Raw genomic sequence first — 144,179 nt, 5'->3', positions numbered from 1 at the left:
TGGCGCTTCAGAATGGCGTTAGCCGGCGCTAATCTTTTTGGCGCAAAACTGCGATAGCGCAGTTTTGCGTCAAAAAGTATAAATATGGCCCTTGGTATTGTGGCTCACAAAAATTAGCAAATTGCGTGTTGCATTACCAATTCTTCGTATATCTGGACGTAAGTGCCTAAGGGTGGTAGTGGCAGTATCAGATCGTGTCCTGGAAGAAGGAGGAGGAGGCAAGTCCTTGCCCTTCTTTTTTGTAAGGGTATGATATAAATGAGGAGCCAAGTGGACACTGCTCAAGTTCAAATCATCCAACACCCCAGCCACTGGACGATGGTTCTATTAGCCTTCCTCCCTCAACATTTACTCCAGTTATGTCCTTGGCAGCATCTATAAAGGACTTTGTGGAGAAACAATTTGGGAACGCAAGGCTAGATGTATCTGCTGAGTCAGCATTGGAGTCTGCACCCCTTTCAACAAACCGCTTTCAAAGCCACGCCTTTCATTTTAACCATACTTCTCACAAATGTACTTTTCAAGTATAAATCATATTGATGTAGGGACTGGCCCAGGTAGAGGGAGGTATTCAGGATGAGGGTAGTCAAGATTCCTTCCTGTCTCCCAACCTTTCAGATGCTGCTACCAGAGGGTTAGCAAAGGATATTCCATTGATAAAAGAAAATCTCCCAAAAAAAACAACCATCAAGAAAAAAATGTCACCCTCCAATTCAGTATTTTTTGTTAAGGGGCCTTCTCCAATGTTAGATGTTCTCCACCCAATTCAAAAAACATTATATGGCATCCTGGAATCCACAATAGTGACAAATGATCATATGAAATTCTAACAAAATGTACTAAAGGAGATTGTCTATGAACTAAAATCAATTAACTCTTGCATGTCATATTTAGTAAGTGTTAGACTTTTTATCCTTGGCGTGGTCTCCCTTAACTTTTTGCCTCTGTTTCCCAGGTTGATGATGTGTGCTGACTCTGTTTTTGCTGTTTTTGTTAATCTGCCCACTTCACCACTGCTAACAAGTACTAAGTGCAAGTGCTCCTATAAAAAATGTGCATGTAATTGGTTCATCCATGATTGGCATATTTGATTTACTAGTAAGTCCCTAGTACAGTGCGCTAGAGGTGCCCAGGGCCTGTAAACCAAATGCTATTAGTGGGCCTGCAGCACTGGTTGTGCCACCCACCTAAGTAGCTATGTAATCATGTCTAAGACCTGCCACTGCAGTGTCTGTGTGTGCAGTTTTAAATTGTAAATTCGACTTGGCAAGTGCACCCACATGCCAGGCCTAAACCTTACCTTTTCTTGCATGTAAGATACCCCTAAGGTAGGCCATAGGTAGCCCGAAGGGCAGGGTGCAGTGTATGGTTAAGGTAGGACATATAGGCGGTCATTCTGACCCTGGCGGTCAAAGACCGCCAGGGCGGAGGACCGCGGGAGCACCGCCGACAGGCCGGCGGTGCTCCAATGGGGATTCCGACCGCGGCGGTAAAGCCGCGGTCGGACCGGCAACACTGGCGGTCTCCCGCCAGTGTACCGCCGCCCCATTGAATCCTCCAAGGCGGCGCAGCTTGCTGCGCCGCCGAGGGGATTCCGACCCCCCCTACCGCCATCCAGATCCCGGCGGTCCGACCGCCGGGAACCGGATGGCGGTAGGGGGGGTCGTGGGGCCCCTGGGGGCCCCTGCAGTGCCCATGCCACTGGCATGGGCATTGCAGGGGCCCCCGTAAGAGGGCCCCTACAAGTATTTCACTGTCTGCTTGGCAGACAGTGAAATACGCGATGGGTGCCACTGCACCCGTCGCACAGCTTCCACTCCGCCGGCTCGATTCCGAGCCGGCTTCATCGTGGAAGCATCTTTCCCACTGGGCTGGCGGGCGGCCTGAAGGCGGCCGCCCGCCAGCCCAGCGGGAAAGTCAGAATTACCGCGGCGGTCTTTTGACCGCGCAGCGGTATTCTGGCGGCCCCCGACAGGCCGGCGTCGACCGCCGCCGGTCAAAGTCGGAATGAGGGCCATAGTAATGTGTTTTATATGTCCTGACAGTGAAATACCGCTAAATCCGTTTTTCACTGTTGCAAGGCCTGTCCCTCTCATGGATTAACATGGGGGCTACCCTTAAGTATGATTAAAGTGTAGATTCCCTTTCGGAGTGGATAGACACTTGGAGTTTGGGGTCTCTGAGCTCACAATTTAAAAATACATCTTTTAGTAAAGTTGATTTTAAGATTGTGTGTTTGGAAATGCCACTTTTAGAAAGTGAGCATTCTCTTCCTTAAACCATTTCTGTGACTCTGCCTGTTTGTGGATTCTCTGTCTGGGTCAGTTTGACAGTTGGGCCTGGTCACACCTCTCCTCTAGACAGTGACACAAAGGGGGCTGGGGTGTAGTCTGCATTTCCTGATGAGCCATTGGTGCTAGGAGGGCGGGAAGGAGTGGTCACTCACACCTGAAAAGGCTGTGCCTGCTCTCACACAATGCAGTCTCCAACCTCCTGGTGTGTGTCTGGTGCCTGGCCTGGGCAAGGCAGGATTTCACAAGCAAGAGAGACATTTCTTTGAAGTAGGCCTACTTCAAAGGACAAAATGGGTATAAGAAGGGCACGCAAAACCACAGACTTTAGAACACTTCTGGAAACCAAGAGGAACCTCTGCCTGGAAAAGAGCTGAAGAGCTGAGGAAGAAGAGCTGCCCTGACTGTGCTTTGTGTAGCTATCCTGCAGTTGCTGCTTCTGCCTGTGCTAGAGGACAAAGACTCAACTTTGTGTGCTTTCCTTCTTGTGAAGAACTCTCCTCGGGCTTGATTTAGAGCTTGCCTCCTGTAGTTTGAAGTCTCAGGGACAGCACAGACTTCTCTCTGCCTGCACCTGGAGCCTCTGCTGAGACTCCTACTCTGCCAACTGGTGCCCCTCCATTTCCTGGGACCCTGAAAGGAGAAGCTGGCAGCCCAAGAGTGAGAAATTCACACACCGACTGCTGTGCGGGGAAAAGATCGATGCGACTCCGATCTCCGGCTGAAAAATCAACGGGCTGCCGGCTTCGCGGCTGGAAATCGACGCTCGCCTACAAGCGACCAGAAGATCGGCGCCTGCGACTGGAGAAATGACGCGCAGCATCACTAACGGAGGCTGGTGAAATCGCAACTGGCACTGCGTGGTTTTCGGATCATTGTGCGGCTGGATTTCTGATGCAAAAACCCGATGGGCATGTAAAAACGACACACGACCTGCCCAGACCCGAGAGTGCTGACCGGATTGACACATCACACTCCTACGGAGAGAAGAAACGATGCACGCCTACCCGACTGAGGGAGAAACGACGCAAGGACTCGTTCGTGAGTGATATCGATGCATTGCAAGCCCTTTTTGACGCACAGTCGCCCATGCAGGGTTATTTTTGATGCGCCCAAGATACATTTTCACGCTAACAGCGTTAGCGTTGTGTTTAAAATTACATGAAGACTCTTTTTGCATTTTTATTGATAACTTGACTTATGTATTGTGGATTTTCGTCGTTTTGGTCTTGTTTTGTACAGATAAATATTTTATATTTTTCTAAATCTGTGTTGTGTCATTTTGTAGTGTTTTCATTAAGTTAATGTGTGTGCTGGTACAAATACTTTACACCTAGCACTCTGATGTTAAGCCTGCTGCTCATGGCAAGCTACCAAAGAGGTGAGCGGGGGTCAGCTGAGGGTGATTCTCTTTTACCCTGACTAGAGTGAGGGTCCTTGCTTAGACAGGGGGTAACCTGACTGCCAACCAAAGACCCCATTTCTAACATTGGTGATCAGCGGTTGGGATTGGACTGGTATTTGTACGTGACATACAGTAATTAAGTGTACACTACTGTTTTGAGTTCATGCCACTACATGACCACATATTACTTGTCTTATGATTTTTGCTTTTCTCTTTGGGAGTTCTTTTTGTTCTACTTCTTGATGATCCCTTGAGTGACTTTTTTTTAAACTTCATTTGGGAACATGTTTTTCTGCCTTTGGAACTTTGCACTTTTTAAAAAATCTTCATCATGTCTCAATCTGGAGATGCATCATCTGGAGTTGCTTTTGACATAGAGAAAGTGGAGAGCTACACAGTGGCTCAGTTGAAGCAATTCGGCAAGGATTTTGCCTGTCCCATTAAGAGCTCATCCAAGAAGGAAGAGCTGCAAAAGGAGCTGAGGGCCTGGGTGACAGTCAAAGAAGCTGGAGGGCACACAGATGTTAAGCAGCAAGGGGAGGAAGAGGTGCACGTCACTCACAATGATGTAGTGGGTGGGCCAGTTATGTCTAGGGAGAGAGTCTCAAAGGCAGGTAGCAGTGTGTCCTCCAAGGGGTTGACACCTGAAGAGTTACATGTAAGACAGGCAGAGAGAGAATACCAATTGGAGCTGAAGAAGCTTAGACTAGAGATGGAAGAGAGAAGGATGGCGATTGAGGAAAGGAAGATACTGCTGGCTCATGAGCTTAGCTTAGCTTAAAGGATTTAGATCATAGGAGCCATTCCAGTAGAGATGGTGGCAGCAACAGCACAGTGCAGCCTGAAAGAAGGGTACACATCCCAAAAGACCTAGTGAGGGATTACAAAAGGGAGGATGACATATACTTGTGGTTCAAGGGGTATGAGTCTGCTCTCCACATGAATCTGGTCCCTGAAGCTCATTGGGGGGTGGGTCTGTGGAAGCACTTTGAGGTATAGGGGAGAGATACACTGACAGCCTTAGGGGATGCTCAGAATCTCACCTACACTATCATGAAGGATGCCCTGCTCACAAGATATGGTCTCACCCCTGAGCAGTAGAAGGATAAGTTTCGGTCCTATAAGAAGAAGGAATCCCAAACTTGGTTGGAATGTGATGATTCTTATTGCAGGTCACTGGATGATTGGGTGAAGGGCAGTAAGGTAACTACATATTAGGGGCTTTACAATCTGATTGCTTGGGAGCACTTGTACAGTTGATGTTTGCCAGAGCTGCACCAGCACCTGATTGACAGCAAGCTGACTGATCCCAGAAAGCTTGCACAGGAAGCGGACTGCTGGGAGAGCACCAGGGTCCAAAAGAGGTATGGGGGAGACCACGCCAAGGGTGGGCAGGGTCCCTCTCAGAAGAAAGGCGGGGTAAGGGTAAACAGAGAGAGTTTTCTAAAGGGCCACAAACTGATCCCCAGGGTGAAGATTCCCAACCCCCCAGTGAGAAGAAGCCACGGTTCTCCAAAGCCAGTAGCAGGGGGACCCCCACGTAAGTGTTATGCATGTGACCAGGTGGGTCATCTGAGGGGGACCCCAAATGCGCCAAGAGTACACCGGCACCCACTGGTGCACCGTCCCAGGGTTTGGCTAGTGTAGTGCTTGGGGAGGAGTTAGTTCCAGGTGGGTGGGAGCCAGCTGAGATGACCCTGTCTCACTAGGAGACAGTGAGATGGTCCAGAGAACCCTCGTGCCTGAGAACACTAAAAAGTACAGGCAGTGGGTGACCATCAATGAACAGAGGGTGGAGGCTCTGAGAGACACAGGAGCCAGTGTGACTACAGTGAGGAGTCAGCTGGTATCTGAAGAGCAGATTGATCCCCAGGTACTTCACCAAGTAGTTGTAGTGGACACCTCAGAGCACCTGTGCAGAGTGGCGCAGGTTTCCTTTGAATAGGGGCATGGGGTCTCAGGTTCCTTGAAGGTAGCTGTGAGTCCCACCATGCCTGTAGATTGTTTGCTAGGCAATTGCCTGGAGTATTCCCTTTGGAAGGAGGTGGAACACAGGTCTCACTTGGAGATGTTGTGTCTGCCTGGGTGGGTATGCGTATCCACCCGGTCAATGGCAGCCCGTCACGGTGGTCAAGAGCCCCTGGAGCCTGAAACAGTGGCCTAGGGGACTGCCAAAAAGAGGAAGGGCAGGGTGCGTGGGAAACCGGCCCCAGAAGTTCCCACGGTGTGGGAGGAGGCAGAGCCTAAGGGTGACGCCCTGGAGCCTACAGGAGAACAGGTGGCTGAACTGGGTGAGGTCCCTGAGCTACTGCAGTGGCAGCAGGAAGGGGGGCCCACCAGGGAAGCATTCTGTGCAGCACAGAGGACATGCCCTACTCTGGAGGGTTTGAGGCAGCAGGCTGCAGACCAGGCGGCTGGCAGGGAGCCAGGATCGCACCTGATCTATTTTTTAGGTTGACCTCCCGTATAGTGAGCCTAAGCCTGTGTGCTGGTGGTACCCCAGTGCTTCAGGGCCTTCCTACTGGGGTTGGCTCATGATGTGCCTTTAGCTGGACATTTAGGGCAGGACAAGACCTTTGAGAGGCTTGTCACCCACTTTGACTGGCCCCTAACGCGCAGGCACTCTGATGCACATTGCAGGTCTTGCTAAACTTGTCAGGCAAGTGGCAAGAGTGGGGGGAAATTAAAGGCTACCCCCCACCTTTACCTGTTTTCAGTAGTCCCTTTGAGAGGGTGGGGATTGACATTGTGGGGCCTCTGGATCCCAAGACAGCCATGGGCAACAGGTTCATCATGGTCTTGGTGGACCATGCCACCCGGTACCCAGACGCCATTCCTCTGAGGTCAATCACTTCCCCTGGGTGGGTCGTGCTTTGATGGGGGTTTTTACCTGCACGGGGTTCCCCAAGAAAGTGGTATCTGACAGGGATACCAACTTCATATCGATGTATATGAAGACTCTGTGGAAGGAGTGTAGGGTAGCCTACAAGTTCACCTCCCCTTACCACCCCCAAAGTAATGGTCTGGTTGAGAGAGTCAACTGCACCTTGAAAGGCATGATTATGGGCCTGTCAGAGCCATTGAGGCAGAAGTGGGACGTCCTCTTGCCATGCATTCTGTTCACTTACAGGGAGATGCCTCAAAATGGACTTGGGTTTAGTCCCTTTGAGCTCATCTATGGCCACCCTGTGAGGGGACCTTTAAGTTTGGTCAAGGAGGCTTTGGAAAAAGCTCCTAGAACCCCCCCCCCAGGATGTATTTAGGTACATGCTGGCTTTGAGAAACCAGACTGCCCTCTTCAGGAGTCTCGCACAGGAGAACCTGGAAACAAGCCAGGAGGACATGAAACGCTGGTATGACCAGAATGCCACTCTGGTTGAGTTTCAACCTGTACAAAAACTGTGGGTGATAGCACCAGTGGAACCTAGGGCACTCCAGGACAAGTGGACTGGGCCATTTGAGGTGGTGGGCGCTAAAGTGAAGTCACCTACCTGGCGGACTTGCAGTCTCCAAGGAACCCTTTAAGGGTCCTGCATGTCAACCGCCTCAAGCCACACTTTGAGCGGACTGAACTGTCCATGCTCCTTGCAACAGATGATGGAGTGGAGGAGGAGAGTGAGCCTCTTCCTGACCTCCTGTCTGCAGGAGAGAAAGATTGGTCTGTGGAGGGAGTGATCATCTCCCCCTCCCTGACTGAATGGCAGCAGAGGGACTGTCGCCAGGTGTTAGGACAGTTCGCCTCACTGTTTTCCCTGATCCCAGGTGTCATACACTTGTACACACATGATGTGGACAGTGGGGACAGTCCATCCATTAAACAGAAAGTTTACAGGGTGACTGACAGGGTCAGGGCTTGCATTAAGGATGAAGTATCCAAAATGGTAACCCAGGGGTTATTGAGCATTCCAGCAGTCCTTGGGCCAGCCCATTGGTATTGGTCCCAAAGGCTGCTGTACCTGGTGCCACTCAGGTTCTGTGTGGACTACCGGGGACTCAATGCAGTCAGCAAGACTGATGCACACCCCATCCCCAAGCTGATGAGCTCATTGACCGGTTGGGAGCTGCCACCTACCTCAGTACGTTTGACATAACGTCTGGGTACTGGCAGATTGCCTTAACTGAGGGGACCAAGGAGAGATCAGCATTTTCTACCCGAGATGGACACTTTCAATTTAAAGTGATGCCATTTGGGATGAAGAATGACCCTGCCACCTTTCAGAGGTTGGTCAACCAGGTGTTGGCTGGGCTGGATGGGTTCAGTGCTGCCTACCTAGATGACATTGCTGGTTTAGTTCCACATGGGAGGAACATCTGCAACAGCTCTGGAGAGTGTTAGAGGCCCTGCAGAAGGCAGGCCTCACTATTAAGGCAAGCAAGTGCCAAATAGGGCAGGGTTCTGTGGTGAAATTGGGACACCAGTTGGGGAGTGGCCAGGTGGCACTCCTACAGCCAAAGATTGATACCATTCTGGCTTGGGAGCGTCCCAAGACCCAGACTGAAGTGAGAACCTTCTTAGGTCTCACAGGATACTACAGGAGGTTTGTCAAGGGATATGGTACCATTGTTACCCCCTTGAGTGAGTGGACTTCTAAGAAGCAACCCAGGAAGGTGATCTGGACAGAGGCTTGCCAGACTGCTTTTGATGCCCTGAAGGCTGCCATGTGCACAACACCTGTGCTGAAGGCACCTGACTACTCGAAGGAGTTAGTTGGGCAAACAGATGCCTCAGAGCATGGTATTGGAGCAGAACTCTCACAGCTTAATGAAGAGGACCTAGATCAACCCGTAGCCTTCATTAGCAGGAGGTTACTTTGAAGGGAATGTAGGTGTAGTGCCAGAGAACATGAAGCGTTTGCTGTGGTCTGGGCACTAAAGGAGCTAAGACCCTACTTGTTTGGGACTCACTTCCGGGTGCAGACCGACCACATGCCCCTCAGATGGTTAATGCAGATGAGGTATGAGAATCCAAAACTGTTGAGGTGTTCCATTTCCCTTGAGGGGATGGACTTTACAGTGGAACACCGTCCTGGTATAGAACTCGCCAATGCTGATGGTCTGCCCAGGATCTTCCGCCTTAGTGATGAGAACTCCCATGAGGTTTCTCCCCACGTTCAGCTGGGGGGGACACGTGTTAGACGCTTCATCCTTGGCGTGGTCTCCCTTAACTTTTTGCCTCTTTTTCCCAGGTTGTTGATGTGTGCTGGACTCTGTTTTTGCTGTTTTTGTTACTCTGGGCATTTTACCACTGCTAATCAGTCCTAAAGTACAAGTGCTCCTATACAAAAAATGTATATGTAATTGGTTCATCCATGATTGGCATATTTAATTCACTAGTATGGCCCTAGTATAGTGCACTAGAGGTGCCCAGGGCCTGTAAACCAAATGCTACTAGTGGGCCTGCAGCTCTGGTTGTGCCACCCACCCACCTAAGTAGCTCTGTAATCATGTCTTGGACCTGCCACTGCAGTGTCTGTATGTGAAGTGTTAAACTGTAAATTTGACTTGGCAAATGCACCCACTTGCCAGGCCTAAACCTTCCCTTTTCTTACATGTACGACACACCTAAGATAGGCCCTAGGTAGCCCGAAGGGCAGGGTGCAGTGTATGGTTAAGGCAGGACATATAGTAATGTGTTTTATATGTCCTGACAGTGAAATACTGCTAAATTCAGTTTTCACTGTTGCAAGGCCTGTCCCTCTCATAGGTTAACATGGGGCTACCCTTTAAATGTGATTAAACTGTAGATTCCCTTTGGGAGCAGATAGACATTTGGAGTTTGGGGTCTCCGAGCTCACAATTTTAAAGTACATCTTTTAGTTAAGTTGATTTTAAGATTGTGTGTTTGAAAATGCCACTTTTAGAAAGTGAGCATTCTCTTGCTTAAACCATTTCTGTGACTTTGCCTGTTTGTGGATTCCCTGTCTGGGTCAGTTTGACAGTTGGGCTGGTTGCACCTCTCATTAGACAGTGACATAAAGGGAGCTGAGTTGTAGTCTGATTTACTAGTAAGTCCCTAGTACAGTGTACTAGAGGTGCCCAGGGCCTGTAAACCAAATGCTATTAGTGGGCCTGCAGCACTGGTTGTGCCACCCACCTAAGTAGCTATGTAATCATGTCTCAGACCTGCAACTGCAGTGTCTGTGTGTGCAGTTTTAAATTGTAAATTCGACTTGGCAAGTGCACCCACATGCCAGGCCTAAACCTTCCCTTTTCTTGCATGTAAGATACCCCTAAGGTAGGCCCTAGGTAGCCCCAAGGGCAGGGTGCAGTGTATGGTTAAGGTAGGACATATAGTAATGTGTTTTATATGTCCTGACAGTGAAATACCGCTAAATCCGTTTTTCACTGTTGCAAGGCCTGTCCCTCTCATAGATTAACATGGGGGCTACCCTTAAGTATGATTAAAGTGTAGATTCCCTTTGGGAGTGGATAGACACATGGAGTTTGAGGTCTCTGAGCTCACAATTTAAAAATACATCTTTTAGTAAAGTTGATTTTAAGATTGTGTGTTTGGAAATGCCACTTTTAGAAAGTTAGCATTCTCTTCCTTAAACCATTTCTGTGACTCTGCCTGTTTGTGGATTCCCTGTCTGGGTCAGTTTCACAGTTGGGCTGGTTACACCTCTCATTAGACAGTGACACAAAGGGAGCTGAGGTGTAGTCTGCATTTCCTGATGAGCCATCGGTGCTAGGAGGGCGGGAAGGAGTGGTCACTCACACCTGAAAAGGCTGTGCCTGCTCTCACACAATGCAGTCTCCAACCTCCTGGTGTGTGTCTGTGGCCTGGCCTGGGCAAGGCAGGATTTCACAAACAAGAGTGACATTTCTTTGAAGTAGGCCTACTTCAAAGGACAAAATGGGTATAAGAAGGGCACCCAAAACCACAGACTTTAGAACACTTCTGGAAACCAAGAGGAACCTCTGCCTGTAGAAGAGCTGAGGAAGAAGAGCTGCCCTGACTGTGACTGTGCTTTATGGAGCTATCCTGCAGTTGCTGCTTCTGCCTGTGCTAGAGGACAAAGACTCAACTTTGTGCACCTTCCTTCTTGTGAAGAACTCTCAAGGGCTTGATTTAGAGCTTGCCTCCTGTAGTTTGAAGTCTCAGGGACAGCACAGACTTCTCTCTGCCTGCACCTGGAGCCTCTGCTGAGACTCCTACTCTGCCAACTGGTGCCCATCCAGTTCCTGGGACCCTGAAAGGAGAAGCTGGCAGCCCAAGAGTGAGAAATTCACACACCGACTGCTGTGCGGGGAAAAGATCAATGCGACTCCGATCTCCGGCTGAAGAATCGACGCGCCGCCGGCTTTGTGGCTGAAAATCGCCTCACCTACAACACGACCGGAAGATCGATGCCCGGGGTGAGAGAAACTACGTGCAGAATCGCTGATGGAGGCTGGTGAGATTGCAATCCGCAATGCGTGGTTTTTGGATCGTGCGGCTGGATTTCTGACACAAACACTGCTAGGCATGTGAAAATGACACACGGCCTGCCCGGCCCGAAAGTGCTGACCGGATTGATGCATTGCTCTCCTGCGGAGAGACGAAACGACGCATGCTGACCCGACTGAAGGAGAAGCAACACAAGTTCTCGCTCGTGAGTGATATCAACGCATCGCAAGCCCTTTTTTACACACACTCGCCAGTGCATGGTTAATTTTGTGGCGCCCTAGGTACATTGTCACACTAACAGCGTAGGCATTGTGTTTAAAATTACACGAAGACTCTTTTTGCATTTTTATTGATAACTTGACTCATGTATTGTGGATTTTTGTTGTTTTGGTCTTCTTTTGCTTAGATAAATATTTTATATTTTTTCTAAACCTGTGTTGTGTCATTTTGTAGACCTTTCTTAAAGTTACTGTGTGTGTTGGTACAAATACTTTACACCTAGCACTCTGAAGTTAAGCCTGCTACTCGTGCCAAGCTACCAAGGGGGTGAGCGGGGGTTAGCTGAGGGCGATTCTCTTTTACCCTGACTAGAGTGAGGGTCCTTGCTTGGACAGGGGGTAACCTGACTGCCAACCAAAGACCCCATTTCTAACAGTAAGACTGGTATCTGTACCAGAGGGTAGGGCTACTAGGAGTGAATTTGTTAAAAAAAAATACAAATGTATGTGTCTAGAAGGCCTATGGTAGTAGCAAAGGAAATAATGCCTATGTGAGAAAATGGCAGTTCACTCACTCTAGGGGGGAGGAGGCATGCTGGGTTGAAGAAACAGCCATGAAATGTAATAAATGTTGAAAGGAACGTATAAAAATATCAATGTGAAGGTTTTTAGGAGTATCTAACAAAATAGGGGGAGGGCGTGGCTGGACGTCACGCAAGATGGCCGATGCCCTTTAGAGCTTTTTGCGGCTTCGGCACTTTGTGGAAGGAACAAGATTATCAAAATGATAAATTTCTCCTGCATTTTTGAGCACTGGAACTTTGCTTCTGCATTAATATGCCTATATCTTACAGACGCAAGGAGTTTAGAAGTCATTTCAGAGACTGCAATGTGACACACACTCCTGTCACCGTGAGGGCCTGAGGTAATTATTTATCAGCGTCATTTGCACTCCACTTCATAAGCCTCTGCACAAACATAAACTTTCACTGAGATGTTTCTACTTGACTTTTAACTGTTTGCCTGGATGTCATTCTACAAATCTAATCTCCTCTGCAAAGAAAATATTTATTACCTTCAGACAGCCAGCTTCACTTTTGACCTCTCTCTTCAAACACATTTAGCTAAGGTCTTCCACTTTCAGTGTTCACTGGCAGCTCTTGTTATCAAGGAGCTCTTTTGAATTGCTCTTCATAACATGGTAAATGCTTTCCTTCGACTGAGGGGATTTTTTCTCTTCAGAACATTCCCTTGAAACTAGTCACTAATTGTTTGACTATGTGTAGTAAAGTGCTTTGCTCCTGTGGTATTCTGCAGTGCATGTTCTAAGAGAATAATTTATTTTTATTTTATTTGTTATTATTATTTTTGATCAGTTGTTGGATACTTCTCACAGCAGCGTCTCATCATAATATCATTTCATCATGCCTCATGTTGCTGGCTTTCTATTATCAAATTGCTGCTGGCTTTTATGGGAGAACGCACAAACTTCAGAACGGCAGCCAGTCATCCTCTTCCTCCAAGTCTAATAATCGTCTTCAAGTGATGGCCACACATATAATTAACTCTTCTCTAACATCAGCTTTAACAATGGATAGTGGTACAGACTTTCTAAAAGATAGCTCCTCTTCCTCTAATGCTGCTGGCGCAATTGCGAAAAAAATCATTTAACACCTCCTCGGTCAAGTGCTCAAAAAAAGACCTTGATTCTCCCTCAAAATCACCTACACATCTTACTCTAGATGATGTCATGGAAGAATTACATACATTAAAACCCTTTATAATGGACACTAAGGCCTCTTTGGAACATATTGAGGAGCAACGGTCCCAACACAAACAACAAATTTGTACTCTGGAACATAGCGTCAGTAACCTTGAAGATTGTAACACTGTCAATCCTAAAATCTCCAAGGACATAGCTCAACTTAAAAGGCTTATCGAAAACTTAGAAAGTAGAAATAGGAGAAATAATCTTCTCCTTTTTGGGATTTCAGAGGGTTCAGAAGGCTCTAACATGATTACATTCCTTAAACAGGAATATCTTCAATTCTTCGCTTGTCTTCTACTGCTCCCCTCTCTATCCAAAGGGCACATTGTTTAGGTCCACAGACTTCAATTAGCCCTCGTGTGCATCCTAGAGGCATTATTATTCTCTTTCTCCAACTTACTGACTTAATGCAAATACTCTTGGAGTCTTAAGGTGTTCTTCACATAAGACTTCCCACCTGCTAAAGCTGCACATCATAAACAGTTTCTGGATTTACGTCCACAACTCAAATCCTTGAATATTTGATACAGACGTCTTCACCCATGCCTTTTCAAAATGATACTCAAGGACAAATCTTACTCGTTTGAGGAACCTTCGGCACTACAAACTTTTATTAACCGACACAAAACAGAAGCAATGGAACTAGGGGCTGCTGCAATTACTTGAAGATATAATTTAATTTGTCCTTAATGTCCTTTCTTTTTTTCTCAACAGTTTAATAGTAATGGTTATGTTTAGTATTTATATCCATGGTTTCCCTTCTCTGTGTCTTTTTATTCTTTTCTTTTGTAGATACAGTGTTCTTCGTGCAATCCTCATGTACCTTTCCCAACTGTATCCCTTTCTCACCATCCAATTTTTTCCCCTACACGTTCCACTGGTAATTTTTGATTTGTATTGTTCTTCATATCACACCCCTGTTTTCTGTAGTTATTATGTTATTTGGTCTCCTAAATGGTACTTTTTTGTTTATATATTGTGTTTGCCTTCATATGTTTTAATACCTAATATAACTTTTCTTGTGCTGAAGTCACTCTTGCCTGTCTTTTCAGGTGCTCCGCTGTCCCTTTACCTTTCGCAGTAGTCACTTACTATCTTGTGTTCTTTAGCTTTCGTGGACTTTGTATATACATGGATGTGGCAATACAGGGACCAGCTTCTGGAGGTCATCTTCCTCCGTCTCTTTTTCTTCACTATCCTGTTTCTTCTCCATTTCTTTGCTTTTGCAAAACTGATATGCCTAGTCTTTTCCGTGTTACAGCAGTGGTTTATTAATACTTCTTGTTATGCAACTTAGAACTGTTGCTTGGAATGTTAAGGGGCTTAAACACCCCATTAAACGTCAGTGTTTCTTATCTCACTGATCTCGTTTGAAATGCCACATTGCCTTGTTCCAAGAGGCTCACCTTAATGACTATGAGGCAATTAAACTAAAAAAAACAATGGGTGGGTGACATTTTCTACTCCCCTTCCACCAGAAACAAAAACTGGGTAATTATACTCTCTCATAAATCTCTCAAACCTACCATAATTTCGCAACATAAAGATACAGAAGGCCTCTGGGTAATCGTTACACTTACAACTGACAAACGTTCTCTTACTATCCTTAACTTATATGGTTCCACACACCCAGATCTGATTTTTTTGGAAGAATCTTTCACATGTTGTCTCTGAACATTCCTCAAACAATTTACTTATAGGTGGTGATTGCAACCAAATTCTTGATCCATTTTTGGACAGATTCCACGTCAAGTTTCGTTCCACCTGCCTCCTACAAAGCTTTTAAAAACTTCATTTTACAGCATTCACTTTTAGATTCCTTGAGAATATACAATCCTGACCTCTTGGGATACTCTTTTTTAATCTTCTACCCACCATTCCCATTCTAGGCTTGATTATATCTTTCTGAGTAAAGGCTTATTGCAACATATGGGCAATTCTGAAATCGGTGTTATTCTGATTTCAGATCACGCACCTGTGATCACCGAACTTGATCTTTTTCTTAAAGATTCTAAAACATTGTCATGGAGGTTTAATAACTCCCTACTTTCAGATCCTACTTTTATTGCTTCCTACAATAAGTTCATAAAATAATACTTCCACATCAACTATAGTGATCAACTATCATTTCACTTTGTGTAGGATGCATTCAAAGCAGCCTCGAAGGGTTTCATCATAACATACACTCACTCAAAAAAGAGTCTGCTCAACAAAAATCTACTTTCATCCTTAAAAATATGAAGTCCATTGAACATGAATACTATACGCTCAAAACTAGTAAATCACATCTTGAGCACTAGTCTCAGCTAAATTGGAGTTTAACTATTATACCACTGAACAAGCATGTGGTACCCTCCTGAAAATAAATGCCAGGTATTATGGTGGTAATAATAAAGCTGGTTCTCTTCTAGCTTGATATCTGAAACAAAGAAAAGAAAAAACAACTATTAAATCTATCAAAGATAACAATGGTGTTAAACACTTTAGATATATAGGTATAGCATTTTGTTTCACTTCTTACTATAAGGACCAATACACTCCAGAACACACACCATCTGTTGAATCTATCATCCAGTATTTCACTAATCTCAAACCAAGAGGCCCTTTGCAGATTGACCTCTCGTCTTTAGACCAACTTCTTCAGTTTATAGAACTATAAACAGGTTTACAATCTCTCCCCAAGGGTAAGGCTCCAGGCCCAGATTGAGTCACAGTAGAATTCTTTATTCAGTTGCTAAGTCTCTCTTCTCCAAACTCTTTCAATTACTAAATCACTTTCCAAAATCAGGTTCTGCATCTGGCTGATTTACGGAGGCCATGATTTGTCTTATTCCAAAAAAAGATCGGGATTCGACTGAATGAAAATTATAGACCCATATCTTTAAATAATGCAGATTGTAAATTCAATGGCAAAGTTTTAGCCCTCTGTTTACTCCCATACATGCCTGATCGTATTGATTCTCATCAGTCTGGATTTATCCCTAATGGAAATGTAGCAGATAATTCTTATACTTTTTTAAACATTATTAACAAGGCTTCTGAACTTATGATACCTCTGCAACTTTATCATTGGATGCGGAAAAGGCCTCCGATATGGTCTACTGACGTTTGTTGTCAAAGGCATTGGAATGGCATGGATTAGGTTCTAAATTTCTGACATTTTATTTCCATTCTTTATTCCTCACCATGTTCTTCGGTTATAACAAATGTTATCCAATCTCTTTTTTTCCCCTCTTAAAAGGGGTACTTGTCAGGGATGCCCACTATCTCCTTTACTATTAATTTTGTCTCTCAAACCTTTTCTATACCAATTAAAAACTTCTGAAAAATTTACGGGTTATAAAATGAATAATACACACAACAAAGTTAATAATACTCAGTTAACAATAATCAGTTATGCTGATTATATTCTTTTGTATTACCTGACACTTCTCTTGCTGCATTCCTGCATGAGCTCAATTTATATTCTGCTGTATCTGGCTATAAACTTAATGTAGACAAAACAGTTGTCTTACCACTTAATACTCATTGCACTGGCTTTGTATTCCTTTATGCAGGTTTATCTTGGAATTCTTCCAAGATTAAATGCCTGGGGGTATGTAATACCCCCAGGATACACTAAAGACTAATTCAGAAATCTTATCTGCAAAACCTGTAGACCTCACACAGAAATGGTGTAAGGAAATGCCTTCCTTGGCATGGTTACCCCCTGACTTTTTGCCTTTTGTTGATGACAGTTATGATTGAAAGTGTGCTGGGACCCTGCTAACCAGGCCCCAGCACCAGTGTTCTTTCCGTAACTGTACCTTTGTTCCCACAGTTGGCACAGCCCTGGCACACAGATAAGTCCCTTGTAAATGGTACCCCCGGTACCAAGGGCCCTGTGGCCAGGGAAGATCTCTAAGGGCTGCATCATGTATTATGCCACCCTGGGGACCCCCTCACTCAGCATATGCACACTGCCTCACAGCTTGTGTGTGTGCTGGTGGGGAGAAAATAACTAAGTCGACATGGCACTCCTCTCAGAGTGCCATGCCCACCTCTCACTGCCTGTGGCATAGGTAAGTCGCCCCTCTAGCAGGCCTTACAGCCCTAAAGCAGGGTGCACTATACCACAGGCGAGGGCATAGTTGCATGAGCACTATGCCCCTACAGTGTCTAACCAAAACCTTAGACATTATAAGTGCAGGGTAGCCATAAAGAGTATATGGTCTGGGAGTCTGTCAATTACGAACTCCACAGTTCTATAATGGCTACACTGAAATCTGGGAAGTTTGGTATCAAACTTCTCAGCACAATAAATGCACGCTGATGCCAGTGTGGGATTTATTTCTGCCAGCCTGCCACAACCAGACGAGTTGCTGGCCACATGGGGTGAGTGCCTTTGTCCCTCTGTGGCCAGGAACGAACCCTGTGGTGGGTGGAGGTGCTTCTCACCTCCTCCTGCAGGAACTGTAACACCTAGCGGTGAGCCTCAAAGGCGCATGCTTTTTGTTACAGCACCCCAGGGCATCCCCGCTAGTGGAGATGCCCACCCCTCTGGCCACTGCCCCCACTTTTGGCAGCAAGGCTGGAGAAGATAATGAGAAAAACAGGAAGGAGTCACCTACCAGTCAGGACAGCTCCTAAGGTGCCCTGAGATGAGGTGACTCCTGCCTTTAGAATTCCTCCATCTTGAGCTTGGAGGATTCCCCCAATAGAAATAGGGATGTGCCCCCCTCCCCTCAGAGAGGAGGCACAAAGAGGGTGTAGCCACCCTCAAGGACTGTAGCCATTGGCTACTGCCCCCAGACCTAAACACACCCCTAAATTTAGTATTTAAGGGCAACCCTGAACCCAGGAAAATTAGATTCCTGCAACCTGAAGAAAGAAGGACTGCTGACCTGAAAGCCCTGCAGAGACGACGGAGACACCAACTGACTTGACCCCAGCCCTTCCGGCCTGTCTCCGGACTCAAAGAACCCGCACAGCAACGCATCCGAAAGGGACCAGCGACCTCTGAGGAGTCAGATGACTGCCCTGAACCCAAAGGACCAAGAAATTCCAGAGAACAGCGGCACTGTTCAAAAACTGCAACAACTTTGCAACTTTAAAGCAACTTTCAAAGAACTCTTTCTTCCCTCCGGAAGCGTGAGACTTCACACTCTGCACCCGACGCCCCCGACTCGAGTTCAGGAGAACCAACACCGCTGAGAGGACTCCCAGGTGACTACGACGATGTGGGCACCCTGGGTCGACCCCCCTGCACCCACAGTGACGCCTGCAGAGAGGATCCAGAGGCTCCCCCTGACCACGACTGCCTGATAGCAAGGAACCCGATGCCTGGACCAAGCACTGCACCCGCAGACCTCATGACTGAGAGGAACCACTCACCAGTGCAGGCCCGAGAAGCCCCCCTGTGCCCTGCCTGCATCGCCTAAGTGACCCCTGGGTCTCTCCATTGCTTTCAGTAGCAAACTCAACACCTACTTTGCCTACTGCACTCAGCTGCCCCTGTGCCGCTGACGGTGTGTTTTGTGGGCTTGTGTGTCCCCCCCCAGTGCTCTACAAAACCCCCTTGGTCTGCTCCCCGAGGACGCAGGTACTTACCTGTAAGCAGACTAGGAGCAGAGCACTCCTGTTCTTCATAGGTGCCTATGTGTTTTGGCCCTCCTTTGACCTCTGCACCTGACCGGCCCTGTGTTGCTGGTGCGGTGGCTTTGGGGTTGCCTTGAACCCTCAACGGTGGGTTGTGTATGCCCAGGAGACTGACTGTGTAAGTGCTTTACTTACTTGAGAAACGTAACCAAACTTACCTCCCCCCGGAACTGTTGATTTTTGCACGGTGCCCACTTTTAAAATAGCTTATTGTCATTTTAACCTAAACTGTGTGTACTACTGTTTTAAATCAAAGTTCTATACTTACCTGTGTGAAGTACCTTGCATTTTATGTACTTACCTCAAATCTTGAGTCTTGTGGTTCTAAAATAAATTAAGAAAAGATAGTTTCTATATAAAAACTATTGGCTGGGAGTTAAGTCTTTGAGTGCGTTTCCTCATTTATTGCCTGAGTGTGTACAACAAATGCTTAACACTGCCCTCTGATAAGCCTACTGCTCGACCACACTGCCACAAAATAGAGCATTAGTATTATCTAATTTTGCCACTATCAACCTCTAAGGGGAACCCTTGGACTCTGTGCACACTATCTCTCACTTTGAGATAGTATATACAGTGCCAACTTCCTACAAATGGTCTCTGTTATATCTCTTGTGGTGGGGCCGATTGGACACCATTAAGATGACACTTCTCCCTATCATCAACTTCTTCCTTATGATCCTTCTGATTAAGATACCAAAAAGTTTTTTAGTTTAATCAATAAAATTCTATCCAAGTTCCTGTGGCATGGTAAACCACTCCGAATCTCTCTCTCGAAATTAAAATGTCTTAAAGTACTAGGTGGAGTTAATATTTCTGACTTTTTAACTTATCACAAAGCTTTTGGCATAAAGCAAATACAACCCTATTTATCTACAATCAATGATGCACCTCAAAAGCTAAGGTTCTCTTTGGAAGAAACATGTATTTCTCCCTTTTCCCATAAACACATTATATTTATGTCTAACCCCCCAAGATTCTGGTTGCCTAGCACCATCTCCCATTCAATCAACTTCCTTAAACCCTTTTTCATTTCGCATATTACCCCCATTAATTAATTCTTTAACAGTCCTATTTGGTACAGTAGTTCTCTTAGGAAACATGGTAAAACCTTGTGTTGGAAGGCTTGGATGACTAAAGGTATTCTTCTAATTTCCCAAATTTTATTATAAAGACTCTGTCATCCCTTTTACTACTCTCTCTCTGCAATTTATAATGTCTTTATTTGCATGAAATCCCAATATTTCATTCTCTCTACTCTGGTCCAAGAGGCCCTCACTAAACGTATATCTCACAATCATTCTTCTCTTCCATCATCTCCACACCCGATTGTAACTTGCAATTATCCTAAGGCAGTTGGTAATAATAAACATTTAAGAACGACTGTTCCACCTAGACTCAAAACACCTATTAAGACATTGTGGGAATCAGGTCCTGGTGATGTTTGGCCATCCTTTTTATGGGATAGACTATGGTATAAGATACATTCCACTGCACGCACAGCAAGCCTCATTCAGACCCTATATATTTTTTTTATAACAGACTTTTCTACACTCCTTTACGCCTTTACAAACTCAAACTTACACAAAATGACAGTTGTTGGTGCTGCCACACTCAGCAGGGTACTGACTTTCACATTTCTTTTTCTTGTCCATCCCTATCTTTTGGTCCTCAATATGGTCTTGCATTTCAGCAATAGCTCAGATCTCCTTAGCAATGTCACATTTTGGGTAGCATACACAAAATTTGGAATTCATTCAAGCCTCTTGGAAAACAAGTTGACCTCTTGCTTTCTATTATTACTTCTAACTGGGAAACTTCAGAGAACATTACTCTCACACAGTGATGGAATTCTGTATGTTATTGTCATAGACTTGACAGCTACAAGCTTGATTCAACAGGAACTTTCTTCAAACATCATCAGCTATGGTTGCCAATAAGTAACCATCTTTTACACACTGCAAAGGAAATCGATCTTTGTCCTCCTTTTTAAAATATCAAATATATTTCCTGTTTTTATTCTTATATATATTTATTTCATTTTATATTTTCTGAAACTATTGTCATACTTTTTTCTCTACATCGCTATCACTTGATTTCCTTTTCTATCCCTATAGCTCTTCTCGCTCTCCCTTTCTTCTTACTTTATTCAAACTGGGAGTCTTTTTTTTTTAAACAGATTTTATTGGTTTCTCATTACGATCATATGGATATATTGAATAGAGACATGTCCATATTTGTACATTACATGTTGAAATTCTTAAACTTGCCGGTGATTGTACATCATTGATTGTCGTCAAACTTTATACATTAATAGGAAGCAACCCGGTATTGTCAAATACTGTGTCCCTATCCTGTTCTCTGATTGGGTCTAAGTTCTTATGCCTAAGGAAGGTAAGTGTATTAATGTGGTATCTCATTCAACAATATGCTTTGAGTCTAGGCGGAACAGTCGTTCAACAATAGTAAGATAACGCGTAAACTTCTTTAACTCTTAACTCCCCCCCATATCCCCGCCATCCGCCCACCTACAACACTGTGTTGAAATTTCTTATTGTTCTTCCTCCCGTGCTGCCCCCGGTCACCTCCCGGAGTACTCAAATTGAGTGTATCCGGTATCTGCTCTATTCCTTGCATTAGTTGTCTGGTGAGCGTATGGGAGAAGTGCCTCGTTGTTTGTTGGGTGTAGTACCTGGCTCTACTCCTTCAGTGCATGGGTGCAATGTCTCATCCTGTAACATAATAATAATCTGTTACCAGGCCTCCTTTAACTCAGGAGTACCTCTTCCCTTCCCGAGCTCTGTGTGTAGAACCAATCTTTCACTCTCTGACCATTTCCTTAGCTCTCTCTTCCAACTTGGAGGACAAGGGTCAGTTGGGCTTTTCCAGTTCTTCGTCAACTCTCTTTCAGCTAGTATGAATGCGAGATCCTGAAACCTATTAGTTGCGCTATTCTTGGGGGTATGACGAAACCAGTGTAGTAAGCAATGGGCAGGCGTACATGCAACATCGTGCTCTATAATTTCCGCTACTTCCTTCACCACTGCGCTCCAGTATTCCCTCAGACAAGGGCAGGACCACATCATATGCACGAAGACTACTGCCTCTGCCCCACATCAGGGGCATTTCGCATCTAGTATCCGAAGATGGTCCCACAGTCTCTGCGGGGTAAGATACGCTCTATGTAAAACATAGAATTGTATGAGCTGAAATCTAGAATTTCTGGAAATCTTCGGCACCAATTCCAACATTTGGCCCCAGTCTCCTTCCGATATCTGGGTCCCCAAGTCTACCTCCCACTTACGTCGCAGCTCCTCAAGGGGCCTCTGCGTTCCTACACTTATTGCTCTGTATAAACCTGTGACGGCTTTCCTTACCCCGTCTGAAGTTAATAAATAGGTGCTTGGGTGATGAGGAATGGGTTCCTCATTTCCCGCCTTCCAATGCACTCGGATGGTACGCGTGATCGCACTGCACAGCAGAAAATGTCTCTACAGAAGATCATGTGCTTGTCGGAAATCCTTGAATGGCAGGAGGTTACCCTCACAGTATAGGTCCCCCATCTGTAGGGCCCCTTCATCCTCCCAAGATAACAGTCCTCTCCAATTCCCTGCTCAGGGCAACCACTGAAGCCAGGCCATTGGAATTTCAGGTGTATATGGCATAATTAAGCATGTTCGACGGAGGCAGCACCTCCAACACCGGCTAAGGACACCAATCTCAGGTGCAAGCTCGGGACCCAGGGCTGTGCGGCCAAAGAACACTCTTGCCAGTATCGATGCAGGGGGAACCGTTTTCCTCCCCGGCCCCTCGTTCTGCCACCCACCAGGTCAGCTATTGCAGCTGGGCTGCCAGATAATAAGCCTCAAAGTCTGGAACCGCAAGTCCTCCCTCTCCCCGAGGTCGCTTTAACTTGGTGAGTGCCACTCTACGTCTTCCTCTCCCCCAGATAAACGCTGTAAGTGTAGTGCCTAGTTCTCTGAACACCGCCAAAGGAATCCAGACTGGCAAAGCTGCAAAGTAGTACAATAGGCGTGGCAGTGCCACCATCTTAATGACCGATATCCGCCCAGCTACCGAGAGCCTAATGGCACTCCCTTTATTGCCCTCTAATATATCAGATTTAGAATGATATACTTTTACTCCCAAGTAGGGCATGCAACGTTCCCCAGTTCTGCGGGCAGATCGCAGTTTGCTGACAGTGGGAACAAGAATGACTTCTGCCAGCTGACGTTTAAGCCTGTCAATCAGCCAATAGTGCCAGCATAGCCTGAGCTCCCTCCAACTCCCAACCAGTGTTCTGTTAGAATAGTAGCAGGCCGTCTGCATATAGTGCTCTCGTATGACGTCTGGTGCCCTGCATCAACCCCTGATACCAGGCGGCAGTTCGAGTCTGGGCAGCTAAAGGCTCCATTGCCAGAGCAAATAATAACGGCGATAGAGGACAGCCCTGTCTAGTGCCTCTCTCCACTGAGTACTGCTCTGATATGATGGTACCAGTTCTAACCCTTGCCCTAGGGTTCGTATATAAGAGCTTTGTCCAATTGATAAAGCCCTTGCCTAAGCCCATGCGGGCTAGCACTGCGTATAAATAATCCCATTCTAGGCTATCAAACGCCTTTTCAATATCTACTGCTAATACTGCTGCTGCAGCTATAAGTGGGGCAATGGTATCCTTAATATGTATAACTCGCCGTATATTCTGGGCGGTATTCCTGGTGGGAATGAAACCCACCTGGTTAGGGTGTACCAATTGGGTCATGTGCGGGAGTAACCTTGTCGCCAGTATTCGGATTAGGATCTTGTAGTCTGAATTTAGCATGGAGAGGGGTCTATAAGCCCTACTATCGTCTGGCGGCTTACCTGGTTTAAGCAGAGGGATTATCAGAGCTTCTCCTGTGGAATATGGGAGGTGTTTCATTGTGCGTGCTGCATTGTATAAGTGCACCAATTTAGGGGTCAGTTCCTGCGCATATGTGGCATAAAACTCAATCGGCAGGCCATCTGTCCCTGGTGTTTTCCCCTGAACCAATCCTCTGATGGAGTCTCTAATTTCTGACGTCTCTATGTCACCCCCCAGGACATCCCTCTCTGCTTCACTAAGGTGTTGGTGTTGCAGTGCATTCAGGAATACCTGTATATCCACTCCCTCCCCATGTGGTGTGCTGGTATAGAGGGTGGTGTAGTATTCGAGGAAGTAATGATTGATTTCGATCTGTTGGTAGAGCCTGGTTCCTGACTGGGTGTTAATCTCTGTAATGGGGGAACCTCGCAGAGCGGGGTTGGCCAACCACGCTAATAACGCTCCCGCATTCTCTCTCTCCGCATGTACCCTTGCCATTTAGTTTTTGTAATCAAAGCAGCGGAGCTTCTCCGTATACTCAGCAACTTTCTCTCTGGCCTAACAAAGCTCTCCCTGCATGTCAGGGTGTTCTGGCGTTAGTTTCTCTAACGATCGTAGTTCTGTCTCAGCCAACTCAATATCTTGTAGTAAAGATTTCCTAAACCCCATTGATGCAGCAATACAGCATCCACGTATCACCACCTTGAATGCTTCCCATAATGTTTGGGGGGGAGGGGGCTATAGCCTCATTATTCTCAAAGTACTGTGTAATATGCCCCCTTATTTGGTTGCGATACGCTGGGTCTTCGAGGGAATTGGGTTGAAGGCGCCAGGTGGGTATACATGAGTTAGCCTGTATCCATGGTAAGTGCAATAGTATGGGATTGTGATCAGAGAGGGTTCTCCCCAAGTACACTATTTCCCGTATCTGAGGCCAGATATATGAAGAATCCACTTTGCGATTCTCTAATAGCAATTTTTAAGAAATCGCTATTTCGGATTTGCAAAATTGTATGTATCATATTTGCGATTTGGTAATAGTGATTTCTTAAAAATCGCAAATGCTATTACTGAATCGCAAATAGCGATTCTGAGCACATTCGCACCTATGGGCCTGTAGGCCCATATTTGCAATTTTTTTGCATTTCCCAAATTGCCAATTCCTAGCTGGCTGGACTTCGCAATTTAGGAAATGGAAAACCCCAGGGTGCTGGGGGCCTAAGGCCCCTTCTGCTGCACCTCAAAACATATTTTAGGACATGTAAGGCACACACATGCCAAAGGGGCATGTGTGCGTTACATGTCAATTTAAAAAATGCATTTTTAATGCATTTTTTATATTTGCACATGGTTACCACCAAGTTTTACGTATTGGTAATTGCAATTCCTTAATGCCCAATTCGCATTACGGAAAAGCTTGATATGTGTGCTTAAGAAATTGCAAATAAGGATTCCATATTTGCCATTTCTTATTTAGAGAATCGCAATTTGCGATTCTCTAAATGGGCTCGCAATTTTAAGGAGTCGCTATTTTAGCGATTCCTTAAAATTGCATAGCGAATGCCTTTCATACATACTGAAAGGCATTTTTGCATTTGCAAACGGCCATTCTCACCGTTTGCGAATGCAAAAACGCTTGATACATCTGGTCCCTGGTGTGCATAGGAAGGTGTCCAGTCGTACATGCAAATCGTGCTCTACAGAGTAGTAAGAATAATCCCTGGTTTGTGGATTTAGGGTCCTCCAGGAGTCTAACAACTGCCATCCAGATTGCCACTCTAGGATTTTTTTAGCTAGGGTGTTCACTGATGAGTCCCTCAGTGAAGGATGGGACCTATTGTGTCCCGGAATGGCCACACAGTTAAAATCTCCCCCAATCAGCGCTGCGTGTAGCAAGTGAGGAGCTAGGTGTATTCGATAGTTGGTCTAGAAATGTGCCCTGGTCCATATTAGGTGCATATACATTTATCAGTGTTATATCCCGTCCTCCCAATTGGCCAGTGACCACCACATATCGCCCATCTGGATCTATTAGTGTTTTGGTCATTTGAAACGGTATACCTGCCCTTATCCAGATAAGGGTGCCCCTTGCGTATGCTGAGTAGGTTGTGTAAAATACTTGGCCCCTTCATCTCCTCTGCAACGCCCTGCCCTCCGCCGCCGTCAGGTGAGTTTCCTGTAGCATTGCTATATGAGCGCCCCTTCTACGTATATAGGAGTATACTTTATAACGTTTAGCCATACTTTGCATGCCCCTTATGTTCCAAGAGATCACTTTGTGTTCTTGGAGATCACTCATGAGGAAAAAACAACACTGTTACGTCTCTGCTCATCATCCCTGCGTGTGGTATCTTCAGGGCAGCAACAGCTAGGACCATATCTCCCCCATGGGTGTGGCATTTGGCAGGTTTCCCAAAGTCTAACAAAAAAAATTCCCCAACTCCCCTTCCCCAGGACAGGCGTCGAAGCAGTCCCCCATCCAAACTGTTCAAAACCAAAGTAAATGCTTATGGGGTAGATAAAAACAATGCTCCAGCCAGGTGGAGCCACCGGCTCCAAGGTAGCCTCTGTCAATATCCTGTGAACCGTACTGCACAGTATTCTATCAGATCACGGAGGCATCGCTGCTCCAGGGCCGCATATATTATTCTCAGTACCTGAGTATCATGTCATATTATATTCTCAGAAATTCCCGGCGTCAATACCGGTAATTCCATGCTCAGAGCTGCTGAGCTCCCAGATTAAGTTTCGGAGTCCAATCCTTGCGCTCCTTTCTGTGTCTCCGTAGATCGTGGGCTAGTCTCCCCTCCGCTCAAAGGCACAACCACCACCATGGCTCGCTGTCGTTCCTCACGGATCTCCTCCGAGGTGGCATTGCTCCCCCCCATCTGGGTCCTCCAGTTTGGGGTCGTCTGCTTTTGGATCTGGGTCCTCTGGATGCTCCCACTCTTGTAGGACCATCTCGATCATCTAGCTAAGCTCTTTGGGTGTCTGAAAAATTCTGGCTCCTCTGCCGTCCACTACTCTCAGCGTAGAGGGGAAGAGCATAGCGTACTGAATGTTTAATGTTCGCAATTGTCTCTTGATCTCCAAATAAGTTGCTCTTTTTTTCTGTCACGGAAAATTCGGACCAGGTTGTTCTCCACTCTTAGTTCCCCCGCCTTCCTAGCTTGTCCTCGTATAGGATTGCAGTCTTTGTAATGCAGTAATCTGGCCACTACCGGTCTCGGCGGCACCCCCGGGAGAGGAACCCACGCCGGCACCCTCTCAAAGGCGAAGAAACTCAAGAGGTCCTCCGGTGCCACCTCCTCATCGACCCATCGCTCCAGATACTCAGTTAAGTCTTGTTGTTCAACTTTTTCGGGTAAACCAATTACCTGAATATTGTTCCTCCTAGGTCTATTCTCTGCGTCTTTGGCGCGGACCAGGAGTGTCCCAACTTGTTTCTAAAGAGCAGTTACCTGATACCCAGTCGCCACCAACTCAGGTTTGAGTTCCTCCACGGTTCTTTCGGTTGTCGCCACTCTTTCTGCTAGTCGTCGTTGGTCCTCTCTCAGCAGGCCCAGATCCAACACTAGCATATCTATTTTGAGCTCTAGGCTTTCCCTGGAAGATGTAATAGCCTGCATGATGTCCCCCAGCAAAGGGCCCCTGACCGGACACCCATTAGCTGCGGATTGCGCCGACCCGCAGAAGGGGAAACAGGGCAGTCTTGATGTTTGCCAGGATCACTGGCCATGTCTTTTTTCTTATTGGTTTTGCCCATCGTAGAGTGGTTCGCTGGAATTCCTCCCGCAACTTTTAAAAAATGTATTCCTACTCCGGAATACCTGGCTTGGATTGAACTTCGTCAAGGCCCAGGCTCCACCACCTCTCAGTCTGGGACACTCTCCTGCCTCAGCGCAGAATGCTCCCCTTCCTCCTGCAAACCTGGGGGGAAGCGACCCCCCGTAGCCCTGTTGTTCCAGAAGCGCCCTCAGTTGCACTGTATGGGCAAGGGGGTGGAGGAGTTCTCCTCCCTCTCTGCGGCCCTCTCTGGGCAAGTTACCGCAGCCAAGAGAAGATGGCGTCGCCGATATGCTGGGTAATGTCCGGCCTCAGAGCTGTCCCCCCGGCAGCGGGGCCCAGATGTTGCGGGTGGAGCCCGTTGCGTTGAACAGATTTCTTAGGCCGCGCTCGTCCCTTGCTCCGCAAACTCAGACGCGCCCGCCATTTTGAAATTAGGCGGCCCAGTAGCTTTTTCTTTTGCATGCCGGTTTCAGGGCCCCATACGACCCGTTCAGCCTCTTTCTTAATGCCCCCCTCCTCCTGACCTTTGGGGAGAGGGGGGTGAGCAATGTACCGGTCTATGCCTTCTGGATCAATGTATAACGGGGTCCTCTTCCCCAAGGCTGCTCACTCTATGGGCTCTAAGCCACGCTCCCCTTCTTCAAACTTGGAATCTTTGATACTATATTGCCATATATTCCTAATTCATTTGCATGTTTAATATGCATTTATAAGTACAATATTCTTTATTTATATATATATATATCCACAACTGCATATCTCTGGTTTGGAAATGTTAAGTTAATGTTCTTGTATATGACTCAATAAAAAACGTCTTTAAAAAAAAAATAAGTAGGGGGAAATACTAACAACGATATGAGGCAGAAGCCATTCGAGTTAAAAACTGGCTCTGTGTCAGCTTTGGAGAATAAAATGTCCCCTTCTCAAATTAAGGAAGTGGAGTTTGAGAGGCCCCAACCCAAAAAGGCTATAACTGTCAAGAGGAGTCAAAAACTACCTTCCAAGCCTGCATTAGAATAAAGGCGATAGTAATGTCAGAACTAGATAGAACTCCACATGTCCCACTTAATCAGGATTCACGTGTTAAAAACATTGATTACGATCAACATAAGAAGTTTTTTCATTCCTTGACTACTGAGAGAGGGGGTGAGAAGATTATTCAGCCTTTACAGGGTAGGAAAAAAGGTGAAAAAAAGGAAAACATTGAATAGATGTTACAAACTTTTGAGAATTGTACGGCCTTAGGTAACATATACTCAGAGAAATCAATTAAGTAGCATTTGTGAAAAGTAGGAATGTCAGGGAAGTTACTAAAGCTGGCTTCTATTTCTGTTTGATTGTAAACGTAATTAAAAATGCTTAACCAAATCTTAAGAGAATTGGCTGAAATCTATCCCCAGAAGACGAAACTGAGACACCATCAGTTCTAAACTCCTTTTTAAAAAAAACAACGATGAGCTGAATCCTCAACAAATAAGCTCAGTGTTTGGTGAAGAAGGCATAAGACCTCAAAGACTGTTAGTGGTGTTCAAGCAAGAAATTCAAGATTACTGTCCCCACTAGCTAAATGGGAAAGGCTGAGTTCTCACTAATTTTGCATAATCGCTATACATGCTTAAGAATATCCCGGGTAATGATACATCTTGTGGATTTGGATTAGGCAGTGTGGTCACCAGCTAACCTATGTGTTTTCTTCTGGAATGCTCATGGAATAGAATGCTTGCTAAGATCAGTAGATTTAAATAAGGTGTGGGAGGAGAATCTTATTTGTTTCCAGGAGACATGGTTAGCTGGTGGAGATGCGAATCAAAGTGAATTCATGAAATTCTCAAAAGATGAAATTAGAGTAGTAGAGGTGCCTCTCTTAGGGGACTCTTGATGATGGTTTCTACAAAATGTGTAAAAAAATAAACACACCAATTGCAATTGGTAACTGGCATGTTCCCTAAAATTGTACGAATACATCTGCCTACAAATGCCATATTTTTGGGGAATGTTTACATGAACATGGGGTTGCAGATATTTCCAAACAAGCAATAGGAACTGCTGCCAGATGGTTTGGTTACATTACGAGAGCTAGCAGGTATCTCTCCTGTATTAATTGTAGGATATTTTAAATAATGCGTTGTCCCTACATGCATGGATAACATACATTGTGATATGATGGAAACTTTTAAAATACCAGAGGCAATTTTTCCACCTTGTACCCAATAGAGATCAGTGGTTGAGTAAGCTTTTAGCTGAATAAGGATTTGTTTGTTTGAACAGCCATCTCAGGATTGACACCCCAGCAACTAAAACATACATGCATGGTCTCTGGAAGTGTCCAATAGATTAATTGTATTTACAAGGTTGGTCTTTTGACTTGTGCAATGCCTTTAGAGTCAGAGTGACCTCCTCGTTGCTGGGTATCCTGGTTCGTGCATTGGCGTCTGCAAAATATCCTGTGTTTCTGGGCAAATCACTTAATCACCCCCCCCCCCGAGCCCATGGACAGCACTTCGATACTCTCACGGGTGAAAAGGCACAATATATAAATCTACACGTTTCATTTAATTTCAAATTGGAGTATGAAACAATATTAAAGAGAAAGAAATTTGATTATCATAAAGCCAACTGGGAAGAAATGGTATCAGTTTTAACCACAAAAGATATTAAAACAATTTGGTAACTTGTACAATTGGGTTGTAAGGTGATACAAGATCCAATACTGTGCACAGTCCCAGACGATGTGTAGGTGATTCACTTACCCCACATCTGTAGGGCATCAGAGTATTCAAGCAGGAGCCCTTAGGTACACCCAGAGGAGATCCTGTTAAGGCTGTTAAGTGTTAGTTCATTGACTAAAAAATTAAGTTCCCTTAATCTGACAAGAGCAGCCAGCCCAGATAACTTGCCGGCAGTTGTCTTAAAATCAAATGTCAAAGGGTGGGCTCACTTTTTTTTCAAAAGTATTTATTTCTTTAGCTATCTGAGGACAGTTTCCAGATAACTGTAAGGAGACGGTAATTAAACCAATTCATAAGAAGAATGAGCCAGCTGATTAAGGAAAAATTCACTTGATAAGTCTCTTTGAAGTTGGAGCTAAATTATATTCCAATGCACTTTTGCTAGATTTGAAGGAGTGAATAAAGTGTAATGATTTGGCCCTGCTTGAGAAAGGAGGCTTCAGACCAGGGCCGTCCATGATAGATCACTGCTTCAGCCTGTGAGTAATGTGCCAGGAGATGGAAACTACATACACCCTGTTTTGTTGGGTTGTAGATTTACTTTCAGCTTTCAATTTAGTAAATCGTAGAATCCGGTTGTCTAAATCGAGAGATACGGGTATTCCTCAATGTCACTTGAAGAATATCCGAGAATTACATTGTGATAATTGGGCACACGAGGAATTGGATTTAAATGGTTCCTTATCAAGGAAAATAGTTTTAGAGGGCAGGTTGATGAGGGGGTATGTGCTGGCCCCAACATTATTTTCCTTCTATCTCACTGACCTGCTTAAAACCTTAAAGGAAGCCTTATCCTGCTCCTAAAAATGCCAGGGGGGAGGAAACATAACTTGCCTTTTGTATGCTGATGATTTGGCCGTTGTTGATCTGACGCAGGTGGGACTTCAAAGAAAGCGAGTTGTTTAAAAAGTATTGTGCAACAATGTCTTAATTAATAATTAATGGACCCTCTCTGCGGGAAGATTTGTCTCTGTGATCTCGTAACTCTTGCACTGTACTGTTTGTATTTTAATAATATGTACAATCAATAAATAAAGTTTAAAAAAAATATATATATACATATATGGACAAAACAAAAATTGACAAATTTGGTAAGAAATTCATACCCCTTCCTTACCTGGAGACTGGGGGATAAGCCGGTCGAGGTGGCCACTTCATATAAGTATTTTAGGGATGTTATGTAATGAGAAATTTAGTTGCTCGCTGCATTGGGAAATTGGGGATGCTATGCTCCCATCTACAAGTGTGGGGGTTAATAAAATGTATATGGGGTACTTTGCTTTCCTCAGTGCTCAGTGCATATAGGGCAATGATGTATTCACAATGTCTATATGAGACCGAGGTGTTAGTATTTCACTGTTAGGACCTGTAAAACACATCAGTACATGTCCCACCTTTAAGATACACTGCACCCTACCCACTGGGCTACCGAGGGCCTACCTTAGGGGGTGCCTTACATGTATAAAAAGGGAAGGGTTAGGCCTGGCAAGTGGGTACACTTGCCAAGTCGAATTGGCAGTTTAAACTTCACACAGACTCTGCAGTGGCAGGTCTGAGCCATGTTTACATGGCCACTAATTTGGATGGCTCAACCAGTGCTGCAGGCCCAAAAGTACCATTAGATTTAGTGGCCCTGGGCACCTCTGTTGCACTTTACTAGGGACTTACTAGTAAATCAAATATGCCAATCATGGAAAGTCAAACAACAATACAATTGACACAAAGAGCATATGCACTTCAGCACTGTTTAGCAGTGGTAATGTGCCTAGAGTCCTAAAGCCAACAAAAACAGGTCAGAAAACGTAGGAGGAAGGAGGCAAAAAGATTTGGGGTGACCCTGCATAAAGGGCCAAGTCCAACAACCTGGGAAAAGATTGAAGGCAAATTACCTAATGGTGCAGTGACCCCTGCCATAAGAGTAGAATCTGATTTGCAGCCCTGGAATCACCTGGCTTGGAAAGCCAGGGGTAATCTTCGCAATGCAAATGGCCTACGAATCTCAACCCTTTGTGCGATGGAAAACTCCAATAGTTAATTTATCAAAAATAGACTGGTGAAAATAGCGACCAACTTAAATATCAGGTCTATAATGTGGTTGAGCCCTGGCTCTGACTGAAAAAAGACTTAAAAGAAATCTGTGACAGGAAATAAAGCCTCAATGATCTACGCTACTTGGCAAGGAAGAGATCGGCAAGTTATATGTTGGAACCGTGGCAGTCCAACTAAGCTTATTCTTGCCTGTTCTCTGTACCCAGTTCCTTTATTTGTATGCTTTTATTGAAATTTATTTATGGTTTAAATCTCTTTTATTGGTTTTGTAATGCAAAAGAAATACAACATACCCACCTACAACCACAGGCCGGTGGGATAACAGATAACATGAGGAAGTGGGGGTAAGAGAGGAGGGGGAAGAAGCATGCTGAGCCTATGTCATAGGAGGCACCCTGTTCAGTATACTAATTCTAATCATGCACGATGTAGGAGAAGGACCCAGGCCTCGACCATCAGTCTGGTTTGCGGGAGGTCTGTAATGGGTTCATCAGGCGTAAGATGCACAAGTAGGAAGGGCAGGTTAGTTCCCGAAATTCATCCAACAGGTATTGTATACATGGTCCCCATGTTTTATCAAAGAGAGGCAGCGAGCCAGTCACTGTGGCTGTCAGCCTTTCCATGCCCAAGAGTGCCCATAGTCTGTGTAGCCAGTCATTGTGTGTGGGGATGATCGTTGTACCACATTGTGAAAGCAGTAACAGATTAGCAGCCCCTAGTGCCAGGGTAATTGCTTTCCCCTTAGGTGTACGGAGTGGAAATGTTTGAGGATTGGGACGGTCCAGCAGCACGTAACTTGGAAAGCGCGGTATAGCGGTAGTGTACATGTCGTTGATTATGGTGAGGACGGCTTGCAAGAAGGGGGCTATCTCTGGGCAATGCCATAATATGTGAGTAAGTGAGCCTTTCTGACCACATCGGCGCTAACACTCGCCATCCCCGTGTGCCCTCCATTGGGCTACCCGTACGGGTGTGTAGTACATGTAGTGTTCTATTTTCAGAAACATTTCTTTGGTGTTCGTCGCTTGTGTTGTGACTCGTGCTCGGTGAAGAACATCCCGTCACTCCCCATCTGTGAAAAGGCGCTCGCATTCCCTCTCCCATCTACATCTTGCTGGTGTCATGGAGAGTGTAGGTGTTGTGGTCAGGAAGGTGTAAATGTCGGACAATGGCCGTTTGTCCGTATCGTTGGTCAGTATCCATTGCTCAAATTTCGTGAGGGGGAGGCCGGCATGTGGGAGTAACGCGGGTGAAGTCACCTAGTGATGGATGTCCACGAATTGTCAGTAGGCTGAGGAAGGGAGACCATACTCTTTTTGGAGGGTGTTGAAGTCCATGACGCCATTTTTCTCAAAAAGGTCGCCTATCCGTTTTCAGTTCGCTACCTGCCATGACGAGAAGGCGGGTTCGTCAAGTGCGGGGGGAAGTCCGGGTTACCAATGATCAGTGTTTGTGGTGACACCATTGTGGAAAGTTCTTTTGCGATCTGTACCCTGTCCCAGGCATGTAGTGTGACCCTCAAGATCAGTGAGACATATACCCCAGGTGGTCTGTGTCTCTTCGGCAGCCATGGTACCCTCCAAATATGGACTCCCACCACTGCCATCCAGTGGTCTAAGTGGCTTACCAACTCTTTACTTTCTGATTTCTGTCTCAGCGTGCCGCCATCTGGACCAGAGGCAGCCAGCAGACTTCCGTGATCCCTGAAAATGATCAGTACTGGTGAATACCAGACGTTATGCATGCTAAGTCTGACTGCCTCCAACACCACAGTAGCGATCAGCAATTGAGAACCACCAGGTCCAGCCAACACCATATGCCATGCCAAGGCATGCATCTAAGCTACATACATTCTGAGTTATTGCAGGCCAAACCATGCGAATCCTGCTTCCTAAATCCCTCTCCTGCTCCTACACACTCCACATCGAACCCACCACTGCAAAATCTCGCATGCTGAGAGATTGCCACCACTAAAGTCTCTATATTCTGCACTCCTGAAGCCTAGCTTTCTGTGTGTTTCTTTGTTTTTGAGTGCTTCCACTACCAATGCCGATTTCCCTTCTCTGCGGGTAAGAGAAGCTTGTTGTGTTGAAAAGGTATATAGATTTTTTCAATCTATCAAATCCTTGCAGCTGGACAAATAAACAAGACAAGCTGAAAGAGTCAAAAATGACTTAAGCAAATCACATCACGCTCCCTTAAAGCACACGTCCATGCCACTCCTTACAGAGGTTTTTCTCCTGACGAGCCATGTGGAAATGTTTCATTATGTGTGCACTATGAAAGTTTGACAACTACCTGCTGGGCATCATATTACTGATTTGTGTCAGGTTGGTCTACAGTCTACGTTTTATGCAATAGTCTATTTTTATATAACCTGTTGTGGAGTTTTTTGTGTGGTGTATTTATTGTGTTAATGAGTTGTGTGTGTTGTGCAAACGCATTACACATTGCCCCTGGGATAAGCCCGCCTGCTCGTGCCAAGCTACCAAGGGGGTGAGCAAGGGTTATCTTAGGTGTGTAACTTACCCTGATGAGAGTGGAAGGTTCTTCCTGGCTGAGGTGCATACCCTAGCCAACCAGAAAACCCATTTTTAATGAAGCTTTGTACTCTCTAATACTCTAGTTCTGACAAAGCCCCAACAACGCCTACTAACCTTGTAGGTCGAGCCAAAAAAAAAAAAAAATAAACAGAACGTGCTCTGGGGTTTTTTCAGTAACACCACAGGCCGGGCACTGCCGATCTGCTTCTTGCTGGTTTTTGGCCCATTTTGCGATGAATGAACGGAGAGGAAGAGTCCCATAACGAAATTGCAAAAATAATTCAAGGCGAGAGGGGTATTGTAAGGAAATGCCTTCCTTGGCATGGTTACCCCCTAACGTTTTGTTGATGCCAGTAATGATTGAAAGTGTGCTGGAACCCTGCTAACCAGGCCCCAGCACCAGAGTTCTTTCCCTAAACTGTACCAATTGGCACAGCCCTGGCACACAGATAAGTCCCTTGTAAATGGTACCCCTGGTACCAAGGGCCGCGTGACCAGTGAAGATCTCCAAGGGCAGCAGCATGTACTATGCCACCCTGGGGACCCCTTGGTCAGCACATGCACACTGCCTCACAGCTTGTGTGTGCTGGTGGGGAGAAAATGACTACGTCGACATGGTACTCCCCTCAGGGCGCCATGTCCACATCTCACTGCCTGTGGCATAGGTAATTCACCCCTCTAGCAGGCCTTACAGCCCTAAGGCAGGGTGCACTATACCATAGGTGAGGGCATAGTTGCATGAGCACTATGCCCCTACAGTGTCTAAGCAAAACCTTGGACATTGCAAGTGCAGGGTAGCCATAAAGAGTATATGATCTGGGAGTCTGTCAATCACGAACTCCACAGTTTCAAATGGCTACACTGAAATCTGGGACGTTTGGTATCAAACTTCTCAGCACAATAAATGCACGCTGATGCCAGTGTGGAATTTATTGTAAAACACACCCAGAATGCATCTTAGAGATGCCCCCTGAATGCCAGTCCAGCTCCTAGTGCTAGGCTGGCCAGTTTCTGCCAGCCTGCCACAACCAGATGAGTTTCTGCCCACATGGGGTGAGTGCCTTTGTCACTCTGTGGCCAGGAACAAAGCCTGTACTGGGTGGAGGTGCTTCTCACCTCCTCCTGCAGGAACTGCAACCCCTGGCGGTAAGCCTCAAAGGCTCATGCCTTTTGTTACAGCACCCCAGGGCTTCCCAAGCTAGTGGAGATGCCCGCCCCTCCGGCCACTTCCCCCTCTTTTGGCAGCAAGGCTGTAGGAGATAATGAGAAAAACAAGGAGGAGTCACCTACCAGTCAGGACAGACCCTAAGGTGCCGTGAGCTGAGGTGACCCCTGCCTTTAGAATTCCTCCATCTTGAGTTTGGAGGATTCCCCCAATAGGAATAGGGATGTGCCCTCCTCCCCTCAGGGAGGAGGCACAAAGAGGGTGTAGCCACCCTCAAGGACTGTAGCCATTGGCTACTGCCCCCAGACCTAAACACACCCCTAAATTTAGTATTTAGGAGTGACCCTGAACTCAGGAAATCTGATTCCTGCAACCTACAACAAGAAGGAGGACTGCTGACCTGAAAGCCCTGCAGAAACGATGGAGACGACAACTGACTTGGCCCCAGCCCTACCGGCCTGTCTCCAGACTCAAGGAACCTGCACAGCGACGCATCCAACAGGAACCAGCGACCTCTGAGGACTGCCCTGAAACCAAAGGACGAAGAAACTCCTGAGAACAGCAGCACTGTTCAAAAACTGCAACAACTTTGCAAATTTAAAAGAACTTTCAGAGAACTCTCTCTTCCCGCCGGAAGCGTGAGACTTCACACTCTGCACCCGAAGCCCCCGCCTCGAGTTCAGAAGAACCAACACCGCAGAGAGGACTCCCAGGTGACTAAAACGACGTGGGTACACTAAGTCGACCCCCCTGCACTCCGACAGCGACGCCTGCAGAGAGGATCTAGAGGCTCCCCCTGACCATGACTGCCTGGTAACAAGGAACCGGAAGCCTGGACCAAGCACTGCACCGCAGCCCCCAGGACAGAGAGGAACCTCCTACCAGTGCAGGAGTGACCAGCAGGCGGCCCTCATCCTAGCCCAGTCAGTGGCTGTCCCGAGAAGCCCCCCTGTGCCCTGCCTGCATCGCCTAAGTGACCCCCGGGTCCCTCCATTGCTTTCAATAGCAAACCCGATGCCTACTATGCCTACTGCATCCGGCCGCCCCTGTGGTGCTGATGGTGTGTTTTGTGGGCTTGAGTGTCCCCCCCCCCCCCACAGTGCTCTACAAAAAAACCCTGGTCTGCTCCCAGAGGACGCAGGACTTACCTGTAAGCAGACAGGGGCCGGAGCACCCCTGTTCTTCATAGGCGCCTATGTGTTTTGGGACCCCCTTTGACCTCTGCACCTGACCAGCCCTGTGTTGCTGGTGCGGTGGCTTTGGGGTTGCCTTGAACTCCCAATGGTGGGCTGCCTATGCCCAGGAGACTGACTGTGTAAGTGCTTTACTTACCTGAGAAACTTAACCAAACTTACTTCCCCCAGGAACTGTTGATTTTTGTACTGTGTCCACTTTTAAAATAGCTTATTGCCATTTAACCTAAACTGTGTGTACTACTGTTTTAAATCAAAGTTCTATACTTACCTGTGTAAAGTACCTTGCATTTTATGTACTTACCTCAAATCTTGTGGTTCTAAAATAAATTAAGAAAATATATTTTTCTATAGAAAAACTATTGGCCTGGGGTTAGGTCTTTGAGTGTGTGTTCCTCCTTTATTGCTTGTGTGTGTACAACAAATGCTTAACACTACCCTCTGATAAGCCTACTGCTCGACCACACTACCACAAAATAGAGCATTAGTATTATCTAATTTTGCCACTATCAACCTCCAAGGGGAACCCTTGGACTCTGTTCACACTGTCTCTCACTTTGAGATAGTATATACAGAGCCAACCTCCTACAGGTATCCTCATCCAAAAACTCTTCTTTAAAATAAAAATCCTTAACTGTGATAAAAGCACCAGTCAGTGCACCTCGACTTGCCCATGAATGGATTAGAGTGAGACTATGCTGCCAATAGGCTGTTTTTGTACTAGACTTTGGTATCAACTTAGCCATTCTTTGAGAACTCCACATAGTTGCCAACCCAATATCCTCCAGCCTGACTTTCACATGTTTGACCTGGGGTATAATGCGGGAACCCGCAAGGCTGAGAATTTCATGAAGGCCTTCTCAATATAGATGGATTTCTGGGCTAGACCTGCCTGAGTCTCGACCAGGGTACTAAATCAAAAGTGGAACAGAGGTTAAAAACACAATATATAGACGCCCACCCCCAATGTGACCACTTTCCAGTATAGCATCTGGAGCCTAAATGCGTGATCAATTGTGTCCTTGGCCTCCTGAAAGCCTGCCTGCAGAGGGGACACAATATCCTTTCCTACCAGCCATTCCTACAGTCTACCGAGTATAGTTCTACAAAAAAACTTTTGTGAGCTATCAAGTAGACTAAGAGGTCTATAGATGGCTGGCTTTTCTCTGGCACCCTTTTATAGATGGGAATATTTTTTGTCCCAGCCCACGTCGGAGGCAAAGGTGCCCCCCTTTCAGAAGGGCAGAAAACAAAATTGAAAGGTACGAACTCCATATGTCAACCTCGTACTTAAACAAGTCCCGTGAGATTTTGTCCAAACCCGACGCTTTTTTAGGTACAGTGCCCTTAATAGCTAAAGGAATTTCATAGGCAGAAATTTTGTAGCCAATGCAGTCAGGCCCAGGACCAAGTATATCCGCCTGGGAGTCCTCCATACATACATACATACATAAGCCTCACTAGTTCTTGAGGACGGTTTTCTGCCAGGCCCCTGACGTGGCGTGTTACTATGGGCAACTATGCTTCTGGAAGCACATATAGACTTGAAAAATGGGCCACTTAGTTGCTAGCAGGAAGATTGGTTTCAATGGATCATAGGCCTTCCCTGCCTCCAAAACATACTACATTCCAGAAAGCACAATGATCTTTGGTTAGGCGCTACTAGCAAATGGATTGGTACATTTTCGTGTTTTTGCACGATGTTACCTTTGCCAGTGTCGTCATGGTTGTAGGGATGGATATGCTTATGATTAACTGTTTTAGTGATATTTTAAGGTTATAGTATTGTTTGTTATTTCATGAGTTGTGGGGTTTGTATGGCCTAATTGGCCTATCATCAAACTAATAAAAATACAAATACAGTACACACTTCATGAATGCCCCCTCTCCCATGTTTCCAGGTGGAACGGCACCCCTGCTTTTGCTAGTTGCAACACTCAGTTCTCCGCGGAACCTATCCCTCACCACTCAAATACCGCTCATTGCTTTGTGATCATTGCTGTCCAACATTCTGTATGTTAGGGATGCATACCACCTTGTTTAGGGCTGTCCATGTCTGTTGGATTTTGTGAAAAAAGTGTCTATAGGTGTACTGATTAGTATGCTTGTAATATTCAAAGGTCTGATCTATTTACATTTTCCTTTGTTTGAACACATTTTCAGCTATGGTCCTAAAAGTTGAAACACGTGCTCAAGGTTACACTTAAAAATGCTGGCGTTAGCATGATTGAAAGCTAATTGCAGGAACATTACAACACAGGTCATTGAAATGTTTTCAAATCTTTTATTTGTCTCATAGCACATCAGTTAAAATTGAAAGTGGCTTTATTTCTGCCACAAACATTTTTTTTCCCAAGGTATATATTTTGACAAGATCAGAAGCAATAAAAACATTAAAAATAATTCTACAACGGGAGTAGAAAACAGTACTTATTTTGCCATTCAACAGCTATACTAAAAAGAAAATATAAATTTCACATTTAATATACTAGCACCAACCAGTTGAAGTCAGAACGTTATAAATTAAGTGTTAAAGGCAGCCACGAAACCCTGACAGCGCCTCGAAACCCTGACGGGTACATAGCGCGCTTTATAAATACTATGATTGATGATTGATTGATTGTAGTAAATGCCATTGACAAACGCTAAGCTTGAAATGCGCTGCTATGCTTCCTCACTTATCTCAAAAAGCCCTCCACACCCATAACGACTTTTAGATTTACCCACAAAATAAGTTTTGCCCTAGCCAGCCTGCAGCAAATAAGCATCACGTATCTAGCAGTTCGAGTGTGAATATATCAACTATTCTGATTTCCATTTGCGATATGCCAGATGTATTGAACTTTAACAGTGGATATTTTTATTTTAGTGTGCAGGTAGTACTAACAATGAGTGGCTACATTGAAAAGATTTACATACTTTTTAGAAAACTTGCGATTGCTTTAGACATATCTTGTAGGTGGTACAGAAGTTTTATTAAAATAAAAATAAATGTAGTTTCTCAAAGCTAATGTGTTTGTTTGCCTTTGCTGTCATTTCGCAATTACTTTCTACATCAATCATATATTTAACTTTTTTGATAGAATGCATTACTTATTCTGGTCTCAATATTGTGATTAAAAACAGAAGCAGAAGAGGCAATAGAAAGACAAAAACTCCATTCCGTAGCCACATTACAGCGGTAAAACAATTTGTCACATTGGTGGAAAGCAAATAAAAATACCACATTAAACTTTGCACTATTGCTGAACTAACAGTGCCAAGGACTGCTCTTCTTGGCGACCTACATTGCCATTCTTTCTTTCAAGTTATAAGGCAGTTTGAAAAAAAACAGACAGCCGAGTTTATAAAAGTTCCAGAAAGGCTTAAAATATACTATTTTACACAGGTACTATCCGAGTATTGCTTTGCGCATACTGCCCTGAAATATACGTCACTAATAAGGGTGAAAGCCCAAAGAGACGAGGTTAATGTAACAACTGGGTTGTGCCCAATGGGAACAGATTATTGCTATAAAAAGACAGAAACAGATTGGTAGACTAACCTTACTTAAGCAAACCATCCAGTGAAAGGGCATGTTGGACCTGGCCCTCTCTGCATGATCATCCCAAACATTTTGCCATTACCCTCCACATTTTTGCTGAATGTGTGTTTTTGTTGGACACCTGTGTGGAAAATTTAATTTACTTGCAAGTCTCTTGTGTAGTGGTATACTATATACCCATGGGCTGTAAAGTAACTGCTACTAGTGAGCCTGCAATAAATATTGTGCCACCCATTTCAGTAGCACCTTAAAACATTCCCCAGGCATGCCACAGCAGCCTGAATGAAGTTTTAAAGTGCCATGTTAACTTTGCATTAAAATCTCTTTGTCAAGCCTTAAACTATCCTTTTATTACATATAAGGCCTAAAGTAAGCCATATGTAGCCCACAGTGCAAGGTACTGTGTAATTAAAAGTTGGGACATTCACATTTAAGTTGTTATGGTAGTGAACAACTCCTAAATACATTTTCCCCCTACTGCGAGTGCTACCCCTCCCATAAGATAACATTGAGGACCACTTATTATATTGAATAAGCTGTAATTCCCCAATGGGTGCAGGCAGTTATTTCATGTTTGGTATCTATGAAATTGTAATGATAAATCCTGTTTAACGGTAAATTCGGATTTCTCATTTCAATTTCGAAAATGCCACTTTTAGAAAGTTAGCATTGTCCTGGCCTTAGCCCTTTGAGTCTGCAGCCTGTCTTGGGTGACACGACTGGGTGTAACTGAAAGACTTTGTGAATTTCACCCAGACAGTCACAAAAAAAAGAGGGACTGTGTGTGCGTTGATGGGCCATCTGCTGGCAGGATGAGGGGGTGGAGCTGAACATAGCCCCGCTGAATAGGTTGTGCTCTGCCTTCACAAAAATGGCTTAACAACCCCACATTGTCACTGCAGCCAGCTTGAGGACAGGGCAGGATAGTCAGGAAAATTCATGCACTTCAAAGAACCTTTCCAGAATCTTCTTCCACCTTCCAGAGGAAGGGAACGAGGGTATGAAACTAGGACCTTCAGGCCCACTCTTCAATACACTTCTACAAGGGTAGATACTCTGCCAGAAAAAAAGGACTGCTGTGTTGCTGGAAGAAGTGGCATTCTGCTGGACTACTGCCCTGCTGAATTGCTGCTCTGTTCTGTTACGTTTTGCCTGGGGAAGAACTGGATCTTCAACAGTCCCAGGGCTTTCAGAGTGACTCACAAGGACTATTTTGCTGGCCTCCTGTTCAGAGCCACAGGGACACAAAAGGCTTCCTGCATCTTGAACCCGAACCTGGACCCAGTTTGAGTGAGTTCTGGTTCTCAAAGCGGTGCGCCACCAGTCCTGGACCCTTGAAATTGGTGTTAAAGGTGCCCAGATAGTCAAAATCCAAAAGTGGGGAAAATGGCTTAAAACTGCCCTGATAACCAGGAAGAGACGGGGACCAACCTACTCGTCTATCTGCCCAAGGGGCATTGCCGGTTTGGTTGACTTCGGGACTTCTCCTGCTATGTTCTTCTCCACAGCAGCTCTTTACCAAAGTGGTAACTAGCCTTGTGGAACTGTCCACAGACCCCCAACCTCATCCCACTGAAGATTTTTTACTTCCATTTCAGAGACTAAGTGTGAACATAAAAACCTTCACCACAGCTCTGACCTAAGGGTATCTGATGAATGCTTCCTCCTTCAAACATTTCCTGCAGCTTTGCCCCATTGAACTTTACCTCCTCAAAACATTTTTCTCAAGACTTATTTTTTTTCTTTTTTAAGTCTGAAGGTAAGTGCTGACAGGGACTAATACACTTCTTTTATCCGAACCGAGCCCAATCGCGGTCATCCATGTTTTTGGACCTTTACCCAGTCTCATGTGCCTAGATGTCCACAGTTGCTGTTTTGATCCATTAGGCACTAGTTTTTACTAAAATCTTCAAAAATTCATATTAAAATGTACACTACTTTTTCTAAATTGTTGTGGGATTTGTCTAGAGTTTTTTTCCACTTCATTACTGTTTGTGTGCTGCATAAATACTTTACACATTGCCTTGAAGTTACGCCTAATGCTTTCATGCCCACTGCTAAGAACAATTTAATTTATTGGCATTTTTTCGTTCACCCAGCAAAGTATTATGGCTGTTGCTTGACCAGGGCTCACCCCAGTCAATTAACAACCTTATTTTTCACTGGTATGGCACATAAAGGTCTACCCTTGCAACACCTTAGGTAGCATGTCAAGTATTTAAAAAAAATAATAAACAATATACAAAATAAAAAAAAGTATTTTTTAGGTGCTTGCCATGCTCGTTGTCAATGTTATGCAACAAAAACTGTAATCAGAGTGGGCGCCTCCAACCACCTCATGCTTATTTTTAAAGTGACTAAAATGTCATCATAAATCATTTGCTCATGAACTGGTTCTTGAATCTGTCTTTAGGTACCGAGGGCGACCATTATAGTTTTGCTTCCCAAAATACTGTGAACAATATGAGGTTTGTCTTCTATAAGACCCAGCATATTTCAGAGTAGGGACTAATGAGTAAACAATTTTGTGTGGCACAATAATAACTGGGTTTGGTATGTAATTATGGATTGTTTCTGTTTTAAAAAATGAAGCGAAAAAAGTGTGAATATTATGTAGATGAAATATCTTTCGATACAAGATGAATACAAAGGCTTACATGTATTTGCATGCATTGCAAAAGATCTATTAGCAGTCTGGGGCGTATGATTTTTTGAGACATTTTGCTAGTTACGAATAAATACCCAATATGTAATCTGGCTGCATGAGATCCATTCCGAAGTAGCAGGGTTTGTACTCCCTTCCCACCTCTCAGAAACACTGAGCTGCAGTGTGCCTCTCTTGCCTTTTTGAAGTGTGCTCCCAGAGTGTCCACCCTAAACTTCAGGCCTCACAGCCAGAGTAGTTTCTGGCTCTGTAACTGGCCACATCCCAAGAACAGGTACAGAGGGCAGACTATACAGCTGCAGCAATATGTTGTGGACTATTTGACATGCAACTGGCACTAACCTGCAGAAAGTGTACTCTTTCAGAAAGAGTGCAAGAGCACGGGAATTCTGCTCTATTGTAAACACTTTGTCCATGTTTAAAACTCTCCTAATTACAAACCTAGAAAGTTCTTCACTGTCATTTTTAGTGAATGGCAGTCGATCAGGAAGAGGTTAAAAAAAAAAAAAAGGGGGGGTGAAGAGTGTCATAAAAGTGAATAAGAAAAGGAGTAGACATAAGAGTCTCATAAAAGACAGTGTTGGTTTCTCTGTGTTCCTACTTTGAGGTCAGGAGTGACAAATGACACATTTAACACGAAGTGTGAATAAATGCATGTCACCAATTCATCTCTAAAGAGGGGGATACAGCGAATGCTACCATAATTGTAAACAACTTTCATGTTAAAATCAATTTCCTCTGCACTCTAGACCAATGCAATGCTGCAAGCGCTTTCTCACCTCCACCTTAATTCTCACTCAAAGATTCCCTTTCAACCTATCCCTGCCTTACCCGCAAAACGTTCCAACAGTGCTGTAATCAAATATGTAATGGTCCTAAAGCACAGCCAGCTGTTTACATCAAAAACACATTTGATATACATAGTGTTGACACGTTCTGTAACACCTGCGTCAAGCAAAAAAAAAAAAATGTAGGTTTCTTAAATGACTGCCTTTTTATGACATGCAAAGTGTTAGGCCAGTTCTCTGAGCCTGATTAATTTAAGGACAACTAAGCAAATCTTATCAACTGTTGCTGTGGTATTTTGTAAGCTCACTGAATTCCCAAGTACCTTTTACCTTTTTAGGCTTGGGCGCTGGGAGTAGTGAGCTTGACAAGTACAGACAAGGGAATTTGTGGCACAGACGACTAGTTCAGAAGTACCTGTATCAAATACAATATAATTGAGTGGTAATTGCATTTATATAGTGCTTAGAACCCCTGACAAGGTGTTGAAGCACTTTACCACAAGTAGGACCCTACACCAGAACCCAAGGTTAGTAGTCAATTCAATTGTTACTGGAATTAGTCTTATACAGTCAAGGAAATCATTAGCTATGGTTGAGTTCATGAAAACTGGTGATGGAATAAATAGATATCCTAGAGGATATTAGTTATTGTTAGGTTTGTATGGATGTTTTAAAAGAAGGAGCGCTTTTCACTATCACTCCAGTGCTTCACTGATAAAACAGAAGAGTTTTCACTTACAAACAATGGATACCTATAGTCCCTGTGGCTAAGAGGAAGGATATATTCTAACCAACCTTCAAAGCCTGGGAGAGCTGCAAACAGCAGGCTCATCCTAACAGGCAAAAGTAAATTACATGAGATCAGAAGCGGGAAGCAGCCACTGAATGTCAGAGACCCATGAGGAGAGGGTAAAGTAAATGCCCTCTCTCCACCAAATACAAGTTGGCAACAGTCAGTTACAAGACAGGAGACCCCAGTTTTAATTATCTGAGGGCCATTTCTATGGAAGGTCCAGGATCAGGGGGTTTCCAAGCTGACAGAGATGGAGGCTTTCTAGCTAGGATCTCAACAATGAATGGAACAGTAGACCATCTCTCTCTCAAAAGGCAAACCACAAAGCAAACCCAGCAAATTAAAAGTTATACCTTAGGTAAAGAATTCACTTAACATAAGCACAACACCTTATCAAAGGAGAACATTACAGTCAAACTGGAGATGAAGGAAGATGTGGATGCCTTGGTTCAAGGACCAACTAGGTGATACACTATCATGGGAAATGTACCAGAAAGTCATCTGTACCCAGCCAACTATCTGGAGCATTTAATAAAGTTGCCACATACCTCCATGACCAAATATGAGGAATGCACAATGGACTCCAAAACAAAAAAACAAGCATTCATTAAATGGAGCCAATTATGGCAAACATAAGAAAATAAAAGGAATTAAAAAGATCAAGGCATACACATTTTGGAAGGTTCAAACACATAATTAACTTTTTCATGGGTGATATCTTACCTTACTGGCCTTGCTCAAGCATGTTTGGGTACAGCATAAAGAGTTAAATGAGTGCTTTGGTGCAGTCTCAGAATTTAAGGGTAACAAATAAACCAAGGACACGGACTGTAACAACAAACTTTGAGTGTGCAGATTAAGTGACCCACAGAACGCCTCTTCAAATAGAGCAAATCAGACACCTGGCTACAAAGAAGTCCAAATCATCAGCTACATAAATCTAACTTCCACCCCCTTTTCAGGAAAATAGAGAAAAACACGAGAAACAGGAAAAATGTGTTAAATAGTCTTGCTAGGATGGGAGCCTGCAGTCAAGATCAATATCCTTCTTTACCAGATATATACATTCCATCATCGAAAAAGTTCAAGTCTTCAAACAAAAAAACTATAAACATGCAAGAAAATGATAGAATACATCTGTAAATTGAATAAAGTTAAAGTATATGAATATATATTTTAATGCAACTGAACAGAAGACTACATGGCGTCAATAGGGTGAGCTTGGCTTGTCTGAACAAATTCAGATATTTCGAGGATGAACGTTACTGGGTGCATATTAAAAAGGTAGGTATAATTACTCCTAAATGAGAATTCACATGGAACCCGAAACATTGAAGGTCGTGATTGGTTTATTTATACTAGAATAATACTGAACATTGACCAATTATCGCTCTTAAAGGGGGGGTGGGGGGTTTCTAAACAGGCATGGAGTCATGATGCCCAATATTAGGACATAGAGAATAAAGCCCAATAAAACACAGAGTAAACAAGAACTGGAAGGGCTGATATCAGAAATACATAAATGCGTGGTCACCTACAAAAACCCACTTGTAGGTTACAGTGTTGATGGGCCCTGGCGACAAAATGTGAACAAAGCAATATAAAATACAGAATATCAACCACCTCAATAGTGTCCATCTCACAACATGGGCAAGGTACCAATGGTACATCTGTCATGATGAAGCCAATAATTCAAATTCTGTCACACTGATTGATGAGGTGGCTGCAAGAAGTGGGAACTTATAACACATATTAAGTACTTTAGACCTTGCAGGGGTATGGTAAGCATTCTATGATTACCAAAATGCAGTACAAGATAATACGCCTGCAGGGAAATGGAAGGATTGAAATCTACGAGCGACAGCTTAGAGTTGAAGGGCGTGTAACTATCTGAAGGTAGCTAAAATACAATCAAATAATACAAGGGATATTTATTGTGTGGTTTTTGTTTTATGTGATGGGGATGTTTACCTGGATTTTCTAACCATTAATGGCTTCAGCTCTATTGCAAGTTACATTGAAATGCAAAAAGAAATTAACAACATTTTGAAAGTTGGAATGTGTACACTTTCACTGGAGACGCTAGAGCAGCACCTAGCTATGAAACACTGTTATAGGCCTACTGCAGTTAACTTTCCAATGTCCTATTCCACATCCCCTTACTCTCCCTTCCCACAGCCTTTCTACAGGCTACGTTGTACAGAGGCTTGGTAGAGGCAGACAGTGTAGAGAAGAGCACACAAGGCCCCTCCCGCCTCAACTTACAGTCCCACTAGAGCCCTGGAAAGATGGGTGGGAATTTGTCTCAGCTCCCGTCTCCTTTTGGCCCTGCCTACCAAAGAAAAGCAGTTGGGAGAGCCCTAGGAGAATCAAAGGCTGACTGTTGCCCACTTTCACAGCTCCTCCTGTGTATTTTCTACTAACTGTCAGGCATACACACAGCAAGAGCTGTGAAAGGCAAACACTCCAGCTTCTGAGCTGCGAGAGGTAAATCCTGTCTCTCCCAGGAGACTTCTTTTTTTTTTAATAAAAAAAATGGGAAATAACACCCTTACCATGCAGGAAGTTCTAAAGTCTTGAAGCCTACAGTAGGAGGTTATGCCACCCATCCAACTTTCATATAGCCCTTTGCCTTGTGCCTAGAACACTGGAAAGGGCCTACAGCAGCACTTTAAGGCTATATTATGCCCCCATCATAACTGGTGTACCCTGTATGCCATGGAGTCCTGATAAAACATGTTGATCGATTGGACACAAAAAATAAAATCTGTGCCTGGTCAGATCATTCAAAAAACAAGATTGGTAAAAAATGAGAAAAACAAAAAGGTGATGGGTAGAATGCTTGCGTTACTGATAATTATTCAGGGCCACATTCCAGGCCATCATTTTTTTGCCCACCTTGCCACAGTATACAGAGACCAGCCACATGCAAATCAGCTTGGTTCCTTATCTAATCGAAACAGTCCAGTCCTAACTGCCTGGCCATGTTCCATCAAGATAATAAGACAAGTAACTCCATCCTGGTTTCATCCTATAGCTGTTGAAAAACAATGCACCCAAGTGATTAAGGTGCCTGAGATTAATTCAAGCATTCGCTCCATTACTTTGTTGAAACGAAAATAGAACAGCAGCCATTAGCTAAATAAAAACCATCATGGATAATTTCATTTCTCACCTGCCTGGAGAAAGGAAATTGTATACTTTCATAGCTTTGCATTAACAAAGGTCTCTTGAGCCAGCCTTCTGCACCATGAGAAAACTGTGTTCCTGCGCTTTAATTTGATGCAAGTTTATTGTACAGCATCACCATCAGCAAATAACTAATAATAGTGCATATCTGTAAGTTAAGGGCTCACAAAAAATTAAAGATCTGCGCCAAAAAGCCCACAGACTGAGAAGAACCCAATGGAGAATGACAGCTCAAATTACGATCTCATTCCTCTCCTTTCCCAAATCCTTTTTTGGATGCAGATGTATCATCTTAAAATGTAAAAAAAAAAAAAAAAAAAAAAAAAAACAAACTTTGATCAAAAAACAAATCACAGCCAACATCTTTAAGACTGCATTTTGCGTAAGGCCTACCTGTGCATTCTCCTAATGTAACAAACCTGCAAACATTGGACTTATTAACGGTCCTCCTTGGTCTACATCTATTAGATTTTGAGTCTATGATGTGAGTGACAAATAGCTGCCTGAAGTTTTGATTACTATTTTCTGCTCAGGCCTAAAAGCAAAAGTGGTACAGGTAGAGCAAAAGAGGATTAAAACGTGTTTTGCATGTGTGCTCAGTAAGTAGAGAGCAGTATCCTACAGCCTTCCCTTAGTCAAATTTATCTGAACAAATTAAATGCTTAATCCGTTAGCAGCACATCATGATAATTGTAACGGAGGCCCAATGATCTGTGGTCCATAAACAAACGAGCATTGGCAAAATCTGCCTTTAGTCATAGTCTTGAAAAATATTCCAATTTACTGTGCTTTTACAGTCAAGTTAGGTAAGGGGAGCTTTAGAGCATGGGGTGCATATGTGAGTGTGTGGCATTACAGAGAGGAAACAGCAAAAAATACATGCACTCGAGGAGTACTGCATGAAAAAGAAAAAAGTATCTCCCTGAATGTGAGCTGTGGAAGGACATAGAATAAAAAAAGTGATAGAGATATGCTCCAGATATGGGGCAAACACAAGAAGAGGAAGGTAATCCATTAAATAAACAACAAACAAATCTGTAACGCTAACTCCACCCAATGGTAAACAATGCAAGTCTTTGGTTTGATTCACAAAAGGCAATTGCCTCTTTTTAGGCGAGACCTAAAAGTTTATTGGCTAGCAACATGATCAAGGTTTTGTCTAAGTTGCATGATTCATCGAAATCTGTAAAGATTGTGTGGTTCGAGAGTGCAGGCACCGGGATCAAATTCTGGAGCTAGTCTCTCAATCCTGATGTTGGAGCACTGGGAATCCCTAAGCATCAAATTCAAAAATTGGTCCTTTGAGGCAACTGGGTTGTTGGAGATCCAAAGTGGATCATTGGGCTAAAGAAGAAATGAAAACAATAATAGAGCAATAAATAGCAGATATTCACAATTTAAGAACAAACGAATCAAAATGTACAACTAAAACGCCTTATTTAAAAATATAATTTACTTTCACATTTCAAGTCACACTCACTTCATTATAAACAAATCAACCACAATAACTAGTGGTGCCCACCAAGAATCATAAAAGTTGTAAAACAAACAGCTTCCGGAAATGGAGTTGCTGATATATAGAAGTCTGAATGCACATTTAGAACTGTGACATCAGTTTCCCTATTGCATATTCCAGAGGAAAAAAAACAACTTTGAAAGTCACTTTCTTCTTCACCTGCATTCAAATGATTGAAGAGAAAGAATACCAACCAGCAACGGACTGGTTTGTGCAAACCCAGATCACAGTTCTTACTGAAAGCTGTTAAATGCAAAGTCATATTAAATTCTTCATACATCAAAAAAGTGCATCAATGTTTTCGTACAAAGAGAAAAATCTGAAAGCCACTATCAAACAAGTTCTTGGGTGTGCGGCACACAATACACCACACAAGTATATACTCTGCTCATAGAAATGTGACATATTTACTGCAAAACATGATCAAAGAATTTGGATTTTGTGATTTTTTTTTTTTCTGTATAATGCGCTTTGTTGAAATCTTCTTTCAGCGAGTCCGAGCAGAGTAGCATCTCATGTATTCTGTCAACCACGGATTTTCGGATTGGGAAGTTTTTCTCATTAGGTTTCTTTCCACATCTGCAGTTTGCGAACGTTGCTTCTGCAGCAGCTGTTTCCTTTTTTCTTTCTGTCTTCTGTTTTTCGCCCTTAACGCGGAATCATGAATCTACCAAGAATAAACAATCTTTTTTAAGAGTCAATACAATGCTGTGTGTGAAATTAAATTGAAAAAAGTGGGATCTCAACTTTGTTTTGCAAGAATCTGTGACAAGCTTGCGCCACAATTAGTTCAGCTCTCATGTATTTAACTATGCAGACTAATACAAAAATACCAACACATTTGAGGCCTGATTACGACCTTGGCGGATGGGATACTCTGTCACAGACATCCCGACGGCCTTTTTACAAGTTCCATAAGATATAATGGAACTTGTAATATGGCGGGCGGGATATCCTTCACATTTGTAACTGAGTATTCCATCCGCCAAGGTCGTAATCAGGCCCTTAGACTCTAGTTTCTGATCAATGTGTTACTGTAGTAATAGACTGCTCAGTTAATCCCCCATTTTGTCTCAAAGAGGCCAAGCCAGATTCACTGTTATCTGGGATACAGTATGTGTAACAGGACACAGGGGGCAATATTAATTTCTACCCATTTATGAATGTATAAAGGGGCAAGAATTGTGTGCCCAATACATCCGTCTTGTTCAGGAGCACTTAATTATAGGAGCAAATTCCTCTCAAAATCAGCCTTCTTAGGTTCAGTGTAGTATCCCTTACTAAATTCTGATAACTATAATCCCTAAGAGGATACACATTTTTCCAAGCATAAAGACAATGCCTTTAAGATACATTTTATAAAATAAGGACCTCTCAATTTATAGTTACTAAGAAAAATGAAACTAACAACTTTTCAAGGCTATCACAGGGGGGCATCGCTGAAATGAAATGGTTATTTACTAAAAGACTGATTAATTTTTGGGAATCATACGCTGTGTTCGCTGTAGTTTTTTGATTTGCCGTGGTTGATGTTAGACGTGTACACCAGAAGCCCATGTACGTGGTTTCTATTTTTTGATTTTCCGTCCTCCCCCATACACACACACTTTGAAGACTTTCTCAGCCTTTCAGCTTTTCTTCTACTCCCTTTGTTCTTTTAGTGTAAAATACCTAATTTCTGAGGGGGTGGGAGTGTTGTATGTGAATCCTGAAAATTATTCAAGCTGCAAAACTACTCCTAAGGTAGGTAACCATTTTGTTTTGCAGTACCATTCTTTTCTGGATTCACATGTTGTACATTCATTTTGTGGTTGTATCCTTTACCCCTGGAGGGTTTTGTTGCAATGAGTTTGTGTTCGCAAGCAGGTGCTCCAATGCCCTACCCATCCTTATCTATTTACTGGAGTGTCCACACAATAGCGTTGGGTGACGATATGTATGGATACCATCTAGCTGCTATTGGCATGATCGCTACAACAGCAAATGTAGCCCCCAATTTCCTAAAGAGTTTGCTTGTTTCTCCTATTTTTTTCTGCGGATTGTACTATCCTTTGCGCAATGGACCCCTTCAACACAAGTGAGCCTCTTTTTCCCCACTTTATGATCTGTTTTGCTTCTTGGAGGTAATATATGACTATCCCTTGTAAATTTAATGTATGCAGTTCTGTGTGGGTCTCTGGCTGCTGGAAGAAACTTGGCAGCTGGATAGTTTGATTAACGTGGAGGTGTGAGAAGACCTTAGAAACTGAGCATGTTCCCATAACCACTATGTCCTCATGTGCATGCAAGTAGGGTTCCTGTGTTCTAAGCACCTGTAGATTGCCGACCCTGTGTAGAAATGCAATGCTAGCTCTGAAAGTTGTTAGCTTAAGTATTTGTGTTCTCCTTATGTATTGGTTCAAAGGGATCCTTTATCAGGCATTTGAACACCATGTTTAGGTTCTACATGGGAGTGGATACTGACCATTGGTGTGCTTTCCACATTGCATTCTCTAACCATCTTTCAACTTCTCCATTTGTATTCTCTAGAACCTGTCACTATGGCTGCCAGTGTTGTGGGTTTTCCTTAGTAGCTGGGTTGGACACCCTTATTTTAGCATTAGGCCCTTAGACTGTGCCTTTTACACGTAGACACTGTTTTATTCATTTCATACTTTTTAGCACATCTAGCCTTTAACTTGATGTTTTTATATCTTCTTTTTGCAATCCGCGGATTCCTTCTGGAAAGACAGTTGTCTGTGCTGCACATTTTATCAGCCCTTTGTATACATTACACCTTGTGCCTTGCTCAAGGCTGTCACGTTGGGTACCGTGGGCGGTTTGGACTGGTTTGGGGGCTTGAAGCCTTCATAAATGTCCTGGATTTTCCAGTGGAAAAAAGTGTTGAGGTTGTCAAAGAGGTCTTGGGAGGGAGGGATGTATGTATGTATGAGGTGTCTGTCCCAGGGTTCGTGAACTCTTTGACGATGGCAAAAAGCTATTTGCTATTATGAGCGCTGGTGCTGAGGCGTTCTTGAAAGGCGGCTTTTTTGGTGGTTCTGATGTTCTGGTGGTGCACGGTGACTCCATTCTTGTAGGCTATGCAGTCTTCGGTTGATTTGCTGTTCCTCCATTTCTGTTCCAGTCGTCTGCAGGAGAGTTTGGACTCTTGTGAGTTATTAAATTAATCTTGTGCATTAAGGAAATTACTATTTTGACTGGTGATGTATTTAGTTAAAATGAGTTAGACATAATTATTAGAGTGAGTTACTGCAAATCGGAACAAGCATTGGAAAAGCCAAAAGGACGTGCCTCTGAGATTTTTTGGTTTTGTTAATATTTCTTATTTTAGCCATTTTGCAAATGGCTGAAAGTAATGTAAAAAAAGCTGTATAACACAGCCAGCGGGGTGTCAGTTATACCACTTTGTTTTTAATTATTATGTTTTTTAAGTTATGCTGCACTGAAGCCAATACTGCTGTATAAAATGGATAATAAACGTGGGCAAAGCTAATGGATCTCGCTTAGGTGAGACCTATTGGCTTTGCCAATGCTTGGTATGGAATGCCAGATGGTGTTACTGAGTCCAAATTCAGAAGCATTTTAGGACCATCCAAAAGCTGTCAAAATGTGCCGTATAAATGCACTGAATGTAACAAAGTTGTAGGAAGACAGAAAAGTCCAATAGGTTACAGCTTTTGTTATATTGATACTTTAGGCTATGTGTTACTTTGGGTGCAATAGTTATAAAATAATCAAAAAAGCACTTCTGATTGCTTGTTTGGTAGTAAAATATGGCAATAATTGAAGTTCAGATGGTTTCCTAGAGCTTGTGGCCCCTGTGCCACTGGACCTGCTGCACCATCAAAATCATGGCAACATGCGGAAATCGGTTATATCCAGTAATGTATGTGTTACGAAAAAGGCACAGTTACAGATGGAAGACATAAATATTTTGTAGGTAAACAAACACAAGAGCTTTCATAAAAAGAGCCTTTAAACTTATCGAACTCTCCAAAAAGAGTTGCCAGAGATTTCTTAAGTTAAAGCATATGCTTTACACATCAAAGTGTAAACAAAGCATTGTTAAATTGTGGTACAATGTGGCTGGCTCTTTTTTCTGTCAGCGAACAGGCCATGAACAATATAAATTGCTCAAGATCACCAAATGTTAAGCCAACTCTGACATTGAAATGCTGTTTTGTACTTTGTTCCTAAAAAGGTAGTTTGACAAATTAAATGGACTCAAAGAAGAATTTTGCAAAAAATGTGCAAATGTTTTGTGCAGATGAAGAAAAAGATACCTTTTGATATGGCTATATTTAAAATAAAATAATAAAAAGGCACAAGCAGGCTCTATGGAGTAAGGATGCTTTCCTCTTTTCTATAAAGGCTATCACTTTGAAGTCAGCAGAAAGCAAATGTGACCGATAAGAACAAGATTTAAAGGCCTGTCGACAGAAAAGGAGTTAGTGGAAGTATTCGGTGAACGCAGCTTTCTCACCATCAGACGGGACAAACTGAACCTGGAGAGCCTAGAACAAGTACAGCCCAGCAAATGGGAAAGAAGAAAACGTGTTACAAAGCCAATGGCAAGCGACGGGCAGAATACATTCCTATGCCAACTTTCTGAAAGTCCCCAAGATGTCTTTAGCAAACCAGACAGTTTCACTCTCTAGTAGGCTGTGGCCTAAAAAGGTGTGAAATGGAGGAGGCTTGGTATTGTGAGATAGCAGAGAAGCTAAACAGAATGGAAAATTTTGACTTATGTGAGCAAGATAAAGTAGATAGGTTAGAAATTTTTCATATTGCATGAAAGGTTACCCAGTAGGAGAGTTTATGGTTTGTAACAAGGGTTATGATTATTTACTGAAGTACAGTACAGAGTAAAGCAGCAGGCATGTGCAAGGTTGGGGTAAAGACAGAGGCACTAAGGCATGTAGAGGATGTAGTGTAAGAAGTGTTATTCAAATAGAAAGGCAGAAGAGACACTAAATCCCAGCTGTAAATCAGTTTTTTTCTACTTGCATGTTTTTTGTAATGTTGAGGTAGGATACAATCAGAGACCCTATAAAGAGTAGAAATAAAGATTGAAAGTTGATTACCCATGGGTAAGTGATACAAGTTGTTCCACCTTTGGTTGCTCTGTTTGGCTGTTACTGGTGTTGATACAGTCTGTTCAACTTTGCTCTGGCCAGCTCCAGATGGCAGACCTGCTTCTCCTGCATTCTCAGGAGGTCTTGTGAGTTTGGTAGCTTCATTATTGCCACATACAACATCTCTACCAAGTCTGAGACCCATGTCTGTCTCGCCCCTTTTTGGTGTTCAGAGACATGGGCAATTGATTACACTTATCACCAATGGTATCAGACGCATGGGTGAAAGGGTCAAATTTCTGACCAGTCTGTTGATAGGGCATTCCCCAGGACAGGTGGCATGGGTATCAAGATACAGACTCAGTACTTTGCGTTTCCTGGTGTTGTAAACAGGTCTAGGTCTGGTGTATCCCATTTGCAAAATACCCATTGCAGTAATTCCTTCTTCAGGTCCCATTTGAGCAAGGTAGTTTTTTTCCTGCTCAGCATCTATGATTGGCAGATGTGCAGCTATCAAGCTTATGTGTCTGTATACGGCACTACTACAGATGTCCTGGACCAATATGGATAACACACTTGATTTTTTTTCCCTCCATGCTGATCGAGATAAAACATTGTAGCTGTGATGTTGGTCTGGGTGTTGTAAGAAACTGAGTTAATAATTGAGGGAGGCAAATACCCAGTCACTGAATAAACCTAAGCTCAACCCCCTGGTAGCTATGGCACATAGCAGACTGATTTAAATTTGAAGCGCAGTCTAATGTATTTTAGTAGTACAAAAAAAGTAATCAAGTCGAAATTGAAAACCATAAAAATCACAAAACAAATTAGAAAAATAGGAGTAATCTTTAACAGAATGATACCAAAATGACAAGAATCTAATATGGGGAACCGGAGACGTGATTTTTAAAACTTCTTAGTAGAAATAATGCCAAACAGTAAAACTTGCCAGTGACAACCAGTGGTCACAGTAGAACAGGACCTAATGTCTGATACACTAACCAGGTTTGTCCTGCTCAAAGATTTTACCTTCAGACAGAGGAGGGGGGGAGAGAAAGACTAAGTCCAATCTTCTAGGCTCTTCTCAGGTATTCAGACTACAAGTTCAGCCATCTTCTGATCTTCCAAAAGTCCAGAAGTGTTCAGATGAGTGCCTGGAGATGCCTAAATGTATGCCTGACAGTCTTAATACAGTGAAAGTCTACGGCCACACTAAACTTGGAATCTGAGGGTTGGCAGTGTGTGTATAGAGTGTACTATGGTAATGCCAGTGTCCACTCACAGCCAGCACTAAAATCCAGTTTTAGGTAGTCCCTGTACCCCCAATAAACTTAGGGAAAGTGGTCTCAGAGCAGAGCTGATCTTTCAGCAACCAGACACTGATGCACACAAATTGTTTTGCCTTTCTGTTTGCCTGAGTTTAAGTGCCTCAAATGTCATTAAAAACCCCGGCAGACCTGCCAATCAGGTCTTAACATTTTAGCAGGATATGACACGGTGATGACAACAAGAGGTCCACTGTGATGGAGGCTGGTGTGGCTGAAGGGACAACAGAAGGGTGCAGACCTGGGTGTTACCAACCTCTGCTTGTGACAGGGTAGGCCTCTTTGAAGTTAATCAATTCCTTGGGTCCAACCTACAGGCCATCCTGTCAAGGGTAAGACACTACCTCCACAAACCCAAGGTCTTGGGTCCCTGTCCGGAAAGCAAGTTCACACTTCATTCAGGCCCACTTAAATGCTGGTTGATGGCGGACAAAAGGGAGAGAGCAAACATGCAGATGTAGCTTCTTGGGGCTTCAGTCAGGGAAAAGGTAACTTTTTACATATATAATTAGTTGAAAAATATATTTCTACAGATTCAACTTCACCAGTGAATTAGCCTTAAAATAAATGTTTCAAAAAGAGCTAAAATTTAATTTGTAGTCATTTACAAGGCAAAGATAACATACATTAAACTTATATCCCAATGCTTACCTATGGGACAGAGAACTGTGCTAAGTGAAAATGGCTTTTAGTTGCAAGTCACTGTGAGGACATGTTTAACATTAACCAGGGGCACTGGAAATATGTGATTGTTCGGCTGAGTTTTTTTGGTTGTTTTTTTTGCATATCTATGGATTTGCCTTTTTTTCCACATAATCCATCATCTGCGGCATAATCTAGATATTAATAACAAAATAAATGTTTCTAGTTCAAATGACCGTGCAGTGGAAGGCCCGTTTGAAAAGCCTGACTGGGGACCTTTCTGTTGCTTATTGCTAAATGTGAGTGTTTACATCTGCTACTAATGGAGGTGCACTCTATGCCCTGACAGTGTTAAAAAGTGTAAAAGTTACAAAATAATTAATACTACCACAAAATGTGCCTTATTACAGTGCATAAATTGCCTTTTTGTGCCACAAAATTTAGTCAACTCGCCCCTGCCCATAAGTCTAGTGGCCTGACATTAAACTTTATATGTCCTATCTTTAAATAGCATGCACCCTTCCTTAATGGGCAGTAAGGCTTACTTGGGGGAGGGTGGGGGCTTATAAATATTTAAAAAGAGAGTTTAGGCTTGTTACAAAGAGCTTTTTTTTTTTTTTTTTTGAGAGGCTGAATTTGCAATTTAAACCTGCACAGCCAGTTTTCTGGCCTGCAGTCATATTTGCACTGTCTCTGCAGTGGGTGGCACAGTAAGTGCGGCAGCCCACTGGTAACATTGAACATATAAAAGGACTTTAAATTAAATATGCTAATTAGAAGTATGCCAATTTTATCACCTTGCAAGAGGGAGCACAGTCACTTTACCCATGATTAGCAGGGGTAAAGTGCAGAGAGTTTATAACCAGCAAAAACAGTGAAGACAAAAGTCTGAAGGTAAACCACATAAAAGATGATAATTTCCAAAGATATGATCTAATCTTGCCTTCAATGGGTGTGAAAAGCTTTTTGTGTCAGGAAGAATATCTTGAGTTCTATTTGGGCTCCATAGATACATGATGTTCATTTTTCCCATATGTGCTCCATACTCTGCATTGGTTGCAGTGATCACAGAGCCATTTATGTGAAGGGTCTGTCTATGTTTACGTTTCTCATATTTCATTTCTGTTTCATCTTCTGTACCCCCATGTAACAACCACTACAGCCTTTTAACTCCCAGTGGCATGTAATCATTTATTCTGTAACCATTCTTGGTTTGGTTAGCATGTGTAATGTGACTTGTGGGATACAGGAAGCTATAATGGCCATCAACTGCATTACTGTTCTCACTGTCAGAGACTGGTCCTTCTATTAAAGGCAAGTTTGCTTTCTCAATGCTAGGACTCTCTTGGAAGCTCAGAATGCTTTCACTTCTTCTGGGTATACTGCTGTGCATAGGAACACTCTTTCTTGCTCTGGTACAGGGAATACATTTAGTAGATTATGGTGAAGCCCATCTTGTAAAGTGTTACCAGAAATATCTGAACATTCTTCTGGCAGTGGTCTCACAACCTCAACCTCAACCTCAACCTCAACCTCGTCTTTACCAACCTATTATCCAAGTAAGACTATGTGCGTGCTACAGTTCTTCTTAAATGTGCAGTTACTACAGCCAGCCACTTTATAAATCCCTGGGTGAAGAGTTTATCCCAAAGTGTAAGATCTTGAACTTATTATCGACTGCAAGTCTGAGGTAATCCTTGTGCTCTAAGTTCTTCTTGAAGTGCAGGCAGGCGCCTGTGATGTCTAAGGTAGGCATGGAGTCCCCTTTTAGAAGCAAGGCGACCTTTTGTACTGTGGTCATTTCCAAACACTACATCTTGTTGCATCCATTTAGCAATTCAAAGTCCAATACCAAACCAAATCAGTCCTTATGATCACCATTAGGAGTATACTGACTATATCCCATGATTGACCTTTCTTCTTTGGATATTTTCTTGGCTTGCTTTAATAAAAGTTCATTTACCACTTAGTGCAGGTGAGATAACCTCTTCTTGGTGCAACATTTTGCTCTTGATGGCACTCTTGGTGCCTTTTTTTGTTAGGAGCCTAATACAATATCACTGTTCACTTGTCTGTGGCAATTGCCTCCCATTTCTGAAGGAATTACCCTAAGTAAGCCTCACTCGTGCTGTGGGTTGAGGGCATCACTTTGCTGCATACCCCATGCTCTTCGACGTCTGTTCTCTTCGCCTTGTTCTGCCCTGAAAGAATTGTTGTAGTGAAGAGGAATACATCCACAGGGGTGCTGTGCCAGGCGTGCCACCTGGCTTAGTGAGGCACATCTGGGGTGTGCTTGGCTGAAAACGCCTCTGCCCAGTGGTCTCTTGATTAATGCAGTGCCTTTTTTAAAAGCTCCCCGGAGCATCAAGACTCCAACTGCCTTTGTCATTTCATTGTTCTTGTTAGGTTGCAGCCTACCAGACAGTGCAGCTGTCTGGTCTGCTTAAGACATCTAGGGGAATTTCAAGAAGTTGAATTCATTCTGCTTGTTGATTACCATTGGCAACGTGTTTTGTAACTCACACTTTCTGTTCAATTTGCTGGCTTTAGGCTCTCGAAGTTCAGTTTGTCCCTCCCATTGCCTAAACTGTGTTTTTTGTATTCTTCCACAAACTCGCTTTCTGTTAACAGGCCTTTAAATCTTGTTCTTATTTCGTCACATTTGCTGTGTATTCCAAGAATAAAGTCAAATGTCAGGCACGGTCTTCCAAGGGAACTTGTTTACTTTTCTTTCTCTAACTTCAAAGTGAGAGAATTTATGTGGCAATCTTGCTGGATACTGGGGGGTAGGAAAGTTTATTTCTAGCACACAACAACTTAAATGAACTGTGTAAGTATTTCAGAATATATTAGCATTATGAATGCACAAATGAAGCACATTTTGGTTATTTCTGAAATGTGCTGGAAACAAATACTTTCAAAAGAGCAAAATGAATCATTAAACTGCAGTTTCCACAAATTTTCATCAGCGCACTGTATATTTCTTTGAGTAAAGCTTTATGTCCGTGCAAATGTAATGGTCATTTCATTTGAAAATGTGTTGTCTGTAACAGAAGTGAGATACTACACCATGAATACTCCGTTCTATGCCACACCACTGCACTCTGCACCACTCCGCTCAGCTGTACTGCAGTCTTGGCCACTCCAATCTACACATCTCCACTCTATTGTACTCAATGGCGCTCTGCAACACTGCACTATACACCAGTGCAAGCTACACCAATACATTCTTCTAGTCCGCACCCTACGCTACTTGACTCTGCATCACTGCCCTCTTGCGCCGCGCCACTCTGTGCCCCTTTACTCTGCAACTCTATGCAACACCACACTATGCCACTCCAATACACGCCACTCTGCCACTCCACTCTTCGACACTCCACGCCACTCTCCTCTATGCACTAAATAAGCAATGCTGGACAGCGGCCACACTGGTGAACAACATGGCTAAAACACTGGCAAATCCAATAGCTCTTGCACCGTCAAGACCTATTGGGTTTGCCAATGCTTGTTTATCTGTTGCAGTGCGCCATCTCCTGCAGGGCCAAACAGGTGTTTCCCCCAGTGAATGGCATATGTTGATGCAGGTCTGCTCTTCTGGCATAAACTCAGAGACTTGGAGCCAGACGAACGAGTTACTTACCTTCGGTAACGACTTTTCTGGTGGATACATTAGCTACCTGTGGATTCCTCACCTCATGAATACTCCCATGGCGCCAGCATTCGACGGAAATCTTCTTACTAGTCTCTGCACGTCGACGAGGACGTCACTCTAGCCCACGCGACGCCGTCTGACGTCATACAGGCAATAAGAGGTCCTCGACGACGTGCGGACGTCAGTACCAATCATTTTTTACGTGCATGAGAACAACCAGGCAATGCAATGAAAGAGCAAGGCAACATCCCATTACATTGTAAAAATACACAACATTGCATGAATAACTGTAAATCTTTTATATATATATATATATAACTCTCTCTTTTTTAAAATATATATATATACACATCAAGTATATACACAAAGATATATACATATATATAAATATATTATATACACATCTATTGCACCCTCAAAGACCAAGAGGAGCGCACTCAAGGATTACTTGGTAAGACCAGAAAGGCAACGGGGAGGCGGGTGGGACCGTGAGGAATCCACAGGTAGCTAATGTATCCACCAGAAAAGTCGTTACCGAAGGTAAGTAACTCGTTCTTCTGATGGATACAACTACCTGTGGATTCCTCACCTCATGAATAGAGTCCCAAAGCAGTACCACGCCCGGCGGTGGGTGCCTAAATGGTCAAACCAAGAAATCCTGCAGCACTGACCGTGCAAAATGGCCGTCCCTTCTGACCTCAGAGTCCAAACAGTAATGTTTTGCAAAAGTGTGAAGAGACGACCAAGTTGCGGCCTTGCAGATGTCGACCACAGGAACACCTCTGGCCAAGGCCGAAGTGGCCGACTTAGCTCTGGGAATGAGCTCTAATGCCCTCAGGAGGATCCTTCTTTGCCAAAGAGTAACAGATTTTAATGCAAAGAACAACCCACCTGGATAGTGTTCTCTTGTGGACTGCCTTTCCTCTCCTCTTGCCCACGTATCCAATAAACAGCTGATCCTCCAGCCTGAAATCCTTTGTTCTATCAATAAAGAAGCTCAACGCTCTCTTTGGGTCCAGACGGTGCAGTCTTTCTTCCTCTTTGGAAGGATGAGGCGGAGGATAGAACGTGGACAAAGTAATTGCCTGAGCCAAATGGAAGGGTGAAACAACCTTCGGGAGGAAAGCAGCCTTGGTCCTCAACACCACCTTATCCCCATAAAAAGTTGTATAAGGGGGCTTTACTGATAAGGCCTGCAACTCACTCACTCTCCTTGCTGATGTTATAGCTATCAGGAAGACTGTTTTTAAAACCAAATACCTCAAGGGGCAAGAATGCATAGGTTCAAAAGGGGACCCCATAAGGAAAGTCAGGACCAAAGACAAATCCCATTGCGGCATAACGAATGGCTTTGGAGGATATTGATTTAGAAGACCTTTCAAGAATCTGATAACAATAGGGGATTTAAATAAAGATGGTTGGTCTGGAAGACATATGAAGGCTGACAAGGCCGATAAATAACCCTTAATGGTAGCCACTGCACAACCTTTCTGCGCCAGAGATAGAGCAAAAGACAAAACGTCCGATAGATGAGCATGCAAAGGATCAATCTGCCTCTCTCCACACCACGCAACAAATTTAGACCACCTATTAGCGTAGATAGATTTAGTGGAGTGTCGCCTGGCCGCTAATATAACATCCACTACCTCAGGCGGGAGAGAGAAGGAACTCAGGTTGCCCCGTTCAATCTCCAGGCATGTAGGTGCAGACTCTGGAGGTTGGGGTGTAGAACCTGCCCCTGCGACAGGAGGTCTGCCCTGAAAGGGAGACGGAGCGGCGGGCACATTAAGAGTTGGAGAAGGTCGGAGTACCACACCCTCCTTGGCCAATCCGGAGCTATTAAGATTACTAGAGCCCGGTCTTGGCGAATCTTCCTCAATACTCGAGGAATCAAGGGTATGGGAGGAAACGCGTAAAGCAACTGGCCGCACCAGGTTATTTGAAACGCGTCCCCCAACGCTCCCTGCATCGGATACTGAAGGCTGCAGAACAACAGACAATGCGCGTTCTCTCGAGTGGCGAACAGATCTACCCGCGGAAACCCCCACCTCTGGAAGATTAAACGGACTTGATCTGGATGGAGACGCCACTCGTGGTCTGCCGAGAAGTGGCGACTGAGACTGTCCGCACGCACGTTCAAAACTCCGGCCAGATGGTTTGCTATCAAGCAAATCCGATGGTCCTTTGCCCAGGACCATAGTCGAAGAGCTTCTCTGCAGAGAAGGTACGACCCCACTCCTCCCTGCTTGTTTATGTACCACATCGTGGTAGTATTGTCCGTTAGGACCTGTACCGACTGACCACGAAGGGAAGGGAGGAAGGCCTTGAGAGCCAGACGTACAGCCCGTAACTCTAACAGATTGATGTGAAACATCTGTTCCTCTGGAGACCAAAGACCTTTGATCTCCAGATCCCCCAGATGAGCTCCCCACCCTAGAGTGGAAGCATCAGTTATGACTGTGGCCACTGGTGGCGACTGCTGGAACGGCTTTCCTTGTGAAAGATTGTTGCTTGCAATCCACCACTTCAAATCCACAGCAGCATCTCTGGAGATCTTGACAGTACCCTCTAGATCCCCTTTGTGTTGAGACCACTGCCTTCGGAGGCACCACTGAAGAGCCCTCATGTGCCAGCGAGCATGCGTGACCAACAGAATGCAGGAGGCAAAAAGACCGAGCAGACGAAGGACCTTGAGGACTGGAACTACCGCTCCATTTCGAAACATTGGAACCAAATCCTGAATATCTTGAATCCGCTGAGGCGGAGGAAAGGCCCGACCCAATGTTGTATCCAGTACTGCCCCTATGAACAGGAGGCGCTGAGAGGGCTCTAGGTGAGATTTGGGCTCGTTCACCGAAAAACCCAGGTCGAACAACAACTGGGTTGTTGACTGCAGATGATGCGACACAAGCTCCGGGGACTTGGCTTTGATCAACCAGTCGTCCAAGTAAGGGAATACTGCTATCCCCTTCCTTCTGAGTTCTGCCGCAACCACCGACATCACCTTCGTGAAGACTCGAGGTGCTGAAGTAAGACCAAACGGAAGGACCGCAAACTGGTAGTGTTGCGATCCCACCACAAACCGGAGATACTTCCTGTGTGACTTGAGTATCGGGATATGAAAGTAAGCATCCTGCAAGTCGACAGACACCATCCAGTCTTCCATGTTCAACGCCAAAAGCACCTGTGCTAGGGTCAGCATCTTGAACTTTTCCTGCTTGAGGAACCAATTCAAGATCCTCAGGTCCAGAATTGGTCTCAAACGACCATCCTTCTTGGGAATCAGGAAATACCTTGAGTAAACTCCTCGACCCCTTTCCTGCTCCGGGACCAACTCCACCGCGCCCTTTGAAAGGAGGACTTGCACCTCCTGTTCTAGCAACAGGAGGTGTTCTTCTGAACAATACGAAGGGCGGGGCGGGATGAGGGGCGGGAACTCCCGAAAGGGAAGGGTGTAGCCTTTTCCCACAACACTGAGAACCCAAGTGTCCGATGTAACAGTCTTCCATTTGGTGAGAAAATGCTGTAATCTTCCCCCTACAGGAGAGGAGTGAGTGGGAAATGGTGGAAGCCTAAGGCTGCTTCCCCTGCTGCACCCCGCCAGAGGATGAGGAAGAGGCAGAGTGCTGCTGAGAGGCTCCTCTGGTGCGGACCCTACCTCTCCCCCTGAAAGATCTATAGGGATGGGAAGAAGCAGGTTGCTGATATCTACCCCGAAAGGAAGAGGAGGAAGAGCCACGCCCAAATCCACGAAACCTCCTGAAGAATCTGGAAGAGGCCGTGGAAGAAGGAGCTTGGAGCCCTAACGACTTAGCCGTGGCCCTGCTTTCCTTAAAACGTTCCAAGGCCGAATCAGCCTTAGCTCCAAACAGTTTGTCCCCATCAAACGGGAGATCCAACAATGTGGACTGTACATCTGCCGAAAAGCCCGAGTTACGGAGCCAGGCCTGTCTCCTTGCCACCACACTTGTGCCCATTGCCCTGGCTACCGAGTCGGTGGTATCCAGTCCCGTCTGGATAATTTGGGTCGCAGCAGCCTGGGCATTTGAGACAAGATCCAAAAGACCCTGGGGAAGCTCTGTAAACGAAGAGGAAATGTCATCCATCAGAGCATGAATATACCTCCCCAGGATACAGGTTGCATTTGTGGCTTTTAACGCCAGACTGCAGGACGAAAAAAATCTTCTTCGACTGCGCCTCTAGCTTCTTTGAATCTCTGTCCCCAGGGACCGTCGGAAAAGAACCAGGCGCTGACTTGGACGAACAGGAGGCCTGCACCACCAAGCTCTCCGGCGTAGGGTGCCTAGATAGGAAACCAGGGTCAGTTGGAGCCGTCCGATACCTCCTGGCCACGGCTCTGTGAACTGCTGGGGAAGATGCCGGCCTCTTCCACACCTCTAACACCGGATCCAGCAGAGCGTCATTAAATGGTAACAGAGGCTCCGCCGCGGCTGAGGCCGGATGTAACACCTCTGTCAAAAGGTTTTGTTTTGCCTCCACCACCGGCAAAGGCAGGTCCAAAAAACTAGCTGCCTTCCGTACCACCGCATGAAAGGAAGCAGCCTCCTCAGTATATTCCCCCGGGGACGAAAGGTCCCACTCAGGGGAAGTGTCCAGCCCACTGGCCGACTCCAGTCCACGCAGCCCATCACCCGAGTCCTCTAGCTCTCCTTCCTCTAGGGCTCGTTGGTACTCCTGCTCTTCTAATACAATGAGAGCACGTCTCCTTGAATGAAGTCGTTGCTCAATACGCGGAGTCGACAATGCCTCCGCCGAAGTCGAAGATCGGCGCCGATCTTCAGAAGCCACCGACGCCGCATCCGGCGCCACAGGTAACTTCGGCGCCGACGGAAGAGCAGCTGAAGCAGATGGACCCACCGGAGTCACAGGCCGAAATCCCGACATCGACGGGATGGAAATCCCCGGGGCCAATCCTTCTGAAGCCACCGGAGCGGCCACCGGCGCCGACACTGGCGCCGAGCCCACGTTCCCAAACGGGAGAAAGGGCATAAAGGGTGCCGGCCGAAGAGGCGCAGGATCACCCAAAGAAAAGGCCAAAGGCCCAGCCGGAGCACCCCCTGGAGCCATCTGTTGGAAGATGGCATACATTGCATTCAAGAATGCGGAACTATCGGCTCCAGGGGTGGGAAAAGCCGGATACTGGGGTGCCTGTCTCGGAGGCGACCCCGACGCCGGCCTCGGCGTCTGCGCCGGAGAAAACACTTGAGGCTCCAATACCTCAATCACCGACGCCTGTCCAGGTGAAGTTGGAGACGCCGGAGAGGGCAACGGCGTCGAAGGATGCGGCGTAACCGTGGGACTGACCTCCCATGTCCTTCGGCGCCGATCCGGAGACCTGGAACGAGTCTCCTTTGAATGACGCCGAGATTCTCTACGGCGCCGGGAGTCTCGATGACGCCGATGTCTTGGGGAAGAAGACTTCTTGTGATGTTTCTCCTTTGACTTGGCCATAAACAGCTTCGCCTCACGTTCCTTGAGGGCCTTTGGATTCATGTGCTGACATGAATCACAAGTCGAGACGTCGTGGTCGGAGCTCAAACACCAAAGGCAATCGGAATGAGGATCCGTCACCGACATCTTGCCTCCACACTCACGACAAGGCTTAAATCCAGACTTTCTCTGCGACATTATTTCCACTAGCGAAAGACTACGCAGCAAGATATACACTGTAACCGCAAGAGTAACAGTTGCTCCCTCGAAGATAACCGTTTCGAATGCACGGAAAAAAGGGAACTGACGTCCGCACGTCGTCGAGGACCTCTTATTGCCTGTATGACGTCAGACGGCGTCGCGTGGGCTAGAGTGACGTCCTCGTCGACGTGCAGAGACTAGTAAGAAGATTTCCGTCGAATGCTGGCGCCATGGGAGTATTCATGAGGTGAGGAATCCACAGGTAGTTGTATCCATCAGAAATACCTCTATGCACATCTGCCTTCTACCAGTGTCTGCTGCATCCAGGGCTGATTTGAGGCAGGTGTTTGAAATTATCTTATCCTCCTGGATGATCGTCTTCACCCTCTTTCTATATTTTACCAGGATGTGTTACATTAATTCTTCAATCTTCTCTCAGTGTTGGTGACCACAGTTTAGGAGTGTGCTCAAGTTTACAGTTCTTTTGACTGGCTGCAACCCTCTCTATTTTTCCACCCACCATTTCTACCCTCTTTCTGTCCTTGTCGAGAGGTGTACCTGTTGATATAGAGTTGTTACCTCTTCCTGGTAGCATCCACAATGATGGAGACTGCCAATGCATTGCCCAGGATAGGCACGGAATCTTGATAGGACTGCTTGTACTTCTCTTTGTCTCGAGAGGTCACTGCCTTCAAGGACATAGGCTCTCAAAAAGCGTCCTTCTGGTCAAGGGCGCCTGGGAAGGTACAAATTATTATTCTGTAATGGCATGAGGGTTTGGACAAGGAAGCAGGACTCCACTTGTTACTCCTCGAGTTGCACTCTATGCATCTGCTGGCCATTTTATTCAGGAGCTGTAGATCACAAGGTTGTCTGGCTGCGAGTCTTAAAAGATATATATATATATATATATATATATAAAAAAATAAAAGAAAGAGAGAAAGAGAGAGAGAGAGAGAGAGAGAGAGAGAGAGAGAGAATTTTTTTTATTAACGATTCTTTGATCAAACTAAGATCATCCTGGACCACCTCCTTTCTCTCTCTTCTTCTCCCCCTTCCCCTCCCCAAATCCAGACCCATCAGAGGGAAAAATAATCTATAGATGTCGACCAGGTACATAGGCTTCTGGGACATACCCTTGGCATCACAAGGGGAAGGACATGCCACCAAATGGTGCTATAAGATGCACAAAAATAAATAAATAAATAAAAAAATTATAGAGAAGAGATTTCGGATCCAACCACACTAGATGGCGAAATAATGCACAGCATTTGAATCCAGAAAAGATTTCTGCTGCAAAAATAACTATCCTCCGTTATAGAGGAGACTCGTAAATATATTTTGGAATTTGGGATGGAGAATAGAGTTTGAAAATAAAACTCAACATTAAATATTACAAATTAATTCTTGTACCATACAATTAGATTTCCCACCTATTTATATGGCATGTATTCACTTACCAGTAACATATATTTTAAAGTTTTGGTAATTTGGAATTACCGCACAAGTGACTTACTATAATCTTAACGTCACAGCAAAAGATCTGGAGACTGTCCTACCTTTAATACAGCACACCAAATCCTCCCCCTATGAAGATGTGATAGGTTTCACTTATCTTCCCATGAGATACAACCTATTTACAACCGAACACGGAATTAGCCAAGTGCACGAAATGGACACGGTCACTTTTTATTCAATGCATTGTACTAATTATCATTATCTTTTCCATTCTGAAGTCATTTTTGATCTACACTACCAAAAGGACTGCACTTTGTAATTTATTGAATCAGAACTGCACGTAGTACAGAAGAGTATCCTGAATAATGTGCTTACCCCATAAAGTTTGAATATTATTGCATTAGTTTGCACACAGCAAAGGCGCCCATTTTCTATCAATCAATCAATCAGAATTTATAGAGTGCACTAATCACCTGTAAGGTGGTCCTCTGTGCTTCAGTCGAAGAGCCAGGTCTTAAGATCCTTCCTGAATTGAGGTAACAATAGTGACTGCCTGAGGTGAAGAGGCAAGGTGTTCCAGCTCTTTGCCGCGAGGTAGGCGAAGGACCTTCCTCCAGCCAAGGTCTTCTGTATGCTAGTGCCAGTTGAGCAGAGCGCAGAGGTCTGGCTGGGAAGTAGAAGGTGATGCAGTGGTTGAAGTAGGTAGGTCTCAGGTCGTGGAGAGCCTTGTATGCGGAGGAGTTTGAAGTTGATACTTTGCACAACGGGGAGTCAGTGGAGGTCTCTCAGGTGTCTGTGGCGGGGATGTTCAGGATCAGTCTGGTGGAGGCGTTCTGGATGTGCTGTAGTTTCTTCAAATTCTACTGGGTGGTGCAAGTGTAGAGTGCGCTGCCTTAGTTGAGCCTGCTGGTGACCAGGGCATAGGTTATGGTCTTGTGGCAGTCGTTTGGGATCCATTTGAAGATTTCCCATAGAAGTGAGAGTGTTTGGAAACAGGAGGATGCAACGGAGTTGACCTGGCGGGTCATGGTGAGAGATTAATCCAGGAGGAAGCCAAAGTTTAGGGGGTGGCAGTGGTGATGGTGTGAGAGGGTGGGTTGGGATGGGGGGCGCCAAATGTTGCAGGCCACCATGAGTCATCCCAGGCAGATGTGGAGGGTCCCAGGATGAGGATCTCGTTCTTGTCCGAGTTGAGCTTCAGGCAGCTCTCCTCCATTCCAGTGGCGATAGCTTCCATCCTGTTGTGAAAGTTCTTCTTGGCAGATGTAAGGTTTTCAGTCAGTGAGATGATCATCTGGGTGTTGTCAGCATAGGGAGACAATGTTCAGTCCGTGGCTTCTGACGATGGACACAAGAGGGGCCAAGTAAATGTTGAAGGGTGTGGGGCTCGGGGAGAAGCTAGACAGGTATGGTGGGAGTCTGACTCTGTCCTGCCAGGCAGGAAGGAGCGTTTCCACTGTAGAGCCCTGGCGTGGATGCCAGATGTGTGGAGTCTGGAGCAGAGGGTGTGATGGGAGACTGTGTTGAAGGCGGCCAATATGCCCAGTAGGATGAGGGCTGCTGTTTGGCAGTGGTCGTGGAGCGAAAGGATGTCATATATGGCGGCGAGGAGGGCGGTCTCTGTGCTGTGTTTGCTCCTAAAGCCTTACTGGGAGATTTACAGGATACTGTTGTCCTCTATGTGTCTGCAGAGCTGTGCGTTGAAGGCCTTTTTCATTACCCGGTCTGGGAAAGGCAGCAGAGAGATGGGCGGTAGTTCTTGAGATCCAGGGGGTCGGCTGTGTGTTTCTTCAGGAGCAGCCGGATTTCAGCATGCTTCCAGTCCCCTGGGAAGATAGCCGCCGTCATGGAGCAGTTGAGAGTTTGGCGGAGCTCAGGTGCGATGGAGGTGTTGGCTTTGTTGAAAATGTATTGGGGACAGGGATCAGTAGGGGCTCCAGAGTGGACGCTGCTCATGATGGTGTGGGTCTCGTCCGCTGTGAGGGTGGTCCAGCCAGATAGAGAACGTGTAAAACGACAACATAATAAATGCTGATCTACAATATTTTTTTCAGATTTAACCTGGGAATATTTCTTGACACAAGAGCCTTTAAACAAATATAGGACAGCACAAAACACTGGAGATTAGGCAAAACAACTGATTAAAGTTTACTGCTTCTGAAAAGAGTTTTATTACACTTACTTCGTTAGCAGATGTTGGTGCACACACATTGTGAGTTTTCTGACTTCCAGTGTCTTTCTTTTTTTCCCCAGCTGCATACAGAGCAAACGGATGTCGGATTTCCCTTGATGGCACAGTTCTTTCTGGACTTCCAACCAATTTCCGACTACCACTTCGGCGGGATAAGGCTTTATGACCATGAGGTGGTCTTAAAGGATTTACTGACTTATTCTTTTCATTTATATCAGGAGGTTTGCTCCCTTTCTCCACAAGTGCCACTCCTAGCTCACAATCTATAGAATGGAAGAAAAATGAAATATAAGACCGTTTCTGTAGATGCCTTTGAATCTACTAGGCTGTTCATTGTGTACAACAACTTCCAAATAGAACATGTAATGTGCAACTAGCTGAAAGACCAATATGTTAAATCCTGAGTATGTCAAAAATGTACTTCTACGACTGCAAACTTATATTGAATGAGCATGTTATGGCCAACATTCTTATTCACTGCATTAGGAGACAAAAAAAAAATCTAAACCACTATTATAAGTGCTCTTTGGAGATTTAGTTTACTTTCTTTGAGCCTCTACTTGCCAGAAGAAAAGTTGAACAGCTCACTTTTAACCTCCACAATAAACCACTGCCTCCCTTGACATAATACAACCACTAATGACATTGTGTTTTCTTATACAAATGGTCCTTTTTAGATCAAGCCTACCAGGCAGGTGCTGGACCGCCATTCCCAATAGAAATCCAGGGACGTCCCAGGAAATCCAAAAAGGTTTTGGGGAAATTGAGTTCATACCACAGTCTGATGGAGAGGAGATAAGTTGATTTGGTTCTCTATGGAACTGAAATTTTAAAAAAAAATGGAGGGTACGGTGCAGGAAAGGAATTGGAGAAGAAGCTATAATGAGGCTGAGAAACTTAGATCTAAAGATCTGGTAAAGAAATACCAACATGCTATTCATAAAGCACAAATACACGACCTTGCTAACAGGGTTAGCACTGCCCCTAACGCTACTAGAGAAACCTATCGCATTGTGGAAAGTTTTCTGAAAGGCAGCTCGACCAAGGGAGGCATGCCTCCCTCAGAATAACACTGAGTTACTAGCAAGGTATTTTCTGGAGAAAGTGAATACGATATACGATTCACTGGCACCAGTGTTGAGGCTCCCCATCATGAGGGATTAGACCAGGCTTTCCCATCGAGTAGCTCCGGAGCTACTGGTAGCTCTCCAGCTACCTGGAAGTAGCTCTTCTCTGTGTAGCTCAGTCTACTAAATTAGAAGCTTTATATTAGTTGTATTAATGTATGTGTACCAAAATTGAGAGTGTAGATGTAAGATGAAAATGTGCTCAATTTCAGAACTCAATTTGGAGAAAAATTGCTGAATTTCCAAAATATATTTAAATTTGATTTTTTTTGTGATAAAACGTATGACATTGGGGAAACATTTTTCAAATGTTATTACCTTGGTACCAGAGTCATGGCAACCATGGCTGTTGAGTATAACTCACGCAGAGGCATTCCATATTGATAAAGCCTTGTTTACATTACTGCTAAAAACTATGTCTGATGCATTGAGGTGATCACAAGTAGTAATCCTGAATATGGTGAGCTAATGTAATCTTGTCTGATGTGGTCACTGTTACAACACTAATAATATTTGTAGCTCTTGGTGAGTTTCACTGGACCTAAATAGCTCTTATTGTAGAAAAGGTGGATTAGACTAACTCCTTTAGAGCAAGCCCCTCTAGCTTCCCTCCAATAAAGAAAGAATAAATAGCTACAATAGAAAAATGTGTTATATCAGGTTCACCCTTAGATTCTGCTCCTACTGACATTTTACTTAAGGGTGGGGATATCATGGTGACAGCTTCTAAAGATTTATACAATTTATCATTGGAGAGTGGCTGTGTTCCAAATGATTGGTAACACGCCATTATACATCCCCTGCTAAAGAAACCTTCATTAGATCCCTTAGCGGTGGAGAGTTACAGAACAATCTCTCTTCTCCAAAGGGCCAAGGAAGATTTTGGAAAAGATTATTTACAGTAAGCTGACAGATTTTCTGAAATCCAATCAAAGCCACCCAACTCAGGCTTTTGGGCAGAACATAGTACATAGACGGCACTTTTGAGGGTAACAAGACCTTAAATCTTTGACTTAAGGGGTTCTGCAGCTTTCATCGGTCCTGATTTGAGCGCTGCCTTTGACATGGTTTCTCATGATGTACTTTTGCATTGCTTGGAGGACCTAAGGATCTCTGGTTTGGCTTTAAGATGGTTGGCTTCCTTCCTCAGCGAGAGGAGCTTTCAAGTCAATGAAGGGTCCGGTTTCTTTTCCATTCATCAATTGAAATGTGGAGTACCCACAGGGCTCGCCGTTAAGCCCCACACTGTTTAACATATATGTGCGGCTACTGTCTAATATTGAGGCTTTCGGATTTTCTATGGTATCATATGCCGACGATACTCAGCTTATCATTACCTTATCTCATGATATTGTGGCTATCTCCACCATTTTCAATAGTTGTCTGACACAGGTAGCAAAATGGATGGGAGATAGCTGCCTCAAGTTGAATGGAGAAAAAAGCTGAGGTAAGGGTAGTTGGCAGTAATTAATTTCTCTGGCAACAAATCAGTTGGCCTTCGACACTGGGTGAATTCCCTGTACCACAAAAAAAAAAAAGTGAAAAGTCTGGGTGTCACCTTAGATCACAAGCTTTTCATGGCCTCTCAGGCAAACAGTATTACCAGCACTTGTTTTGGCCTCCTGAGAGCCCTCCACAAAACTTTAAAATGGCTCCCAGTGGAAGTCAGAAGTGTGGTCTCAGGGCTGAAATTATCGCATCTGGACTACAGAAATTCAAGTTTATCTTGGCAGCCCGAAACTGGTTAGCAGGAAGCTTCAAGTAATTCAAAACGCTGCTGCTTGGATTCTTTTGGGAATTCCAAAATGTCAGTCAGCCAGGGATTCCCTTAGAACGCTGCACTGGCTAACCATAAGCTTTACAATTCAGTTGAAGGCTCTCTGCTTGGCACAGCGTGGCAAATAGTCAGGGCCCAAAAATTCTCCATAATTTCATTGCCTTACATCTTCCCAGTAGGGCTCTGAGATCTAGTTCTTTGAAACTTCTGGTCCTACCCAGGATAAAAAGATCTGGGGTTGGTGGGAGTCCTTCACTTATCTAGCCCCTAAGCTGTGGAATTCTCTTCCCTTGTACTTGAGAAGTACAAACAATTTACTGTGCTTTTGTAAGCAACTAAAAACATCCCTTTCCAAGTAAAAGTAGCTTGCAGCTTACTTGTTTTCTTTGGCGCTGGGAAGCATGGTTTTGGGTAGCCAAGTGTTTTATAAATCCATAAATAAATAAAAATAAATTACTTTAAGGACTCCCCAGAAGAGCACGTCAATTTGGGACCATGTGTGTGTTTGTGGGCTTACTGTCAGTGTTTTATGGCTGTTCTGTAAAACAATAAAAAATATTAAGAAGAGAGAGAACAAAAATCCACTGTGGGCTTAACAGGTGCAACTAAAATCAGCTTATGACTGATCAATATACATAAACGAGCACCGATGACAACAATGGTAAAAGCTGTGTGGGTCTGTACTGGGACCACTCTGACAGGTTTATGATCTCTCCACAAAAGGAAGTGTTTTGGGGACTGTAGGGATTTGAGATCTTTTTGGAGGTGGTGTAGGTTGAGGTCTCCCTCTTAGCTGCTAGAAAAAGAGTTCCAAATCTGGCACTTCCTAGGAAAAGGACTGTTACTCTTTTGTCTTCTTAAATGATTGAGTTTCAAGGAGGAGGGAGTCTGGACTTCAAAGATGTCGGTGACCACTAGAGATTACTAGTTTCTGAACAAGTCTTTGGGCTTGTAACTAGTAGCCATCCTGGAGACTCCACAAGTCTCATTTCGGAATATAGTGAAGTGTGTGGTGTAGCACTATGAAAGTAGACCACTATGTGACGTCCTGTTTGCATTTCTGTTTTCTTTGTTGCCGCTATGTACTGGTTACTTGCATTCACACATCTAGCTGTTTCGTATACAAGATGGGGGACTTTGATTATTTTTCATTTTGCACCTTAGGATCCAGTCCAGAAATTTCCACACTCAACAGAAGGACGTCTTGAAATCTTTAAATGGGTGACTGGATGGCATTAGGAGTCGGTCCCAACTATATCAGCAATGTTATGCTACACCATTTCATTCATGAGCACAATTTTTCTACTCAATGACAGGCTGATGCCCTTGCTCTTTTTAGTCGGAAGATAAGAGCCAAGTTTACTACAAAATAAAGCCATAAGCATGGTACAGACTGTCAAGTTTCTTTGTCCAAATGTTAACATTAGAACTCTTCGTGATTGACCATAGAAATTAATACAGCAGAACAGTGAAATGATGGTAAGTGTGCAGGGCAGAACTAGCTTTGGTGACTATGCTTGCTTAACACCAGGTCCTTGTAAATATATGCAAAACACCCCTTTCGTTCGTGGGTGGCCATCATGACCTCTATGCACCAGGCAGGTTAGAGTTTACAAGGTTCAGCTAGACCAACTCGGTTGCAGGGTCACTTCTATTTTTCAAAAGCCTGCTTAGTAACTTCTGGCTACAGTTTGATAGATCCAGGGCACATAGTATATATGGAAACATGCATCACTTCCAGTTGAGTCCCCTATCCTTGAATAGCCCTTTTCTCTAGGTCAGTTCTCAACTAACGTAGTATTGCTTTAAGCTATTAAGCTGAGCACCAGATGCAATTGTGATGTAGGGAAAGGTGCAGCTAAAAGGTCCACAATACTATGGCTTGCCAGACAAAAGGACTAATAAAGCCAACAAAGTATCAAAAAGTCAGTTATGCTAGTAATTACTTTGGGTTAATAAGAATAATAAATGCGTGCCATCCAGCTATCTATCTCAATGAAGTAAACTGACATTAACACGCTAAGCATAGAAAATTATTCTAATATGCAATAGAAAATAAGTACCATACCCAAATATGTAGACGTTTACACACTGTGGGTGTCAAAGATGAATCTCTAAATACACGGTCTTCATCTTTTCCCAATCTTATTAGTTTTTACCCACTTAAATTATCAAAACATGGGCTGTGGCAATGTTGGGCAGAGGAAAAAGTTAGATGCATGGGCACTTTCAAATTCTGTGAAACACCTACAAATGGCTGATGGTCTAAAGCACAGTAGTATTACAGAATTGAAAGGCCGAAAAAAGTTTAAGTGCAGGGGTGTGGAATTTATTAAAATATCTACTTGTCCAGGGGACAGGTTGGTGCTCAAATCTACTTGTCCTGTAAAATGATCTACTTGTCCCTTTGGTGCCATGTAGTGTGGCGCCAAATTATGGCAGCAATCTCATTATGTAAGAGCTCTGATAATAACCTCTCTGATATGCCAGGGCTACTACCATAGTAGGGCTTGAATACTTGAAGTTTCAATCCCTACTGTAGCAATTTCCTTATTTTGCACCTTTCTGCAGATCTGCATACTGGGGCTGGAGGAAGCAGTAAGCAATAGTTCAAGGGCTGGAATGCCTTTGAGTCTGCAAACCTACTAACCTGCATGTTTTAAAGATTTTCACCAGCTTCTCTCTAATATTTTCCCATAATAAGAAAGGTTGGACATTTACTCCTGACAATGGCAGAATTAGAACTTCTTCCAGGGTTGGGAAGAAAGTGGCTGGAGGGAAAATGAACTTGCAAATGCTCAATAGATTTTCACATGAGCAAATCTACACATGCGTATTTACCCATGCTAAAATACAGTTCACAAATATTTTATAGGGGTACGACATATACCATGGGTGCACTTTTGTGACTTTCTTTAAGAATCTGGGGCCACATGTAGGTAGGTTCAGATTTGCGACCCGCAAATTGCGAGTCAGAGCGAGTCGCAATTTGCGAGTCGCAAATCCGAATGTAGGATGGTGTCCCTGACACCATCTGTGATTCGCAAGGGCTTCGCAAATGCCCACCTCATGAATAATCATGAGGTGGGTCGCAATTTGCGACCCCCTTGCGAATGGCGGCCCTCACAGGGATGGTGGCCTGCTGGAGACAGCAGACCACCATGTCTGTGACTGCTTTTCAATAAAGCAGTTTTTTTTTTTTTTTGTAATGCAGCCCGTTTTCCTTAAAGGAAAACGAGATGCATAACAAAAACAAAAAATGAAACGTTTTCGTTTCATTTTTTCAGAGCAGGCAGTGGTCCGTAAGACCACTGCCTGCTCTGAAAAAATGTTTACAGTGACATTCACAATGGGGAAGGGGTCCCATGGGGACCCCTTCCCTTTTGCGAAAGTGTTAGCACCCATTTGAAATGGGTGCAAACTGCGATTGGTTTGCGCCCGCGTTCGCAGAACAATCCTACATTGCACTGCGAGTCGCAATTAGAAAGGGAACACCCCTTCCTAATTGCGAGTCGCAAACCCGTTTTGCGATTCGGTAACCAGGTTACTGAATCGCAAAACTGGGTTTGTGCATCGCAATGTGCTTTTTGCACGTCGCACACAGCGAAAGTCGACGTTTGCGTCATGCAAAAAGCTGCCTACATGTGGGTCTTGGCCCCTAATTAGGTCTGGTGTTAACAAAGACATTTTGTTTTTATTAAACTTCTATTTCTCTCTCTTTCGGCTGGCTTTGCTGTGAGTAATTGCATTCTGCCCTTCCACAAGGAGTAGTTTTGTTCAGTGTCAGGAACTACAGTGGCAATCAGTGACGTAACGAAACTGGAGAGTGCCCCTTTGCAAAGAACATGGAGGAGCCCCCTATCCAGACTCACTCAGGGCAGGTGCTGTGCTGAAGGGGCCCCCTGGAGGGCGGCTGCGGGGCCTTTGTTATGCCACAGGTGGCAACGTGTGCTTTTAGAGTTCAAAAACGTTTTGGTTTTTTTTTGCCAGTGTTTGTTAAAATGTTGAGGGCCTGGTAGCTCCCACAACAATAAAGTGTTACAAAAGCCATGTCAAAACAAGACACGCATTGATGAAACTAAAAGACTTATAAAAATATGTCAGATCAGTTGGCTTTGTCAGTGTTTGTTTATTTTCATGCTTCCCATAATCATGTTGAAAATGGTTACACTGATTTTCCATTAGAAATATTTTTGGGAAATACTAGCATACATCAAAACATTTTACTAAATGACACTTCATTTGCATCTAATCAGAGAGCATTCTGGGAGCATTATACTTAGCCTCATAGCCTAAACTTTTCAAACATGTGTATACACGTTTTTTTTTTTTTGCACTGGAACCAACGTCAGTAGTGAAGTGTGACCTTAAAACATTTATTTACAGCACTCACCCTAATAATGAAGGTTTTCAAATAATGAACCATAAATACAAGTTTGAACAGCATTGTCTTTTGGAAACACATTACCTCAACTGCAGAGAGTTCCACTCTCTGTAAACAGGCAGCCAGAGGGTTTGTGCTGCAGAGGGTTGGGCCTACTTGTCCCAAGGACAAAGTAAACATAAAAACTTGTTGCCCTTGACCCCAAACAAGATGTCCCGGGCGTCGGGCGATAGGAATTCCACATCCCTGAAGTGTACTTTTTGTTTTTTTGTTTTTTAGAAGTAAAATAGTCCCTCGTGCGTTGCAAAGCAGCATTCAATAGCAAATCATATCAACAGCTTGAGGTCAGAGAAAAGAGCCAAAGACCACTCTGTACATTTTAAAGAAGTGGTAACAAAACGTCTAGTAGACAACTAAAGCTATCTGAATACAGGCCAGACCAAAATATGGTCACAGCCAGCCCTCCCATTTCTTCTTGTGTTGAGAGGTACAAACAAGAATCAGTTTACTAAAAAGTAATGGCAAACACAAGAACCCAATGTGTGAGTTCTATCCAGGGATACACAAAATAAATAAAACACTACACATATTCTGCCATTTACAAATATGACAAAAAGATGTTTATGTGTTGCCCAGTCATCACCAACGTAAAATTGGTAAAGAAACATTGAACATTATAAACGGTGTGCAACTCAATCAGATACATTTTTAGGATTGGTAGTGTCGCGCAGGCTCTTATTATTCTAATGAGACTACTGGATTTTGAGCAGCTGGATCGCCCGTGGTGTGAGAGACTAAGTCTAAGCCACTGCGGGGGGACACCTGTCGCTCCAAACCGGGTTTTGGTCCAGCTAACTAGCAGTGCATCATCTCTACCCAAGGATAGTGATGACTGGGCAGCCGAGCGCATGACATACTTGGCTTCTCAGGGAAGTCGTGGTCACTCAGGTCTCATCCGTTTCTCTCATTTACAATTCAGTCTCATATATGAATGACAAACAGAAGCAGTATATGTTTCAATAATGAGTTTAATAAAACAACTGCATCTTAGATAGCAAAGCGTGAGCTGCAATAACCAGGACGACACAACATGACAGTATTAAAATTGTGACGAGAAGAGTGAAGCATAAAAACAACGCTAACATATTATCACTATAATCAATGGACTAGCTACTACCTAGGCTATGATAGGGCACAGCATGTTAAGCTCTAATTCTGTCCTTCAGGTTCCCCTGGGAAGACATCAACCCCCATACCTGAGCAAAGGCCTGTGGTCTGCGTAAGCATCTGTAGCGAAGCATTCAGCAATCAGCATACAATCGTAGTTCCCTGGCGGGAATCTCCCTCGAACGTGTAAGGGACAATGAAGTGTTTTTATAATAACACAGCTGATGTTCTGAGAAAATGTCCCTACGTAAGGATGTGTGTTTTCTACGAATGTTGGAGACTAAACTTCTACCAGGTTCACCGGCAATGTACCATGCTGTAGCCTTGGAAGAAGCACAGAGTGATCAAGAATGTCTTGTTTGAGAACAGAGTGCTGGCCCAGGCAAAAAACGTTAGATAAACGGAAAATAAAACAAGACCGTAAAAATGGTTATTGTAACAATAAGACAAAGCTGAATAAAATATATCTAGGTTGAAGTGCACAGCGGCCTAGTGCGTAAAAATAACATCCATGGAGCTATAACTAAAATGGCTACACAACAGTAGCTCCATGGTGTATGAAGGATGAACATCTTTCTCATTAACAGTGAGCAAAGACAAGTCATGTTAATTTTGTTACACAGCTCAGACCAACGTTCCCTATCAATTCCTTTAATTCAAGAGTAAACTCTCTCCCTCTCTCTCGCTAACCCACTTGCCTCAAACTCCCACCCAGTGAATATTACTAAGTTGAAAACTTAAAACAGAGCATAAGAGAAAAGTCCGCTCTTCTTCCCAGACCCAAACTCATTCCTTTTACCATCTGCAAACTCAAATTTTAACAGTTAATGTTGTCCTTGTTAATCCAAACCGAACTTGAGCCATTGCGTCCTATAGCTTATATTGAAACCTCACCCCATTTTACCTTGGTTTCTGTTTACCTAAAGCCATTTTAGGGTAATCTGCAATTGCAATAACAACAAAAAAGACAGCCTTGAAATAATGTTATTGTTTTGTTATTGCAGTTCCGAAATAGGATTAGTAATAGCCACTTTTCCATATTACAATGTAGTTATTGGAGATTTGTTCACTCAAAGTTCTCTGCTACACAATCCTATTCTACTTAAAGCATCTGCATCTCTTAATGTAATAATTAAAGTAGCAAATTTCCTTGGAAACTGAGATAAAAACAATCTCAATGTTATTAAAGACATGCCATTTCATTCTATGCTAGCTTGTCCATTAAGTACAAACTAAACAGTAGGTTAACCTGGGAAACACAAGAGGTGCAAAGACACAGCCCAACAAAAGCCAGTAACTAGCCAGATGTATGTTCACAGATCACACTTATTCAATTTCAATTATTAATTTTTTGGAAACCTGAAAACCATAGGTACCTACTTACACAAAAGGCTCTGAAGTGTATTAAGGAGCATAACATACGACTTCTGAAATTCCCCATCCTCTGAATAATTCAAACCAAACCAACTGGGGACTATTCTCAAATTGAGATTGCTCCCTCTTAATGACTTGAATGGTAAAGTACCCTGCAGACGCTCGGGGAGGCGCAAGATAAGCTCGCGCTTTCTCTTTCGAATATGTCAAGGCCAGCTGCAAGAGCAGTTTGCACACCCTATTTAAAAAATAATAAATAAAAAATAAAAAGTTAGCCCGTTCAACCAGGACACTGGCAGCAAGACTGTGAAGAGACAGTTTAAGATGCTTAATGTTTTACAAATTCAATAACTATTGCATTTCATTCAGTCTCAGCGATAGAATTTCATCATAAACCGCATCAACCAGTGTCACATTGCACTCACGCTCATCATTACCATCTAAACTTTGCTCAGAAACAGACAAGCAGTCTGCAAGAAATGTTTTCCCACCTTGAATGTTCTTCAAATGCATGTCAAATTCTTGCAATTTACACCGAAGGCAGACGAGCCTCGCAGAAGCCTTCTAAACCATTACCATACAACAAGTATAGAAGAAGCTTATGGTCCATAAACACAGCAAATTACTTTCCCCATATTTAAGTTTTAGATTTTTGTACTGTCTATACACAAGCTAGAGTTTCACACTATAGAACTATACTTGGCCTTTGCATCCTTAAGTTTTCTTGAAGCAAAAGCCACAGTTATTTCTTCACCTCCTCACCAACCTTCTCTTACTCGAAACAGTCAAAATCTTCTTAAGGACCACAACATGGCCATCACTTTCCTTAGTGAAGGCTTGAACATTTTCTAGGTCTCCAAATATGGTCATCATTTTTTGCAATACATTAGCAGCTGCGACCAAGCCAAAAGGTACCCTTGGGTATTTTAATGGCCCATGTCAGGTTATAACCATTGTGAGATCATTGGACTATTTACTCAAAGTGATCTGGTGATAAGCAGAGTGAATGTCAATAGTTGAAAAATATTTTCCTTCCCCAATATTGGCCACCATTTCCTGAATATGAGGGAGGGAATGACAGTCAACCCAAATATTCTGATTCAAGGATTGCAACTCCACACACAAAAAAGAAAGTCACTAGACCATTCTCTAGTCCAGACCACAGGTGAAGTCTACTTAGAAGAATCAGTGGGCTGTATAATCCCTTCTGAGCAAAGGCTGCTGATTAACATTTTAAGATCTTTACGGACACTGTACAGAATTGCCCTGCCTTTATGAAAAACAGGACAAACATTTTATAGCGTTCAAATCCCTTCACTGTAACCATTTCATTCTTAAATATGCTTGGGAATTTCTCAACAGTCAATTCAAGTATATCTTCATTGGCATCCAAGGCTAATATACACAGTTCTCAAGGAACAATGGGCTTGTCATGCCCTGATCTTAATAAAATTCCCAATCTAGCTAAGTCCTCCCACCCCACAATGTCATGGCCTCTGATGGGTATATGCAATTCTGCCCAAACATCAAAACAAAATCTAAAGAAATTAATATTGTGTTTAGGGTTAGTGTCTGGTTTCTTCAAGAGGAAGTCTCTAGACCCATGTTTAAAGAATGTTATGTCTGCCAAAATTGTTATTGGTACACATTAGTCCGCCCTGATCAGTACAGATGTACTGTCAACACTGATTGCGTAAGAGACTCTTGCTTTTGGTATCAAGAAATGCATCAGCCTTTGTGTCAACAGTCAATAGTATGCTAATTTGTTTGTACATTCCTAAACATCCACATTAATGATTATCACAGTGTTTCCAGTTGCTCAGCACACAGTCTGGAAATGCCCCAGTTTTTTTTTTTTTTTTAAACAACCATTGCACTTTTTGTTTAATGCAGGATAAGGAGGATTATTACGCCGATGTCTTATAAAGCCTCTTTTTGATCAACTAAGTCTAGTATTGCAAGCACATTCTAGAGTTCCTCCGGAAACACAGGTGATAGGAGACAACTCCTTCTGCCTAGAGAGGGCCTGTGAAGAAATAATAGATCTCACTATGCTTTTGGCAACATCAATGACATCTGATAAAGTGGGATTCCAGAAACTTAATAATGTCCCTTGTGACTTTAGTAACACACTTGTTTACTCCAAAATTCACGCAAGTAGTCTTTCTTTGACCTCCACATAAACATCCCACTCTGCTCTAATCATTAGGTGCTGGAACAACTGGTAAATCGTCAAATATTCTCTGGTCTGCTATTCTGAGATGAATAAACAAAAGAGCCAACTTTTGACTAGAATCATGTCTTGTGGCACAAATGACTGCAAACTGGTTCTCAAACATACATAACCATTGTTTCCACCTGATTTCTGGTTTTGTGCGTGGCTGCACTACATTTTGACCACAAGCTGTATATATATATATGATGAGAAACAACTAGGTAAACCAATTTGACAATAAATACCCCACCTTCAGGTATCTTCAGCGAAAGATGAGAAATCCGGGATATCGCAAAATGGTGAACAATCACCACTGTCAAGCCCTGTTTATAACAACGTTAAAACAGCAAACCTTAATGAAAAATGGCTTGCGTCTTGCATATTATGTATGCTGTATACCTAATAACTGCGGGACACCCAAATCAAAATGGCTGCCAGCGTCGTACATCAGACGCACAAGGAACACATCCCAGGGTGATGCCATCATACAGTAATGTAGGAAATACAGCCAAAGCACCGTGAGGGAGAACCCATTGAGTGTCTTGCGCCACCGAAGTTTAATTCAAAAGCCACACATCAGGTAACAACAGACTTACTTTCCACAGAATCACCTGTGAGCTTGCAAAAAAGTGCCATATATTTCCCTCCAATCCTGGTCTGCAGAAAATGGATGAAGCAAGTTGCAGATACAGGCTTTATTTCCTTCTGTCGGTGGCTTACTTAGCAGTGTTTTTCATATCCTTACCAGGATTTAAAGAACCCCACTACTAGTACCATTATATGTGGTAGAGTGATAGAGGGGGAAGAAAAATAGAGACAATCATGTGTTGCAACTAAAGTTTATTTGTTAAAAAGCAACCCATGACAACAGAGATAAGGAGAGCAACAACTCTTCTCTGCTCCAGATCTGCTGTACTCCCTCCGCTTACCCCTCAGTGCTCACTTTAGCATATGCTTTGGTATCCAAATGCCATGACATGAGCACCGTATAGATTACCTTTAACGCTAATTATTATTTGCTGTTGACTAAGGGTTAAAAAAAAAAATGGAATACTATTTTAATCACATGTGCCTTTAGTAAAATTATTTTTGTCTGTTCAAAAATCAGAATGTTTGCTGTTTAGTATCCAGTTTTGGCAGATGCAGTAAAGGGAACATCAGAACAATTAATAATCTAAAAGGAACAATAGTAGTAGTAGTACAAACTTTATTCGACTTTCAACAAGTCATAAAAGTATCAAATATTATACATTTCAGAATATAATAAATAAAATTAAATAAGTTAAATAGTAAAAGAATAGAAAACAAACAGGGCATCTGATGTATCGTTAAAATTCCCAATCACAAATAAAATTACATCACCACCCCCATAGACTTTCTTATCTTTAATACAGAGCATAAAAAATTAGCCAGAGTTCCGCGCATCTCGGTGGAGGATGGAACCTTAAGGCAGGCATACGCTGTATGACACTGGGGCAAATTGATTAACCTTAGAAGAGGCACTACTAGGTGCTTTCTCTACTTGGCGTAAAATTTGCAGAATAAGACCACATGGATTGTACACGTAGTTTGAGGTGCCTTTGCATCACAGGGGCATGCCTTTAGCATGGTAGACCAATCGTTCATAGTTGGAAAGGATACTAATCGATGAAATATGTCCAGCCTTAATCTGGTAAGAACGAAACGATGACGGAGGTTTACCACATTCGCCAAATAAGGCTGCATGCTCTCCGCCGACAGAATTATTTGGTTATGAATGACGGTGGGCTTTTTTGATTCAGCCTCCCATCGTAAATCTTCTAGATACTTTAATGCCAGAACGCTCAGGTCCTTCCTAGAGATTTTTCCCAGCGAGGCTGAGTTTGTGTAATAGTCTTTGTCACCCATGTTTTCAAAAAAGGTCATAATATATTTTAACCATGGCACCCTCGCTGAGTATGTTGACTCCATGCAGTCAGTCAGAATGGCCTTATTTAATCCAGTGTATTCCGAGGTCCAAACTTTATGCCATAATAGTAATGGCTGAATCTTTATCTGATCTGCAATGAAGGGGGACCCCCAGTTCAGAGTTCAGCAGATGTCTTAAAAAGTCATTTTCCACCGACTGTACAGGGTTACAGTTGATATATCCCCAAATTCCCGACCCATACATAACAGCCGGAGTGCACTTGGCTTTGTAAATCTTTCATATTCGGCGGGGTGATCCCCCCCAAGCCTTTTGGAAAAAAGCCTTAATGCCGCTGTTGTTTTAATAAGCTGTACTCTTCATCTTCCTGCAGTTGGTCCAAGAACCCTGTTTATCAAACATTATGCCCAGATAGGAAAAGGTTTGCGCAGTTTCAACCCTCCCTTCCGCAATGCTAGTATTGTAAATCTTGCCGCGCTTCCCGCCGCAGTTCATAGTAAAGGTTTTGGAGCGATTGACAGTAAGACCCAACTGTGACATGTATGTAATGCAAGTGGTTAAAAGTTTTTGAAGAGCTATTGGGGTCCTGGCCATTAAAACTGCATCGTCTGCATAGAGTAGTACCGTGACAGCACGATTATCTATTTGGGGTAGATCTTTGCAATTAGTGGCCAGTTCTTTTTCTAAGTTATTTATATACATTGAGAACAAAAATGGGGCAAGAACACAACCTTGGCGCACACCTCTGTATAGACCAAAAGGGCGAGTACATTCCGCCTTTAGCCTATACCTCACTCTTGCTCTGCACCCTGTGTACATTTCACGTATGAATTGAATTATGGCCGATTCTACCCCCATACTGTTTAAGATATCCCATAACGTGTCATGTAGTACGCAGTCAAATGCCGATGATAAGTCAATGAAGGCCAGATACAGATTGCCTGCTCTGATCTTTGTATACTTTCCAATAATAAGACTTAAATTCAGGCTTTGCTCCACTGTTCCGATTCCTTTCTGAAATCCATACTGGACAGAAGATAAAACGTTCTTTTCTTCCACCCATAATTGCAGCCTGTTCAGGATAATTCTCCCCCCTAGTTTAGCTGTTGTATCCAGCAAGGAGATTGGTCTGTAACAAGCTGGGTTAAGGCGATCACCTTTTTTATAAATTGGAATAATATTGGAGTCTCGCCAGGATGGTAAAGGTCCGCGTATGCAGATGGCCCTCAATGTCTGCATCAGTACAGGCCCCCATAACTCGATATTAGCCTTGAATAGATCGATCGGAACGCCGTCGGGGCCCGGCGCTTTCCCTGGTTTACTTAGGATTATAGCTTCCGCTATCTCCTGAAGACTAAATTGAGGGGTTTTAAACAAGCTCGGACATCCCTAGAGGCCTTGATCGTGTGTGGGATCTGTGAGCTTTATATCGCTAGTCAGTGAATATGTTTTAGAGAAGTGTGCAATCCAGTCCTCTTCAGAAATCGCAATTTCCATCCTGGGGGTGTCTCTATCCCCTAACACAGGAGAGTTTATTGTTTGCCAGAAGAGGATATTATCTTTCATACAGCTTGCTGTATGTGGAGTTTCCCACAAGGTTCTTTTCATGATCAGTTTCCTTTCCTTCGTTGCTATCTTGTATTCCTGTCTACATTTGCGTATATCAGTTAAAGATCTTTTTGGGGCACTTAAAGCCTTTTTCAATCTCTTATGTGCTTGTGTACAGTTATAGTCAAACCATCCACTCGCCCTTTTTTTCCCCTATCTTACCGCTTCTAATGGTAAGGGCTTCTTTTATGGCTTGCGTGATCAATGTAAAAGCACTTAAGCATCGCCCTGGATCTAGGTTCTCACTTAGACAGTCTACAAAAGCATGATTGCAGTCACATATTAACCGTTTCAACAAAGAGTTGGGATCTGTCTGTGACCATTTCAGAGTGTATCCATTGTGCTGCACTAATTCAATATCGTCTACCAATGTAGTCCTATCCTCCCTGGCTGCTATAAGAGGAGTTAGTGAGAGGTTCAGGCTCTGGGGATAGTAGTCGCTAATTGCGATGTCGTGCAAGGTATAATTCATAAGGTAGTGTGCAAAGTGAGTGGACATTAGAACATAATCAATCACGGTATTCGCGCCCCTTCCATTGTAAGTTGGTTTGAACTGTGTTTCATCCAAATGTGATACATTTACAAAGGACAGATTAGGAGTTTGGGACAGTAAATTCATTTCATCTCCTTGAGTATTAGGAGAGAAATGAAGCCTTAGGCCAACACCTTCAGGATCCCAGCCACATACCTTGTCAGAGGTTTCTTTACAAGGATGGACATTAAAATCACCACCCCAGATCAACAAGGTCTCACGGTTGTTTTTTGCACATATTTTTTTTAGGTTGTTTCCCATTTCCTTTAAAATATTAGAAAATTCTCCTAGAGCGACATTGTTGTAAAAATTGATAATGACTAAGTGAGTCTTATGATCCAGGTTACTCTCTATCATTTGATAGTACGGACTCGTGAATTGCATCTCTAGGTTCTGTAAGCTTAATTTATTGAAATATATGTGCACAATCCCCCTTTTGGTCTACCATACCTGGACTGCTCGGCAGGTGTGTGAAATGTTTTATAGCCGTTAATGTGGGCAGGGCTTAAAAGCCACGTCTCTTGTAGACAAATACATGAATAATCTTCTATAAAGTTTGCCCAGGTCTCATTACCTATCTTATTGGTTAAACCTGCAATGTTCCAGAACAGTAAGGCTATTTCCGCTTTCTGGTTAGGATTACGGTACTGGTCCTTTGGGCAGTGGAGGTGTGTGTCACCCCCAATTGGGTGAGTTGTGTTTCTAAGGGCGTTACTCTGGTTTAAGTAAGATTGTATCTTATTTCTTATAGGAACCATTGTGTGCGATGTATCTTCCTTGTTTAAGTCCGGCCCTGGTGCGTATACTATCTGGACTACTTCAGAGGAAACTAACTGATTCTTGTCAAGTCAATCTAGGTCTTCTAAAGTTGTAAGGGGATGGAATCTGTTGCACCGTGTGAGAGGGTCTGGTCTGGTTAAAGGTGCTTTTGCTAGTTGTGAGTTATTAGGATTGTACCCCAACGGTCTTTGATAAAAAAAACCTAGGGGTAGTAGCGAAATTCCTTGGGAGGTAACTTGTCTAGCTCCTAATTCATGAACGATTCTATCCACTAAGTTTGGTGAACCAAAAGAGAGGACCACACAATCTCCTTCCAGAGCTTTCTTACTGCTTCCTATCCACTTAATTCTTCTGACCATTTTTATGTCATCAAAAAGGACCCCGACCATTCCAGGGCCCAGTCGAGCTCCGATCCAATTGAGGGCCTTATTTCGCATGGCCGGCCATGTTTCTCGCTGTTGATCGTCTATCGGTGGGACATTGGCCAAGACCACTACGTATGGTGTAGCCTCCGGGGGAGATATAGTAGGTCACTTGGCAGGTATGCGGGATTCGGGGCTCTAGTCCTACTAGGTGTGTTCCTCCCTAGATTTAAGTGGGGGTAGGTAGTCGCTGTCCTACGTGGGCTATTGCCTGCTGTCTTAAATAGTCTAGGGTTTGAGTCTGTTCGATCTGAAGGAAAATTGTGTGCTATAGTCAGGGAGGATGAAGTCCGGTGATTTTGGTTCGAATTAGGTGCTAATGGTTGTGGTTGTGACTTACTCTGGGGATTTACATTCAAGTGTATACCATTTGTCCTATTGTGCATGGCGGTTTGAATATTGTTCTCGTAGTCTGAGGTCAGCGATGTTATTTTAGAATCCTTAATTACATGATGCGTGTCTTCCTGTTGTAAAGACTTTATTATTCCTAGACCTGCCTCAAGGCTACTCTCCACCCCCTTTAGACGCTCCAACGTGGAGTCAATAGTGGCTCCAATAGATGATTTCAGGGTGTTTACTAGCTCGTGAAGGTTTATAAGGAGTGATTGAGTCGTGTCTCCTGCTAAGCTTGGGGGTTTCTTCCGGGTTAGTTTCTTAGATCTAATAACCACCCCAACAAAAAAACATTCTATCACTGGCGTTTTTTTTTTTTTTTAATCTTATCTACCAAACCCACCTCCGGTTTCCTTGGTCATTTAGCAACAGGGGAGATTTCGTCCAAGGAATAAATTAAATTTGAGGTGTCTTTAATACATCCATTTGAATGCTTTACTTCTGTGTACTCATCCCCATGTTCACTAGATGGGGCATTATTATGCAATTCTACAATTCCTGGTAATTCATGGGATTGGTCTTCAGACAATGACAATTTCCCTTCAACAGTGGCAATTTGCTTATCTATCATTCCCATCGCCCCAGAGATGTATTTTAGTATAGATGTGCTGCCTTTTACATTTGTTGGGTTATTTAGTTTTGAATGCTTCCTTTTACCCATGTTTTACGTAATGTCAGGTTACCTGTAAAGATGGTAAGACGAAGGGGATGTCAGATAAATTGATTGGCCAAAAAACCGCTATACTGCACTACCCTAGTTCAACAGTTGAACGCAGAGGGCTCTAATATACACGGTTCCCAGCTTGCTCAAGGGGTCTATTATCATATGTGGAGAAACAGCCTCCCTTAGTGGAGTATCTTGGGATAACCCTGGGCCTTCCCCGCCCTATCTGGCTGGGCAGGGCCGAAGAAAACGTTCACTCTCCAGAATAAGTGAGGCTACTTTCAATCCTTTACCCTTTGGCCTTTGGTCACAGGGTTTAAATGCACTTATCCCTGGGACGCCAAACCGAAGATTAAAGGGAGGGGCCCAGCCCAGCCTCTTCCTGGCAATGATGGGCGAAGGATGGGCGCGCGAAGGACGCAGCGGGAGCGCTTCCTCGTTGAAATAGGGCCTCGCGCACAATCAGAGCGTTCCCGCTCTCAGGATTTTAAGTTTAAAGGGCTCCTGCCCCCTCGCAGTCACACAGCGCGTCCCGAAAAAGGAACAATAACAGAATCAATGGTGTGACCACCTAAAGGTCCATTTGTAATGTTCAGCATTTTACATATAGTGCACATTTTTCCCATGCTTCTCTTCCATGTCACAAAAGATCCATATCAACTAGAAAGTTCCCCAGTGCTACATACGGTCTCCCATCATCTTCAATCTATACTCAGAGCTGCTTGGTGCTCCACTCGGATACAACAGTTTCAAGATTTACAAACAGTCTTCTGCTTCAGACATCCAACGCCACAACACTTCTTGCATATCTGCCCAGATTTCTTAGAAACCTATATTTTCTGCCGCCCCCTATGCCCCAGACATCTCTTCTGCCTGGCTTCTAGTGCACTTCTGCTGGTGCAGGCATTGTGTCCAGCCCCACTGCATCCAGCCAGCAAAGCACTCTCCATGCCACACGCCTGGTCCCACGCATCTCAAAGGGCACCAGTGTGTCCTGTGAAGATCAGAGTCAGTTCATAGAAATTCTAGAAGAACCGCCAAGCATCCACCAGAAGGTTCATTCCCAAACTGTTCCTTGTGAGGCATAAGGAGGCCAGAGAAACTAGCCTGGAGTGACCCATCCTAGTCCTGAGAAGTTAACTGAAGTCAAAGTCCATCTTTGCAGTCCATCAGGTGGCTTCTCTTTCAACCTGGGCATCCTTTTGCCTTTGTCATGCCATGCCCAGTCTTCTCAACGGTCTCTCTCATGTGTAGAGGTTTTTAAGAGGGGGGAGTGGAAAGTTTTAGGAGCAAAGCATCCAATCCTAGGATGCAACATCATCTCTACATCCCATCTCAACTTCCCTGCAACAACTTCAAGTTGCCTCTGGTAAGAGCTCATCAAAAAACCTTAGCTTTGTCCCTAATTGACGCAGCTGCCCGAACCCTTCCCACCAAAACCTCAAGGGCAAGCCCCTTCTGTGTTGCCTCCAATGATCTGGGCTACCCCCACTTGAGCTACAGTGACCACCTAATTAACAGATGCAGATTTCATCCCCACACCTGCCAATTCACATGGTGCCACTGCATCACATGATTTCGGCTCCCTTCACACGGTCACATGGTTAGCAGCCAAAATCACACTTTGGCAGGAAAGACAAACTGTAAACCACTACACAGTGGTTTTCCAGCTCATGTTTGTAGCTCTAGGAGCCAGTATCCATTAGGGGGTGTGAAGACACCCAAGGCCATCGGTGACAGCCTTTGCAACCCTTTTTACTTTCTGGGAGTGGGTGGTAGTCTTGGTGGGTGCATCTGAGGTAGCTCTCGGGATAAGGCCACGACCCCTCTGAGGCCTGGCCCCCTCATCACACAGTGAAATACATTTATAAGTTGGCAGGTATGAGTCACCACATTTTTCTTTCCGAGGAACTGGGTCAAACCCTTAATTGTTCTATTGTATGGGGAAGCCTTTGATCCCTCTGCTGGCGAACAGAGTAATTAACTTGGCCCATTAGGAGCACAAGGGCTTGGAAACAAATTATGAGTAGAGCAAGAAAAATATGACAAACCTTTAAGTACCATAAGAGGGCACGTAGATTACTGGGGACTGCAAATTCAATCTTGGCTTGTATGTTTCTCTCCTGGACACAGGAGAGGGAGAAAAACACTAAATCCAAAGCAGAAAAATGAAACTGACAAGAACTCGTACTAATTACATAGCACTGAATAAAAGGAGTAGGAAAGTATAGAATACAATGTGGCTTGCAACATACAGCAAAGGCTGTCTGTAGCAAAACTGCAAAAAATACTTGATAGTCATATACATTATGAAAACTTAAACTGCCTCACACCTTTTTCGTATTTAAGAAGAGGTAATATTTTACTTGTAAAGGTACTCCAACTTAGTGTCTATTAAGGACCGCTGACTCAGTACTGAACAAAAGGCACCTTTTCAAGTTAGCTATTCATTAGCGATAGTTAACAACCAAGTAAGTTCAGGGAACATTTTACAATATGTAATGCGTCTGAGCTTGCCTGTGATTATCATGACTCAGTCTACTGCCCTGCAACTTTTAGGCTGGGGTTACGAAGGTGGGGGCAGACTACATGGTAATGTCGTACTCCCAGTCCAGTTAACATTGTAATGTAATGCTGGTGCTCAAATACTGTACTCCAGGTTCTCCAATACTGAGAAACACTTACAGTAAACACAAACTGATCTTTTAAAGGTGAGATACCATTAGTTTTATCTTATGCCTTCCTTATCTTTTGCTAAGCAAGAAGAGGACATCAAGAAAGAATAAAGACATCATAAGATAACTAAACAATTATGTTGGAACCATTGTATAAGTTTCTCAGCTTCTTAGTATTAAAGCAGTGGTTGACTAAGTTTTGCTCCAAGGGTCTAATAAGTGACAGGAAGAGCTATTTTTTTCATTTTCTGTGGGTCATTTAATGTTGCATAAGCAACAACCTAGTTTTGCTCGCCTCATTCTGAGACCTAAAAAAGATCATATGCTTTGGAACGAAAAATATACAACCGTGTGTTCCTCTGATTGCTCCATAATGTGACCAAATACAATGGAAATTCTGTCCCACTGCCTTACATTACTTGTTCGTTACTTACATCTAAACGACATATTTATTGCAGGCCAAAACACAAACAGACCACCAGCTTGGCAAGTAGTCCTAGATAGAGTACACGCTCAAGAATTCCCACTGGTTGTTGCTCTCCTAGACGCGAAAAAGGGGCTTCTACAGGGCCATGTAAGTCCTTCTATGGCTTGAGTTACAGAATGTGCATAACTATTGTAATGTCTAGTAAGTTTATAATTACCATATGTTAGGAACCTTATGTTGGAATGTCCCTTCCACACCACACTGTCCCCACTCCAAGAGGCCCCATTTCTCCACTTTCACTTACAGCCACTGAAATATGTTGCCCCCACTCCAGCTACATTTAACCATTGAACAGAACAACTGGTTGAACTTTCTGGCTACTGCTCAAATGCAAGTGCCAGCAAATGTTTGAAACATTTTCTGGTTTCCAGTGAACTGAAATGTATTGGGATAATCTGGTTTGAGGTATTTTCTCTAGGTCCTGTCATTGTTAGTGGTTACCACAATAGGTACTACTGTTTACAACTGCACCCACATAGCAACCAGAGACGTAGAAGATTTGGAACTCAGAAACAGCACCAAAGTAAAAAGACACTCTCAGTGGACAGATAGAGGTAAATCTTTTAAAAAGAAAAAGCCTTAATTTGCCCATTTGAAATGCAGGAAGTTAAAACAAGGGACTAACAAAATAAAGCAGTCGGTCCCGAAATCGTCTCGGGCAGAGATTGAACCTTAAACACACTTATAATGAGCAACAGACAGTTTAAGGGAAAAGCAGTTACTGCTCTAGTTGGTATTCACAGTGAAAGTTCAAATGCTAAATACTTTTAATAGTTTATTATTTAAATTAGTTCAATTATCATTTCCATAATTATGTTTTCCAAACAAATCACGAAGGAGACAGCATTAGCGTTATATATATTGGCTATTTGACAAATTGCAGAGAATGTGATGGAAACCGGTTGAAAACTAACAAAGTTATCTCTCTTCAACGTCTGTTCAGCAAAGCCCACCTAACTCAAATAAAAGTGAGATTTTACGTGTAATATTTCCTATACCTAGCAGCAGCAATGAAAGAAAGAAAACAAATTCGGTAGGCAAGAAACTCTCTACACTTATGACGAACCCTTTAGGACGTTACCTATTAATACAGTTTTAGAATTTGTGTTTCAATCTCTCTCTCCTCTCCGGGGCTTAGGCTAGAAGGGACTGGGCACTACTGCTGCCAATACTGTGCATGTCCTGTAACACTAAAGCTTTCTTACCTGAAGAGAAGTTTTCTTCTTCGGAGTGGAGGGCGTTGTTTGAGGGGCCGGGGAGAGACTTGGCATTGCTACTGTCTGTTCGCTTTCTGCAATGATTACATACTGCCTCTGCCCAAGTCGTGCCCCTGAGCTAGAAGAAACATTTAACTGAGGCGGTCTGTGGTGTACACTATCACGTGAGGGAATAAAACTGTTGTTACCTGCTCTGTGTATGTGTATGTGTAGGCTTTATTTACAAGATCAATATGAGCACAGAGACATCGAGATGCCCCCAATATTTTAAATCACAAAAAGCCGTTAAACAGTAGCGTATTAAATAAAACTATGACTTACTTTAACTTCAAGTGACAACACAGGTCTGACCTTAGCACAAACTTACGAAACTACTGTGTTCTAGCTAAAATCAGATCTTGCTGTGGAACATAAATCAGGCAAACGCTAATTAACGCCACTTGCTCTGGGAAATTGCAGCTTGGTTACACTCACCGTTTATGGACAATCACAAGTAAGCACCGCAAAGGAAAATTGAAATACATCTTGAAACTTAACGCCAGGCATTGCTGTAAGAGCTAACAGGATTCTTTCTCAAAAGTGGAACTCCCTATCATAAATTGCAGCTGTGTTCTTGAAAATTAACCAACGCCCTTGAGAGATGAGTCAACACAAGAGAAATTGAAAAATGCACAACTGTCACCGCAGCAATATTCTATAGAAGCAAACTTCTGACTTCCAAAAGACACCAAATTTCGAAGCAAAATGTGCAAGTACTAATACCTGATGCACCTGAGAACAGAATAAGCAATGCATCCGATTTCCTGGGTCAGGGTCGCCCCTAAATACTAAATTTAGGGAAATTTTTAGGTCTGGGGCAGTAGCCAATGGCTACTGTCCTTGAGGGTGGCTACACCCTCTTAGAAGCAGTAGTCTTCGATGGCCTGCAAAATGAAAAACTAAAGAATTAGACAATCTATTCTAAGGGGATTGTGAGTCTGGCTTAAAAAGTTCTAATTCTGCAGTTCTTAATAACAAAACGTGTTTAGAGGCCTTCTTTATTAAGATTTGGCATCCATAATTGTACTATGTATGCATTAACATACTCTTAATCAACCAGATGCACAGAATATAAATTGTTTTGTCAGATATATGGATACCTGCCAGAGGAAATGTATGTCAGCTGTGATCTTTATTATAAAAGATACTCATCTCAAACAAACAGAATTTCAGTACTAGCTGCTTTTTTTAGCTGGTCTGCAAAAACAGGCCAGGAACTGTTCGAATTTTGGAGTGCACACTTACAAAATGCATTTTAGAGAGATATGCTAATGTAGCACTAACTCTGGATTGAAATAATTAGGTTAAAAGAGCTTTCTATTTATCGTATTTAAGTATTTATTGTTATATATAGAGGTTGTGTATTATGGTCTTACATAACTAATAAATATCGATTCAAAACACGATTGAGAAAAAAGTTTCTACCATCACTAAACAATATTTGTGCACATCATGAGGAATTTTCTCCAGGAGCTAATTTTAATCTTCAAAACCATGTCCTTGTGAATCGGACATCAGTAAGTTATGCACTCAGTGCAGTGAATGTAACCCGCAGGTCAGGCGATGAAACCCTACATGAGCAGTTTAGAGTATATTGAACGACTATTCTCTACACAGTACAGTTATGCAGAATATTTGCAACAGAAAATATTGTAGCTAGATTGTAAACCAAAAATATCACAATTGTATTTAAAAGGAATCACATCCTAATTTTGCAGGAAAATTCAGGTTTAAATGTCTGTCAAACTATTTATTCTAAATGAAACAAATTACCTGGATTGGAATGTGGGATAGGGTGATCATAAAGACCTACAGCTTTCTATACCAAACACCACTGGCACGTTTCGGAGTGCAGCACCTTCTGCACATGTGCCCGTTCAAGTAACAGGACATGTCACAGAGGTCATGCAGCTGTTGCACTTCAAAGGGAAACAAGGCCTCATTAACGGCTGGAAAATGCTGTTGGTTTGAACACGGAGTCATGTTATGGCGGAAATAATTAAAAATAAAGACCCAGTGGAGAAGACAAAGGGAAGTAAAAACGAATAGGTGAGGAAACGTAGAAAAATAGCAGTCTAGACAATGGCAGAAAAGTGTTGTGGGAGAAAGAAAGGGTGAAAAAATTTCACAAATGCTGTTTACGCGTACTCTAAACAAAAGTCCTGTTTATCACAGTAAAACCTGTCCTGCTGGGCCAATGCAGGGGAAAGAAATGTAACAGAAAAGGATAGTCTTCTTAAGCAGAACACACCCACCCTTGAGAAATCAACTCACCCACTTGCTACGGCGAGCCCTTAAAAAAAAAAAAAAAAGAATCGTGACAAGCTAGTTTTCCAGGCGCACTTACTCATTCTGGCGAGTTAGCTGGGACTAGCAAAGGACAGGTGTTCTGTTCATTCAGAAAGAGAATGAGCACTAAAATGCCTTTACATTTAGTTTTTATCTGGTCACATTTGCTGTGTTCAAAGACAGTGGAAAATGTTCTGTCTTCTTAGAAAATTGCTCCATATGTTAGCATGGTGACTGAGGTTTAATTTTTAGGTCTCGGCTAGGCAGAGAATGCGTTCTCTCAAAGAGACATGTTTTCATTTTGTGGGCTTCTGCCAACCTAAAGGCTTACCATTTGTTCACTCCGTTGTTGCTCTATCCTTTGTGCCCATTTGTCCCTCCATGGCTTGCACGGTCATGCATCATCTTGTGTTTAGCCCTCCCCATAGGATGGCCCAAGTTATTGTGTCCTCCCCCCCCCCCGCCCCCATCTTGGGAGCTACATTTTTCTTTGTGTTTGGCACTCCACAGGAATGCACCTGTTTTTAAAAGCTCCCACCCACCCGTCCCAACCTTGTAGCCTCTTTTTCTTCACCGATTGACTTTATTATTCAATTCCTCATGTTTCTGTTCCATTAAGTAACTTGTTTATGGCGTTTCACTATTTAAATAAAATAAAATAAATACCGACATTACACTTCAGGAGCTTGGTTTTGTCAGAGAGCTCCTTCCCTGCAGCTTCCACTCTGCCTGTTGCGCCCTCTGTGCCCGTCCCCCTCCCCTTCCCATTTCCTCTCCTAGCAGCTTATTTGATCCTATGATAGTGCACCTGCTCCTCCATGTCTGGGTGTCTGAAGTCCGTCGTCTTGCTGTTGTTCGGATAGTATGATCTGCGCCCACAGCCCCGGCGGGTATTACTGCAGACGGAATCTTTTCTAGGACAAAGGAGCGGAGCAGTGTGCTGTAATTTGGTTAATGGTGCCCCCTCAGCATAACATCACAACGCTGCATTGAATTAACTGTTTTCTATCAACCGAATTTCAGAGGAAAACAGTAAGATATTTAATTTAACCGAAACTAGCAGCCTGAGTACGTTTCTATTCTCCTTTAAAATGTGTTTACTTGCTCAGCTTAATTACCATTTTGTCAGGGATCTTCGGTGACATTTTCCATAGCTCCATAATTGGCTTTCATCTTGTTCCCAGAGGGGTCGTATTCATACTGCCAAAAGTGATGCTTGAAGCGCTCTTAAGAGTGTCAAAATGCTGCTCCTCGTAAAGTTGTGTGCATCTTTGTTTGAACATTTAGCAAAAGCGTACTTTATGAATTCTATTTCAGGACCGGAGGCTCCGATTATGCGATCCTTCTCTTTACTGTCCAAATAAAGCAGCCAATTAATTAACAGTTAACAAAAAACTACACATCCCATGATGCATCAGTAAAATATCAAATGCCCCAATCACCAACCATGACCTCTGTCCATAAATACTATTACCCCAAAAGTCACTTCCTCTTTCTTTGGTGCTCCGCAGCAGATCAGTACTACTTTGTTTTTCCTTTGCAATTTGTTAATTGTTTTTGAATTCTATGTATGTTTCTTATGGTATTGTGACAGCGATGCGATTTCGCTTGCTCGTTTGCTATTTTTAGCGCTTGGCGCGCTAATGAGGTTTAGGCTTCTTGCAGATTTTGCGTGCCCTTTTTGTGGAGCAGGAGCATGCTACGCATGTTATCTTTCTTTTGCATTTGTTTTATCCCTTGTGAATTTGCATGCTGACTCCGAACTCTTCAGTTTCATTTCTCTGGATCGGCTTGTGACTGCTGCTCGCACTACACAGGAGGCCCGTTTATTGTACACTTTGACGCCCAGATTGTGATCAAAACGACTGGGTTGTAAAATTTGAAAGGCTTTGCCTAGAGTGCTATACAGGCTGCTCCATTAATTCTTTATTGGGCCTTTTTTTTGTCTGCCTGTAAGTGGATTTTTGCACTCCCCCTTTACTTATTAATATTTAATATTAATATTATACGTTTTGTTGATCCACATCATTATGGCTCAATGGATTGAACATGAGTCAGGGTACTACCCTGAAGACATTGGTAACCTGCTTGAGGTTAACCTTGTGGAAGCCCTTGATACTAGGGTTCAACAGTGTTAATAATGCTCTAGTGAGAGCTTTAGGGCCCTTTTCAGGGCAACTTTTTGATTACGCCCCCCTCCCAGGGTTGGCTTCAAGGGCAGCAACCGCAATCTGAAGGGGCTAAATCAAAGTCCAAGTCTAAATCAAAACATTTTGAGGGAACTGATACACCTTCTGGAGACTTTCATGCTGACATATTTGAAAAACTGCGTAAAAAATGATCTACCGAACATAACTATAGCTCAAAAAAGGATTATACCTTCTCTCCATCTGTAAGGAAATGCCTCCTTGGCATGGTTACCCCCTGAGTTTTTGCCTTTGTTACGATTTAAAAGTGTGCTGAGGCCTGCTAACCAGGCCCCAGCACCAGTGTTCTTTCCCTAACCTGTACCTTTGTTTCCACAATTGGCACATCCTGGCATCCAGGTACGTCCCTTGTAACTGGTACCTCTGGTACCAAGGGCCCTGATGCCAGGGAAGGTCTCTAAGGGCTGCAGCATGTCTTATGCCACCCCGGGGACCCCTCACTCAGCACAGACACACTGCTTGCCAGCTTGTGTGTGCTAGTGGGGATAAAATGACTAAGTCGACATGGCACTCCCCTCAGGGTGCCATGCCAACCTCACACTGCCTATAGGTATAGATAAGTCACCCCTCTAGCAGGCCTTACAGCCCTAAGGCAGGGTGCACTATACCATAGGTGAGGGTATAAGTGCATGAGCACTATGCCCCTACAGTGTCTGAACAAAACCTTAGACATTTTAAGTGCAGGGTAGCCATAAGAGTATATGGTCTGGGAGTCTGTCATGCACGAACTCCACAGCACCATAATGGCTACACTGAAAACTGGGAAGTTTGGTATCAAACTTCTCAGCACAATAAATACACACTGATGCCAGTGTACATTTTATTGTAACATAAACCCCAGAGGGCACCTTAGAGGTGCCCCCTGAAACCTTAACTGATTACCCGTGTAGGCTGACTGGTTGTAGCAGCCTGCCACACACCAGACATGTTGCTGGCCACATGGGGAGAGTGCCTTTGTCACTCTGTGGCTAGTAACAAAGCCTGTACTGGATGGAGGTGCTTCTCACCTCCCCCTGCAGGAACTGTAACACCTGGCGGTGAGCCTCAAAGGCTCACCCCCTTTGTAGCACCCCAGGGCACTCCAGCTAGTGGAGTTGCCCGCCCCCTCCGGCCACTGCCCCACTTTTGGCGGCAAGGCCGGAGGAGATAATGAGAAAAACAAGGAGGAGTCTCTGGCCAGTCAGGACAGCCCCTAAGGTGTCCTGAGCTGAGGTGACTGACTTTTAGAAATCCTCCATCTTGCAGAAGGAGGATTCCCCCAATAGGTATAGGGATGTGCCCCCCTCCCCTCAGGGAGGAGGCACAAAGAGGGTGTAGCCACCCTCAGGGCTAGTAGCCATTGGCTACTAACCCCCCAGACCTAAACACACCCCTAAATTCAGTATTTAGGGGCTCCCCAGAACCTAGGAAACTAGATTCCTGCAACCTAAGAAGAAGAGGACTGCTGAACTGAAAAACCTGCAGAGAAGACGGAGACACCAACTGCTTTGGCCCCAGCTCTACCGGCCTGTCTCCCCACTTCTAAAGACACTGCTCCAGCGACACGTTCCCAGGGTCCAGCAACCTCTGAAAGCCTCAGAGGAGTACCCTGCATCTAGAAGGACCAAGAACTCCAGAGGACAGCGGCTCTGTTCACCCAAAGACTGCAACTTTGCAACAAAGAAGCAACTTTGAAACAACACACGTTTCCCGCCGGAAGCGTGAGACTTTGCACTCTGCACCCGACGCCCCGGCTCAACTTGTGGAGAACAAACACCACAGGGAGGACTCCCCGGCGACTACGAGACCGTGAGTAGACAGAGTTGACCCCCCACAGCGACGCCTGCAGAGGGAATCCCGAGGCTCCCCCTGACCGCGACTGCCTGCTTCAAAGACCCGACGCCTGGTAAAGACTCTGCACCCGCAGCCCCCAGGACCCAAAGGATCCGACCTCCAGTGCAGGAGCGACACCCAGGTGGCCCTCTCCCTTGCCCAGGTGGTGGCTACCCCAAGGTGCCCCCCCCCTTGCCTGCATCGCTGAAGAGACCCCTTGGTCTCCCATTGAATCCTACTGTGAACCCGACGCTTGTTTGCACACTGCACCCGGCCGCCCCCGTGCCACTGAGGGTGTACTTTCTGGGCTGACTTGTGTCCCCCCCCGGTGCCCTACAAAACCCCTCTGGTCTGCCCTCCGAAGACGCGGGTACTTACCTACTGGCAGACTGGAACAGGGGCACCCCCTTCTCCATTGCAGCCTATGCGTTTTGGGCACCACTTTGACCTCTGCACCGGACCGGCCCTGAGCTGCTGGTGTGGTAACTTTGGGGTTGCCCTGAACCCCCAACGGTGGGCTACCTTGGACCCAAACTTGAACCCTGTAGTTGGTTTACTTACCTGCAAAACTAACAAACACTGACCTCCCCCAGGAACTGTTGAAAATTGCACTGTCTAGTTTTAAAATGGCTATATGTAATTTGTGTGAAAACTGTATATGCTATTTTGCTAATTCAAAGCTCCTAAAGTTCCTAAGTGAAGTACCTTTCATTTAAAACATTACTTGTAAATCTTGAACCTGTGGTTCTTAAAATATATATTTTCTTAGTTTTTTTCTATACAAAAACCTATTGGCCTGGAATTGTCTCTGAGTGTGTGTTCCTCATTTATTGCCTGTGTGTGTACAACAAATGCTTAACACTACCCGCTGATAAGCCTACTGCTCGACCACACTACCACAAAATAAAGCATTAGAATTATCTCTTTTTGTCACTATCTTACCTCTAAGGGGAACCCTTGGACTCTGTGCATGCTATTTCTTACTTTGAAATAGTACATACAGAGCCAACTTCCTACACCATCCGCTTCAGATAAAAAGATTCCTCTTCTAATGATTCTGATGACTCAGATGCTCCGGGTCCCAGTAAGAAGCCAAAAAAACAGGCGTCTCCCCTTCGGGTTTTGGATTTTGACCCCACTGAGCTTGTGCACCCCAGAGCTTCCAATTGGGTCCCATCCCCTGAAGTGGCACAATATGTACACCCCAATATTAGACGGAGTTTTGATAAGGAGGTACGGCCGCACCTCTGGGCGGAATGCCCTAGACCGGATCTAGACGGTAAAGTGTCCGTCACTCCTGAAATTGACTCCACCATGGTCACTTTCATGAAAAAATTAGCGAAAGCTCCAAAGAAAGGATTGGATAGGTCTTGGCGTCTCTGCCAGGATAAACTTCTTGACTTAACAGGTCCATTAACTAAGATTCTGGATATGGCCTTTCTTGCCAGAGAGTCAGAAACTCCTGTGGACACTGATGTGCTGATTGGTTGGGCCCAGAGAGCCATTTGCCAACTGGGCAATACTAACTGTGCAATCTCTTCGGAACGCAGGAAATCTATTCGCATGCAAATTGACCCTAAACCACCTGACTTAGCATCTTCTGAGGCAGATCCGAGGAGCTTTCACAAGTCCTTAGAACTATTATCCCAGAGGGAGAGGAGGTTGGTATGGAGACCAATCTGAATCTACATTCTACCCCACTCGCTCCAGAGGTCGGTCCAGGTTTCGCAGAGGACCTCATAGGGGACAACAAGGAGCAATCCAAGAAGATGTGGGATTGTTTCTAGAAAACTGGAAAAAGATTTCTGGGGACCCTGTGATTCTTCAGACAGTTTGGGGTTTTTAACTAGAGTTTTATTAGTACTACGAAGCAACTAAGCCCTCCACTTTAAATGTATTTTTCCCCTCACAGATCAGACCTTTATAGACGTAGAAGTTCAAGCCTTGTTAGACAAAGGGGCAGTACGTTTTTCATCACCAAAACCATCCGGGTTTCTGAGTCCCACCTTTGTGGTAGACAAAAAAGGCGGGGGTCATCATCTAGTATTGAATCTAAAGAATTTCAACTATTGGATCTTGTACAGACATTTAAAAAATGGAAGGGATTCACATGTTAAGGTATATTTTACTAGAAGGAGACTGGATGGTCCGCTGGACCTAAAGGATGCTTACCTTTCAATTCCCATCTTTCCCCCACACAGGAGATTTCTGCAATTCCTTTGGAAGGGCCAATGTCTGGAATTCAATGCACTTCCTTTTGGCCTTTCATCAGTCCCCTGTTGCTTCACTAAACTGTTAAGACCAGTGATGGAATGGCTGAGGACCAAGGGAGTTCGATTGATCATCTACCTAGATGACATCTTACTGATGGCTCAGGACCTTCAATCTCTTCGGACTCATTTAGATTGGACCATCAGTCTTTTACAGGATTTGTGTTTCCTTATCAACGTGCAGAAGTCGTCACTGAAACCGACTCAGGTGATAGACTCATTCCGCTCTCAGCTAATTCTCCCTTCGCAAAAGATTCGCAATATCAAGAGGGAATTGAGGTCTACATTGTCCAGTCCGACTATATCTTTGAGGAACATTGCCAGTCTTCTGGCCTCATCTATCCAGGCAATCTTCCCAGCCCTCCTTCGCTACCGTGGCTCTGCAGAGACTCAAAATCAGACAGCTGCAACATGGTCTGAGTTATTCTGAACTGATCCCATGAACCGAAGTTAAGTCAGAGATTCATAGGTGGTTCCAGCACATGGAAGCCTGGAAGGGCAGGGCCATTTTCGGTTCTTACCCAGAGGTGGTGATCGAATCAGATGCCAGTCGTTGGGGATGGGGAGCACATTGCGTCTCCTTAGTGACCGGAGGACGATGGTCGAAATTGGAACAGACTTCATATCAATTGTCTGGAACTCCTAGTGGGCTATTTTGCCATAAAGAGTCTTTCTCCTCAGAAGACGGACTGTTGTATACTGTTGAGGATGGACAATATCTCAGCAGTGAGGTATGTCAACAAGTTAGGAGGGACGAACTCCAGGATCCTGGCAGAGATTGCCAAGGATTTCTAGCATTACTGTCTCAATCATCATCTGATTGTCCTTGCAGAATATGTCCCGGGAGCTCAGAATACAATAGCGGACTGGAATTCTAGGTTTCTGACTTATTCCAGCGACTGGAGACTGGATCCAGTGATTTTCTTTCAGATAATCAGAGAGTGGGGCCCTTACGAAGTGGATGTTTTTGCATGTCGCCTCAACTCTCAGATAACAAAATTCATCAGCTGGCGTCCTGTTCCTCTGGCTACAGATGCCTTTCTTCAGGATTGGTCTCAGGTTCAGGGGTATGCTTTTTCTCCTTTTCTGATGACCTCCAGGGTCCTGTCTCAGGTTCGGAGACAGAAAGAAGAAATTATATTAGTGACTCATTTTGGAGAGCTTAACCTTGGTTCCCAATTGCTCTGCAGCTAGCTTGTGCTCTCCCGCTACTCATTCCTCCTCGTCAGGATCTTCTCTGGAGTCCGGAGGGCCTTCAACATCCACTGATCATACCAGGGAAACTGACATTAATGGCTTGGAAGGTTTCAGGTTGAGATGGAATTCCCCAGGCCTTTCGCAACAACCTGCAGATTTAATCAGGTAGGCTTGGGCCTCAGGCACTCATAAAAGATATTCATCAGCATGGTGCAGATGGAATGGTTGGTGTAATGGAAGGGACATTAATCCAGTGGAGTCCGACGTTGAGCTGATTATAAATTGTATAGCAGAACTGGCAGGTTCTGGTTTGGCTTATAGAACTATTAGTAATTTCAGCTGGTCATGTTCATATTGATGGGAAGTAAGCCTGTAGGTGAACACCCTCTGGTCTGTAAATTGTTGAAGAGTATTCGTTTATCAAATCCTCCTCAACCCAGATATTCTGTTTTGTGGGATGTGAACATTATATTGAAGTTTTTAGACTTGTGGCCTGCCAATAGATACCTGTCTGGTAAACAGATTTCAGCAAAACTGACTATGCTATAATGTCTGATTTCCTGTAAGAGGGTATCGGATGTCGAGGCTTTGGACTTGGCTGGTAGTGTGCATTCCCCTGAAGGTGTTACTTTTACTATTACCAGAAGGACAAAAACTAATTGCAGGTCAGTAACTTATCCAATGTAGCTGGATAATTCAAAACTATGTGTAGTTCAATGTTTGAAGGAATATGAGGTGGTTACAGACAAATGTAGGCAGGATGCTAATGGTCAGTTACTAATTTCCTTGCCAAAACCTTTTAAACCAGTTATGTCAGCCACTTTATCAAGATGGATGAGATGGTTATTGAATGAATGAGGCAGGTGTATAGACCAATCAATTTGGAGCTCAACTGTTAGAGGGGCGTCAAGAATTTTCAATTCTATTAAGGACACGGAGGCGAGGATTTTCCCTCCCTTAAATAATTTGTGTCATTTATTCAAAAAAATATTTATTTATATATTACATTGATCTTGTATCTGTATTATTAATTTGCCCTCCATTGTTATCTATTGGATGGTTCAAAGCAATATTGATTATTTTAGCTTTGCGAGATATTACCTTCTATTTTTTTATATTTCTAGGGTCTGATCAGAAGACTACCTGAAGTTCTTTTTGCGTGTTGATGAAGACATCTTTTTGCGGATTAATTTCCTTGGAAGTTTCTGCAACAAATGACTCCTGTTGAGCTCTGTTGGTGTTTCCAGATCTAGTTTGGAGGATCGATGAACAGCGCCTATGTAAGAAGTTTTGTTTCGGAAGTTTAAGGATTATCCTACTTTGACAAAGTAAGAGGAAGTGACTTTTGGGGTCATAATATTTATGGACAGAGGCCGTGGTTGGTGATTGGGGCATGTCATATTGTACTGAAGCATCATGGGATGTGTAGGTTTTTGTTAACTGTTAAGTGATTGGCTGTTATATTTGGACAATAAAGAGTGAGCATAATCCTCGCCTCCGTATCCTTAATAGAATTGAAAATGAATGACGCGTAAACTAGAAAATGTTTTATTCAGCAAAGCCATGGTTAATCACAAATGTTAACAAAATGGCGACCAAAATGTTGACACCTCATTTAGCCTATATCAGACTCCTGTGCTGTGAGCCAACGACTGCAGATGTGCATGGTATAGCCCCTTCCCCCCCCTCTTCATAATGTAAACAAAGCACAGCCCAGTGCTTAACCCAAACAATCCAGTCTAAAGTGCTTGGCAGAAAATTTCCACAAGCAGCACTTTCATCTCCCAGTACAGTAAAGGTCTCATCAAAGCAGTGCTTCGAAAAAATGTATTTTCACAAACCCAAGCTGTCTTTCCCACCTGGTCGCATACCACCCGCCTTTTTAAAAATAAAAAATAAAAAAATGGGAAAAAGGGCTGCAGAACAAGGCTTGTGTTTTTTACCCCTGAAAATGGCATCAACAAAGGGTTTGCAGTGCTAAAATCACCATCTTACCAGCTTTCGGGAACAGACAGACTTAAATCAGAAAAACACATTTTTCAACACAATTTTGGCATTATTTTTTGGGCTTCCAGCCTCCTTCCAGTTAGTGACAAAATGGGTGTGAAACCAATGCTGCATCCCAGAAGGCTAAACATTTCTGAAAAGTGGACAAAATTGTGAATTCAGCAAGGGGTCATTTGTGTAGACCCTCCAAGGTTTTCCTACAGACAATAACAGCAGAAATAAAAAAACAAATTGAAATTGTGGTGAAAAAAACCCAACCATTTTTCTCCATGTTTTAGTCTGTAACTTTTTCCTGTGATGTCAGATTTTTTTTTTAAGCAATATACCGTTATGTTTGCTAGACTCTTTTGGTTGCGGGGATGTATAGGGCTTGTAGGTTCATCAAGAACCTAGGTACTCAGAGCCAATAAATGAGCTGCACACCTTGCAATAGGTTTTCATTCTATACTGGGTACACAGCAATTCATTTGCTGAAATATAAAGAGTGAAAAATAGGTATCAAGAAAACCTTTCTATTTCCAAGCTGGGCACAAGATAAGGTGTTGAGAAGCAGTGGTTATTTGCACATCTCTGAATTCCGGAGTGCCCATACTAGCATGTGAATTACATGGCATTTCTCAAATAGACGTCTTTTTTACACACCGTCTTATATTTGGAACGACAAAATGTAGAAAAAGAGAAGGGGCAATAACACTTGGTCTAACTAGACACCTAGGGAAATCCAAGATGGGGTGACTTGTTGGGCTCTCACCAGGTTCTGTTACCCAGAATCCTTTGCAAACCTCAAATTCTGCCCTAAAAAATAAAAATAAAAAATATATATACTTTTTCAGTAACAGAAAGTTCTGGAATCGGAGAGGAGACACAAATTTCCTTCCACCCGTACCCCCATTCCCACCAAGAGTCTCCTGATAAAAATGGTACCTACCTTGTGTGGGTAGTCTTAGTGCCCGCGACAGGAAAGAAATGCCCCAAAACACAACGTGGAGACATCACATTTTCCCAAAGAAAACTAACCTGTTTTTTGCAAAGTGCCTCGCTGTGGTCTATGGCCTCTAACTCAGCTGGCACCTAGGGGAGGCTAGCAAACCTATACATTTTCAAAAACTAGACTTCTAGGGGAATTCAGAATGTGGAGACTTGTGGGGCTCTCACCAGGTTCTGTTACCCACAATCCTTTGCTAACCTCAAAATTTGGCCAAAAAACACTTTTCCCTCGCATTTCGGTGACAAAGTTTTAGATCCGGAGAGGAGCCACATATTTCCTTCCACTTAGCATTCCCCCCAAGTTTCCCGATAAAAATGGTACCTCACTTGTGTGGGTAGGCCTAGTCACGTGTCAGGAAAAGATCACACAACGGTCAATGTTGGTCCTTACATGAGGGCAACTGTTGACCCTGGGGCGATCCATTGCTGATGCAGGCACTAGGTACAGGCACGCAAGTGAGGTAGCGTTTTTATCAGGACAGGTGGGGAAACACTGGGTAGTAGGAATTTTGCAGATCCCAGCATATTTCTATAGTTTGTGTGACAGAAATGCAAGAAAAAATAGAGTTTTTAATTCAACATTTCAGCTTTGCAGGGTATTCTGGATAAGAAAACTTTGGGGAATCCACACAAGGCACACCTCTGTGGACTCCCCTGGATTTCTAGTTTCCAGAAATGTCTGGGTTTGGTAGGTTTTCCTATATGGCCGCTGAGCCCAGGACCAAAAATGCAGGTGCCTGCCTTACAAAGCCAGGTTGTTTTGTGATAATTTTGATGTCGCCACAATACGATTTAGTGGGGAAATTTGGGGCTGAACTAAATTGGGGAGCTCCCAAGAGGGCACTCTGATTACCGCTGCATGCACCTGCTCTCTGGGTTGGGCTATCCCGCTAGTGTCCAGCTGCAGCAGGACTGTCCTCATCACCTCCCTCATAATCACTGGAAGATGAGCTATCGAATGGGGCTCCTCCAACTGAAAAATCACTCCCAGAGTCTGCGCCATTGCCCTATCCCTCAGATGCTGTCTCAGTCTCTGATCCTGCGTCAGAGTTGTCCTCTATAGCCAGAGTTAAGGCTTGAGCAGCAGTGCCTTCGCTTTCCCCCTCAATCAGCATGTTCTCTCAAGACACTCAAAAAACAAAAAAGACACACTATTCCATTACCTTGTCACATACCAATCGTCACCATCTTTAGCGCCTCTAGTGCTCAGTCCAACAATCATTATTGGTTCTTCCACTCCCATTACCCCTCCTCTGATTCCCTCACAGAAGATCTTCCGTGTCTCCCGGGGCTTAAAAATAAATAAATAAATAAATAAAATATCCTCAAATGCGATGCATCACAGAATTTGTTTACCCCCTCCATGGTATCGGCCACTGGTTGTGACCCGCACCAGAGAGGTAGTGTGGGCATCAGCCAGTGGCCAATGCCTGCACTGCAATACGATTCTTCAAACCAAAAATGTAAGGCTTAAACTGAAGCAACCTTCTCTACAGAATGTAATTGTTCCCTCATCCCACCAACCAAGATTATCCCAGTTTCACATATAGTCCACAGGACCAATCAGCCCTCGCTGCCAAATCAGTTTTATATACAGCAAAAATCGACATGAAGGCGTTGTAGTGCTTTATATGAGCACCAGCTACATTATTCAAGGTCATATTTCCTTTAGACAGTGAGCTGCACAGGATGTTGAGCAGACGATCAAACCTGGTTCCCCAATTCCAAAGTTGGTAGCTCTGGCCCTAACGCATTCCAAATCAACAGCAATCTAAGGCCCGCAGGGATCACGACACAATACAGCCAACTGATGCAGACTGTGCCCCACACTGAGCTGGGCTATGAAGACAACAAGCACTCCACATAATTCAACACAACGCCATTAAGTGGCACACAATTCACAACACACAAATCAACACCACATAATTTCACTACACACACACAACACATTTCAACATCTCAATTCCACACCATCCCACTCCATGCCACATAATGACAATCCAACAAATTTAACTTCACAAATTTCCACTCCACTTTACATAATGCCACTTCATACAACATAATTCCATTAAACTCCCTGCAACAAAATTCAACTCCAGCTAATTCCACTACACAAAATCCCACTCCAACCGACATGATTACACTTAACACCACATAATTAAGCTCCACATATATCCACTCAGCTCCAAAACACATCATTACACTCCACAAAGTTCAACTCCACATCGTGCCTCATATTTACACTCCACATAATTTTACACTGTGCCACACAACTACCCACTCCACAGCAGACAATTCAATGCCAGGCAATTCCACACAACATAATTACACTCCATGCCACATAATTACACTACACATAAATCCACTCTATGCAACAAAGCAGCACACCACGTAAATACACTCCAAGCTTGCCACACAATTCCTCTAAATATAATTTCACTAAATGCCAGAGAATTCAAAGCAACACAATTCAACTCCACACAGTTCCATTCCACACCGCATAATTCCACTTGACGCCATGCCACATTTAACACAATTCCACTCAAAACTTGCTACTCTACGACACACATTTCCACTACACTTAATGCCACATAATTCTTATTCACATAATCCACTACACCTATCTCTACTTATCGCCACAACTGCACAATTCCACTCCAAACCACATAAATGTCACACCACATAACTGCACTCCACACAATATAAATCAACGTCGCTCCAAGCCAAACAATGCCACTCCACATAAATACACACCATGCAACGTAACTAGACTCCACATAATTCCACTCCACACCATGCCATATATTTTCACTAGCCCTATTTCAACTCCACACCACGTATACCCACTCCATAACACAGGGCTACAAGAGAGTGACAACGCCAATAGCTATCGGATTGCCAAGACTTAGTGGCTTTGCCAATGCTTGCTTTTATTTGAATGCAAAGTTAGAGGATTGGGCAGTGGTGAGGTACAGGTAGTGGGACAAGAAAGGGTGTAGAATGTTAGACAAAAGTTAACACAACATTTAAATATTTTGTAAAAGAATAGTACAAATATTTCAAAATATACCAGCAGTTAGAAAAACACATTGTTTATACTTCTGAAGTGTGGGGGAAACAGACTTCAGTAGGATAAACATGAATCAAAAGACGTGGCAATGTGTAAATGATAAATATTTGCTGAAACAATTTCCACACATCATCATTTGAACCCTATACAGTTTTATCAATAAAACTGCATCTTTGTGGCCATCTCTTTTTTTTTTCTCAGACATCTTTTTATTGAATATTACCAAGGGAGGCTTTGTAAAAGATACAAGGATTTTGGCAGGACCATCATCTTGATGGCTTGTATGCTACCCAGCCAAGTCATATAAAGTGTAGCCCAACACTTAAGGTTGATTTGTAATGGTTATAGTAGTGGAGGGAAGTTAGTCTGGAATAACGATTTTTGTGCCCACTGGAAGGGAGTGGTGTATGCTAAGTAAGGCCTTCATACCGGTGTCAAGTTGAGCATAAAGAATTTTGTCAAACTGATGGCTAGACCTGCCACCTCTGCAAAGAGCTGTAATTCTGCCTATAATGTTGCTAGGTAGCAGGCAGAGAAGTGAGCTAATAAGATATAATTTGCAAATAGTGAGAGTTTATGCTCCACTGAGCCGAACATGATGCCACTAATAGATGGTGTTGCTCTCTAATTTTTGTACCTAGTGGTTCTATGCTTAACACAAAAAGTAGTGGGGAGAGAAGACACTCCTGTCGCATCTCCCTCTAAGTGAAATGGTTCTGAGGTAACTCCATTAACCATAACCCTAGACATGGGCATGGTATAGTTCACTTTAATCATGGAAATAAAAGTCTCACCGAACTGTCAGTTGAAATAGGAATGGCCAGTCTACACGGTCAAACACTTTTCGCGCATCTAGGCCCAGCAGAATGGCTAGGGTGTATTTTTTGTATGGGGTGTACAGTTTAATTGTGAAAGAGCACATCTGAATTGGTTGTTCTTCAGAGGAACTATACCATTATCTAGTAGACTCTAAGCTGCCCAGTCCCAAAGAGCTAAGCAGGATAGCTGATGTATAGGTGTAAACATGTGCCCAAGAAGCGTGATACTAGGAAGGGAGTCATGCCTTCTAAAAAGGGGAAGAGGACAGCACTAAGGACAAAAAGGAGTGCTCTTTAAGGGCCCGTAAGTTTGCCAAAGTGGGAGTCCTGTGACCCATGCATGGAGTTGATATTATTGGTCCGCTCGACCCTCCAAACACTTCTGCCAATATGTTCATCCTAGTGGTCGTAGACCATGCCACAAGATACCAAGAGGCAATAGTCCTTGGGACTGTGCCTGCAGCCACAGCATTACTTGGTGTTTTCACCAGAGAGGGTTTTCCAAAGGAGGTAGTATCTGACAGTTGTATAAACTTCATGTTTGCGTACTTGAAGGCTATATAGAATGAGCTTGGGGAAACATAAGAGTACCACACCATATCACCCCCAGATTAATGGTTTAATTGAAAATTTTATTAAAACCATGAACAGCTTGATAATAGGTTTGCCTGATAAACACAGAAGGTTAGATGTCCTCCTGCCATTATTTGCCTGGGAATTGCCAAAATAAAAAGAATGGGCTTCAGCCTCTTGGAGCTTTTGTTTGGGCACCCTGTAAGAAGTCTCATGGGCATGGTCAGAGAAGACTGGTAGAAGTCTCCCAGAGAGCCAAAGCAGGACATTGTGACTATATACTGGGCAGTGTTCATGCATGGCAGAGTACATGAAAAAGTAATAAGGTCAGAGCCCAACCAGAAGGCTGTCTTGGTTAAGCACCAGTCTGTTCATAAGGCATAACATGGTGGAGTCTTTGGCTCACAGTGCCCTCCAGGGCACGTGGACTGGGCCCTACCAAATATTAAGGAAAAATGAGAGATCTAATACTTGGTAGACCTGGGTACCCCCAGAGGGAGATCCATTTAAAACAGGTTAAAAATCTCACCACAACAGGGCTGACATGACAATGCTCATGGGAGCGGGAGAGGAAGGGGAAAAATAGAAAAAAGAAAAAGGCTCTACTGGACCTCCTGTAACAGAATGCCAGGGACGGTTCAGTGGAATGAGCATTGCTCTCCTCCACATTGGCAGACCAACAGAAGAAAAACAATCAAAATTTGTGAGGGAAGTTTGCTGGTTTGTTCTCTTCACCACCAGGTCAAGGTCAGCCCCAGTGGTGTACCCACGAAATAAACACAGTTGACAGCTCACCTGTCAAAAGCAAAATCTACAGGTTGTCTGGCAGAGTAAAGGCCAGTATAACAGATGAGGTTAAGACAGTGGACTTGTTGGTGATTTAGCCTACAGTAGTCCCTGGTCCAACTCAGTGGTGCTTGTGCCCATACCCAACTAAAAGGTGGGAAACCCGAGTTGAGGTTCTGTATGGATTACAAGTGACTCAATGCAGTAACCAAGACTGATGCTCACTCCACCCCAAGAACTGATGAGCTCATAGATAAACTCAGGGCTGCCAAATACCTGAGCATTTTTTATCTCAATTCAAGGTATTGGTAGATTACCCTAACAGAGGGAGCCAATGAGAGGCCTGCATTCACTCCACCAGAGGGCCATTTTAAATTTAATGATGGTGTCCTTTAGTTTAAATTTAGCACAGAAGCAGCAGCACTCAAAACAATGTTCAGAATAAAGATGTCCTCCAGTTGAGTTGGTTGTAGTGGACTTTAAAAAGTTACCTGTTGTGACGAAACACGTGTTGGCTGTGTGTATGGAACTATGCTCAACTGACTACTTGGCTGTATTTATGGATCAATGCTCAACCGGATTTCTTTTGATGCCCTTGGCTACTAATTAAAGGAATCCATCTTTATTATGAACATTGTTTTGAGTGCTGCGGCTTCTGTCCTAAATTTCATGTTTAGTATTTGAAGCACTACCGTATGCTCTTGGGTAGTGGAGCACCTTACCACATAACGCCACAACCAACGCCATGTTTGCACGATTTTCGACATGAACTACTATTGACTATACTTGCTCAATGTGTGGGAAGTGCACCCCTTTCTTGCCTCCTTTAAAGGATGCCCTGTTACCTTCCAAGGTGTCTAACAAAATTCTGTTTGGGCTGGGAGCATTTAATGCAGCATATCTAGATGATACTGATTTATTTAGTTCCACTTGGCAGGATTACCTTACCCTCCTGAAAGAAGTGCTTCGACCCTGCAGAAGGCAGACTTGACTATTAAGGCAAGTAAATGCCAAACAGGGCAACAGACTGTTGTGTACCTGGGCCACCTTGTTTTTGGGCGGCATGTACATCCTCTACAGACCAATATCTAGACAATTCTTGCTTGGCAACCTCCCAAATCCCATAACACAGGTCTAAGCCTTTCTGTCTTTTTCACTGTGGCAAGTCTGGTAGTCCCATTGACATACTAGCCCAACAGCTAAGTGCTAACTTTGATTTGGGACCTCCAAATATAGTCATTTGTGGTATTAAAGTAATTTTTTATGTAAAGATTGCTTTACAAAGAAGTCACTTTCATCCCCCAAAGTTCTAATAGATGTTTCTCTTTACCTACAGCAGTGGTCATCTGAGACAGCCTGCTGCATTCCTGCCAGGAAGTTTGAAGTGCTTCTAGGAACAGGGAACAAAGACTATTGATGGGAAGAAGTGTGGCCTCCTCTTACAAGATGGCCAGAAGACTATGGCAACAGATAGCCAAGCTTTAAAAGGGCTACCACCTCTGACATGAAAATATGAGTCATACAGCAGCCTACCCTTCCTTTTGTGTAGGTGGACAGCATAGCATCTATTCCAGATGGGGAAAAACTGTTGCAGAACCGGTTTTCCAGGAGTGGTGGCTCATTATACTGCAGACATCTCTAGTTTTGACTCAGAGGAGAAGAGTCCAAACATCCTGGATTTGGGCGGAGATACACTGTGTAATTCTTTTTGCCCCCCAGAGGAAAGGATGAACAGTGGGTAGGGTTGCCCTGTGGGAATTCTAGCCCCATTAGCTAGAGAGTACTCAGTACTCACAAACTTGAAATATGCATAAATGTGGCACCCCTGGCTTCCAGCCTCAGAACACTTCTGGACTCGGAAAGAATAACATGACTGCACCTGCTGAGCATGTGGACCTCAGAAAGAAAGGCTGCACCCAGATAGACTTTACTTGTTGCACCAAGACAGCATCTCACAAAGAGCTGCTCCTACTATGGAACCTATGGACCCCATGTGCTGAACCGGCTCCCACTTGAGCCAAGAACCAGTGAGTGGACTCCAAGGGCTAGTTGGCTAGACTCCTGTTAGGATTCAGGCACACAGAATCTGAAGAAGCCCTGCATCTGCAAAGTGCCTAGCTGACCAGTTTTCCCTGGATTCTGGTGGTGTAGCACAAGAGACTGGACCTAACCCCCAAGAGATGCTTCTCAGGTCCTGGGAACCTTGGCTAGTGCTAGAGTGAATTTCTTCTTGCCACAGAACTGCAACTTCTGAGACAAAGCCAAAAGGTACTCAGAGTCCAGGGCTCATAGACTACTGCTACTTGCTGCAGGGATGTGGAATTCCTATCGCCCGACGCCCGGGACATCTTGTTTGGGGTCAAGGGCTACAAGTTTTTATGTTTACTTTGTCCTTGGGACAAGTAGGCCCAACCCCCTGCAGCACAAACCCTTTGGCTGCCTGATTACAGAGAGTGGAACTCTCTGCAGTTGAGTTAATGTGTTTCCAAAAGATAATGCTGTTCGAACTTGTATTTATGGTTCATTATTTGAAAGTCTTCATTATTAGGGTGAGTGCTGTAAATAAATGTTTTAAGGTCACACTTCACTACTGACGTTGGTTCCAGTACAAAAAAAAAAAAACGTGTATACACATGTTTGAAAAGTTTAGGCTATGAGGCTAAGTATAATGCTCCCAGAATGCTCTCTGATTATATGCAAATGAAGTGTCATTTAGTAAAATGTGTTGATGCATGCTAGTATTTCCCAAAAATATTTCTAATGGAAAATCAGTGTAACCATTTTCAACACGATTATGGGAAGCATGAAAATAAACAAACACTGACAAAGCCAACTGATCTGACATATTTTTATAAGTCTTTTAGTTTCATCAATGCGTGTCTTGTTTTGACATGGCTTTTGTAACACTTTATTGTTGTGGGAGCTACCAGGCCCTCAACATTGTAACAAACACTGGCAAACCCCCCCAAAAAAGTTTTTGAACTCTCTAAAAGCACACCAGCGGCATAACAAAGGCCCCGCAGCCGCCCTCCAGGGGGCCCCTTCAGCACAGCACCTGCCCTGAGTGAGTCTGGAGAGGGGGCTCCTCCATGTTCTTTACAAAGGGGCACCCTCCAGTTTAGTTACGTCACTGATTGCCACTGTAGTTCCTGACACTGAACAAAACTACTTTGTGTGGCAATATGCTCCTTGTGGAAGAGCAGAATGCGATCACTCACAGTAAAGCCGGCCGAAAGAGAGAGAAATAGAAGTTTAATAAAAACAAAATGTCTTTGTTAACACCAGACCTAATTAGGGACCAAGACCCACATGTAGGTAGCTTTTTGCATGTCGCAAACAGCGACTTTCGCTGTTTGCGACATGCAAAAAGCACACTGCGATGCACAAACCCAGTTTTGCGATTCGGTAACCTGGTTACCGAATCGCAAAACAGGTTTGCGACTCGCAATTAGTAAGGGGTGTTCCCTTCCTAATTGCGACTCACAGTGCAATGTAGGATTGTTTTGTGACCGCGAACGCGGGTGCAAACCAATCGCAGTTTGCACCCATTTCAAATGGGTGCTAACACTTTCGCAAAAGGGAAGGGATCCACATGGGACCCCTTCCCCATTGTGAATGTCACTGTAAGCATTTTTTCAGAGCAGGCAGTGGTCCTGTGGACCACTGCCTGCTCTGAAAAAATGAAACGAAAACGTTTCATTTTTCATTTTTGTTATGCATCTCGTTTTCCTTTAAGGAAAACGGGCTGCATTACAAAAAAAAAAACTGCTTTATTGAAAAGCAGTCACAGACATGGTGGTCTGCTGTCTCCAGCAGGCCACCATCCCTGTGAGGGCCGCCATTCGCGAGGGGGTCGCAAATTGCGACCCACCTTATGATTATTCATGAGGTGGGCATTTGCGAAGCCCTTGCGAATCACAGATGGTGTCAGGGACACCATCCTACATTCGGATTTGCGACTCGCAATTTGCAGGTCGCAAATCTGAACCTACCTACATGTGGCCCCAAATTCTTAAAGAAAGTCACAAAAGTGCACCCATGGTATATGTTGTACCCTATAAAATATTTGTGAACTGTATTTTAGCATGGGTAAATTCGATGTGTAGATTTGCTCATGTAAAAATCTATTTAGCATTTGCAAGTGCATTTTCCCTCCAGCCACTTTCTTCCCAACCCTGGAAGAAGTTCTAATTCTGCCATTGTCAGGAGTAAATGTCCAACCTTTCTTATTATGGGAAAATATTAGAGAGAAGCTGGTAAAAATCTTTAAAACATGCAGGTTAGTAGGTTTGCAGACTCAAAGGCATTCCAGCCCTAGAACTATTGCTTACTGCTTCCTCCAGCCCCAGTATGCAGATCTGCAGAAAGGTGGCAAAATAAGGAAATTGTTACAGTAGGGATTGAAACTGCAAGTATTTAAGCCCTACTATGGTAGTAGCCCTGGCATAATCAGAGAGGCTATTATCAGAGCACTTACATAATGAGATTGCTGCCATAATTTGTCGCCACACTACATGGCACCAAAGGGACAAGTAGATCTTTTTACAGGACAAGTAGATTTGAGAAGCAACCTGTCCACTGGACAAGTAGATATTTTAATAAATTCCACACCCCTGTTGCTGGCTCGCTGATAGCCTTAAATGCTGTCAAGAGGAAGGATATGGTGGACCCCTGGACTTCATTGGTAAGCCGAAACTCAAATAAGCAGACTTAAATTGCAGAGGACCATGCTAACCTCATCGCGGACGACAAGAAGAACCAGAAATGCTTTCAAGGGCGAATGCAGAATCTTGACCAGAACTAAGCCTGTGCCAGCATCCAACCCAGACTTCCATTGGAGCCGGCCTGAAACTTAACCTTGCCCAGGACCCTATCATAAAAGTGAAAAGCAGTAATTTATGAAAATCTTGTAAAATAACTCTAGTTCCGTTAGTTAATGTTTATTCAAAAATGCCCTGTATTTCACATGCTAGTATGGGCACCCCGGAATTCAGAGTTGTGCAAATAACCACTGCTTCTCAACACCTTATCTTGTGCCCATTTTGGAAATACAAAAGGTTTTCTTGATACCTATTTTTCACTATTTATATTTCAGCAAATGTATTGCTGTACACAATGAAAACACATTGCAAGGTGCAGCTCATTTATTGGCTCTGGGTACCTAGGTTTCTTGATGAACCTACAATCCCTATTTATCCACACAACCAGAAGAGTCCAGCAGGCGTAATGGTATGTTGCTTTCAAAAATCTGACATCGTAGGAAAAAGTTACAGAGTAAAACGTGGAGAAAAATTGCTGTTTTTTTCCATCTCAATTTCAATATTTTTTATTTCCACTGTTAATTTCTGTAGGAAAATCTTGTAGGATCTACACAAATTACCCCTTGCTGAATTCAGAATTTTGTCTATTTTTCAGAAAGGTTTAGCTTTTGAGAGAGTGTAACTTATAGAATCTATATTAACATAAAATGTTTATAAATTAATGTGTGATAATGCTGCATAGAAACTATAATAATTTTTGCTTAAACGTGCACTTGAAATGTGACCACAGGGAGTGGCCGCCAATGTATACGTAGACTAATAATGATGACTAAAATTTTTATATTGTGTTTAAATAAGTTTGTACTAATGACTGCGTTATTGAATCTGTGCTGAAATCCTCATAGGCCTTAAGTTAGCATGAGCCGAAGCTTAGCTGCTTGGCTCTCATATTAAATGCATTTTTCTATTTTTCAGTATGCTGACTCACAAAGGGACACGACCCTGCGTGTTCTTTTTCTTCAAATTAGAAGACGAATGTAACCAAGTTAGATCCGTTCTCAAGCATTCTTCATTGTGTGCAGAGTAAATGTTAAAATCAAATTGAAACAGCGTAGATTAATGTAATGTACAAGGTCATTCAAACCGGTGAACTGCTGACCAAAAGATGTGCAAAGAATTACAGACGGACGAAATCATACCGGACCTGCCACCTCGGAAGACGTCAATTATGAAGACCAATCAAAGACTTGTAAAATAATATGGGGTGAAGAGTTGGGTTACCTAATGTATTTTCTGATAGGTTAAAGATAGTGGGGTATAACCAATGTCCAATAGAATTTTGGGGGAATGTAAAATGAAAAAGGGATAAAAACCCATGTCACGGGGAGTCATCTAGGGTGGGTTAGGAAATGCTATTGATTTTATCCAGAAACTCTGTCACTCTGTTTGGTGACTTGTTACTTTACTTAAAACCATCCTTGCTCTTAGTTTTGTCCATGTTACACTTTACCTCCTTATGAGGGAAGTGCCCTTTTTGCCCCGGAGCTGAGTTCTGACTGATGGCGAATTGACAGATGTCCTGAAGACGAAGACTGAACCTGTGTGCTGACCTAAACTTTGGAGGGTAATTATGACAATGCAATTGTGATTTGTCTGTTTGCTTTTCCTTTGTAGGTACCAACTGCTTATTTTGACAGAGACCTTAGATAGATGTTTTCCAAATTAGTGTTCTAAATTGTTTTGCATGAAGTCCAACATGCGAATGCTAATCAGTGGTTAGGACAGGTGTTCACCAAAACTGACGCAAATAGACAAACGACCGAGTCTATGCTTTGTTGAACTGACGCATTATTGACACTCTGTTGAATTTGATTTCTCTTCACGCCGTGTTGTTTTGATGTTTGTGATTCTCGCTTTAATGAAATCTTACCAAAGTTGCCATATTGTGACTATGCTATTATGTTTCTTGGTTTTGAGATTGACGTATCTGATATCAGAATTGTAAGCAATAGGGAATAAAATTCATAAAATTCTACTAAACCTGTGTGGGTATTCATGGCTGAAAGGTCATGGTAGCATCTTTGAATTGATTAACAACTTTGACTAAAGTGAAATGCATTGTCGTGATGAATATTGATGACATTATTGATTGACATACTGATTAGCTATCTCGTCCTAAGGTGTCTCTCAACTGGGTCAAAAGATTCATTGGCCAAAAACGGGTCCTGATGTGTAATAAATTATCATAAAGGGACGCGTTAACACTTTCTGGATCCAGCATTGGTTTCACACCCATTTCTATCACTGACTGGAAGGAGGCTGAAAGCACACAAAAAATAGTAAAAATGGGGGTAGTCACAGTAAAATGCCAAAATTGTGCTGAAAAAAAAACCTGTTTGTTTTCCATTTCAAACCTATGCGCGCGTCATGTTACGGCTTCGCTTGCTTACCTGAGCCGCAGATGTGTGGCTCTGCGTTGCTTCGGTTAGGTACAGCGAGTTCGGCGGAGGGTTGGCTCTGGACGTCCACCTCGGTGATCTGCGCCGGGAACGGGGGATCTTCTTGCTGAGGGCTGCGGCGATCACTGCTGCAGTCGGACGATGCTTCCTCACTGGGCCAGAGCCAGGGGTTATGTGACTGTTCCAGCAGACGGCGGCTTAGACGGTATCTCAGTAGCTCCAGGTAGCACTGTCCGAACTGCGACCACTGCGGGTCTCGGAAACGCTTCATGTACTCTGTGCGGATCTTCTTGCAGTGCATAGCGGTGCAGGCTCCACCTGAACAGAGAGTGAGAGAAGCGAGCAAGTTACTTAGGTATGTGGCACACTAAGCAACCTGCGCAATAAACACCGCACAGTACCCAAGACAGCAGCAACTCCCGCTTGGTAACCCGCCACAACATTCAAACCTAAACATAGTAGCCGACCTGGTAAAACCCCACCCACCGCTCAAAATACCAATCAACGAGCACCGTAGAGTGACAAACCAATCCCTGCTCATCACCTGGAGGCTAATCACTGCTCTCCGTACTAGGACGAATCAGTAACTATCCACATCAAAATACAAATGTAGTTTTCACAGCAACGTTGCACTGGGCTTTTTCGTGGTGAGTTAATTTGATATCATTTTAGGAGACTCTGAAATGAAATCAAAGTCCCGAGAAAGCTACAAAATTAAATTGCAATCAGGGCTTCTGAATTAGTAGTATGGGCAGCACAGAGATGATTGTTTCTTTTGCAATACTGGTAAATGCGGATGACAAAATGTTGCTCTATGTTACATATGGTTTCAATATTTTGTAACATTACATTTGGAGTTGTATTATATCACTGTTGGAGCCTTCCATGCAGTGACTGTTAGTGACAGTTGCTGGTGGACTGTCAAGTAGGAGGATCCCCATTCTTCCCAGCCGGATGCAATCGCCACTTAAACATGGCCTTCGGGTTTGCATCTCTTTGTGTCCTTCTTCAGTTTTCATGTTCAGAGCTGTCCGAGTCTCGGCTAAGCAACTTGTTTTGAAATGGCGCTTGATGGGCGTGGCTTGTGGTAAGAGGCAAATAGGGTTGACCTCAGCTGCCCATCGCCCTCGAGGTCGGTTAGTTGAGTCTACACTTGTATAAACATGACGACCAAACATCAACATATGCAGCTCTGAGTTAAGGTGCAAATTCCGCGTAACGGTCATCACACACCAGCCCAATCCAGAAGGTAGTTATTTATATGCAGAAATCTCACAGAATAATATTACTCTTAGTTTCGTTCCTTACAGTAAACGCGGCGACCGTTTTACTGGTGAGGGCAGCGATTAGATCAAAACAAAAATTGCTCAATTCTGCATCCTTCGAGCTGACAAATTCTAAAAACTCATTCTCTTACCCTTCGTTCTAATCCGTGTGTGCAATAGGGCTGCTTCCAGACTGCGCTCGGACTCCGGGCTCAAAAAGCACTATTAGCTCTCTTCGGCTTTGTTTCCGCGATACAACTACCAACGTGAATTTACTTGCATGTAAAGAGGTAAAATAATTCCACCGACCCCGAAAGAGGCGGTTTTGAGGGTTTCGCATTGAAAACAAATCCTATAGAGCTCCGCCTCACACTCCACCTCCTGGATAAGCCTCAGGACTCCAAACTTAATCCGGAAATGTGTTGCGGGTATAAATTTAAACGTATGCATGCCAACGTTTTAAAAGGGGAATGTGGGAGATAGAAAAAAAGAATCGGGGAAAATGTATTTCGACCATTGCCTTCTATTAAAAGAGGGAATTTAAGGCAGAAGTCAGCCAAAAGAAAGTAATTTTTGTCTTCGAAAATTTGTACAGGAACGGATCCAAACGAGGTCTATAGTTGTCTCCACGCAAGTACCCCAGTTATCCTTGGTTTGATGCGTTCCTGTTGCAGCACTAGGCCCAGCCACACAGGTGGGGCAGCATTTTTATTGGCACTGGTGGGGCAAGGCTGGGGGTAGGAAATTTGTGGATTCTTGCAGGTTCTGTCAGTTTCCATCACAGAAATGTAAGGAAAAGGGGTGATTTCAGGAAAAGTGTGAGGTTTGCAGGGCATAGTGGGTATGAAAACCTAATGGGATCCATGTAAGTCACACAGTCCTGGATTCCCCTAGGTGTCTAATTTTAAAACATTTACAGGTTGGCTAGGTTTCCCTAGATGCCGGCTGAGTTAGGGTCCAAAATCTCGAGCTACCCACATTCGGAAAAAGAGGGTCAGTTTTTGGTGGAAAAATGCACTGCATACATGTTGTGTTTTGGGCTGTTTGCTGTCGCGGGCACTAGGCTCCACTCAGATTACAGAACTTTGCATCACAGAAATGTGTGGAAAATTTGTTTTTCTTAGACAAATTTTGAGGTTTGCAAAGGGTTCAGGGTGACAGAACCTGGTGAGATTCCCACAAGTCACCCATCCTGGACTCCCCTAGGTGTTTAGTTTTCAAAATGTGCAGGTTAGGCAGGTTTCCCTAGGTGTTGGCTGAACTAGAGCCCAAAATACACATCTAGGTTAAATGAGTCAGTTTTCAATGGTAAAATGTGATGTGTCCACATTGCATTTTGGGGCATTTCATGTCGTGGGCACTAGGCCTGCCCATACAAATGAGGATACAGTTTTTATTGGGAGATTTGTGGCAACAGAGACGGATCAGAACAAGTGTTATTACTAATTGTCGTTCTCTGCATTTCTCCTTCCAATCGTAAGACAGTGTGTAAGAAATGTCATTTTGAGAAATACATGTATTGTAGATTTTCCTAGTAATTTATGAAGGACAGTCTTAATTTTATTAAAGACACAGAGGCGAGTATTATGCTTACTTTTCTTGCTTTATTTTAAACAGCAGCCACAGTCAAGTGAAAAAAACACAAGTCCCAAGAGTCCAGAGAAGCCTTTGGCCAATGGGAACAACAGAACAAACAAAATGAACCAATCAATATATGGCACAGCTAATATATACCTAACTTGATTGCAAGCAGCCCTCTTTTCTTGTGCGAGAAGTCCTGAATAAAGTCTATCCAGAGAAATCAGTGAGAAGCGAATAGAAGTCGTCCTACTGAGGAATCGCCTGAAGAAGTAGTACTGGACTGTCGAGACCACGTGGGCGTCACTCGTAGAACCTGTTCCTTATGAACTTCCTGGTGAAGCAGTGGAAGATGAAACTTTTAGGGTGGGAAAGAGATATGGTTAATACGATATTGCGATGGGATAATACTTGCCTCTGTGTCTAATTAAGACTTTCCTTCATAATTACTAGAAAATCTACATTTTATGTCAAGACCGGAGGCTCATATTATGCTTCTTTAAAGCATATCAATCACCATAGAAAAAGCTGTATTAACTGGTTTACAATAAAGAGTACAGAAAATGATAACATTAGACCAATCAGCCGATCTCAGAATGTCCTCTATTCGAGAGCCAGCCCAAAAAGCTTAGGATGTCATGGCCCCCTTGGATGAGTGAGCACTAAATCTGGAAGTATCAGTACCAGCAAGGGACATTACCAAAATAACCCAATGGGCTAGAGTAGGAGAGGAAACCGGCTTATGAGGTTTCTTGAAAGAAATGAGGAGTTTGGAAGTAGAGGACATTCTAAGATGGATAGTCTTTTGCTCGTAAATTTTTAAATAATTTCCTATACACAACTTTGGTTGATTAGCGAAATAGGGATTAAAAAAACGTGGAAATATTTGTTTTGGTACGTCTACTAATCCTAAATTAGATACCTGTAGGAGTAAAATGACAAGCAGAAATATCTAAGGCTTTGACATCTGATAGACTTTAAATGGAAACTAGACATAGTAACATTGTCAATTTAGCAGAAAGCATTTTAAGAGATAAAAAGTAGTTCTCAGGCCATGAGAGAAATAACTGTTAAACAACATTGACATCCCCTAATTCGCTATATTTAGGAATAGGCGGATTAGAAAACTTTACTCCCTTTAAAAGGCGACAGATATGCTGAAGAACTGAGGCAGATAAACTTTTAACCAGGACACGAAGAAATCTATGTGTAGAGGTCCCCATTTGTGAAACAGGATATTGAAAATAGAATTATGAAGTTTCCAATCACTGGAATCAAACAGGAATTCCAATATGCTACCAGACTGAGTTTCCCTGGAAGATATTCAGCTTGGACAGATAACTTTTGTTGTAGACAAAATTCCCAAAAGCTTTTCGCTAACTCTGCCAAAGGTTTGGACTTGGTGCCTCGTAAGTGGTTGATGTACCTGACTGCAGACAGATTGTCCATTCGGAGAAGAATGGAGTACCGGACTTTGTTTTTTACAAAACTTTTGATCACAAAGGAGCCTGCAAGTGTCTCTAAACAGTTGATGTGCAGCGAGGACGCCTGTGGAGACCATGTACCTTCAGTCGATATTTGACCACACCGTGCGCCCCAATCGGTCAGACTTGCATCTGATTCTAATACAAGATCTGGGGTTGATGCAAAGATAGTCCTGCCATTTCAAGCATCAAGATAATCTAGCCACCATTGGAGTTCTCTAAGGGATTTGTGGTCTAGGGGGATGGAATCTAAATAAGCAAGACCCTTGCGAAGGTGATGAATTTTTAGTGTCTGAAGAGCTTGATAGTGGAGAGGGCCAGGAAATATCGCTTGAATTGATGAGGAAAGCAGTCCTACAATACTTGCAGGTAATCTCAGGGAGATTGAAGGAAGGTGTAAAGAGCGGGTTATCTCTTACTTTATAGCTTTCACCTTTGCCTCGGGAAAATAAAGAGTTGCTTCTACTGAGTTCATAAGAAATCCTAGAGACTTCAAATTCTGGGATAGGTCACGGTTCGATTTCTTCTTGTTTATAAGAAAATCCAGTTCGGACAGCAAAGAGCAAGTGAGGTGCATCTGTGAGAGAAGGGATTGAAGGTTTCGACTTGTTAAAAGAATGTCATCCAGATAGATAATCATTCGTACTTCTTGTGCCCCGAGTCGGGCCACCACAGGTTTCAATAATTTGGTGAAACACCATGGAGCAGAAAACAGACGAAAGTTAGGGAGGAGAATTGATACATTTCTCTTTGCCATTGATATTTGAGAAATCTTCTGTGAACTGTGATCGCAATAAATAGGAATAGTGAGGTAAGCGTCTTGTAAGTCTAAACAAACCATTTAGGCGTTTTGTTGGAGGGCACCTCTGAGATGCAAGATGGTCTCCATTTTGAAATGTCTATATACCACAAATTGGTTAAAGTCTCTGAGATTTAAGACCAGTCTCATCTTTTTGTTTTTCTTCTGAACCAAAAAGATGGAACTAAAGGAGGTGGGGAAGTGTGTTGTATTGCATGCTTCTGAAGAAGGATTGAACTTCCTGAGACATGAGAGAAGCCATTTCTGAAGAAAATTTTAGAGACTGAGAAAGATGCGTTTGAAAAGGAGTGTTGTAAAGCTCTATAGAATAACCCTGCACCGTATATAATACCCATGGATCCAAACTTAAGGATTCCCATCTGTGGAGGAAACATTTTAGATTACCCCCTATGAAAAGATGGCCAGAAGGTATACCTACTTGGGGGTCGAGAAGATCTGTGGAAATGTTGACTCCTTCCGCTGAAGCCTCTTGACCTTTGGGGATAAAATTGGGGATGAAATTCTTGTGATGAAGTATAGGAGCCTCTGAAACACTGAGATCTTCGGTTGCGGCTGATAAAGCGACTCCTCTACTGGCCCTGGCAAAAATACGATTAGAGAAAACCTTCTTTAGAGATTGCTGAGCATTATCCAAGGAAGCAAAGGTTGTAACATATTTGCTTAGCTCCTCAATAAAGGAGAGTCCAAAAACAAACCATCAGCCTTGATACCAGGATCCATCATTACCAGATTTGCCAATTTAGGGTCCAGTTTGAATTGTAAACCTTTTTGTCTATCATGCGTCATAGTCGAATTGGCGTTGCCCAGAAGACAAAAGGCCCCTTGAATCCATAAAGACAACTTTTCCGGACCAATAGAGAGATTATCAAGTTTGGCAGTTTCCGCCAAGTCAAAAATTTGAGCCGAAGGACCCACTATATCCAACATCTTGTCTTGGCACATACACTAAGCCCTGTCAACCCCTTTGCGTGGATCTTTCCCAAATTTTGTAAACAAAGTAAGCATAGAAGGATCAATGGAAGGAGTGGTAGTAATATGATGTGGTAATGAGGGTCTTGGTCATTCGGCCTTCAATTTAGCTCTTGTTTGCTTATCAAAGGGCAAACGTAGCTTAGCTTAAATATAATCATCTACGTCTTGTGAAGGCAACCACTCTGTGGAATTGGGATGATGAATGAGTTTCAGGTAAAACATAGAATTACCCTCCAAGTCCAAAATCGATTTGGACTCCAAAGAATCACTGCTAGTGCCAAACTTTTGTTTTTTGGTGGGGAGGGCCAGACCAAAAATCTGAGTTGTCTATATCACTCATTATAAGCATTGTCTGAATCAGGGTCATTAACATCGTCGTCAGTATCCTGAATGGATGATATCACAATCTTCTGTGCACTGCTGTCAAGGCCCTTAGTTTTTGCTCCTGGAGCATTCCCCTCCTTAGAAAGAGGCCTGTGAGTTTCTTCGACATCAATCCCATGTGAGTTATACTCACCTTTCCTAAGCACAGATTTTTTTAACTGATTGCTGACAATCAGAAGCCACTGTGGCTTTGCGCTTTCTGCCTTCCCCAGTTGATAGGGCCATCTTAGATTGTGACATTAGGGATAACAGAGAATTTTCAAAATTCTTAGAGACCCAATTCATAGATGCTGACACTGCTTTAGCTACTAAGTATTGAACAAAGTAATTTAAATTATTTTTAAACTCTTCACTGTCATTACTCTTTATGTGTAAAACACTGGGAACTTCCATGTTGTCAAAGAAAAAACAAAACCGGTAGGCTGAAGAGAAAAAACTAGCCTACAAAGGGTTAAAATGTGAAAGGAAGGGGATATGAGGAACAGTAAGGAGCAACGGGTATGCCCAAAATGAGAGGCCGCACCCCTTTGTGAAATTCGGAAACTGAAGCCGAGCGATGCTGCTACACACCAACAAAGCGTCAGCTGAAGGACGGAGATGGAATGCCTGCAGGCAATCAGGCCTAAATATGAGCTGCATGAAGAAATATAGGCGTTACGAGTTAATAAATTCCTGAAAAGGGATGCGCGCTGCAAAGACAGTTTTCCCTGAAGAAAAAGGGCCTTCAAACAGTCGTGCAAAGAGTAAGAAACTCGGGAGACACCAACGGTAACGGGTGGGAGGGGAGAAGATAACCCTGTAGCGCGTTGCGAGTGATGCGCAAGTCAAAACATTGTAAGCATTTGAAGAAAAATAAGTGAACACAAGGTATAACTACATATTAACCTTGAAATGTAAAGTTACCATTAAATAGGAGCGAGCTGAAAATATATCCTTATCTTCACTCCGAGCAGCAATAAAAAAAGGGCTGGTTGCAATCAAGTTAGGTATATGTAGGAAAGTACCATCTTTCTTGGCATGTTACCCCCAATTTCTGCCTGTTTGTCAGTGTGTTTTTACTGTCTCACTGGGATCCTGCTAGTTAGGACCCCAGTGCTCATAGTTTGTGGCCTATATGTCAGAATGTATTGCTGTGTTGTCGGTATGCTTTACTGTGTCACTGCAGTTCTGCTAACCAGAACTCCAGTGCTCATGCTCTCTCTGTTTACCAAATATGTCACTATAGTCTACTGACTTCATATTCCAATCCAGATTAGCACACTAGGCCCTGCTCCTTATAGGTCCCTAGTATATGGTACCTAGGTACCCAGGGCATTGGGGTTCCAGGAGATCCTTATGGGCTGCAGCATTTCTTCTGCCACCCATAAGGAGCTCATACACACACTCCTTCAGGACTGCCACTGCGTGTGAGTGCACCCTTGCACTAGCAAAGGTGCCCCCACGTTGTCCAGGACCAATTTCACAGACTCCGCAAGTGCGGGGACACCATTATAAGCGTGCACTACATATATGTCAATACATATACGTAGCTTCGCAATGGTACCCCGAATAAGGCCATGGGAGGAGCCTATGATTGTGAAATTTAACCCCCAATCTAAATCTGGTATTGGGGGTCCAATTCCATGCAACCTGGGGGCTTCACCATGGACCCCCAATACTGCTGAACCAGCTCTCTGAGGTTTTCACTGCAGCCCCAGCTGCTTCCACTTCACAGACATGTTTCTGCCCTCCTGAGGATTGAGCAGCTCAATCCCACAAAGGCAGAACAATGCTTTTCCTTTAGGAGAGGAGTGTTACACCCTCTCCATTGGAAATAGGTGTTACAGGCATGGGAGGGGTAGCCTCCCAGAGCCTCTGGAAATGCTTAGAAGGGTACAGGTGGTGCCCTCCTTGCATAATCCAGTCTACACCAGTTCAGGGACCCACAGTCCCTGCTCTGGCGCGAAACTATACAAAGGAAAGGAGAGTGACCACTCCCCTGTCTGTCACTACCCCAGAGGTGGTGCCCAGAGCCCCTCCAGAGTGTGTCTGGCATTAGCCATCTTGGATTCCAAGGTGTGGGGACCCTCTGGGAGCATCTGAGTGTCCAGTACCAGCAGGTGACATCAGAGACCCCTCCTGATAGGTCCATACCTGGTTAGGTAGTCAATCCCCCTCTCAGGGCTATTTAGGGTCTCTTCTCTGGGTGTTTCCACAGATTTGGTTTGCAAGACTTCACCTGGACTTCTCTGCATCCTCTTCTTCAGCTTCTGACCGTCGGATCAACCGCAGACTACTCCAGGAACCGTTGTAACTGCAACAAAGTATCCAAGAAGGCTACTGTGACCCTGCAACTTCAGCTCCAGCCATCAACTGCAACAGTTTCCAGGTTGTGCATGCCATGAGGACTGCCTGTCTTCATCCTGCACCAGAAGGACCAGAGGAATCTCCTGTGGAGTGACAGAGTCACTTCCCTGCTTCAGCAGGCACCTCTCTGCAGCAACAACCGGTACTCTGGGACTCCTCCCTTGTTGACGAGCGTGATCCCTGGAACCCAGGTGGTGGACCGAAGTGATCCTGACTGTCCAAAGGTCCAGCTGTCCCAATTTGGTGGAGGTAAAGGCTTGCCTCCCTGTGCCAGACAGTACCTCCTCTCACTCTACCTGTCCCCCCCCCTCCCTCGCGCTTTCCCGCCGCGACCTCCTGCACGCCCCCGCCCCCCAACTCGTTCTGAGTACAACCAAAGGCAGACATATAAACGCTCATCAGATTGTTAAGAAAATACAAGACAGTTATAAGACAGAAATAATTGGAGAACAATTTTGTATTTCAAAATGAAACAAATACAAATAACAAACATGTTGAGAAAAAAACAAGTTACTTACCTGTACACTGTGGTTATCAGTATTGATATCTCTCATAGATTTACATGCTTGAATCTTCCCGGTCGTCATAGTGGGAGTCCCACTGTAATTATATCAAGCAGTGCTACACATAGCATTAACAGCCATAGAAAATCCATTTGACATTGTTAACCAATTCACGTTGTTTTCACAGATTCAAACTCCAGCCAATCAGAGACCAGACCCTGAAGAACTCTTCCCCTTCAGGGCAACCATACCTCAGATTTTGTGCACAAGAGCAAAAGGTAAAGTATCGGAGGTATGCAGAGTGATGAACCCAAGGAGAGGTGGGCTGGTTGTATGTGAATCTATGAAGGATATCAATACCAAAGAACCAAAGTATACAGGTAAGTAACTTGGTCTTTCTCCAGTATTGAGACTTTCATAGATTCACATGCTTGAATCAGACTAGTAGACTAGTAAGCAATACCAACGAAAGTAGAAATGGTGGTAAAAACAAAACCACTCTGCATCAAGAATAGAACATAAAAAAAAAAATATATATATATATATATATATATATATATATATATATATATATATATATATATTTATACATATAATCTACTGGCACCAGTAGGTAGTTATAGTTAGGACCATGTTTCAATAGAAAAAGCATTTTTTGACTTGCCTATAACTTTGGCACAGTTTGGCGAATCTTCATGAACATTTCCCCCAAAAAAGCGGTGATTCTTGTTGCACATGGAAAGTTTCGGGGGGATCCGTCAAGCAGGGGCAAAGAAAAAGGGGACTAAAAAAACGTTGCATTTCCCATGTTAATTTCCATAGGATTTGTTAGAGACAACTACAGGCTGAACCACTGGATGGAATTACACCAAATTTGGCAGAAAGCTAGCTGTTAGTACGCAGATTATGCTTTCACTTATTTGGAGTAAGTCTGTTTAGTAGTTTTGCGAAATTTAGGGAAATTCAAATTTGTATATATCTGGCTGCGAAGTTTTCGCGAACAAAGACGAGCTCGTGCAGGGAGATGCACAGCTCTGATTGGCTGTCAACACTTCAAACCAGGAAGCGTTGGCAGCCATCTTGGGACTCAGCTTGAGCAAAATCCAAGAAAAAAAGTAAAAATAAAAGGGGCCAGGGTAGAGACACAAAATATGTGGGGAGGCCCATGGCCCCGTCGCTGCCCTGGGGACCGCCACCTCCCCAAGGCTTCTTATTAAAAATATGTGCGGGTCACCACTCCACCAGGGCTTCTTATTAAATACAGGCAGGGTGGCCCATGGTCCCCCGTGGCCCAGGGATCACCACCCCAGGGGAAAAGTATAAAAAAACAGAAAGAGGGTCCCATGGGGACCGCCACCCCTGGGGTAATTCTTGTTGGAGGGGGCGCACAGCCCCCCTCATGGAGCCACAGATGGCGCTGAGGATCGCCACCCCCCAGGGCCAGCTCGGGCTATGTCCCGGGGCTACCACCCCCTGCAACCTAGCCAGCAGGACCTTAAAAGCAGGTCCTGCTGTCAAACAGCAGAGCTTTCATCTCTGTCCTTCGCCATGCACAACTAATTACTCCACATATTATATCATTGCTGACATATTCTATGCCATCTTTCATACTCTTAGTGCAACATTTGCAATACATTTATTGATGAGACAACTGTGCATGGCGAGGGCACGAGTTATAGTTACCGTAGGGTTCGACTTTTCGTTACTTGAAAAAACTCTAACTATAGCGGCTGAATTTCTATGGTTTTCTATGAGTAAATTCTAAACCTAACTGTAAAGTCCCTGTAACCTTTGTTTTTTTCAGTGAATATATATATATATATATATATATATATATATATATATATATATATATATATATATATATATATATATATATATAGAGAGAGAGAGAGAGAGCGAGAGAGCACATGAATATGACAGATCAGTTGATTGGCATTGCAACACATGTGGAAGAGATTTGCTTGATTATGGAAATGAGTAAAACGTAACATTACCATGAACTTTTGATTAAAGATAATATTATTGTTGATATGATATCTTTGCATTCAATGTATAGAAAGTGATGAGGATGATATCTTGAAGAATTTTTTTAATGGGTTTGGAATTTTTGTGTCTAGTGATACGAGTTCCAGTCATATGGAAAATTATCATGTAAAAAACTTTGACATCTGGGGGAGCTAGAATCCATTTAGATATATTGTGGCCATCCAATCAGCAATTCGTTTTCCACCTTTGCAAAAAGTGTTATAATCATGAGATTAAAAACATAAAAAGGGGTTTGTAACTTAGCAACACACACAAAGTTATAACTGTTGGGTACTTTAAACAGTACTTCACTTTTAGTCTCTATTCCAGTGCTGTGTCAAAATGATCAATACAGGAAAAGACAGATGAGTATTACCTTTCATTGTTTATATCAACATTCTTTAGAATTATGGTAAAGCCATGATATAAGTATTGAATTGGTACTTTACCAGGAGTACAGAGCAAAACCAAAATAATGTGGTTATTTATATTTGTGTTTACAAGGCCAGGACCTAAGTGGTGGACAAGTACTTTACTTTGATTTTGTCTAAAGGATGTGGTTATTTATATTTATATGTATAATGTCATGACACAAGCAGTGGGCAAGCACTATATTTTGTTTTTTCTGGTTGCGGTATACCCCTTTTCCATATATGCACAGGATGTTGACTAGCACTTTTTTAACATTTGCAATGGCAATTGATTGGAGATGAGGTGGTAACCAAATAATTGTAAGGTTAGCAGTCTAGTGTCTGTTACTTTTTAATAGGTGATGGGTGAACTCCACTGTTTAAATCCACTCTAGAACTGTGAGACTCTATGACGAGTTGAATGCTCCAGTCGAAACGCGTCACCATTTTTCCTTGACCCTGCACTTTACGGCTTGATTGATTTGAGAAAATAAATAAGTTTCGAACTTTGGACTTGATGGTGCTGCTGGTTCTTTCTGCAACTCGTTTTTGGGGAGTGACTACTGGGCGGACGCTGTGGAGGAACACTTGTTTGATATATATATATATATATATATAGAGATAGAGAGAGAGAGAGAGAGAAATTTTAACTTACATATACTATATGTGTTTGTGTGTGTGTGAATATATATATATAATATAAATATATAACACGTCTGAAATATTTTGTATCTTATTTTCCACCTTACCTCTTAGTACTGCCTGCCCAACAGCAGCATCCTTCTTCCACAATGCATCCAAGCAATAATGCTTGGTGAAAGTATGAACATCTTTCCACTTTGCTGCCCTGCAAATGTCTGGTAGGGGCACTCCAGCAAACAAAGATGTAGACTCCGCCACTTTCCTAGTAGAATGCTCTCCAACTCTTGAAGGCAGCAGTCTGCCTGTTTTTTCATAGCACAGGGTAAACACTGAAGAAACCCAAGGGGCTACACTGTCTCTGGAGAGAGCATGTCCCTTCCTGGGCAGAGCAAATGCGACCGAGAGCTAATTGGACTTACAGAAAGACTTTGGGGGTCATTACAACCTCGGCGGTCTTTTTACAAGACCACTGAGGGACCGCCGTGCTGAAGACCTCCAGTGCAGGCGGTTTTCCGCTTGGTGCATCATGACTGTTAGCAGCCCTCTGTCCTTTTCCAGACGGAGAGCCGCAAGCAGCCATACTGGCGGTCGACGGGGAAGTGGAGGTTGCTCCACCGCCACAACAACAAAACACCGCCCATCGAATCACATTCTGTGATTCGGCGTGGCAGTGTTCTATTGACAGGGTGCTGGCAGTGGAGCAGCCCCCATGGATCCCATCCCCTCCCGGAGGATCAACGGACCAGGTAAGTTGATCGTTCGTTAGGGGAGGGGGGTGGGGGGGTGTTGTGTGTGTGCATGGGGGTGTGCGTGTGAGTATGTAGAGGGGGTGTGTGAGGGCGTGTATGCATGCGGGGGTGTTGTGTGTTTGGAAGTGTGTGTGTGGCTGTCTGTATGTATGTCTGTATGGATGTGTGCGTGTATGTCTGAATGTGAGTGTGTGTATGATTGTGTGTGTGGCTGTTGGCATGTTTGTTGGTGTGTGTGCGGGTATGTGTGTTGGTGGTGCCTGCGTGCGTGTCGGGTGTGAATCAGTAATGTGATGTTGGGGGTGGGGAGGGGGGTTCTGCCACCTTTGAGGGGTGGCTGGGGGTAAAGGGTGTCGGGGAAGGACTCTGGGTGGGGGTGGGGGAGACCCCTATCAGTGCCAGGGAAGGAATTCCCTGGCACTGATAGTGCTCACCGCCATGGATTTCATGGCGATTCCCAACCCCATGAAATCCATGGCGGTGAGCCGGGTCATAATACCGCCGTCTGTAGTGCGCCGGCCGCCGGGCTGGAGACCCAAGTCTCCAGCCCAGTGGTCATCTCCGCCCTGGCGGTCTGATTGGAGAAGTGGCGGATGACCATGGCCGTAACCGCCATGGTCATAATTCCAATTTTTTTACCGCCAGCCTGTTGGCGGTAAAACCGCCACTTCTCAATCATCTGCCAGGGTCGTAATGAGTGCCTTTGTTCTGTCCATATAAAACTTCAGGCATCCAATGAGTGTAAGGGCTTTTCAGCCATGGTAGATGTATTTGTTTTAAAAATGTCAGTACAGTTAGTTTGTTTAAATGTAATGGAGTTGGAAGCTTCAGGATTAATTTGGGATTTGTTTGTAAATTTACTCTGTTGTCCCTAAATTGCAAGAAAGGTTCAGAAACAGTGAAAGCTTGGATTTTGCTTACTCGCAAAAGTGAGAGCCAAGAGAAGGGCTAGTTACCATGAAATATATTTTAACTTTGCATTATGAATGGCTTCAAACAGGTCTTTAACGAGTTATGAGTTATGATAGTACTGCCAGGATACTAGAGGATGCCTGACAGGAGGAAAAACTCTGAACAGCACCTTCATCAATTCTTTAAAGAGTCTGTGTGACCATAAAGAAACTTCTGCTTTTCTTCTAAACCTTGAGATTGCTGCTAATGCACCTTGAGAGACGTATGAGCTAAACATGACTTGGTCAGGTGAAGAAAATAAGGCGCAACTGCCCAGGTAAGAATGCATAGGGATGCAGATTTTTGTTGTTTCACCAATAGCAGAATCATTTCCGTTTTGCACTGTAGGATATACTTGTTGACTCAGCGCGTCCTTGTTCAAGGATTGATCTACTTTCCTAAGTAATGGCCAATGATCCAAACTCTTTGTTGTGAGAAGCCAAGCAGACAAATTGAGAGACCTTATTTGTGGATGGAAATTTGTCCCTTGCTCATAGAGATGAAATTCTCCACAGGTTTGAACTGTATGTGAGGGTACAGATATAGGAGAAGAAGCTCTGTGTACCAGTATTGCTTTGGCCATGCCAGGGCTATTAAAACAAGTCAACATGGATCTTGTTTCATTTACTGAATTACCCATGGAATTAGAGGAAACAGTTGAAAAGCATAGTCGAACACGCCAGTCCAGGTCAGTAAGAAGGCATTTCCCAGATATTCTCGATGGGGAAATTGACTTGCGTACCTCACATATTTCTTGTTGTGGAGAGTTACAAACAGATCCAGGGACGGAGTGCCCCACTGACTGAAGACCTGAGGCAACAGATCCTGGTTTAAGTCACATTTGTGACACTGTTTGGCAGTTTGAATCAGAGAACCTGGTCATTCGTTTTCTATCTCTGGAACATGCTCCACTTGTAAAGAGATGTTGTGGGAATGAGCCAGTTCCAAATCTGTTGAGCTTGATAAGGTAGAGCCTTTTACCTTGTTCCCACTTGTTTTGCAAGGTAGAACAAGGTTGTGGTATTGCCTGTTCTTACTGGGACAGATGAATCTCGAATGCTGGGAGGAAAGGCTTGTAGGCCCAAGAAAACCACCTTCAACTCTAGAAGATTGATGTGCATTGTTGTTTCTTGAGGTGACCATTTTCTCTGTATTTCTAAGTCCTGAAGATGAGCTCCCCAGCCATAAGGGAAGCATTCATTGTCAACTGAGGGTGCGATGGTACAAAAGAGAGACATAGAGAAATGTCCTTTTTTTCCACCATGATGATGTTTTCATAGCTGGGGTGATATTGATGGTCTCCTTGAATGATCCCTGGGCTTGAAGTCAGTGATTGTCCAACTGTGCCTGCAGAGGTCTCAGTTGCAGGTGACAATTTTGAATCCATGAAATTCAAGAAGACATCATCCCCCAACACTGACTTGTACATCTGAACAGAAGTGGACTTTCTTCTTGACAGGGAACTTGTGATGTTTGTCATCAGTTGGATTCTTTCCACAGTCAGATGCATCTTCACTTCCTTTGTATCCAGAACTGCTCCTAGGAACACTGAAGATTTAGATGGTATCAGGGTCAAATTTTCCTTGTTTATTTTGAGACCTAAACTGTTGAACAGCTGCAGACAAGCTAAAGTGGAGTGATATGTATGAGCCTTGACAAGCCAGTCGCCCAAGTAGGGAAACACCTGGTGGCCATTAATTCTTAAGAACGCCACTACAGGTGCCGTACATTTCGTGAATACGCTGGGGGCAGAACTTAAACCAAAAGGGAGAACTTTGAATTGATAATATCACCCTGCCACCTCGAGTCCGAGAAACCTGTGATGTTTTGCATGTATGGAGATGTGGATGTAGGCGTCAAAGCGGCAGAGAGATGTAAAGTAATATCTTTTGTTTTGCAGTGGTAAAATCTCTTGTAGGGGCAGCATCTGGAAGGGTTGTTTCTTGATGCTTTTGTTCAGCAACCTGAGATCCATTACTGGACACCATTTTCTGGATTCTTTCTTGATTAGGAAAAAGTTAGAATAAAATCCTGTGTTGCGATGTCGAATAGGAACTACGTCAATAGCTCCCTTAGAAATAAGTGAGCAATTTCCTGTTTCAGCAGGGTAAGATGTAGATGCTTTCTCTTCCCTGGAGGATGATTGGGAGACATTTGGCAAAGTCCAAGCTGTGACCATGATCGACTATGTCAAGGCTTCTGGTTTTACGGTATTTATTTTTTAACATTTCCATCTGTATTCATCCGTATTTATTTTTTGGCTATCTTATTGGTATTTATCTATATTTATTTTGTGTTTCGAGAATAAATGGAGTAATAAAATGGTATATTTCCACATGTATTTAACTGATAAGCATGCACTCATACATTGATGCCAGTCTCATTTTAGCTGATTAAGCAGCCAAATATAGCAAACCACTGCAACCACAGGTAATTACCAGCATTATACTGCAAATATATATATATATATATATATATATATATATATATATATATATATTAACATATGCCTGTATTTAATGAAATCTCAACCTGGGTTTTAAATTCCCATGCTGTCTGTCTGCTCAGTTGTTGTCCTGGAATTCACGAAAGACAGCATGGAGAGTCACTCACAACAAGCACAATTGTCAGTATTTTTTTGCTTTTAAAAATAAATACATACAGGAAGCATATTGTTTTCTGTAAAAATCTGTAAAAACTGAAAACTGGAAGCCTTAATTATATCTAACACCCACTTGTCTGAAGAAAATCTTTTCCAGTGCTTGCAGAATGTTGAGAAGTGCTGGTTCTCAACAAGATGGGAAGAATTCGAGGTGACTGGTGCCTTGAACTTGTCTCTGATGCATAGCTGCGTCCTGGCACTTTCCTCCTGCTGGCGGCGTTGACGCATTGACTTGCTTGTGTACCTGGGACCTGAAGAGACTCTGAATTGATGTTGCCTTGAGTACTGAGGTCTATATCCCTGTTGGTAGTAAGGTTGGTATCTGTAACTCTGATAAGATGTTATTGCTGTAAACTGGCCTCTCCCTCTGCCATCACAAGAGGGCTAAAAGTATTTTTGCTGCAGCGCCCGTGGCGAACGAGCAGTATCCATGACCGCCTTGATAGACTATAGAGCATCATCTATGACTTTTTCTGAATAAATTCACTCTGTCTACGGGCATGTTGAGAATTTTGTACTGAACCTCCCAGTGGAAGAATGCCGTTTCAAACCAGCCCTGATGGCGTAGTACAGCCGCACCCGCCATATGCCTGAAGGCTGTGGAAGATATGGCTGTATCTGTTATTTCAGAAGAGGTTGTTGCTCCTTCTTGCAGAATTTCTTTGGTCTCCTTTTTCTTTTGCTCAGGTAAGTCATCAAGGGACACCATTAAATCAGACCACATCTGCCTATATAGTGCCCCAAAATAGCTAGAGCATTAGATGCCCTAATAGATGTGGCTGTCATCACTGAAAAACGCTTCCCAATAATGTCTAGTCACCTGCTCTTTTTGTCCGGTGGAGGTGAACATGGTGTAGACAGATTTCTGGAGCGTCTTTGGGCAGCTTGGATGACTACTGGATCAGTGTTTGGTTTCCTATTAGGCAGGCAAGGGAATTCTCAGGGGCTTTATATTTTTTATCAAACCGGGGAATGACCGCTGCTACCCAAGCTGGTGTCTTTATCACTTTAAGCCCTTCTCCCAGATATAATCCACAATGGGAATGGATTTTACAGACTTCCTTTCCTTTACTGGTAATTGTAAATTGAAGCACTTTCAAGAAGTTCATAAAATCCTCCTATATCTTCTGAAAGAGAGCTAGCCAGTGGTGGTGACAGTGATGGGGACAAAGGAGCGATGTAGTCATCCCATTCTTTCCCTGATGCATCAGGGTCCTGAAGAAGTTCCCCTTCCTCAGGTTGATTGTCTCCTTCACTATTTGTGTAGTCATTCCTCTCTGAGTAGGATGGGCTACAGGACTTGAAGACAGCGATGTCACAGTAGGTGTTTCCATATGCGCTGGGGTATGAGTCACAGGAGCATTCGCCTCTGGGAATCTTTTATAATAGTCATTAATCATATGGCTTATGTTTGCCACCAAAGAGGTAGGTACTGGAATGGTGTCTTCCTGTGGCGCCTGGTGTTCAACATAGGGTTCCTCAAAAGGATAGTGCTCCTGAAAGGCAACAACTCTCTGTGGGGGTGATTGGTGCCTGTCTCTGAAAGAATAGTCCTCTTCCATATGTGTGGAAGGCTCTCCACTAGGTCCTTCACAGGCCGTGTCCTGTGGATGGGACTGTAGTCTGGCTCAAAAAGACCTAATCAGCAGATTCCTCTGCTTCTATGAGATGCACAGGAGGTAGTGGTGATACCTTTCTCTGTGATGTTTGATCCAGGTGTAGGATTACGTGTAGAAATGGGAACTTGAACCACGGATGACGTTGTCGATGACAAAAGAGTCTGTTGACCACGGGCTATGCCTAGTAGTGAAAATGGTCTCGCCGCTGGAGACATAAAAATTTACGTTGTCAGAAACATGTTAGTGACAAGGTGATAGTCGATGCTGATTTCGTCGACAAGGAAGTCGACATCACTGTTTTTGTAGTTGTTGGAGTGACTGAGGCCAGCCTCATCACTGGCAGGAATGGTGCCTTCATCGATGACGATGTGGCCACTTACACAGAGGGCGTCGATGACAGGTCTGTCGACAACCAGATGTTTTCCGACAACAAAGTCTTCCTAGGAGTCACAGGCATAGAGGACGAACAGGAGCATTTCTCTATGAGAGGAAGGAGGACTTCTTTTTTGCTAGAACTTTCAGACCCAGAATCCTTTGAAAAGGATTTTAATTTTAAGGGTCCTTTACAATGAGGTAGAGACCTAATTTGTGCCTTTTCTCTCATCTGAGAAACGAAAGTGCCCCTCATCATCACCTCTAGAGTCCGATTGGGTCTTTCTGATGGATAGAACTACCTGTGGATTCCTCACCTAATGAATTCTCCCCATGTGTAGCATTCGATGGAAACTTCTCTCCAGCTCTGCACGTCGGCGAGGACGTCACAATTGCCCGACTCCACGCGGCTCCGCCTGACATCATCGGGGCAATAAGAGGCCCTCGCCGGTGTGCTGACGTCAGTTCCCTTTTTTCCATGCCTTTGATAATGGTTACTTTTCCAGCTACCTGTATCGTTTGCTGTTCAGAAGGGATACTTTGTGTTTTTTGTCGACATGTCGGGCCCGAAGAAGTCAGGCTTCAAGCCCTGCAGAGAATGCGGAGGTCAGATGTCGGTGACTGACCCCCATAACGACTGTCTTTGGTGCCTGAGTTCGGACCACGACGTCCAAGAATGTGGTTCATGCCAAAAAATGAACCCGAAAGCATTGAAGGAACGTGAGGCTAAATTGTTCTTAGCCAAGGCTAAGAAGGAGAGAAAACGGCACCATAGATCATCGTCGGGAAGTCAAGTCACAAGAAGCGGCGTCATCGTGATTCCAGGCGTCAATCCAGAAGCCGGACGGAGTCGAGGTCTCCATCGACCCAACGCCGTAAGTCCTGGGAGGTCAGCCCGACGGTGTCTCCTCAACCATTGACTCCGCGTCATCCCCAGCACCATCGGTCTTTGAGGTTGTGGAGCCTTAAAGTCAACAAGCTTCTCTGGCGCATCCAGGCGTGCAGGATTTGAGTCTGGCGCCGGCTCCTCAGGACTATCCTGCATTCCGGGTACGGATCCGGCAGCATTTCTAAATGCCATGTTTACTATTTTCCAGAACATGGCTCCGGGAGGTGGTGCGCCAGCTGGCCCCACTGGTCCCCTGGCATTCAACTTAGGCGTTCCGGCTCCGTACAGGCCGACACCGTTTATGCCGTTCTGTCTGACAGGAGACACTAGCCCGGCGCCGGTGCCGGTGGTGCAGTCATCGACGTCGAGGGAGAGGCCTTTGATGCCGTTATCCGCTGAGATGGAGCCTCGAAGCCGGATGGCGTCAACGGGTGCACGTCGTATATCCATGGTGCCAATGGATCCATCTACTCGTCGAGAGGATCCGGAGAGCCTGTAATGACGCCTTCTCGGCGCCATTCACCGACGTCGTTGCACTCCATGTCGACGCCGGGGTTGGAGGCCAAATTGCGGTCCAGGAGGAAGGCCCTCAGGTTGTTGGAGAAGAGAGAGTACCAGCGACAGATCCTTGAGGAAAGGGAGATTGCTGAGCCCCAGAGTGAGTTTATTGGGTTGGATACGGCCAGTGGACTAGATACTTCCCCGGAGTGGGATCTGGCCTCCCCAGGGGAGTATACAGAGGAAGCAGCCACCTTTCATTCTGTCACCAGGAAGGCTGCGGATTTCCTGGAACTTCCCCTACCTACGGCGCAAGTTAAAACCAACATCCTCACGGAGGTACTTCATCCTGCCACGGCCATTGCAGATCCCCTGTTGCCATTCATTGAAGCTCTCATGGAGCCAATAGAAGAGGTGTGGAAGAAACCTGTTACTTCGTCGGCTGTGAGCAGGTCGGTGGCCAGACGGTATAGGTCTGCACCTGGAGACCCCGAATTTCTATCTAAGCATCCGTCTCCAGAGTCTGGTCTTACAGGCATCCTGCTCTTCACGGTCGGCTCCTGGCTCCTTTCCTGGAGTACCATCTGACCGGGAGTCCAAGCGTATGGAACAGTCGGCCAAGAAGGTTTTTTCCTCGTGTAGCATGGCATTGAAATCTGCTAATGCTATGTGCATTCTTGGCAGATATATTCACGCAATAATGGATGCAGCAAAGACAGCGTTACCGGACATGCCCCAAGACTTGAATGGGCTACTCTCGGATGCCCAGGCAGCGGCTATGCAAGTCATACAGTCAGGGCTGGATACCACGGACTCTGTTGCTAGAGCCATGGGGACCTCCATTGCCACCAGGCGCCATGCTTGGTTGCGCACATCTGGATTTTCATCAGATGTTCAGGCCACGCTCTTGGACACGTGCTTAAATACGTTTTTTTCATTGCTCTTAACTCTAAAATATATGCTTGCTGTTAATTCAGGACATGACTACATGGATTAGCGTAAATTACTTAACAAACGCTTTCAAGCATGGAGTAAAATTATGGGCAAAAATACGGCTTGATGAAAAGGCACAGCACATTTATTTATGAAGGGACATTGACATGCTTTGAAAGACACGATATTTAACAACAGTGTTTAAACTGAGAGTGCACCGGATATAAAAGTTGAAGGAATGTGCCCAGAAACCACTTTGGTATTATAATCCACTGGAGTAAAGTCATGACTGGGACTATGTAAACAACTTCTAAGACATAATATGATGGCGGCGCTCTTAGCTATATTTTCAATGTGGAACGCAAGTCCTTTTTCACTTACAAGTACCATGATTAAAGAGCAATGAAAAAAACGTATTTAAGCACCTGTGTTTAAATGTCCTCTTCACTACTGGCATTTGAGAAAGGCAGGTTGCCGAAACGCGTCATGCTGGGGAGATGAAATTCATGTGGCTGTAAATTCCAAGAGTGCTCCGGGAGGCTCTGAAGTGGAGCCTATTTGATGTCTGTATTTCACATGCTTGCTGCTTGCACGAAGGAGGCACCCATCTGAAAGTGTTCGGTAACATTAGCAGCTTTTGTGGAATGAAATAATTGTTGTTACCAGAACCACCGTAGCCCTGACAACTCTAAAATATATGCTTGCTGTTAATTCAGGACATGACTACATGGATTAGCGTAAATTACTTAACAAACGCTTTCAAGCATGGAGTAAAATTATGGGCAAAAATACGGCTTGATGAAAAGGCACAGCACATTTATTTATGAAGGGACATTGACATGCTTTGAAAGACACGATATTTAACAACAGTGTTTAAACTGAGAGTGCACCGGATATAAAAGTTGAAGGAATGTGCCCAGAAACCACTTTGGTATTATAATCCACTGGAGTAAAGTCATGACTGGGACTATGTAAACAACTTCTAAGACATAATATGATGGCAGCGCTCTTAGCTATATTTTTAATGGGGAACGCAAGTCCTTTTTCACTTACAAGTACCATGATTAAAGAGCAATGAAAAAAACGTATTTAAGCACCTGTGTTTAAATGTCCTCTTCACTACTGGCATTTGAGAAAGGCAGGTTGCCGAAACGCGTCATACTGGGGAGATGAAATTCATGTGGCTGTAAATTCCAAGAGTGCTCCGGGAGGCTCTGAAGTGGAGCCTATTTGATGTCTGTATTTCACGTGCTTGCTGCTTGCACGAAGGAGGCACCCATCTGAAAGTGTTCGGTAACATTAGCAGCTTTTGTGGAATGATATATATATATATATATATATATATATATATATATATATATATATAGTTGTATTTCTGTTTATTTTGCAAGTTCAGATTTTTGTTCATAATGGTGCAGAACTTTTAGGAATGTGCATTGGTATCATTTCTATTATTGGCAGTTGCTTTTTCCATAAAGGTTTATTCGATACAATTATGAAGTGTTTGGAATATCAATGTTTATCTATTCATCTCAAAGGCACGTCAAAAATGGCGTAAACTGACGTCAGCACGCTGGCGAGGGCCTCTTATTGCCCCAATGACATCAGGCGGAGCCGCGTGGAGTCGGGCGTCGTGCGGAGATGGAGAGAAGTTGCGCATGGGGAGAATTCATTAGGTGAGGAATCCACAGGTAGCTAGTGTATCCACCAGAAAAAGCGTTACCGAAGGTAAGTAACTTGCTCTTCTCTTCTGGAGCCAGAGGATAAACCTGGTTTCCCAGTCTTTCAGAGATTTTGCAAAAAATGTTCTGCAATGTTTGCATCCTTTAGGCTTATGATGTGCTTATAAGCAGAAATAGAAATAGTACACTGTTACAATACACATGTATGCAGAGCCAGGAAATGTCAGTATTATCAGGAGAGCCCTAAACATCCACTAGGATGCTGAGCTTCATCATTGGGCAATCTCCTCGTCAGACCGGTACTGCAATGTCTGGCGGGCCACCCCAATCAAGGTGGTGGTACTCAACCGAAGATAGTAATAGCAGTAATAGCAGATGTGGTTAGGTCTGCAGAAAAAAACTGACTATTAGAAAAAAGTAGGAGAGAAAAACAAATTAAAATTGGCTCTGAGCCTTAAGCATCATAATTTAATGACACAGGAAAAGGATCAGGCCAAGATTAAGAAAGAAATGGGGGAGTAAATGCGGGGAATAATGTCCCACTAAACTCCATGGAAGGAAAAAGATAGTGCACCTAGTCCTAACACAATCAGGTCAACATGTTTCGCGCTTCTATGGGCAAAATCTGATCCCTTGGCGCTTCATTAGGACCATAACAACTACTTCTCCTATTTATCAAAGTAATAATAAGTGCTGGAAAGTCACTTACTGAACGAGGACTACTTGTCACCGTCAATTTGTCAATAGGTCGCTGTAATGGGTTCTTTATCTAAATTGAAAGAGATATTGGAATAACGTGACAGGCGTAGGATTTGAGGGGTTAACTGATTTATTTGAGTTCTGTTTTAAGGCGGACTTTTTATCTCTTATTTCTTGTTCACAATGATAGTCCGGTTATAGTCACAAAATAAAATCCTTTTTCTCTTTCAGGGTTCTTGTGGTAGTCCCGGTGTGGTCTGGTCCAACTTTGGGAAGTGGTCCGATCTTCCCATATTTCAGCGGCCCAGGTTCACCAAAAAAAATAAGAAGAAGGACAAAACAGGTAAGTGGGGCATAAGCTATAATATATATAGGGTTAGTAGGGTGGTGGGGGAATAGGTAGAAGTGAAGGGAGGTGAGGGGATAACTTTTCTTTGGTTTGTGCTTCTCCCTGCATGTGTTCTCAGGAATTCACTTCCTTTTGAGAAATTTCTCTGGCTGTTGGGTTTTTCCGTGAGGTTAGGGTTATCACGTTAGGGCTTTCCTTTATAAGATCTCCCCTTCCCTGCAGGACCTCTCTCTTTTCCCCTTATCGCCCCTTATTCCTAATAACCACCCTGACCCAAACCCCCAGTTGCGGTACGAACATACCTGAGGTGGCCACGCCCCTCCGGGGACGCGGCCGGCTGTTTGGCGGTCTCCCGGCTTCTCTTTGACAGGGGCGGGAGGTCCCCTGAGCTTTTCTGCTTTCTCTGGGCTCTCCTTCTCTTCTTCGGGTGCCTCATTGGCGGTCTTCGGCGTTCACGGTTCCGCTTCTTCGGGTCGCGTCCCCCGAGCGTTTCTTTCCGTCTCTCTCCCTTCTTCCCGTTCGGGTCCGTCTTTTCTTTCTATTTTCGTCCCGACGCCTTCTGCGTCTGACGTCATACCCCCGAGTCCCTCTCGGGTTCCCCGGGGGTATGTTACTGCGGCCGCCGTACACTCTTGGGAACCGGCGTCGGGAGACGTCCGGTTACAGTCGCCCTGCATGAAAGTGAAAACATAGACATTCATTAGTGTCCAAAAAAGTGCTAAAAGTGATGTACACAGTCTGCCCCCGATACAAGGTGTGGCACAATGGAGATGACAAGGAAGGCTTACCAACCCATAGTAGAGAATAGGCTTCACAGGATCGTGCAAGCCTCAAACCAAAGGAGAATTACTAGGTGTAAAAAAATTGTATTATAATGCATGGATAGAGTACACATAAGTAAGTGAGAAAGACAAGTACACACAGTCGTTTAGTTGAGCTACCATTTGTATCAAAAGCATACTGGTGCTAATACAGCTATAAATCATAGACATCATGACCCAAAACCGGAAAGGCTGCTCTCTGTTAGACCACTATGTATGCCAGGTTATCAAACATTGTACATAGAAAAGAAAAATATTATTACTCTTATCTAAAGTAAACTGGTACTTGAACAGATGGTAAAATGCTGAAAACATAACTCATCAAAGGAAAAGCTGGTCACTGTCAGGTCATTATGTGCAACAGTATTAACAGTTATAGTGCAAGTCAAAACGATCGTGTTTCAGCCCAAAAAAACTCCTATAGAAACCGATAAGGCTGTCAGTACATTATCGGTAAAGTAAATTTGTATCAAAGGGACAGACAAAGGGGAAGAACTTACTAGAATCTCACTCTGGTCCCTCGGTGAACCTGCCCCGAGTCTCGTGCCTGTAGACAATGGCACTGCGTCTCAGGAGGATATAAATAGCCGGTAATAGACGCGCGAACACTCGTGTCTAAACCGGAACTAGTCAGTATTCAGCATAGTCTGACTACGATCATAGAGATCGAAGAAGGACTAGTAATGTATCAGACGGCAGCCATCTTGCTGGTACAAAGTGTGTGCCCGTCCAAAAAGGAATGTGTGGAGGCCATATTGGAGATCGAGAAGAACACTAAGGGTGGGTGTTCAGTAACCAACGTTAGTAATATCCAAAAATGGAGATTAAGTAAAAACCACAAAAAACTAGTATGGTTGGTTTTGTAGAGAAGAACATGGAAATGATTAACCCAGCTACTGAGTATGTAGCGCGTCCCTAAGGAATAGAGGACGGGGAAACAAGGAAATGGGCATATTACTGCGAACCCATGTGAATAATAAGAAAACATCAAGACATAGAAAAAATCAAATGTCAGTAGTTGTCAACTCGGTAAAAAGACTCTATGATAAGGCTCATTTAAGGTGATACAGAGCACCATGGGATCTCATCATTCAAACCCTCACTAGATGTCTTAAGTCTGAAAACCCAACATTGTTCTGTTCGAAATAGATATTTAGGATCATTATTGTTGTGTCGAGGCACCTGTAAAACGATCCACCATAAGTCATCAGGGCCGTGATTCGCTTCTAAAACATGTGAGCTTAATTTCGTGGTAATCCGCGAACACCTGATGTTACTTCGATGTTCATTAATTCTCTGCTTCACAGGTCTGGTTTTCATGCCAACGTACTGCAAATTGCAGGGGCAGGTAATCATATAAACACATTGTTGAGTGTTGCAATTGGTATGTCTATTCAGATGCCAGGTACCGACATATTTCAAGTCCAATTGATCAACCCGTGTGTTCATAGCGCAGACGTTACAGGAACCACACCGGTAGTGCCCGGTGACCGGGGGTAGGTTCCATAGAGTGGTCTGTTTTAACGTATCTTCTTGTAGACGTGGACGTGTATGAACAACCACATCTTTAATGTTGGCTGACCTTTTGAAGGCAAATAGGGGCTTTGGGATCTGAGTCCCACCACACTGTAGAATGCTCCAACGTTTATTAATGAGTTTTTTCACAGTGTTGGACAGAGGGGTGTATGTAGATACACAAGTCAAACGAGCTTCTGTGTCCCTCATAACTGGTGCTAACAGAGCCTCCCTATGGTTGCTACGAGCCCTCTTATAGGCTGGGTTGATGATGTTCTGAGGGTAGTGACGATTAAGTAGTTTACGTTTCAACTCAAGGGCCTGTATGTCAAAAGATTGAACCGAGCTGCAATTGCAGCGCAGCCTCAGGAATTGGCCAACAGGAAGATTGTCACGCAGGGCCTTAGGATGGTGGCTGTCGTACAATAGCAAACTGTTGCGATCAGTACCTTTGTGATAGGTATCGGTAACAAGTTTACCATCAACAATCCTGATC

The 144,179-nt window shown here is 43.7% G+C and overlaps 1 protein-coding gene across 3 annotated transcripts; it reads right to left on the bottom strand.

The window, feature by feature from the left end:
• Positions 1–49,432: 49,432 nt before the first annotated feature.
• CCSAP (centriole, cilia and spindle associated protein) lies at positions 49,433–142,779 on the bottom strand. 3 transcript variants are annotated; one of them, XM_069234988.1, is made up of 5 exons: positions 142,669–142,779; positions 141,650–142,018; positions 117,504–117,830; positions 69,502–69,773; positions 49,433–50,182 (listed from the first exon to the last, which is right to left on the bottom strand). In XM_069234988.1, exons 3-5 carry the CDS (start codon positions 117,811–117,813, stop codon positions 50,003–50,005), a joined length of 762 nt encoding a protein of 253 aa, XP_069091089.1. In that variant the 5' UTR covers positions 117,814–117,830; positions 141,650–142,018; positions 142,669–142,779; the 3' UTR covers positions 49,433–50,002. The 3 variants fall into 3 exon arrangements, with proteins under 3 accessions (XP_069091089.1, XP_069091088.1, XP_069091090.1); XM_069234987.1 differs by lacking the exons at positions 141,650–142,018; positions 142,669–142,779 and adding an exon at positions 118,930–119,156; XM_069234989.1 differs by lacking the exons at positions 141,650–142,018; positions 142,669–142,779 and adding an exon at positions 117,914–117,959.
• Between the last annotated feature and the right edge of the window lie 1,400 nt (positions 142,780–144,179).

This window comes from Pleurodeles waltl, chromosome 5, assembly GCF_031143425.1.
Source record: "Pleurodeles waltl isolate 20211129_DDA chromosome 5, aPleWal1.hap1.20221129, whole genome shotgun sequence".
Classification (NCBI taxonomy): domain Eukaryota; kingdom Metazoa; phylum Chordata; class Amphibia; order Caudata; family Salamandridae; genus Pleurodeles; species Pleurodeles waltl.
This window is presented reverse-complemented; position numbering and strand designations above follow the sequence as displayed.

Coding starts and splice junctions, on each gene's coding strand:
- CCSAP (XM_069234988.1), bottom strand. CDS start 117,813: ATGCACTGCAAGAAGATCCGCACAGAGTACATGAAGCGTTTCCGAGAC. Junction 69,774..117,503: donor GCCACACATCTGCGGCTCAG/GTAAGCAAGCGA, acceptor TCCATTCTATAG/ATTGTGAGCTAGGAGTGGCA. Junction 50,183..69,501: donor CACCAACATCTGCTAACGAA/GTAAGTGTAATA, acceptor TATTCTTGGTAG/ATTCATGATTCCGCGTTAAG.